At 46.5% G+C, this 144179-nt stretch overlaps 2 protein-coding genes and 1 pseudogene across 10 annotated transcripts in view; 1 reads left to right on the plus strand and 2 right to left on the minus strand.

Annotated features, from left to right (window-relative positions):
* Nucleotides 1–2095: 2095 nt before the first annotated feature.
* Nucleotides 2096–63877, minus strand: pomt1 (protein-O-mannosyltransferase 1). Of its 6 annotated transcripts, none has more exons than XM_072488790.1 (20): nt 63797–63877; nt 61149–61286; nt 51006–51112; nt 47857–47907; nt 43691–43837; nt 41991–42102; nt 41836–41898; nt 40557–40650; nt 37719–37874; nt 34435–34565; nt 33441–33536; nt 32099–32191; nt 30267–30363; nt 28281–28373; nt 25792–25912; nt 17487–17584; nt 11417–11530; nt 10372–10498; nt 3507–3684; nt 2096–3331 (listed from the first exon to the last, which is right to left on the minus strand). In XM_072488790.1, the coding sequence occupies exons 2-20, from the start codon at nt 61268–61270 to the stop codon at nt 3157–3159; spliced, it is 2175 nt and encodes a 724-aa protein (XP_072344891.1). In that variant the 5' UTR covers nt 61271–61286; nt 63797–63877; the 3' UTR covers nt 2096–3156. The 6 variants fall into 6 exon arrangements, with proteins under 6 accessions (XP_072344891.1, XP_072344895.1, XP_072344894.1 ...); XM_072488794.1 differs by having other exon boundaries at nt 63804–63875; XM_072488793.1 differs by lacking the exon at nt 63797–63877 and adding an exon at nt 62785–63031.
* Nucleotides 63878–76533: 12656 nt separating this feature from the next.
* Nucleotides 76534–77297, plus strand: LOC140398849 (nucleoredoxin-like protein 2 pseudogene; annotated as a pseudogene).
* Nucleotides 77298–89414: 12117 nt separating this feature from the next.
* prrc2b (proline-rich coiled-coil 2B) overlaps nt 89415–144179 on the minus strand; it is a 108563-nt gene continuing 53798 nt past the window's right edge. For 2 of the 4 annotated variants that reach the window (XM_072488797.1, XM_072488796.1), the window contains exons 17-34: nt 142392–144179; nt 141264–141484; nt 138024–138172; nt 136154–136334; nt 130414–130496; nt 129289–129516; nt 128215–128454; nt 123072–123158; nt 120269–120370; nt 117654–117843; nt 116917–117026; nt 116705–116829; nt 116086–116320; nt 113736–113915; nt 108583–108674; nt 102667–102772; nt 95868–96086; nt 89415–94745 (exon numbers count right to left, since the gene is read on the minus strand). The exon at nt 142392–144179 is cut by the window's right edge and continues 363 nt beyond it. In XM_072488797.1, the coding sequence (XP_072344898.1) occupies nt 94548–94745; nt 95868–96086; nt 102667–102772; nt 108583–108674; nt 113736–113915; nt 116086–116320; nt 116705–116829; nt 116917–117026; nt 117654–117843; nt 120269–120370; nt 123072–123158; nt 128215–128454; nt 129289–129516; nt 130414–130496; nt 136154–136334; nt 138024–138172; nt 141264–141484; nt 142392–144179 (4534 nt within the window). In that variant the 3' untranslated portion in view covers nt 89415–94547. Of the gene's footprint in view, nt 94746–95857; nt 96087–102666; nt 102773–108582; nt 108675–113735; nt 113916–116085; nt 116321–116704; nt 116830–116916; nt 117027–117653; nt 117844–120268; nt 120371–123071; nt 123159–128214; nt 128455–129288; nt 129517–130413; nt 130497–136153; nt 136335–138023; nt 138173–141263; nt 141485–142391 lie in introns of all 4 variants that reach the window. The other 2 variants (XM_072488798.1, XM_072488799.1) reach the window with 2 other exon arrangements.

Consider the following 144179-nt stretch of genomic DNA (forward strand, 5'->3'; position numbering starts at 1 on the left):
TAAATTCAATGATAATCTATGATTAATCTAGGACAAAGGTTCGGCACAACATCGTGGGCCGAAGGGCCTGTTCTGTGCTGTATTTTCTATGTTCTATGTTATCTTCACCTCCCCTATTCTCGCCATTCGTTTGACTTTGGTCTCGTGCCCTTGCCCCATCATTGTGGCTTTGCCTTCACTCGGGTAGGCCCCGAACTCTGGAATTCACTCCCGAAACCTCTCTCCTCCTCAAAAACAATTCTTTGACCAAGCTTTTGGTCACTATCTCTTCTTTTATAATGATCTTCATTAGTGTCACAAATAGGCTTACATTAACACTGCAATGAAGTTATTGTGAAAAGCCCCTAGTCGCCTGTTCGGGTACACTGAGAGAGCATTCAGAATGTCCAATTCACCTAACAAGCGCGTCTTTCGGGTCTTGTGGGAGGAAACCGGAGCACCCGGAGAAAACTCATGCAGACACATCAGGCTCCACACAGACAGTGACCCAAGCCGGGGATTGAACCTACTGTGAAGCAGCAGTGCTAACCACTGTGCTGCCATGCCACCCCTGGGTGCCACGTTTTTGTGATTCTGATGAGGGGTCATTGACCTGAAACGCTCACTTTGTTTCCCGCTCTACAGATACTGCCAGCGTTTCCAGCTTTTTCCATTTGTTATTTCTGTATCCACAGTATTTTGTTTTTTTGCGATTGGGGTACTTTCATTGCCCCAATATGCTACATGATGAAAGCTGGAGGGTTAAAGTCATTCAAGTCCGGGAAAACAGTCATAAAATTACAATGCAACTTCTTTATCAGTCTGGCAGTGATGTCAAACTATACAATGTACACTTCTGTTCAGATCTTTCAGAAATGTGATAACCACAATGCTCCATCCCCTCAAAAACAGCACACTCGAGGAGTACGCCGCACGCCGTTTGGGACAAGTGTCCTCTCACTTTTCGTAAACCTGGCATGGTGACTGCGGACTATGTTCAGCGCCACCTGTCGCGGGCGTGGTGGCCATTCCACTGGCAAGGGGGGCTTTGGCGGGGGCTGGGGGGACTGGTGGGGGGTTGGGGGTTACAGGGGGTGCAGTTTTTGGCACGCCGGGGGTGCGCACGGCCAGCGCCATGTTGTACTACGCAGCCAGCGCCGTGCGCACGCATGTCCACGAACCCAGCCATTCTCCAGCCTTACACGCAGGTAAAGCCGGGGGCTTTACATGGCATGGTTGCTAGCCCCCCACCGGGCGGAGCATTGGTACGGGTGCGACCAGACAGATCCTGCGAACATTGCCACAGAATCGGAGAATCCAGCCCATGGCTTTTCCAAACATTTTCAAACAATAGTTAGAATGGAAACCATATGGATTTGTGCTTCCATACTGCTTACCAATGAAGAGAATCCTTTCAAAAATGTCTACATTTTATTTTCATATAAACTGGAACATAAAGGAGCGGGTTAAAAAGTCCTGCTTTCTTGGGGGAAACTTAATCATTATCCTGCCTAAGCGGAGTCAAGTGATTCCTTGTAGATCTGCTGAGCTCCGGCTGCTAGAGGTGCTCGTCTTGGACTAAATGTAACCACCTCATTACCTCAAGTGTTTAACTTTCCATCTGTTTTAGTGTAACACCGAGAGTTTCGATCTTCTCACAGGATACCCATACAAAGCCTCTACAAAGCTGCTCAGCTTCAGTTACATGTGACGAATGTGATATAAAATAGTACGTTTAAATATTAGTTACAGTAATGTAGATAGAGGCCAGTTTAATTCTAGTGAGTTCACAAAGGACAAAGGATTTCAGCAAGCATGGCAAGGAAGGGGGAGGGGTGTCTGGTAGAGGAGGGAAAAAGGATGCTGGGTAACAAGAGGCCCAGGGTTAAGGAATGAGAAGTGAGCCAATTAGGATATATGGCCAGGTCAGGAGGGGTATAGGATGACCTATGGGAATCTGTATGTGAAACTTGATGCCATTTGTATGTATTTGCAGAGATCCCTTTGTCTCAGACCTCATTCGTTTCCAAGGGGTCCAGGAGACTGGTTCTGTGTTCTGTGTCCCTGAGAAGAGAGTCAGACTTGCAAGTTGGTTAAAAAGAAATAATACTATGCCTACAAATCCATCTCGAGTTTTATTGAGGCCAGACTGACGGGTAAAGAATTCAATGTTTTGTCACACGCAGAACTCGTCAGTTTCCACTTGGGGCCAATGTTGCAGCAACAGATGCTACTGTAACTGATCAAGTGTGCCTGGAACATCAGAACTTTAATAGGCAGGTCATAATGAGTACAGTACAAATATACTATTCACATACTTATCTGCAACAGTAATACCTACGACGTTTCATGTACACAATTTGTACTCCTGATTTTAACACCATACATGTCAACCTCTGTTTAGAACAAAGCAAGGGTTTAAGTTTGAAACTCTAGGTATTAGTTGTCAACGTACAAGAAATGATCACGGCAAACCAGAAGTTCAAACTAAGTTCACCACTCCAGTAAAAATAGAAAATTCAATAAGCCAATCAACTTATTTACAGGAAAGTTGGGTAGACAGGTTAAAAATAGTGTACATGTACTTTCAGATCCTTCACTTAATTGAATGAGCCAGGAGTGTCAGTTTACAGTGAGTCAGCGAAAGGCTACTTTACGGCTGGGCAAGGTTGGCAATAGCAGCATTAAACTCTCACCTCGGAGCTCTGCTGTCATAAGGCACTCAATCCGATACTACAAAGAACTTTAAAAATTCATCACAATTTGGTTAAGTTAGAAATAACCATAATACTTAAAAGTCATGGCAATCTGGCTCATACCGTATGGTGTTATAACAACTGGAACGCTGCAATATCTGCAGATTTTAATCTTTACCTCAAAAAGCAGGAAGAGGCATTGGCAGTAGAGGATTTCTCTTGGTGTCCAGCCTCAGCATTTAAGCACCAGGACGCACACAAGACAGTCTTGTGTCTGGTGCACTGTAGAGTTTTCAATACTTCATGGCAATGCAGCATCATATTGGGATCAGAAGTCTGTGTCACTGCATCCATTCAGGTAAATTAATGGTTAATAATCCAACCTTTACCGTTCTGCTCGATTATCCAAAATTGATGTCAACCGTAATCCTTTAAAGTGCTTGAATTTTAAAGTTAGAGCTCACTCTCATCTTGCGGCCAGCTACCGTTTACGTATGAGAATGTCCCAGCTGTCTTTCCATCTCAACGCAGTTAACTCAGATGCTGAAAGAGCTGGATACCCATAAGTGAGAGGGCTAAAGGTCCGATACACAAAGTAGACGGAGGAGATCCAAGCTAGGACCACAGCACTGAAGGTGTTTTTGGACACAGAAGACCTGGAAGGGTAATAGAAGCAGTTCAGGGTTTCACAATAGCTAACACTAGATTAGATTTACAGCTAGGGGGACGTTTTGCAGCCAAGTAGGTTGGTGAAAATTTAACAAGAACTTTGGAAGATACAGCTCACAAGATTAGTAGCGTTCCTTCAAAATAATTGTGCATTGCACATACCTGAGGATGTCATGGTGAATGTGCTCAAGAACTATGGGCAGCAGGAGGATTTTGAAGGTGAGACCCGGCAGGTAATGATACAGAAAAAGTGTTTTCTCCATCAAGAAGAAAGGCAGATAATTAACAGCCCATCCTCCAACACAGACAGCTCCAGCCAGAACAAAGTGCTCCCAGGAATCTAATTGAGCACAGACAATAAGAGCATTCAAATCAATATCAGCGGTAGCGAGACACTAAACACATTATTCTGAGTGGATATTTATATGTTAATACTTTTATCAATTAGGATTTACCCCAGTACAGGTTATTCACAACCTCTGACTTTTTAAAGTGCATTTATTTTTACTTTCATGTATTTCAATATGTTTCATATATAGATATAAATCCAATTCAAAATTTCTTATACTGAAATATATATTTTTTTAAATGCACTTTGGGAGGTTGCTTGGTTACATCAGTGAACACTCACTCTTGCCACAAACCCCGTTAAATAAATGTCGCTGGGAGAACAAGTGGATAACATCCTTATCTGTGTTGCAATGGGCAGCATACACAAGAAGCATCTACAGCACAATGAATAAATGCTCAGAGCCATCCTGTACAACTATCAACCAAAGGCCTTGACATTTTATACTTGGTCAACAGAGACATCACGTCACAATCTTTACAGATATCGGACTGACAAGTCAACGGGGAACCTCAATGGCACAGTATATTCTAAAAGTTACAGGGCAAATACTGAAACAAGAAAAATCATACAATTTCAACGAGATGTCTGGAAATATGGTAGTGCATCAGCTCTAGAGACTCACAATGAACAAAGCAGTAAAGACTGACGAGGATCTTAATACTCCTTATTTACTAAAATCATTTTACACAATTGTGCACACAGACAGGACATTAAGAGTCAACGGAAACAGCAGTCAGTCATTTATTTCAAGCTAATTGAACTCAGTTTCACGTGACATGGTGGTTTTGATACACAGTGTGATAGTACAGAACCATAACCAGTGCTATAAACCAAACGCTTGTTAAATTAAGGTAGATGTGTGCATGCAATCGGTTTTATCATAGAACATAGAACAGTACAGCACAGAACAGGCCCTTCGGCCCTCGATGTTGTGCCGAGCATTGTCCAAAACCAAGATCAAGCTATCCCACTCCCTGTCATTCTGGTGTGCTCCATGTGCCTATCCAATAACTGCTTGAAAGTTCCTAAACTGTCCGACTCCACTATGACAGCAGGCAGTCCAGTCCATACCCAAACCACTCTGAGTAAAGAACCTACCTCGGACATCCCTCCTATATCTCCCACCCTGAATCTTATAGTTATGCCCTGTTGTAACAGCTACATCCACCCGAGGAAATAGTCTCTGAATGTCCACTCTATCTATCCCCCTCATTATCTTATAAACCTCTACTAAGTCGCCTCTCATCCTCCTCCGCTCCAAAGAAAAAAGCCCTTGCTCCCTCAACCTTTCCTCATAAGACCTATCCTGCAAACCAGACAGCATCCTGGTAAATCTCCTTTGCACCCTTTCCAATGCTTCCACATCCTTCCTATAATGAGGTGACCAGAACTGCACACAATACTCCAAATGTGGTCTCATCAGAGTCATGTATAGTTGCAGCATAACCCCGCGGCTCTTAAACTCAAGCCCCCTGTTAATAAACGCTAACACACTATAAGCCTTCTTCACGGCTCTATCCACTTGAGTGGCAACCTTCAGAGATCTGTGGACATGAACCCCAAGATCTCTCTGTTCCTCCACATTCCTCAGAACCCTGCCGTTGACCCTGTAATCCGCATTCAAATTTTTTCTACCAAAATGAATCACCTCGCACTTATCAGGGTTAAACTCCACCTGCCATTTTTCGGCCCAGCTCTGCATCCTATCAATGTCTCTTTGCAGCCTACAACAGCCCTCCACCTCATCCACTACTCCACCAATCTTGGTGTCATCAGCAAATTTACTGACCCACCCTTCAGCCCCCACCTCCAAGTCATTGATAAAAATCACAAATAGCAGAGGACCCAGCACTGATCCCTGTGGTACACCGCTGGTAACTGGTCTGAAAATTTTCCATCCACCACCACCCTCTGTCTTCGAGGTGATAGCCAGTTACTTATCCAATTGGCCAAATTTCCCTCTATCCCACACCTCCTTACTTTCTTCATGAGCCGACCATGGGAAACCTTATCAAACGCCTTACTAAAATCCATGTATACGACATCAACTGCTCTACCTTCATCTACACACTTAGTTACCTCCTCAAAGAATTCAATCAAATTTGTGAGGCAAGACCTACCCTTCACAAATCCGTGTTGACTATCCCGGATTAAGCTGCATCTTTCCAAATGGTCATAAATCCTATCCTTCAGGGCCTTTTCCATTATCTTCTAAGTAAGACTAACTGGCCTATGATTACCAGGGTCATTCCTATTCCCTTTCTTGAACAGAGGAACAACATTCACCACTCTCCAGTCCTCTGGCACTATCCCCGTGGACAGCGAGGACCCAAAGATCAAAGCCAAAGGCTCTGCAACCTCATCCTTTGCCTCCCAAACAATCCTTGGGTATATCCCATCTGGCCCAGGAGACTTGTTAACCCTCAGGTTTTTCAAAATTGCTAATACATCCTTCCTCAAAACATCTACTTCCTCCAGCCTACCCGCCTGAATCACACTCTCATCCTCAAAAACATGGCCCCTCTCCTTTGTGAACACTGAAGAAAAGTATTCATCCAACGCCTCTCCTATTTCTCATGACTCCATGCACAAGTTCCCACTACTGTCCGTCACCAGCCCTACCCTCATCCTGGTCATTCTTTTATTTCTCACATAAGAGTAAAGAGCCTTGGGGTTTTCCTTGATCCAACCCGCCAAAGACTTCTCATGACCCCTCCTAGCTCTCCTAAGGCCTTTTTTCAGTTCATTCCTTGCTACCTTGTAACCCTCAAGTGACCCTACTAAACCTTGTTTTCTCATCCTTAGATACTCTTCCTTTTTCCTCTTGACAAGACATTCAACACTTTTGTGAACCATGGTTCCCACACACGGCCATTTCCTCCCTGCCTGACAGGAACATGCCTATCAAGGACACGCAGTATTTGTTCCTTGAACAAGCTCCACTTTTCATTTGTGCCTTTCCCTGACAGTTTCTATTCTCATCTTATGCTCCCTAATTCTTGCCTAATCACATCATAATTACCCCTCCACCAATTATAAACCTTGCCCTGCCGTAAGGCGCTATCCCTCTCCATTGCAATATGAAAGACACCGAATTGTGGTCACTATCTCCAAAGTGCTCTCCCACGAACAAATCTAACACTTCGCCCGGTTCATTACCCAGTAGCAAATCCAATGTGGCCCCCCCCTCGTCGGCCTATCCACAAATTGTGTCAGGAAACCCTCCTGCACACACTGTACAAAAACTGCCCCATCCGAACTGTTCGACCTATAGAGGTTCCAATCAATATTTGGAAAGTTAAAGTCACCCATGACAACTACCTCGAGACCTCCACTCCTATCCATAATCTGTTTTGCAATTTTTTCCTCCACATCTCTATTACTGTTTGGGGGCCTATAGAAAACTCCTAACAATGTGACCGCTCCTTTCCGATTTCAAACTTCGGCCCATATTACCTCAGCAGGCAGATCCCCTTCAAACTGCCTTTCTGTAGCTGTTAAATTATCCTTGATTAACAATGCTACTCCTCCACCTCTTTTACCACCTTCCCTACTCTTACTGAAACATCTATACCCCGGAACTTCCAACAACCATTCCTGTCCCTGTTCTAACCATGTCTCCGTAATGGCCACAACATCGTAGTCCCAAGTACCAATCCACGCTCCAAGTTCACCTACCTTATTCCGGATGCTCCTTGCATTGAAGTAGACACACTTCAACCCACCTTTCTGTCTGCCGGTACACTCCTGCGACCTTGATACCCTCCTCAGTACCTCACTACTCTCAACACTGGCTTCTGGACTACAGCTCGTTTTCCCAGCCCCCTGACAAATTAGTTTAAGTCCCCCCCCCGAAGAGCCATAGCGAATTTCCCTCCCAGGATATTGATGCCCCTCTGGTTCAGGTGCAAACCGTCCTGTCTGTACAGGTCCCACCTTCCCCAGAATGTGCTCCAATTATCCACATACCTGAAACCCTCCCTCCTGCACCATCCCTGCAGCCGCGTGTTTATCTGCACTCTCTCCCTGTTCCTCACCTCACTCGCACATGGCACCGGCAACAAACTAGAGATGACAACATGGTTTGGCCTGGCTCTCAGTTTCCACCCTATCTCCCTAAATTCCTGTTTTAAATCCCCGTCCCTTCTCTTACCTATGTCGTTGGTACCAATGTGTACCACCACATGTGACTGCTCCCCCTCCCCTTTAAGGATTCTGAAAACACGGTCCGAGACGTCACGGACCCTGGCACCCGGGAGGCAACATACCATCCGTGAGTCTCTTTCGCTGCCACAGAACCGTCCATCTGTCCCTCTAACTAGCAAGCCCCTCTCACCGTCACCCATCTATCTTGATTCTTCGGAGTAACTACATCCCTGAAGCTATCTATGACTATCACTGCCTCCCGAATGATCCGAAGTTCATCCAGCTCCAGTTCCCTAACGCGGTTTCTGAGGAGCTGGAGATGGGTGCACTTCCCACAGGTGAAATCAGCAGGGACACTGACGGCATCCCTCACCTCAAACATTCTGCAGGAGGAACATTGCACTGCCTTCCCCTCTAATAAAAAAAGAAAAAGAAAGCTTACCTGTTATTCACTCTACCCCTTAGGTTAAAGGAGGTGGAAGGTTGGGGGACATTACAAGTGGCGTACCACAAGGATCTGTTCTGGGGCCGTTGCGGTTTGTCATTTTTATCAATGACCTAGAGGAAGGCACAGAAGGGTGGGTGAGTTTTGCAGACACTAAAGTCGGTGGTGTCGTCGACAGTGTGGAAGGATGTAGCAGGTTAAAGAGGGACATAGATAAACTGCAGAGCTGGGCTGAGAGGTGGCAAATGGAGTTTAATGTAGAGAAGTGTGAGGTGATTCACTTTGGAAGGAATAACAGGAATGCGGAATATTTGGCTAATGGTAAAGTTCTTGGAAGTGTGGATGAGCAGAGGGATCTAGGTGTCCATGTACATAGATCCCTGAAAGTTGCCACCCAGGTTGATAGGGTTGTGAAGAAGGCCTATGGAGTGTTGGCCTTTATTGGTAGAGGGATTGAGTTCCGGAGTCAGGAGGTCATGTTGCAGCTGTACAAAACTCTGGTACGGCCGTATTTGGAGTATTGCGTACAGTTCTGGTCACCGCATTATAGGAAGGACGTGGAGGCTTTGGAGCGGGTGCAGAGGAGATTTACCAGGATGTTGCCTGGTATGGAGGGAAAATCTTATGAGGAAAGGCTGATGGACTTGAGGTTGTTTTCGTTGGAGAGAAGAAGGTTAAGAGGAGACTTAATAGAGGCATACAAAATGATCAGGGGGTTAGATAGGGTGGACAGTGAGAGCCTTCTCCCGCGGATGGAAATGGCTGGCACGAGGGGACATAGCTTTAAACTGAGGGGTAATAGATATAGGACAGAGGTCAGAGGTAGGTTCTTTACGCAAAGAGTGGTGAGGCCATGGAATGACCTACCTGCAACAGTAGTGAACTCGCCAACATTGAGGGCATTTAAAAGTTTATTGGATAAGCATATGGATGATAATGGCATAGTGTAGGTTAGATGGCTTTTGTTTCGGTGCAACATCGTGGGCCGAAGGGCCTGTACTGCGCTGTATCGTTCTATGTATAACAGCAATCAGCTGTTATGGGCCTGTGCAAACAATTTAAATCTTTACTACTTACCCAGCAGTCACTCTGTCCTCACTCCGACCAGATTCAGCTGGAAACTCCCAACAGTAAGTTTTTTTTAAAAAATGTACTCCCCTTTTCAGCAAGCACCCGCTCAGCAACCACTGCGCCCTGCACAATAACGCCTCAGGGAAAAGAAAAAACTACTTACCAGTCACCAGCCAATCACTTACCTGCAGGCTGTGACATCACGGTTCAAATTCTTTCTACTTCTACCTGCCCTGGAGTCTCCCTCTTGATCTTTACTCGGCTGGGATCCTTACAGTGATTGTCTTTTTTTTTTGGTTAGAGGTGGTAGGGAGGGAAACACTGAAGTGTTTCGGGTTTAACTGTCACTTGACAACAGCTCCTCCACAAACCACCTTCAAGATACGGTGACCGCAATGCACTGATGCAAATTTTCCCTGCAACAGCCAATCAGCAGCTCCGCACTATTGCCCTCTGCTGGATCATCAGATGCGACATTGGAGCTACTGTAAAACAGAAACTTCCCTTATCCTGCAACAACTTTGCTCTAGAAAGTAGTAATGACTGCTAAAATCTTAAAGAGCATAACAAGTAACTTAAGTCGCCTTCCCACCAAGGGAGTGCTGCTCTGCAGGAGGTACTGTGTTCCGGATGAGACATTTAACCAAGGCCCCATCTGCCCCCTCAGGTGGCTGCAAAAGATCCCGTAGAAGAAGAGTAGGGAAGTTCTCCCTGGTGCCCTGCCCAACATTTATTCCTCAACTAACATCACAAAGACAGTATATTGTCATTATCTCACGGCTGTTTGTGGGAGCTTACTGGATGCAAATTAGCTGCTGCAATATATACAACAGTGGTTAGACTTCAAAAATACTTAATTGACTGTAAAACACATCCTGGGGTCCATGGAAAGTGCCATATATACGTAAGTTCAATTTTACTTCAAGTGCTGTCTGTAGGGGGAGAAGCTTAAATTTATTCACTTTTGATCCTTAAATGTGTCTGACAAAAAAAGTTAACTGAGTAAAAGTTACCTTTCGGGATGGTGTAGACTCTCCGGTGCTGCCTCAGCAGATGCCAAAGGAAAAGTATCAAATAAACAAGAATTCCAACAGTTGCTGATGACCACGTCACAATATTTCCAATCAGCTGTATCTGTGCCTGCGGAGTAAGTTTCGGAATTCATAAAGTAAAGATGCTGTACAAACTATTAAATGCAATTAGGCTTATAATGGCCCCAAAATTATAGTTTGAAATTGTGTTCTCAATTTACCTCCTGCCCTGATGGATTTAAATTGCTTAATTTCAACTAGTGGATATTTCAAATCTTTGATTATATAAAACAAAAGATGTAAAATGAACAGGAATGTTTCAAACTAGTTACAAGGTGGCAATGAAGGAAGCTTATCTTCAACCTCAGCCACGGCACAGTTTTAAAAAAATTCTTTCCTGGGGCGCGGGCTTCGCTGGAAAGGCCTGCATTTGTCGCCCGTCTCTAATTCCTCTTGAAATAATTGGCTTGCTAGCCCACGAGGACGATACAGCATCAACCACATTGTTGTGGGTCTGGAGGCCAGACCGGGTAAGGACGGCAGATTTCCTTCCCTAATTAGTGAACCAGATGGGTTTTTGCAACAATCGATGATAGTTGTCATGGTCACCATTACGGGGACTATCTCTCAGTTCCAGATTTATGAATTGGATTTAAATTTCACCAGTTGCAATGAGCAATAGCTTGGGTCTCAGGATTACTAATCCAGTGATAGTCTCACTTGTGTCACCACTCCCCCCCCACCCCCCAATATTAGCAGGGCATCAATTTGTATCCATTTTAGAAGCAAATACTGGAGGATAGTTTTAACTTTCTAGTTCAAGCCTGGTCTCCATTTATGAGGCATTCACTTCAATACACTCAGTCTGCATTAGCATTTTGCACCAGAATTCAGCAACTCCTGTGCTTTCAAGAGGAACGGAAATACAAGTAGGTGAATAGCAAAAATTATAAATGCGAGTTGAAAACGTCAACCAAACACTTTGACAACAAGAGTTAAGTATTATTCAGCTAATTCTGTTCATTACATTAGAGCTGGGGTGGAGCCAGTAGGCAATATTGGTGTCCATGTTTATCCATTCCAGAGGGGATGAGCTGTACTTGTGTTCGGTCTCTTCGCTCTTCAACATCATCATCTTCAGCTGAAGAAAACATAGGAGGAGGAGTTCGTATTACATTGGACATATAGCACGGAAAAACACCCATTCAGTCCTTGACAAATATGAGCCTTCTCCCACCCCTCTCATTTCACCCTGTCAGCATATCCTTCTATTCCTTTCTCCTTTATGTTTTTATCATGTTTCTCCTAAATGCAAATATACTATTTGTTTCAACCACTCCCTATGGCAGCAAGTTACACATTCATACCACTCTCTGGGTAAATAAGTTTCTTCTCAATTCCTTAACGGATTAATGCAACAATGCAGATTTATAATCTCGGCTCTTCATTCACAATGAGCAGCACGGTAGCATTGTGGATAGCACAATTGCTTCACAGCTCCAGGGTCCCAGGTTCGATTCCCGGCTTGGGTCACTGTCAGTGCAGAGTCTGCATGTTCTCCCCGTGTTTGCGTGGGTTTCCTCCGGGTGCTCCAGTTTCCTCCCACAGTCCAAAGATGTGCTGGTTAGGTGATTGGCTATGCTAAATTGCCCAGTGGCCAAAAAGGTTGGGTGGAATTCCTGGGTTATAGGGATAGAGTGATGGCGTGGACTTGGGTAGGGTGCTCTTTTCAAGGCCGGTGCAGCCGCGATGGGTCGAATGGACTCCTTCTGCACTGTAAATTCTATGAAAATATCAGTAGGTCTTTGAATTGGGTGCATATCTTTGTCAAAAGTTGTTTAAGAATTATACTTTCCTCTTAACGACCCCCATGCTGCTGATGAACAGACAGTTGGCGCTAAATCCCCTGTCGATGACAACAGATAACTGGTTACTGAGAAAGATGCAAGAGTGCTGGTGTAAATCGCCCTCCCTTGGCCCCATTCTCCCGTGGGGAGGCAGCTGTGTTCATCACTATTACAGGTATCAGTCGTAGTTCAGTGCAGGGTGCTCTCACCTCGATCATCTGAGGTCGTGGGTCAAGTCCCACTGAGACTTGAACACAAACTTGGACTCTCGCCAGTGCCGCACTAAGGGAGACAACAAATTTTGGATAAGAAGTTAAACCAACAACCCTGCCTTCCCTCTCAGGAGGACTTACAGGATCCCACGGCACTTTACAAAGGGCAGGAGAGTTCTCTTCAAAGCATAGGCCAATATTTATCACTCAGTCAACTTAACTAAAATTGACTAATTGGCTATCATGACCACTGTTTACGGAAACTGTTGTAAATGGGATGCTACCTCTCCTACATTCCAAGTGACTACACTTGAGGGTGTGAAAGGCACTATATAAATGCAAGACTTTATTTAATTCTAACTGTGATGGCAAGGTTCGATTACAAACTCACCGCTGGACTCACGTAAATGGACCAACACCATAGCAAATTATAATACAGGCCGTCAGGACCATGGACCATAACGGCACAAAAAGAGGCCATTCGGCCCATCGTGCCTGTGCCGACTGAAAAAAAACTAGCCGCCCATTCTAATTCCACGTTTCAACTCTCTGCTTCTACATTATTTTGGACTTGTGTAGAGGGTAGTTAACAAAGTAAATGCTACACTTCAGAGCTCTTATTCACCCACCTTTACACCAGAGAGGGTGGAGAATAAGTAGTTTGCAGAAGACAATACTTTACTTTTCTTCTTTAGACTCAACTTGTCAAATCAAGTAAACAAAAATATCAGAGCAGCCTGGTTTGCTCCTAGAATGTAGTTAACATTTTTTGAGCATATACCCTTTAGTAAATTGCTCAATTCTTTCATGCAAGAATGCATTAGTTGATGCTTCACTGATTTTTACATTCTTTTTCAATTAATGAAAGCTCAGGGATAAACTGAGACCCCCCATTTAGTTACCAACCTAAGAGGGCAACATTTGTACCCCAAGGTGGCACAGCACAAAAGACAGTGTTCGAAACCTGGAATGGGAGTGCCATCAGCATGCTTCCAATTCCCTCTTGCCCCTGATGCACCCAGTCCTCGCTTTACCTTAAAAGTTTCCGAGTGTCCTTCCTGCTCAATGCCTTAAACATGAATGCCATCTCCCGATCATGGTCTCTCAGGGAGAGGAAAGAGTGCAGCATACATTGGTTGAAAGCGCATCTAGCCTTCACACCCTGAAATATGCCTATTTTCCCCCAGAGTGGGGGAAAAGACCAATTCCAGAGTGGGAAGAAAGCTGGAACAGCCTGTACCGCAGTAATAGCCTGAGTTTTCTTTCTCTCGCTACAAGAGGCAGCAAAGAGGCATATTTACGCCACACTGAGCAGAAAGGAGGACTGCGCTCGGGTCAAGGGAATAGCTCCTGAAGCAGAATGAGTATGAGAGATTTTTTTAAAAGAGTCTCAAGCACACCACACTGGCTTGAGCACCAAGTGTTCAGTAATGTTGAACACATTTCAGATGCATTCAACATTACTGAACACTTAACACAGAACATACAGTGCAGGAGGCTATTCGGCCCATCAAGTCTGCACCAACCCACTTAAGCCCTCACTTCCACCCTATCCCGTAACCCAATAACCCCTCCTAACCCTTTTGGTCACTAAGGGCAATTTATCATGGCCAATCCACCTAACAGTACATCTTTGGACTGTGGGGGGGAAACCGGAGCACTCGGAGGAAACCCATGCAGACACGGGGAGAACGTGCTGACTCCGCACAGACAGTGACCCAGCGGGGAATCGAACCTGGGACACTGGCGCTACGAAGCCACAGTGCTATCCACTTGTGCTACCGTGCTGCCCTTGGTGCTCAAATTCCTTGTTGGCCAACTTTGTTTTAAAATCTGCCTCAACTGGATTTAAATTAGATATTCTTGATGAATGGATGGATATTGGGAGATCTTAGTTACTGCTGAATGAAAATTACATTCTTTGTCAAAGCTTTTCACCTTGCACTCATGAGGATAATTCGCAAGAATACAATGCAAGGAAAACCAACAAATTTATGCTGTATAAGTGCTGATAGGTTCACAAGTGGACTTTGATTGGTAAAGTCACTGCCATGGAGACTGTACCAGTTGATGATGACTGACAGTTAACTGCCAAGCATCGTTTGAAATTTAAACCAGGCAGTGCAACTCTGACCAAGGCACTGTCCTGAGGAATGAGCCGGCAAATGGCTGTCACTTACTTTGTTTAGCTGAAACAGACGCTATGTGTGGTCATTCCTCAGGGCAATGCCTTGACAGTCTAAATTTGTTCATTTCCCTCACACTGTATTCTTATGAACTGCCCTGATGAGTGAAAGATCAGAAAATGTTGCATTAGCGAGTTTGTCACAAGTAGGCTTACATTAACACTGCAATGAAGTTACTGTGAATATCCCCTAGTCGCCACACTCCGGCGCCTGTTCGGGTACATTGAAGGAGAATTCAGAATGTCCAATTCACCTAACAGCACGTCTTTTGGGACTTGGGTGAGGAAACCGGAGCACTCGGATCCACGCAGACACGGGGCGAACGTGCAGACTCCACACAGTCAGTGACCCAAGCCGGAATCGAACCTGGGACCATGGTGCTGTGAAGCAACAGTGCTAACCACTTTGCTACCATGAATTTGGTTTGATTTAGAAGGGAAAATGAGGAGAAAATTGTTACCGAGAAATCCCATTGCCTGGTATTTGGCAGTATCGCTGAAAAAAAGATAGTTAAGTAAACTGTATTTGTATTTATGGGCATTAGGAAAAACATATCACTTTATGCTAAAGCTTAATTTATATTTCTGCAGTTGGGTGTTAAAGAAACTTGACTTTTGCTTTCATTTTAAAAATGTTGCTTGAAAATCTGTGGATTTGTACGCCTGCATTTTTGATTAGGTTTTAGGACTTTTAAAGTAGTTGCCTAGCAACTGGGGGCCCACAGAGACATCAAAAAATGTTTCCGTTCAGTTGGTGATTATGCTCGGAGATGCAGGGAGCAGTCGAAAGCTCTCTCTAGCAAAGCATGAAGGGAAGCTGCAGAGTGAAGGGCCCAGACTGAAGGACAGAATGGTCCCAAAACCAGGGAGAGTGACAGTAGGAAGTTCCAAGAAAAAACCCTAGTCAAAGGGAAAGAACAGGAATCTGGAAAAGATCCTATTAAGTAAAGAGTGAGGAGCACAAGCTCCCAAGTTAAAAGACAGGGCTGCAAGGGGCTGACCTGGAACAATGTGGGCTTGTGAGAAGCTAGAGATCCAAGGAAACCCAAACGTTGGTGACTCCTCACCATGGACCTGTGAAGCAGTGGTGTTCTGTTGGCACAGTTGGCTACCCTAGAGATTGCATGGAAGGCGAAGCTTAAATGCACCTGACACTCCAGAATAGAGGAACACCCGAAGAGGTTGAAACCCTGGAGGTGGATCCTTGGTGAAGATATCCGAGAGAATGCATCGCTTTCAGCCCCTGACCAACGCGGAAGGGCCGAGCATGGTGCTCAAGCTGCTAATTACATTTAACACATGAAGTTGCCGACTTTGCATGCCCTTGCCGGCAGCATGAACCTCGTTTTCGCTGCCAGGGAGGGACTGGACCGAATCTGGGCCGGGCCTCAATTTTTGGCAGGCGCTCAAATCTCCGGCCAATCGCAATTCGGGTTTCAGGTGCCGCAAGGAATGCGGCCCCTAACTTCTTAAACTAACTGCACTGGAAAGAAATTGCCATTGACTGCCTGTCTATTAAGAGATTCAATTGTGTTTAATGAGGTGTCGGCCTTATATCTGAGATAGCACTCTTAGCTCTGAGTAAGGATGTCACGGGCTCAAGCTTCATTCCAGAGACCTCAGCATTTAATCTCAACTTTGTGCCGGGCAGAGCGGGTGCTGCTCTTGTCATGTGAGAGTACCTTTAAGAATGGGTGTTTATAAATGGGTGTGTATATGAATATCTGTAGTGAGAGTACCTTAAAGAAATGGGTGTTTACTACTGCAGTGATGTCAGAGAGTGGATGGAGCTGGGCTGTCTGTCAGTTTTTTTACTTTTGTTTTAGGCTGTTTGCTGTAGGGTGTGTTTTAGTTTCGTTTTCAGAGCTGGATAGCTGCAGTCACAGCCAGAAGGTGCATGAATCTCTCTCTGTAATCTAAAGACTGTAAATCGATCCTGGTGATTTAAAACTAATAACAGTAGTGACTTTAACCTGATGTGCTTCTGGTAAAAGGTGTTTTAAGTCTTATGGATGTTAAAAGGAAAGCTTAAGGGATTAGTTAGTGTTGTATTATTTGGGGGTTGTATTTGAATTAATGGTTGCTAAGATGTTCACTATGTTTTTAAAAGGTTAACTTGAGTTCATAGAATAGGGACTGGTTTAGCACAGGGCTAATTAGCTGGCTTTGAAAGCAGACCAAGGCAGGCCAGCAGCATGGTTCAATTCCCGTACCAGCCTCCCCGAACAGGCGCCGGAATGAGGTGACTAGGGGCTTTTCACAGTAACTTCATTTGAAGCCTACTTGTGACAATAAGCGATTTTCATTTCATTTCAAACATTGTTTTGCTTCAAATGCTTCAAAAAATACTTTTCCATTTCTGCTGTACCACACCTGTAGAGTGGGCCATGTGCTCCCCATATCACAATCTATTAAAAGTTGTGGGTCAGGTGAACTCCATGATACACTTTGGGGTTCTCTAAACCTTGGCCCATAACACTCTGCCTGAGGTGCTGATTTCTGGATGAGTTGCTAAACAGAGTCCCTGTCGATCACCTTGGGTAGACATTAAAGATCCCATGGCACTTCACAAAGAAGAGATGGGGAGACCGCCCCAGCGTGATGACCAATATTGATACCTCAAACAACTTCACCAGAACACAATACCTGGCCATTACCTCATTGCCGTTGACAGAATCTCGATGTGCACAAATTGGTTGACATGTTTTCTGTACGACACTCAAAAGAATGTTTGTAAAGCACTTTGGGATGGCCGGAAGTTGTGAAAGGTGCTAAACATCTTTCTCTCTTTTCTGTGAGTGTTCTACCTACTATATAACATAGTGAAGTCCAGAAAATTAATGGTTCCATTACTTGTAATTCCAGGAATTTAGCCATAAAGCTGGTGTTTTTGCTGATATCCATCTGTGCTGGGGTTTGAAGCTCCAGCTCTCTCTCCTTCTGTTCCTCACCTCAGAGAAAATGAAAAAAAAAACGGCAGAGTTTAAAAAAAACAAGGCACCTTACTGAAATGTAAAAGGATATGCAGAAACGTCCAAAGGTTTAAAAAGGAATTTTTCTCAAAGCTCAATTATTACCTATGTTCCATTTTTTGCCACTTCCACTGACTAATATTTGAAAATAATAGTTGTCAGTGATTACAAGGCAATATTCTGATCAAGCTCTCACGTATTGCACCGCAAAAGGTGAAACTTCTGCTTTTTTTTCTAAAAATCTGAAAACAAGGTACATTTCAACAGAACGGTGTTTGCAGGAAAAGATACTTTAGATGTCGGTGTGCCAGTGCGAACGTCGGGATCAATGTGTGTATTAGTGATCAAAGCCTTTGACTTGCTTGGAAGGGTAATGATGGGAGGGAGAAAACAAGAACAAAACTGAACTTTTACACTGAGCAAAAGGCCTGCCTATTAGGGGAGGTTTGCGTTGTTTGCCTGGCTTCAATTTGGACATCAGTACGGATTTACTTCCTGTGCTGCATTGATCTGCCTAGTCCTTCAGGGAAACGGTGTGGGTGTTTGGGTATTAAAGGAATGGATGTGTTATATGTTCCTCCCAATAAAGGTACTAACTACTGTGCGCCAGTAGCATTTTAGACTCAAAATTCACCTTGCCTCTCAGTTCCAACTTGAAATGAAACAAAATGAAAATTGCTTATTGTCACAAGTAGGCTTCAAATGAAGTTACTGTGAAAAGCCCCTAGTCGCCACATTACGGCGCCTGTTCAGGGGAGGCTGTTACGGGAATCAAACCGTGCTGCTGGCCTGCCTTGGTCTGCTTTCAAAGCCAGTGATTTAGCCCTGTGCTAAACAGCCCTGGTATTACTTGCTAACTTGCTAATGAAGTTATGGAAATCTTCTATATTTCAACTTTTTATTTGCATTTATACACACCAAGTCCTCACTGGAAATCGCCCTGCTTCAAGCAATTTCACTTTAACATTTATTCTTCAGGAGCTTTTTTCGATTCATGTTGCCATTACCGATTTTATGCTGTCTGCTCTCTGGCCCTGGCCCCGACCCCCCCTGCACTAAACTGTAGGGCAGCCACCACCAGTGTCACCAGAGGTTGAAGTTACAGGGAGAGATTGAGCCACAAGATCCTGGAAACACGATCACAGGGCAGGAATCTGAACCTGCCAACCGGGTGATGAACTGTCTCCCGATTGGTACTCCACAAGACAGGGGAAAGGAGAGAAGGGGGGGGGGGGAAAGAGAGAGAGAGGGGGAAAGGAGAGAGAGTGAAAGGTGAGAGAGAGAGAGAGAGAGAGAGAGGGGGAAAGGTGAGAGAGAGGGGGAAAGGAGAGAGAGTGAAAGGTGAGAGAGAGAGAGAGAGAGAGAGAGAGAGAGAGAGGGGGAAAGGAGAGAGAGTGAAAAGTGAGAGCGAGAGAGAGAGAGAGAGGGGGAAAGAAGAGAGAGTGAAAGGTGAGAGAGAGAGAGAGAGAGAGGGGGAAAGGAGAGAGAGTGAAAGGTGAGAGAGAGAGAGAGGGGGAAAGGAGAGAGAGTGAAAGGTGAGAGAGAGAGAGAGAGAGAGAGAGAGAGAGAGAGTGAGAGGGGGAAAGGTGAAAGAGTGAAAGGTGAGAGAGAGGGGGGAGGTGACCCAGAGGGGGGGAGGTGACCCAGAGGGGGGGGAGGTGACCCAGAGGGGGGGGAGGTGACCCAGAGGGGGGGGAGGTGACCCAGAGGGGGGGGGGGGGAGGTGACCCAGAGGGGGGGGGGGGGGGGAGGTGACCCAGGGGGGGGGGGGGGGGGAGGTGACCCAGAGGGGGGGGGGGAGGTGACCCAGAGGGGGGGGGGGGGGAGGTGACCCAGAGGGGGGGGGGGAGGTGACCCAGAGGGGGGGGGGGAGGTGACCCAGAGGGGGGGGGGGGGGAGGTGACCCAGAGGGGGGGGGGGGGGGAGGTGACCCGGGGGGGGGGGGGGGAGGAGGTGACCCAGAGGGGGGGGGGGAGGTGACCCAGAGGGGGGGGGGGGGGGAGGTGACCCAGAGGGGGGGGGGGGGGAGGTGACCCGGGGGGGGGGGGGGGAGGAGGTGACCCAGAGGGGGGGGGGGAGGTGACCCAGAGGGGGGGGGGGGGGGGGGGGAGGTGACCCAGAGGGGGGGGGGGGGGGGGAGGTGACCCAGAGGGGGGGGGGGGGGGGAGGTGACCCAGAGGGGGGGAGGTGACCCAGAGGGGGGGAGGTGACCCAGAGGGGGGGGAGGTGACCCAGAGGGGGGGGAGGTGACCCAGCGGGGGGGAGGTGACCCAGAGGGGGGGGAGGTGACCCAGAGGGGGGGGAGGTGACCCAGAGGGGGGGAGGTGACCCAGAGGGGGGGAGGTGACCCAGAGGGGGGGAGGTGACCCAGAGGGGGGGAGGTGACCCAGAGGGGGGGGGAGGTGACCCAGAGGGGGGGGGAGGTGACCCAGAGGGGGGGGGAGGTGACCCAGAGGGGGGGGGAGGTGACCCAGAGGGGGGGGGAAGGTGACCCAGAGGGGGGGGAAGGTGACACAGAGAGAGAGAGGAAGGTGACACAGAGAGAGAGAGGAAGGTGACAGAGAGAGAGAGAGAGAGGAAGGTGACAGAGAGAGAGAGAGAGAGAGGAAGGTGACAGAGAGAGAGAGAGAGAGAGGAAGGTGACAGAGAGAGAGAGAAAGAGAGAAAGGTGACAGACAGAGAGAGAGAGAGATAGAGAGAAAGGTGACAGACAGAGAGAGAGAGAGATAGAGAGAAAGGTGACAGACAGAGAGAGAGAGAGATAGAGAGAAAGGTGACAGACAGAGAGAGAGAGAGATAGAGAGAAAGGTGACAGACAGAGAGAGAGAGAGATAGAGAGAAAGGTGACAGACAGAGAGAGAGAGAGATAGAGAGAAAGGTGACAGACAGAGAGAGAGAGAGATAGAGAGAAAGGTGACAGACAGAGAGAGAGAGAGATAGAGAGAAAGGTGACAGACAGAGAGAGAGAGAGATAGAGAGAAAGGTGACAGACAGAGAGAGAGAGAGATAGAGAGAAAGGTGACAGACAGAGAGAGAGAGAGATAGAGAGAAAGGTGACAGACAGAGAGAGAGAGAGATAGAGAGAAAGGTGACAGACAGAGAGAGAGAGAGATAGAGAGAAAGGTGACAGACAGAGAGAGAGAGAGATAGAGAGAAAGGTGACAGACAGAGAGAGAGAGAGATAGAGAGAAAGGTGACAGACAGAGAGAGAGAGAGATAGAGAGAAAGGTGACAGACAGAGAGAGAGAGAGATAGAGAGAAAGGTGACAGACAGAGAGAGAGAGAGATAGAGAGAAAGGTGACAGACAGAGAGAGAGAGAGATAGAGAGAAAGGTGACAGACAGAGAGAGAGAGAGATAGAGAGAAAGGTGACAGACAGAGAGAGAGAGAGATAGAGAGAAAGGTGACAGACAGAGAGAGAGAGAGATAGAGAGAAAGGTGACAGACAGAGAGAGAGAGAGATAGAGAGAAAGGTGACAGACAGAGAGAGAGAGAGATAGAGAGAAAGGTGACAGACAGAGAGAGAGAGAGATAGAGAGAAAGGTGACAGACAGAGAGAGAGAGAGATAGAGAGAAAGGTGACAGACAGAGAGAGAGAGAGATAGAGAGAAAGGTGACAGACAGAGAGAGAGAGAGATAGAGAGAAAGGTGACAGACAGAGAGAGAGAGAGATAGAGAGAAAGGTGACAGACAGAGAGAGAGAGAGATAGAGAGAAAGGTGACAGACAGAGAGAGAGAGAGATAGAGAGAAAGGTGACAGACAGAGAGAGAGAGAGATAGAGAGAAAGGTGACAGACAGAGAGAGAGAGAGATAGAGAGAAAGGTGACAGACAGAGAGAGAGAGAGAGATAGAGAGAAAGGTGACAGACAGAGAGAGAGAGAGATAGAGAGAAAGGTGACAGACAGAGAGAGAGAGAGATAGAGAGAAAGGTGACAGACAGAGAGAGAGAGAGATAGAGAGAAAGGTGACAGACAGAGAGAGAGAGAGATAGAGAGAAAGGTGACAGACAGAGAGAGAGAGAGATAGAGAGAAAGGTGACAGACAGAGAGAGAGAGAGATAGAGAGAAAGGTGACAGACAGAGAGAGAGAGAGATAGAGAGAAAGGTGACAGACAGAGAGAGAGAGAGATAGAGAGAAAGGTGACAGACAGAGAGAGAGAGAGATAGAGAGAAAGGTGACAGACAGAGAGAGAGAGAGATAGAGAGAAAGGTGACAGACAGAGAGAGAGAGAGATAGAGAGAAAGGTGACAGACAGAGAGAGAGAGAGATAGAGAGAAAGGTGACAGACAGAGAGAGAGAGAGATAGAGAGAAAGGTGACAGACAGAGAGAGAGAGAGATAGAGAGAAAGGTGACAGACAGAGAGAGAGAGAGATAGAGAGAAAGGTGACAGACAGAGAGAGAGAGAGATAGAGAGAAAGGTGACAGACAGAGAGAGAGAGAGATAGAGAGAAAGGTGACAGACAGAGAGAGAGAGAGATAGAGAGAAAGGTGACAGACAGAGAGAGAGAGAGATAGAGAGAAAGGTGACAGACAGAGAGAGAGAGAGATAGAGAGAAAGGTGACAGACAGAGAGAGAGAGAGATAGAGAGAAAGGTGACAGACAGAGAGAGAGAGAGATAGAGAGAAAGGTGACAGACAGAGAGAGAGAGAGATAGAGAGAAAGGTGACAGACAGAGAGAGAGAGAGATAGAGAGAAAGGTGACAGAGCGAGGGGAAAGGTGACAGAGCGAGGGGAAAGGTGACAGAGCGAGGGGAAAGGTGACAGAGCGAGGGGAAAGGTGACAGAGCGAGGGGAAAGGTGACAGAGCGAGGGGAAAGGTGACAGAGCGAGGGGAAAGGTGACAGAGCGAGGGGAAAGGTGACAGAGCGAGGGGAAAGGTGACAGAGCGAGGGGAAAGGTGACAGAGCGAGGGGAAAGGTGACAGAGCGAGGGGAAAGGTGACAGAGCGAGGGGAAAGGTGACAGAGCGAGGGGAAAGGTGACAGAGCGAGGGGAAAGGTGACAGAGCGAGGGGAAAGGTGACAGAGCGAGGGGAAAGGTGACAGAGCGAGGGGAAAGGTGACAGAGCGAGGGGAAAGGTGACAGAGCGAGGGGAAAGGTGACAGAGCGAGGGGAAAGGTGACAGAGCGAGGGGAAAGGTGACAGAGCGAGGGGAAAGGTGACAGAGCGAGGGGAAAGGTGACAGAGCGAGGGGAAAGGTGACAGAGCGAGGGGAAAGGTGACAGAGCGAGGGGAAAGGTGACAGAGCGAGGGGAAAGGTGACAGAGCGAGGGGAAAGGTGACAGAGCGAGGGGAAAGGTGACAGAGCGAGGGGAAAGGTGACAGAGCGAGGGGAAAGGTGACAGAGCGAGGGGAAAGGTGACAGAGCGAGGGGAAAGGTGACAGAGCGAGGGGAAAGGTGACAGAGCGAGGGGAAAGGTGACAGAGCGAGGGGAAAGGTGACAGAGCGAGGGGAAAGGTGACAGAGCGAGGGGAAAGGTGACAGAGCGAGGGGAAAGGTGACAGAGCGAGGGGAAAGGTGACAGAGCGAGGGGAAAGGTGACAGAGCGAGGGGAAAGGTGACAGAGCGAGGGGAAAGGTGACAGAGCGAGGGGAAAGGTGACAGAGCGAGGGGAAAGGTGACAGAGCGAGGGGAAAGGTGACAGAGCGAGGGGAAAGGTGACAGAGCGAGGGGAAAGGTGACAGAGCGAGGGGAAAGGTGACAGAGCGAGGGGAAAGGTGACAGAGCGAGGGGAAAGGTGACAGAGCGAGGGGAAAGGTGACAGAGCGAGGGGAAAGGTGACAGAGCGAGGGGAAAGGTGACAGAGCGAGGGGAAAGGTGACAGAGCGAGGGGAAAGGTGACAGAGCGAGGGGAAAGGTGACAGAGCGAGGGGAAAGGTGACAGAGCGAGGGGAAAGGTGACAGAGCGAGGGGAAAGGTGACAGAGCGAGGGGAAAGGTGACAGAGCGAGGGGAAAGGTGACAGAGCGAGGGGAAAGGTGACAGAGCGAGGGGAAAGGTGACAGAGCGAGGGGAAAGGTGACAGAGCGAGGGGAAAGGTGACAGAGCGAGGGGAAAGGTGACAGAGCGAGGGGAAAGGTGACAGAGCGAGGGGAAAGGTGACAGAGCGAGGGGAAAGGTGACAGAGCGAGGGGAAAGGTGACAGAGCGAGGGGAAAGGTGACAGAGCGAGGGGAAAGGTGACAGAGCGAGGGGAAAGGTGACAGAGCGAGGGGAAAGGTGACAGAGCGAGGGGAAAGGTGACAGAGCGAGGGGAAAGGTGACAGAGCGAGGGGAAAGGTGACAGAGCGAGGGGAAAGGTGACAGAGCGAGGGGAAAGGTGACAGAGCGAGGGGAAAGGTGACAGAGCGAGGGGAAAGGTGACAGAGCGAGGGGAAAGGTGACAGAGCGAGGGGAAAGGTGACAGAGCGAGGGGAAAGGTGACAGAGCGAGGGGAAAGGTGACAGAGCGAGGGGAAAGGTGACAGAGCGAGGGGAAAGGTGACAGAGCGAGGGGAAAGGTGACAGAGCGAGGGGAAAGGTGACAGAGCGAGGGGAAAGGTGACAGAGCGAGGGGAAAGGTGACAGAGCGAGGGGAAAGGTGACAGAGCGAGGGGAAAGGTGACAGAGCGAGGGGAAAGGTGACAGAGCGAGGGGAAAGGTGACAGAGCGAGGGGAAAGGTGACAGAGCGAGGGGAAAGGTGACAGAGCGAGGGGAAAGGTGACAGAGCGAGGGGAAAGGTGACAGAGCGAGGGGAAAGGTGACAGAGAGAGGGGAAAAGTGACAGAGAGAGGGGAAAAGTGACAGAGAGGGGACAGGTGACAGGGAGAGGGGAAAGGTGACAGAGAGAGGGGAAAGGTGACAGAGAGAGGGAGAAAGGTGACACAGAGAGGGAGAAAGGTGACAGAGAGAGGGGAAAGGTGACAGAGAGAGGGAGAAAGGTGACACAGAGAGGGAGAAAGGTGACAGAGAGAGGGAGAAAGGTGCCACAGAGAGGGAGAAAGGTGACACAGAGAGGGAGAAAGGTGACACAGAGGGAGAAAGGTGACACAGAGGGAGAAAGGTGACACAGAGGGAGAAAGGTGACAGAGAGGGAGAAGGGTGACAGAGAGGCAGAAAGGTGACACAGAGAGGGAGAAAGGTGAGAGAGAGGGGAAAGGTGACAGAGAGAGGAGGAAAAGGGAGAAAGGGGAAAAGGGGAGAGAAATAGAAATGGAGAGAGGGGGAAAGGGGGGGGGAAAGAGAGAGAGACACACACAGGGAAGGGAGAGGAGAGGGAAAGGAGAGAGAGAGCGAGAGGGGGAGAGGGAGAGTGGAAAAGTTAGGCAAGCAAAAGGTTGAGCTGAGTTTCGACTGCTTGGGGGTGAGACAAAAGCAGGGATACCTAATCGGGACTTGTCTGGGTGATTTAATGTTATTTAAATTCTGGGGTATATTTTAACTTCCAAGTTATTGCCGCCAGGAATATACAGTGCTGCACATGGTGTATGGTACAGTATTTAAACTTGTATATTGGCTTCTCCCGGGCAAAAAGTGTCTGAAGGATCCTAACCAGCTTTATTATTAATTCCTACAGGAATTCATGATTCATATAAAGTTGTTCCACCTAAAGTCACGATTTTCAGGAACGCAACCACAACTTATGAGGACTTACTGTATCACTATTAGCATTGCAAAACATCCCAAGGCTTTCACAGCAGTGCTATCAAACAAAATTTGATATAGAACTACATAAGTAGACAAGCACGTCTTTTGTGGGCACCACGGTGGCGCCGAGGTCCCAGGTTCGACCCCAGCTCTGGGTCACTGTCCGTGTACAGTTTACACATTCTCCCCGTGTTTGCGTGAGTTTCGCCCCCACAACCCAAAGATGTGCAGGGTAGGTGGATTGGCCACTCTAAATTGTCCCTTAATTGGAAAAAATGAATTGGGTACTCTAAATTTATTTTTTAAAAAGAACATCTTTTGGGACTGTGGGAGGAAACCGGAGCACCCGGAAGAAACCCCCTCAGACTCTGTGTGTGTGTGTGTGGGGGGGGGGGGGGGGGGGGGGGGGCGGGGGGGGGGGGGGGGGAAGAGAGAGAGAGAATGTGCAGACTCCGCACAAACAATCCGGAAATTGAACCCGGGTCCTCGGCGTCGTGAGGCAGCAGTGCTAACTACTGTACCGCCCCTTCCTCAACTTAATATCAGCAAACAGCCTTACTTTTCCCGTATCGGTGTTCCTCGACATTCCATGCCATGTTCTGGTGATAAACATTCGAGCTTTTATCTCCAACTATCTCCAACTGCCGATACCCCCAATCAGGCAAGGCAGTACCACTGAGCTACAAGGATAAAAAAAACAAGAAAACAATCACAGGGCTGAGATCTTTGCAAAGTAGAGAACAGTTTAAAATGGCACTGATCATGCAATCGTCAATATTTTCTCAGAAGCTGAAATGGACAGATAAATAAAGGCAGTGGCTTCCCAAATGGAAAGGTATCTATACACCCAATAAGAGGTGGACCCATTGCAGGTATCAGTCATCGTTATTTGCTGGATTCCTTTTATAAAGAAATGCACCATCGAGCCAAAGATTAATTGTTCGCATTGGGTTTCCTATTGCAATATCAGAAAGTTCACTCAAAACCCAACGTCACTTCAGTGAGCTGTGAAGTCTGCGCAGAAAGATTTACTTTCTGGTTTTCTTTCTGGGAATTCATCTGGCTGCTCGATGGTGCAGTCACGGTAAGGAATTCCGGAGTTCAGGGAATTGGGGGGGCGTGGGGGTGGATAAAAAACATCAAACACCAATTTCTTTAAACATTCACCAAATTGCAACACGTTCATTAAACCTTCGGCCAGATTCAGTGTCCAAGTTTTTCTTAAAACAAAATGAAAAATGGAACCTAGGCATCTTGACAAACACATGGATAGGATGGGTATAGAGGGATACGGCACAAGGAAGTGCTGAGGGTTTTGACAAAGGTTGGCATCATGACCGGTACAGGCTTGGAGGGCCGAAGGGCCTGTTCCTGTGCTGTATTGTTCTTTGTTCTTTAAGGAACATCCCAGAACTCTGAATTTTGAAGGCTTATTTACATTTTAAAACCTCCACACATCCTGAGGCTGGCAGTAAGGAACAGTTTATGCCCTTCAATTCGACAACTATAATGCAATACATCCTTGTCTTTGGAGCTGACAGACCGTAATAAACATGATTGAAAACACTAGGGAACTATCTAATCCAGCAACCAGTTAAAATGAGCCGCAGAGGAGAATTAGCATCGTTAGTTTGAACCCTGTGACAGTGACCTGAAATAGCTTCATTCTTCAAAGCTTATGAACATGTTAACACGGATATGCAGCCTTGCTGTAAATAGCACCAATGTTTACACTGATCAGCTTGCTGATCAGCCTTGGCAGGATACTAAACTCCTTTCCATCAAGGAACTCAATGTTTCATTATTTACTTAACATAAATCCCCATACTTCACGCCTCAATAATTTTTCCATCAAAAATAATTTGAATTAAGCAATGCAAATAACAGAAATTGGAGATATTTGCTGCTAAAAACTTGAAGTATCAGATAATTTAAATCGATAACCGTAGAATTTTTAAAAAAACGTTGAAATAAATTTAGAGTACCCAATTATTTTTATTTCTAATTAAGGGGCAATTTAGCGTGGCCAGTCCACCTACCCTACACATCTTTTAGGTTGTGGGGGTGAAACCCATACAGACATGGGGAGAATGTGCAAACTCCACATAGTGACCCAGGGCCGTGATCGAACCTGGGTCCTCAGCGCCATGAGGCAGCAGTGCCCTGTGCCACCCTGGTAACCTTTGAATTTACAGAAGACACTAACGTCACTGGAAAATTTCTCTGTCCAGAGAGGGAGGAAGGATTTTAAATCAATTAGGATACATCAGGGAGCACTGTCTGCAGCAGATACATATGGTTCTTGAAAAACTGGACAGGTGTTATAAGGTTCAAGGTAATATAAAGTGGTGAATCACTGGAGATATAAATTACAATTGTGAAGTGATATCCACAACTACGGTACATGATGTTGAGATTATCGTTCTATTCATGTTAATGTCAAAGGAGTATACAAGAACTTAAGTCTAAACATTAAGCATTTGACAAGAACAGCACGTGGTCAGAAAATACATCCCCTGCAAGAGGGCAAATAAAGTCAAAGAACAGACTTTTCAAGCTTATTATCAAAGAAAAGGGTCCAAGTGCACTGACTCTTTTCACCTCTGTATACTTATTTAAAAATGTAAAGTATCCAATTCATTTTTTTTCCAATTAAGGGGCAATTTAGCTTGGCCAATCTACCTACACTGCACATCTTTGGGTTGTGGGGGTGAAACCCTTGCAGACATGGGGAGAATGTGCAAACTCCCCACGGACAGTGACCCGGGACCGAACCCGGGTCCTCTGCACTGAGGCAGCAGTGCTAACCACTGCACCACCCTGCCGCCCATCACCTCGGTATAATTTGCAGTAACTTCCAGATACTCAGGCGCCTGGGAGGATAACATAAGATGCAACAAGGAAGATTAAAGCTCTTGATTAAACATATTCTTATGTGCAGATCCTGTGAATGTGGTAACCTAGTGGGAATATACATATATTTTAAAAGATACAAGGGTTACGGAACGTAAATCCCTTTAACAGCCTATGCCTATCCCACAAACCTACCTTTAAAACTGCAGATGTGTTCACATGCAAAAGCTTCACTTCAGATAAGATAGTTTTCCACACTTCTTCATTAGCGTCACGATTGACAATTTCCTGGGACATTAAAAAAAGCATGGAATTAAAATATAATGGGAGACATGGAGCATAGTGGTTAGCACTGTGGCTTCACAGCTCCAGGGTCCCAGGTTAGGGTCACTGTCTGTGCGGAGTCTGCACGTACTCCCCGTGTCTGCGTGGGTTTTCTCCGGTTTCCTCCCACAAGTCCCGAAAGACTTGCTGTTAGGTGAATTGGACATTCTGAATTCTCCCTCTGTGTACCTGAACAGGCACCGGAATGTGATGACTAGGGGCTTTTCACGGTAACTTCATTGCAGTGTTAATGTAAGCCTACTTGTGACAATAAAGATTATTATTAAACTCTAATCATGAGGTTTATTAGTGTGAGGGGAGTGGTGGTGGTGGGGTGCGTGACCAGGGTGGTGGTGAGCAATCGAGGCACAATGGCACCTCATGTTGGAAAACTAAAATCTTAGTGGGTTTAAATAGATAATGCAATTGAAACCAGTGATATTGAATCTCAGTAACCAGCTTTAAACGCAGTCCGACGCTTTAATTCATGGGGTTTCTGGACTAATTGTGTGGCCTGCAGGAAGGGAGGATTCTGATGTGTAAAATGAAATAATGCTTTATAAAAACAGGAATTAAAGTGCGACTGATAGAATTTTAATTTCAACTGAACACCAGAATGCAGTATATGTTCACATTAACAGCTGCTATGCTGCACCTGTGCAACAAGGAGAAATCTAAACAATGCTTTTCATATTGGATTTCCCGGATCCGAATGAATCCATCACATCCCAAAGTTCATCAGTTTTCTGCCTATTCTTTAGCTAATAATAATAATCTAATAATCTCTATTATTGTCACAAGTAGGCTTACATTACTGCAATAAAGTTACTGTGAAAAGCCCCTAGTTGCCACACTCCGACGCCTGTCCGGGTACACTGAGGGAGAATTCAGAATGTCCAATTCACCTAACATCACGTCTTTCGAGACTTGAGGGGAGAAACCGGAGCACCCGGAGGAAACCCACGCAGACACGGGGAGACCTTGCAAACTCCGCACAGACGGTGACCCAAGCTGGGAATCGAACCTGGGACCCTGGCGCTGTGAAGCAACAGTGCTAACCACCGTGCTACCGTGCCGCCCATGTTACATAGAATGATAGCACTTATAGCACAGAAAGAGGCCATTCAGTCCAACAGGGTCTATGCTGGTGTTCTGTTCCACAAGGGTCTCTTTCCACCCTATCAGCATCCCCTTCTATTTCTTTATCCCTTGTGTGTTTATGCATCTAAGCTCTTTGCTTCAACCACTTCCTGTATGTAGCAAGTAGCACACTCAAACTGCTCTCTGGATAAATAAGTTGCTCCCGTATTTCCTACTGGCTTTATTTGTGACTATTTAGTATTGATGGCCCTAGCTGTGGTCTCCTCTACAAGTGAGATAATTTTCTCTACACCAATCAAGCCCATTCAAAACCTAAATGCCGCAATCAGATCACATGTCAGACTGATAACTTCTTCTGGCATCTCTTCAGTTACCTCACACCCCACGTTCTGAATTTCATTCCTGAAAGTTCTCCATCTCTCACAGTCTGGCTTTGTTTAAAACCTTCTTTTGATCGATCTTCGGTCATCTGTTTTAGTATCTCTTACAGCTTAGTGTCAAATTTTATTTGATAGTACTCCTGGATGTTTTACAAATGTTAAAGGTGGCACTATATAAATGCAAATTATTGTTATTTTAGCTACTGTACAGTAATGAAAACCGCGTGCATCAATCCCAGCAGTGTTTTACTTTTGGGCCCGAGGCCGGGTGTTGCACGGGGCATTGTTAATTGCCTACTGGGGCTCTCCCACAAAGATTGGCAAACCGCAGTTCTAATCTTTGTGGTAGACCGGACAAATCCCACTCAGAGCTTACCACTTTCCATAGGTTCTGTGACGGCATCGAGACATTGTAATCGACGTAACAAGAAATCTCCTGCCAGTGTGGGCTCATAGGAGCTGCAACATCATGCCTGAAATCAAAACACCAATCTTCATCATAGTCAAAAATAAATACATTATTATTTACCCAATATTTTAATGTAATATGAATCAGCGTCCCGAGGTGATTTACTGGCTCAGCTGCTGTCATTACATTGCTTCCACATTATAGCAGATTCTAAAATGCCACCTGGGGGAAATGCGTTCATGGCATCTTATCGCATTGCTCAAATGCACCTACATACTATAAACTAGTTTGAGGTTTTAGTGACCTGGGTTGAAGGGGCAATACAGGTAAGGAAAAACAATGCTGAAATCTTTAATGTCCATGTGAATAATCAAAGCAGGCAACTGGGAACTCCATTTAACGCATCATCTTAATGGCTGATTCTTCAACAATGCAACATTCCTCAACACCGCAGTGGAAGAGTGTCAACTTAGATCATACACAAATCCCATAGCCTAGTTTCTTTCCACCCTATCTGCATCTAGCCGAGTCACAACCCACTACTGTGAGGACTAAAGAAAAGAGCATTAGACTGGGATGACCAGTTAGAATAGTGCATTATAGACATTAATTTGGGTTGCAGAGTGAACAAAGGGATTGGGCAAGCGTGGGCGAGAGGGGGATGGGTAACTATTAGGACCGGTTCTTTGCACAAAGGATACTGCAAAGGATGCTGGGAGAAAGAGGCCCAAGGAGGAGGAATGTATAATGGGCCTATCAGGATCAGTGGTTGTGAAGGTCAGGTTATATGGCCAGGTCAAGGAATGTGGGAAAAGGACCTATAAGAATCTTGTATTCATACCATTACCTTATTTGGTCGTGGGTATGTGAAACTCGATGCCGAATCCTGTCTGTGAAACCAGACGCTGTGCTCCCTTTGTTCCACTCGCTCTGGAAGTTTCAGAGACATGGGTCTCCTGCCTTTTATCAGAGTGAGTGGAGCTTGCAGGCCGGGTGAACTAAAATAAAAGAATATCTATAAATCCGAACTCAGCCTTTTGATTGAGAGCAGACTGTGGACAGAAAGAACTCAATTTCATCAACTGACTCAGGAGACGGTGTGACCCATCCAATCAGGCTGACCCACCAATCTAGAGGGAGAAAAACAAAACAAAACAAAACTCCTCAGGGGCTGAAGCAAGAGAGCCAGCCAGTACAGGTACGATGGGCCACAGCGCCTCCATCTGTCCCTCAATATCTCTACCAAACTGGACACGCCCTGCACTGGCCAATCGACAGAAAGATCCGTTCTGTTCGGTTTCTTCTGATGAAGAGTTGTGTGTGCAATAAGTTGTTGGAAGAGGGATTTTTTAAAAAAAATTTTAAACGCTCTGCAGTTAAGGTAAAATAAGATTAGTCTTTTGACAGGATCAAAAATAAATTGTTGTGACTTAAAAGTTTTAGCCAGTTACAGAGAGATTTAAATGCAACATGACCTTAGCATACTATCTTCCTGTTCAGAGAATCACGCTGAAACACAGCAAGTGCACCACCATCAGAAGATGCTCACGGGTCTGTGTGTTTCCAACATTTTCTGCATTTACTTGAGATTCTCGGCTTTTCTCTTTATTACTGATTACCTTCTAATTCAATTGGCTAAATATCGAGAATTAAGGTTCAAGGTATACACGGTTTTCTATTAAGACTTCACACTTATGAGCAAAAACTCAATCATTCCACTGCCCAGACTGAGCAGCACACAGTGTAAATGTGAGATGATGAAAAACACAGAAAATGCCAACCAGGTATTCGGAACGTACGTGTTGAGCAAACGTGCTGTCATCCCATGAACCAGCTGCACAATGTCACCATGGCGAACTGGGCGAGGGGGGTTGCTGACAACCAGTTCCTGTCTAAAAAAAAATGTAATCACATTATGTAGAGTCCACAAATTTTAGCTCAAGATAAAAGGCTAAATGGGATGGGCATGGTGGCGCAGTGGTTAGCACTGCTGCCTTATAGCGCCGAGGACCCGGGTTCGATCCCGGCCACGGGTCACTGTCCGTGTGGAGTTTGCACATTCTCCCCATGTCTGCGTGGGTCTCACCCCCACAACCCAAAGATGTGCAGGGTAGGTGGATTGGCCATATCTTTTTATTAAAACAGTAAAAAGTATATACAAGGCCAAACGGTACAAACACTAATTTTGTGTTGGAGAAACAGGGTACCCTCCCCCTCAGTACCAATGTCCGGGGGTGGGGGGGGGGGGGGGGGGGGGGTTGGACACTGTGATTATTAAAACAGTTCACAACACATTTCTACAAAAAACAAATGGCATAAGCACTAAACTTTACGCTGGAGAGACCAGATACCCTCGCCTCTGTACCAACAGTAGAGAAAGAAAGGGGGGTGGTGGGGAAAGGAGTGTGGTGGGGAGGGAGGGAGTCGGGGTGTTGATGGAGGGGTGCCCAATAGGACACTGCCTGAACTATTTACGGAGGCAGAAAAATAAAAGAACCTTCAATTATGATGTGCCAGATTCCGGGAGTCCCCCAGAGGGGGTGAGGGGCGGCACAGTGTCAGGCACGAGTGAGCCCTGCACCCCGCTACAGAGCGTCTTGTGCACCCTGTGCTCTCGACAGTGGGCGGCTAATAGACTTCGAACAGTCACCCTCCAGACCTGAATCCTCCACCACACTGAGTGCGGCGGGTGACACGGGCCCAGCATCCAACCCAGGGGCATGCTAAATCGCCTCTTATTGGAAGAAAAATAATTGGGCACTCTAAATTTTTTTTTTTTTTTTTTTTAAAAGATAAAAGGCTAAATGGCCTTGACAGGGGAATGTAGGATCAAGGTCTAATTCCCACTCTCATTTGATGCTTTCTCAATATTAAACTAGTTTGGGCCACTATGTATGGCACCTGCCATGTGCTACGATTGGGCTCTGGGAAAAGTGAAAACAATCTTTTGTTGCACGTGATCACAGCTCCCGCCTTTAATTCTGTATTACCACCAATGCTAACAGCAACCAACATGCAGCACAACACAAATCAGCAACCAATCTCAAACCACTCGTCCAAGTCACCATTTACACACTGAATAGGTGCTTAATTGCCTCAGTGCTGCCCAGTCACGCTAACAAGCAATCTGTTACCACCTACTTGCCAGGGTCCTTCACAATCCACCAGTTGTTCACATCCTTAAAAGGATAACAGGTTACTTGCTGCTGGTGAGAACTACCTCTGCCACTGTCATACCTGCAAAAAAAACAAAAACACCACACAATTTCAGTTGAAGGACAGCACTTCTGACAGTGCAGCACGCCCTTGGTGTCGTAGTCAAAATGCCAACCAAGATTATTTGCCCTCAAGGCTCCATTCTTCATTTTTTTTTTCCATCCAGGGATTTAATGTTACTTATTTTGGGAGAGTGGCACGGAAGATTCCACCATCCAATGGACAGGGCGAACCCAATGGACCTGATTAGTTATTCACGCCCTTCTTTCCATATGCATTCAGAATTAGATGGCTTATATCTGTACCAAGTCATGTTCACCCATCATCTCAGTGCTCACTGACCTACATTGACTCCCCTTCAGGTAATGCCCCAATTCTAAAATTCTCGTCCTTCACTTGAAATCCCTGCGTGGCCTTGCCCCTCTTTATCTGTATAACATCCTCTGGCCTTACAACCCTCCGAGATCTCTGCGTGCCTGCAGTTTTGGCCTCTCGAGTATCCCCGATTTTAATCGCTCCACCATTGGTGGCTGTGCTATCAAGATGCCTGGGTCCCGAGTTCTGGAATTCCCTTGCTAAACCTCTCTATCCTTTAGACATTCCCTCAAATCTCCTTATGTGACGCAGTGCCAAATGTGGTTTGATAATGTGCCTGCAAATTGCCTTTGAACGTTTATGACATTAAAGGTGCTATAGAAATACAAGTTATCATTTTTGCACCTCCCTGCCAAAGTTCATTGTTTGTTGATGGAAGATTCAAGCATTGCAGCAATCGTACACACAAACCATTAGGTACCAGAATCATTACCTTGCCCCAGAGTCTGCAACACCAGCTCTCCAGTGAACATCTGTGCGGAAATAATACTTTTTCACAGAATAAGAATGTTTATTGCGCTTTCTTTGTCATCGGATGTTATACCTGATGGGGTACATGTTCTTGTGGGAATGCAGCCAGCAAGGAACAGGTTTGCTCCACACATTCCGCAATGTAATTTGGGAACCGAAGGCTATTTCAAGAGGTTGACCCTGTGTGATCCTTGCAAGTCCACCCTGTAAAGGAAACTAAGTGTAACTTTCTGATCACTTGGGGAAACGGTGTTCAAATATGACATTTTTTTTTTTGGTGAACATTATGCTTATGAAGGCGAGGAATATCAACTCATTGGAACAGATTATTTCTCCATTCCTCGCTGCCTGAATCTTGCCCGAGTCCTTTCGTGCCACCCTCCTCCTCCCAAGCTGCTGACTGCTCACTGGATAATAGTTCCACAGCTCTTCTCTGGTACCTCACCAATGTGGCCCTTCCGTCTCAGCCTGATTCATGAAAGTTGGCAGATTGTTCGATCAGAGACCTTAAAAACTTGTCCTACATCAGAATTTCCAAACAGGTCTTGTTGGATAGCCATCAGCTGCAGAATATGGTCTGCTTTTTCCCTTCCTAACCAAGGGACAATTAGGTCACTGCCTACCATATTCCTACTGCTATTCCAGTTGACCAAAACTATTGCTCCTTTCGGAAAAATGAACTACTTCCCTTAACTCAATCACAGCAATTTTATAGAATCATAGAAATTCATTGCATCAAAGGAGGCCATTCAGCCTGTCTTGTTTGTGGGGAAAAAGGCTATCCTGGCTCTGCTCTCCAGCTCTCTGTATGTTAAACCACTTCAAGTACATATCCCAAAATGAAGTGAGGGTGTCTTCCTCTCCCACCCTTTCAGGCAATGTGTTCCCGACCTCCACCATCCTTGGGGTGAAAAAAGATTTCTCAACTAATCTTTCTACCAATTACTTTAAATTTAGGCCTCCTGGTTAAGCTCTTTTCTAAGGAAAACAAGTTTATCCTATCCACGCCATCAAGGTCCCTCATAGTTGGATGCACCTCAATTATTCTCTCCTCAGCTTCTTCTGCGCCAAGGGAAACAAAACCCCAGCCATTCCAATCTATCCTCACAGCTAAAACGCTCGTTCCCTCTGTACCTTCTCTGCCGTGGCCACATCCTTCCAACAACATACTGACCAGAACTGGATGCAAAACCCGAGCTGCAGCATAACAAGTGTTTGGTGCTTTTCCAGCTTAATCTCCCCATTTTTATAATAATAATCTTTATTATTGTCACAAGTAGGCTTACATTAACACTGCAATTAAGTTACTATGAGAAGCCCCTAGTTGCCACACTCCGGCGCCTGCTCGGGTACACGCAGGGAGAATTAAGAATGCCAATACACCTAACAAGCTCGTCTTACGGGAAATGTGGGAGGAAACCGGAGCACCCGGAGGGAACCCACGCAGACACAGGGAGAACGTGCAGATTCTGCACAGACAGTGACCCAGCCGGGAACCGAACACGGGTCCCTGGCGCTGTGAAGTAACATTGCTAATCACTGTGCTACCCGTGCCCCCCCCATTCCTATGCCTTGGCTAATAAAGTATAAACTCCATATTGCAAATACAATCTGAAACCTGCTTAGAGTTGTAACAGTCAATGAGAAATTCTGTGAAGAATTTGCATTTAGCCTCGAGGTTGACTAATCTGAGAAGTCACCCTGGTGCCAAGTCAAATTATGTAAGGATTGTGCACAAATGCGTTACAAATTCGTCAAGCAATCTGATCAATGTCTTGCTTCGCAGAACCATAGCATCACTTGAGAACCATATTACTTATGAGGCATTCAGCAAGAAAAATTAAGCACACCGTGTCAATTTAAACAACATTCACTCCACATTATTTCAAGAAATAGAAATAAACAAGCCTGGGACCGTAACAAATATAGAGGAGGCTGTGGGGTAGTGGTAAAGTCACTGGATTAGTAATCCAGAGACCCACGCTATAAGTGACGGATTCAAATCCCACCACTCAGCTGGTGGAATTTAAACTCAATTCATTAATCTATTCAGTTAATTGAAAGCTAGTGTCAGTAAATGTGTCGATCACCTTAGTTCCGATTTCTTTTATTTTGCCTTTATTGTTTTCGGTCCATGGATAGTTAATGGAGACAAAGTACATCAGACGAAGGAAGGAACTCAAAAGTGTCAAAATGGTACACCGTGTTACAAAGATTATTTTGGGCAGAAGAACCCAGACTTTACAGCACCCAAGAGATTGGAGGGGTTTGTTTCGATTGGTTGGCTGGTGGCCAATGGCTTGGCCAGGCACAGTATTCTGCCCGGCAAACGACAGTGATTGGTTCCTGTCAGGTGAGATTTTTCAGAGAAAACCGAGGAAAAGCCACTGGACCCTCAAGCTGGAAGCAACACTCTCTCTGCTCTGCTGCCTACTGTCTGAAGGCAGATGTCTCTAGACCCCGAGAGAAGCTGAATCTCTCTCGAATTCTGGTTACCTACTATTTCTGAGAGTATGCAGTGAAAACCATTACAAGAAAAGATAACATTCGTCCGAAAGCCTAGACTGAAGGAGAAACTAACTCCATCCGAAACAAAGACTCTTATCCTTTTACTTTCACCATTTATCTTCACCCCTCTTTCCCCTCTGTGTTTGTTTGTCTCTGTGTGTATGTACATAGAGGGTGGGCAAGTTAAAAGAGGGAGGGTTAGAGTTACTGTTAATAATAAAAAGTTAATGTTTAAATTTTCAAACCTGGTGACTGTAGTTATTGGGCAAAGATCCCAGGTATTTTAAAATAAAGGTTAATGTAAGTGTTGTAATGTAATGTGCAGCAAGTGGGGCTGGAATTGACCACGTACTGGCCCAGGATGTCGTAACAATGGTAACTATGAAACTCTCATCGCTCGTCATAAAAAGCCAACTGACTCACTGGCTTTAGGGAAGGAAATCTACTGACCTTACCTGATCTGGCCTACATATGACTCCAGACCCACAACAATGTGGTTGACTATTAACTGCCCTCTGAAACAGCCTAACAAGCCACTCAGTTCAAGGGCAATTAGGATGGGCACCAATGACGCCAGCATCCCATGAAGGATTTTTAAAAAGCCAGTCCATAACATATGCATTGCAAACTCAAATCAATTCCCCTCTGCTCCTCCAGCTCCTAGAGCTGCTCCCAATTTCCTCTGCTCTTCTCTTTAGCCCTCTCTCATCTACAGCTTTCTCACTGCCTGCAGCCCTCCAAACACACCTCCACTTCTTTCAAAACCGTGTGTCTTGATTAAAATATTAAAGGCAAAACAGACCTGATGCAGTGGCAGCATTAGCCAACATGGGCATATGGTGCTCTTACCTCCAGACTGGCTTGGAATGTGCTCGTCATTATTTGGTCATGTGGTCCAGAGCGGTACAACAAGGTCAGGTGGATGTAGAAGAATCCCAAATACAGAATTACTGGGAGGACTAAAAGTGCACATACCCTGGCCAGAACATGATAAAGCACCGTGACCTGAAAGAAGAGTGTGAAGAAATTGCAAGGTTTAAATCTGATGATGACCAAACCCCCCCCCCCCCCAAACACCAAAAATCAAATCAATTGATTAATTCGGAATACAGATAATGCAATCAGCTAATGAGTTTTCACAATGCAAGGGCACAGAATATGTAGTGCCACTTCCACGTCCAGAACCTTGCTTTAACTGCCCATTTCTTATTCAGCCAATAATCTTTATTAGTGTCACGAGTAGGCTTACATTAACACTGCAATGAAGTTACTGTGAAAATCTCATAGTCGCCACACTCCGGCACCTGGTTGGGTACACAGAGGGACAATTCAGAATGTCCAATTTACCTGACAAGCACGTCTTTCGGGACTTGTGGGAGGAAACCGGAGCTCCCGAAGGAAACCCACGTAGACATGGGGGGAATGTACAGACTCCGCACAGAGAGTGACCCAAGCGGGAATCGAACCCGGGACCCTGGCACTGTGAAGCAACAGTGCTAACCACTGTGCTACTATGCCACCCTAAAGTAGGCAACACACATTATAAGGCATGACTGAGGACTTGGGGCATAAAAATAGTGTAATGGGAATGAGCAATATCCTGTGACAAACTTTGCAAGGACAACTGGTATTGGTTAAAATTGAAATCCATTTGAATCCTGGCACAGTGCTTTCCCTCGGAGCTTGGCGACCCGTTACCATAGCAATATCAAGTGATATCTCCCTCCACACTGCACTTTAGTGGTCAGCTTGAACAAGCCTCAAAACAAGTAATGAACTCAAAGTTCACAATGCTTTGTTGGAACTATCAGGATTTCAAGACCACCCGACAGACTCCTCTCTGGAAGCCAGGGGCAGGCAACTACAATCAACGTCTCTAGCAGACTTCCACAAACCTGGAGCCAAATGTATGCAAGCAGTGACAACTGCCCTCTAACAAGGGAGCTTCTACAATTCCCAAGTAGCATAGCGACTACATTAATGAATGAGTAATCCAGAGGCCTCGACTAATGATCTAGAGACAAGTGTTTAAATCCCACCACAGCAGCTGAGGAATGTAAATTGAGTTCATTAAATAAAAATCTGGAATTAAAAAGCTGAGTATCAGTTATCGAGACTGTGAAACAGAGTGTGGTAAAACACCATTTGGTTTACTAATGTCAACTAAGGAAGAAAACCGGTTGCCCTTATCTGGTCTGGCCTATATGTGACGCTAACCACCCAGCAATGTGGCTGCCTCTTAACCGCCCTCTGAAATGGCCGAGCAAGCCATTCAATAAATGCTGGCCTTGCCAGCGAACACCCCCCCCCCCCACCCCCGCCCCCCCCCCCCCCCCCCCCCCGCCCCGCCCCCCACATATACTGTGACTGAATAAAAAAGTAATTCCTGCATTTGCTACTTAGATTGGTTGCCCATGGAGAGCACATGAGCAATGAGTTTAAATGACAACCCATGTTAGCAGCTAATCATCACAATTGCTCTCCAGACCTCATTTAGCCTACAAGCAACACCAAGGAACAACTGCTGGGGCCAGTTAGTGCGGAATGTGTCACAGGGTTACAAAACACCCCTTAAATGTTATTGCCTGTGAGATTTTTCTGACCATTGGTGGTGGGAGAGGAAACCAATTTACATCCAGGTTCCCAAAAGAACCATCCTCGAATTGACCAGAGACGGTACTCAGGTGTTAATACCTTGTTCACATTGCTCAAACCTTCACCTGTAAAGGTACAGTCTGAATGTGTTTAAATTCAACAAAATACTGCTTGTGGGATTTTACGATGCGCAGATTGGGTGCCATGAGATGGCACGGTAGCACAGTGGTTAGCACTGCTGCTTCACAGCGCCAGGGTCCCAGGTTCAATTTCCGGCTTGGGTCACTGTCTGTGTGGACGTTCTCCCAGTGTCTGCGCGTGTTTCCTCCGAGCGCTCCGGTTTCCTCCCACAAGTCCCGAAAGGCGTGTTGTTAGGTGAATTGGACATTCTAAATTCTCCCTCAGTGTACCCCAACAGGCGCCGGAATGTGGCAACTAGGGGCTTTTCACAGTAACTTCATTGCAGTGGTTTTCTTTTTAATTTTAGAGTACCCAATTAAATTTTTATCCAATTAAGGGGCAATTTAGCGTGGCCAATCCACCTACCCTGCACATCTTTAGGTTATGGGGGCGAAACCCACACAAACACGGGGAGAATTTGCAAAACTCCACACGGACAGTGACCCAGAGCCGGGATCGAACCTGGGACATCGTCGCCGTAAGGCATCAGGGCTAACCCACTGTGCCACCGTGCTGCCCTCATTGCAGTGTTAATGCTAGCCTGCTTGTGACAATAATAATAAAGAAGATATTTTCTGTATTACAAAAGTGACGCCGTTTCCAACAGGCGGTAAGGCATTTGCCACACCCAGAGGTTGTGAAAGGCGCAGTAAAAAATGCAAGTCTTTTCCTTTCAACCTTCTAAACCACTTCTGAATGCGCCAATAGACAGCAATCAGATTAATGGAAAATTACACTAATATGAATACTATACTACCTTACTCTTGTCCTTCTCCTCGGACTTATTGTAACACAAGACATCTCTGCGAATAAGTGTGTGTATTCAGGCTCCAAAATTGTTAAACCAATTGATGCACTAAAACATTCTGCCACGCAAAGTTAAACTGAAATCAACAGCAGAGATATACCTACATTTGATAATGATGTATCCCCAATTATCTGCCAAGTATGTCCTCCAGCAATAGCTAATAGAAGCAGGTAAGTGAACAAGCCCATATATTTGACCCTGTAAACACACCAAAGCAAAAGTCAAGAGGGGACCAATGTTCAGAAATCCAAAATTTACTCTTTTAATTAGACTAATAACAGGGGGCGTTATTTTTCATGCTAAAGATTGAAGTAGAATGAGTCACTATATAACAGACAGAAAATGCTGCAGTACGCACGTTCCAGGGACACGTGAACTTCTTTTTTGAAGAATCGGTGGAACTTTTTTGTTTGAAGAATCAGGGGTGAAGAAGAAATGAAAGTAGCTGTCTGTGCACAAAGTGTCATCAGCTCCTGGAAGTAATCACTGGGTAGATAAATCATCCAATATGAAAATGAGACAGGGTTGCTCCCGGGTTAGAAGGCAATTAGGATTATTCTCATTGGAACAGAGCAGGTGAAGAGATTGACCAAGAGAATTTTAGGATGATAAGGGGTTTGACAGAGTAGATGGAGAAAAATGATTCCCTTGGGAGAGTGGGTCAGTAGCCCAAGGTCATAGATTTAAAGTCATTGGCAAAAGATCTGATGGGGAGATTAAGTGAAATTAGTTATTGGGACCTGGAATGGTACAGCTAGGGAAGCTTTGGGGAAGCCGATTGCATCAATAATTCTAAGGGAATTGGATAGACACTTGAGGATGAGGAACTTACAGGGTTATGGACACAAGGAAAGAGTGTGGGAACAGAGACAACTATCCTTTCTAATAGCCTATACAGGCCCGGCGGGCCGAATGGCACACTTCTGTGTTGGAAGTTTCTATTATTCCATGATAAAGCTCACATGAACCTATCAATAATGATCACCAGAAAGTGATTGGGAGTAGGAAGCCCGCTGGATCATCTTCTCAGTTCTGATCTCAGGGAACATGGAGCGAACTGAATGCCACCCTGGCTGAATTTTACCATTTAACACACACTGGGAGGCCATTTCAGCATCTTCCTGGTTCTAATAGCTCAGCAAGATCCCAAATGCACAAACGTAGAGCACAAATCTCCATTCCAACTTCCTCACCTGGTTCTTAATCAATCCCAGAGGTTACGCAAATACAGATTGGAGCATTGCAATAATTTGACCTTTTTGGGGCGATTATATTTAAGAAAGTTAACTCAGCTGCCACCTTCTCTTGTTCAGCCGGCAGGCATGTCACCCGAGCAGAGGAACTGTGGTCTTGAGTTTGAAAAAAATGCATCAAGAAACTCACCCAATAGCAAGTGCACATGCTGTCCCGGTTAGGAAAAGCCAAAACCACCAGCTCACCGAGAAGCTGAAACAAAATTGGCAAGAAGCGTCAACTTCTTCATCGCATTCTTTCCAATGTTCACAACATGAGGACATCGCTCAAGGGTTTCATCGTACCTGCATCTCTGCATATTGTAGAATTTCAGATAAGACAGAACTGCCAACAGGACAAAGAAAATGAGGACGGATTCCAGGAGCATAAACCGTGACTGGGTTATTAAGGCGTTTTCTGTTTCAAAAAGAAAAGAACAGAGCACTGGAACTAATTGGAATTATTATATAAATGTGTTGTAGCTGACATCTATGTTAATAAAGCAGATATATAACTTGGCAAATAAGAGCTGTAGAAAACCATGCGGCCCATCGGACCAGCTCCGCCATTCAATATTAAAGTTGATCATTTATCTCAACATCATACTCCCGCAGTCTTCCTAAATCCCTGAAAGCCTTTAGAGTCCAGAAATCTATTTCCTCTTTAAATATTTCCTGAGACTAGGCCTCCACAGCCTTCTGTGGTGGAGAATTCCAGAGTTTTCACCACCCTCTGAATGAAGAGGTTTCTCCACAACTCAGTCCTAAATGGACTACCCCGTATCCTGAGACTGTGAGCCCTTGTGCTAGACACTCCCAGCCAGAGGACACAACATCCCAGCCAGAGGACACAACATCCCTCCACCCAGTCTGTCCAGCCCTGTCAGAATTTTATATGTTTCACTGAGATCCCCTCTCATTCTTCTAAACTCCAGTGAAAACATAGAATATAGAATTTACAGTGCAGAAGGAGGCCATTTGGCCCATCGAGTCTGCACCGGCCCTTGGAAAGAGCACCCCACTTAAGCCCCACACCTCCATCCTATCCCCGTAACCCAGTAAGTCCCACTAAGGGCAATTTAGCGTGGCCAATCCACCTAACCTGCACATCTTTGGACTGTGGGAGGAAACTGGAGCACCCGGAGGAAACTCGCGCAGACACGGAGAGAACGTGCAGACTCCACACAGACAGTGACCCAAGCCGGGAATCAAACCTGGGACCATAAACAGAACCTGACTGCTGATCCACTGGCATTTCATGTCATAGTTTTAAAAACTAACTAATCTGAATAGTTCAACAAAGCCTGTGGAATACAACAAACCACCATCTTTCCAAACGTGCAATTTTCCACCTGCCGCCCCCCCCCCCCCCCCCCAACAGACCACCTCAGGGCAGAGCAAGAAAATGGTGCCAAGGAGCAGCACGATGGCGCAGTGGTTAGCACTGCTGCCTCAGGGCACCGAGGACCCGATTTCGATTCCAGCTCTGAGTCACTGTCCGTGTGGAGTTTGCACATTTTCCCCGTGTCTGCGTAGGTCTCACCCCCACAACCCAAAAAGATGTGCAGGGTAGGTGGATTGGCCACACTAAATTGCCCCTTAACTGGGAAAGAAAATGAATTAGGTACTCTAAATGTATGTAAATAAAAATAAAAAAATAGGGCCACACGCAAGAATGGAGATTGAAGAGCAAAGCTCTGGACAATGGTTGGTAATCTGAGATAATATTGACTTAAACTAATGAAGGGAAGGGGTAATTAAAAACCAAGTCAGGAATGCTCTCTCTATTTAAAATTAAAACTATATGATGTGTCATACCATTGCATATACACATTGAAGGGGTGTCCCCACACTACACTGAAGAACGGGTACAATGGTTTATGGCTTCTTACTTCCAGTATCAGACCCTTAATTACAATTTCCACCTTCTACACGCTGTTATGCTTGCTAAAAAAAAATCTCAACTTAAATACCACGTTTTGTTTTGTAATTATTCTAGCTCTTACCAAACATGATGAGAAGAGCAGCAATAAGAGCAGAGAAGTGTGAATACTTGAGTTCAACTACAATTTGATAAGCCAGCGAGATGCAGAGTGCACTAGCAAGAGCTGGGAGAAATCTCAGGTTCCAAACAGGGACATTCCCAGTGTATTCTAAGAAAAAGAAAATGTACAAACGTGATCAACAACAACTTGCATTAATATAGAGGCTTTATTGTAGTAAGATGACCCAAGGCACTTCGCAGGAGTGTGATGCTTGACAACAAGCCATGTGAAAATGAAAGTCGCCAAAGTCTCAAGAGGACCATGGGCTGCTCTCCTCTCGCTGAGAGCTGACCGGTGATGGTTTAACCCGAGGGTCATCACACCTCAGGCGAGGGGCAGGAGGGACCTTTATGAATAACCTGAGCCGGTGTGTGAATTGAACCCACACTGTTGGCGTCGCTCGGCATCACGAACCAACCATCCAGCCAACTGAGCTAGCCGACACAAAAACAGAAAATACTGGACAATCTCAGCAGGTCTGACAGCACCCATGGAGAGAGAGAAAGGAGCTAATGTTTTGAGTCCGGATGACTCTTTGTGAAAGCTAACTGACCTCCGTCCAAGCCATGTAGGAAATTAGGACTAGGTAGTTTAAAGGGAGTCTCTTGAAGGAGGAAACGGCAGTAGAAAGATTTGAGGAGGGGATTCCAGTGCCAAGGGCCATGGTAGCTGAAGCTATGGCCGCCAATGGGTACAGTGACAATTGGAGATGCGCAAGAGGCACTAGGGTAGGGAGTGAGATGGAGTGGGCAGCTGGGGAAAGGAGTTTTTGGTGGAAACTGAAGACAATGGCTTCAGGTATTCCCAACATTTAATAGGAGAAAATCAGGGTGTCAGACAAGCAAGGAGGTAAATCGGATACACTAATGGCTTTCAGAGAGGTAGTGATGAAGCAGAGTTGTGTGGGATACAGCTTACATATGGATGCTGAAGCTGTGACCAGATGATGTCCCCAAGGGACAGATCATCTATGATGAGGGAGACGAAGAGCAAGATCCATGCAGGACACCAGGAAGATACAAGTGATTCTCTGCCTTCAACTGGATAGATAAGAATGGAACCGGGTTGTGGTTTGGTACAGCTAATGTCAGGCCATCCATATGACTTTTTGGCATTCTCTACCTGCTACCTCCATCATTGATTGTACCACCAATTCACTCATGGTAATCCCACATTGAAATTCCCCGTCCAGAGTGCACTTTTTTCCCCAAAGAATGCAGTGGGAATAACATCCAAGAAACCTGACGCCATCCCTGGAACACGGCAGTTTGCCGGATTAGTGTCCTGGTTACGGGAATGACATCGGTGACACTATATACAAGCTACAGCATTGCAGCAAATCACTAAGTTACTTTGGACAGAACCTACCTTCTTTGATCTCTACCACAAAGGTGAACAGCAGTAATGCTTTGGGAACATATCCCTGATGGACATATATCGGCGCTGCTACACAGTTCAACAAGAATTGCATTGAGTGCACAATAAGCCAGCAATCTCAGCCCGATTGCTATTGCCCAGGTTGATTCAGATATCTGACTAGTTAAACAACAGTTTGAAATAGAGAGAAGGGAAAGCCAGGCAGGCCAAAAGACAACCTGGTGCAGAACTGTGATAGCTGAGCTGAGTGAGATGGGGCTCTCATGGGGTGAAGCGCAAAATGTGGCAAAAAATAACAAAACGTGGTGCAAGCTTACAGCAGCTCAAAGGATGAGGAGGATAAACAAGATGACATTCTATCAGCTAATAACCAAAACTAGCCAATGACTGAACCAGTATCCATGATTGGTCATTATTCCTGAGCTAGGGCAGCTCGGTGGCACAGTGGCTTAGCCCTGTTGCCTCATGGCGCCGAGGTCCCAGGTTCGATCCCGGCTCTGGGTCACTGTCCGTGTGGAGTTTGCACATTCTCCCCGTGTTTTTGTGGATTTCACCCCCACAACCCAAAGATGTGCAGGCTAGGTGGATTGACCATGCTAAATTGTCCCTTAATTGGAAAATATTAATTGGGTACTCTAAATTTATTTTATTTTTTAATTATTCCTGAGCTAGCCCTCAAATCATCAGGCTTATTGAATTTCCAAGGTAGAAAATTTGACTTGTGACTTCAGAGCTGCAAAACTGATACTATAATTTCATAGAATTTAATAGAATCCCTACAGTGCAGGAGAAGGCCATTCGGCCCATCGGGTCTGCACTGATCCTTCAAAAGACCACCCTACCCAGGTCCAATCTCCCGCCCTATCCCTGTAACCCCATCTAACCTTTGGATACTTAGGGGAAATTTAGCATGGCTAATCCACCTAACCCGCACATCTTTGGACTGTGGGAGGAAACAAGAGCTCCCGGAGGAAGCCCACGCAGGCACGGTGATAATGTTTAAACTCCACACAGACATCACCTAATAGAACATAGAACAATACAGCGCAGTACAGGCCCTTCGGCCCACGATGTTGCACCGAAACAATGTCGGAATCAAACCCGGGTCCCCGGCACTGAGGCAACAGTGCTAATCACTATGTCGCCCTAATAATACCAGGTCCCCGTACCTTATTTCTTTTTTGTTAAAATAAATTTAGACCACCCAATTAATTTTTTCCAATTTAAGGGGCAATTTAGCATGGCCAATCCACCTAACCTGCGCATCTTTTGGGTTGTGGCGGCAACACCCACACAAGCACGGGGAGAATGTGCAAACTCCACACTGACAGTGACACAGAGCCGGGATCAAACTAGGACCTCGGCGCCGTGAGGCAGCCGTGCTAACTACTGTGCTGCCCTAAATAAACCTATTTCAATGTAAAATAGACAGATACTGTCACTTCATTCGAAAGCTCTACAAAACCAAAATTATTTCTTTCACCATGCGCTGGTTTACTTGACCCGAGGCCAGGCGGCGCCCTGGTGCAGAGGTTAGCACTGCTGCCTCACGGCACCGAGGACCCAGGCTTGACACCAGCCCCGAGGACCCAGCTTTGACCCCAGCCCCGAGGACCCAGCTTTGACCCCGGCCCCGAGGACCCAGGTTCGATCTCGGCCCCGGGTCACTGTCTGTGTGAAGTTTGCACATTCTCCCCATGTTTGTGTGGGTCTCATCCCCACAACCCAAAGATGTGCAGGGTAGATGAATTGGCGACGCTAAATTGCCCCTTAATTGGAAAAAAAATAATTGTACTCTAAATTTTTTTCAAATACTTGGCCTGAGGCTCATTACAGCCTCATTTTTCCTATCCACATGTCCTCACTTTTGTACGGTGAGAGCCAACAGAGTTATCATAGAATTTACAATGCAGAAGGAGGCCATTCGGCCCATCGGGTCTGCACCGGCTCTTGGAAAGAGCACCCTACCCAAGGTCCACACCTCCACCCTATCCCCATAACCCATAACCTAGTTGTAGCATTGTTAAAACAGGCGAGCTGTATAAAGTGTACCCACACTTTATTCTTTAAAGGAGTTACACTGCCAGAGAACATTGCTATTTCTGATAGCCACTTACCAGAGCAACCAGAGACCCTATAAATATGATTCTGACTGCTTAATTACGTCTTGCATAAGTAGAAGAATGACTGCAAACTTAAAATTGCCGAGTGAGAGCTGGCAAGTCTAGTATGGATGAGCAGAACGCACGGTTTGATTTAGAACCAGTAGGTGGCATGTGTGCAACAGATACACATTTGTTTTGCGTGAGCTACTGTTCTCTATTTTCACTTGTGTGTAGTGTTACTTCTCTTGGGCCATCACATTACTACTCACTTCCGTGAGATAGTCAATATCTTTTCCCAAAGGTAGGGGAGTCTAAAACTAGAGGGCATAGGTTTAAGGTGAGAGGGGAGAGATAGAAGGGCCCAGAGGGGCAATTTCTTCACTCAGAGGGTAGTGAGTGTCTGGAATGTACTGCCAGAGGTAGTAGTAGAGGCGGGTACAATTGTGTCTTTTAAAAAGCATTTAGATAGTTACATGGGTAAGATGGGTATAGAGGGTTATGGGCCAAGTGCGGGCAACTGGGACTAGCTTAATGGTAAAAACTGGGCGGCATGGACTGGTTGGGCCGAAGGGCCTGTTTCCATGCTGTAAACTTCTCTGATTCTATGAATAAACAAAACAGTGCACAAGATCCAGCATCTCCTACCTGCGCCAATTCGGTTCCAAGAAAAGTTCCCATCGAAGCCACCATAATATGCTGGAAGTGAAAAACCAAATACACTTTTTAAAAAGCAACAAATACCAAAGTTCTTTCACAGGTCCTCTGCAATTTTACTCTTTTGAAAATAGACAAAAGCAAAGTCAAGTTTCTTAGAATTATCAAACGGGTCACAGCTTCACCACAGTAGGTATGACCAAACGGTAGTTTTTACTTTGTTTTCTACTGATGCTATTTATTACTTCTCCCACACTTATGCGCTTTCAGTTATTATTATTCCATTACCTACCTGGTTGTATATTATTTCTCTGTAATGCTTAAAAGGATGGCAGCCATGAGAGAATTGATAGGAGTCCACTGATACTTTTCTTTAGAGTACATCACTGTCGATGAGTTATTTGATCAAGGTAACCTAGTACGCTACATATCTGGATATTTTCAGCAATCGTCACTGGATAGCTATTAAGAGTTGAAACTCTGGCAGATTTATTCTATCCCAGACCAAGGGGCAACTGGAACACTCCAATATAACCTGCCAATTTCTAACTTCCACTCCTCCGAGATCATCAAATGCTTCACCACCTTTCATAAACATATCATTGCCTAGTCGACATGCCACCCACAGCATGGAGACTGCTTTGGTAGAAATCTCATAATTCCACTTTGTGACTACCATGCTAATATTCATTAGAGTAAGTTGGCAAACTGAGCCAATCTTTGCACACTTTTATAAACATTTATTTGCAGAGTTACACATTACACGCATATACACCCTAACCCAAAAATAGTTCACATGGGCCTATTTATAGTGGCACAGGGTGCATCAGAAAAGAAAAAGCAACAGACCACTGTTAGATTTAAGATGCTTTAAATGGTCAGGCTATTTAATCATTGCTTTCTTTTGGCATTTTCATTGTGATAAATGCGGAAGAAAGGGAATCATGGGCGGGATTCTCCACTCCCGTGCCGAAGTGGCCGCGCCATTGTGAACGCTGGTCGAGGTTCACGACTGCGCGAAACGGCCCCGATCCCGACCGATTCAGGCCCTGACAATGGGCTAGGATCAGGGCCACGTCATCTACACGCGTCAGGCCTTGTCGCCCGCGTAAAGGCGGCGCCGCATAGATGACGCGGCCGGCACCGCATACCTGGCGTCATCCGCGCATGCGCTGTTGCCGTCCTCTAAGTCCGCCCCGCAAGAAGATGGCGGACGGATCTTGCGGGGCCGCTGAAGGAAGGCAGTCCTCCTTCAGAGAGGACGGGCCAACAATCGGTGGGCACAGATCGGGGGCCACCCCACATTTGAGGTACCCCCCCGGTGCAGGATCGCCCCTCGCCACCCCCCCAGTGTTCACGCGCTGTTCCCAACGGCAGCAACCAGGTGTGGACGGCGCCGGGGGAACCCGCTGTTTTGGCCTGGCCGCTCGGCCTATCCGGGCCTGAGAATAGCGGGGGTGCCGGAGAATCGCCATTTTCGGTGTCTCCGGCAATTCTCCGGCCTGCGGAACTCGACCGGGCTGTTCCCGCCGCTTGGGAGAATCGCGGGAGGGTGTCGGACCGGCGTCCCGGGAAATTTTGGCGGCCCTGGCGACTCTCCCAACCAGCGCGGGAGTGGAGAATCTCGCCCCTTGTCTCTTTATATACACAATAGTCATTTTGGAAACCCAAGTTTAGAGCATGGAAACACCCAGGTCAAGAAAACGCTTCATACTCTTATAAGGGGCTAGTTGTGAAGACTCCACTAACCACAGTGAATGATAAAGACTGATCGACACACTTACTGCTTTACAAAGTTATAGAACTGAGACAAAGGCTAAAAAGGTTATTAAAATTATTTTGTGGGAGGTGGGTATTTGTGCTGAATGCAAGAAATTGTTATATTTTATATTTGTTGCAGTAATGTTATTTTAAAAACCTGGGGGTTAAGATGCATACAGCCAGTATGTCTGCTAAAGCTGCGATGAAGGGGTCATAAAAGTGAGATAATCCTTGATTTTGCAGGGGAAGTGTTCTGCTGATAGATTTGAGAACCATTATTTATTTAGATATGTGGCTAATTAAATATTGTTTTGGTTTGGAGGTCCCTGGGTTGTAGGTAATTTGAGAGATATTGTATTTGGTCCTGGCTAACCAGATCATGGGACATCTTGTGGGAGGAGACAGAAGAATGTCTTATGTCTTGGGTACTGATGATGGAATTAAGGGGAGGAGCCAGGTCTGCCTGTAGATTCAGTTTGTCACAGGACTTTAGTCTGCCAAGTGTCTTTCAGTTTGCTACTGAAAGATTCTCTCCAAGGTCTCAGCACAGAGGAAAGCAAGTAAACCTGATTGCTAACGTTATTTATAAGTGGTATTTGAACTATATTGGATTGCTTAATTGGAATATATAGTAGCAGGTGCAAAGAGTAAGTTAAAGTCTTTCCTTTTACTTAAGAGTTGTTGTAACTGTTATCTGTAAAGCTACCTTTTGTTGCTAACGCAGTTAATTCTGTGTTTAAATTGAAGTTTGTTTTAACATAAAAGATACCTATGGGTCAGTGTTGTCACTCCAGTGGTGCAGTTTTACAAATAGTTAGGTTCTCATCCAGGATCCTAACACATCACTGACTCAGCCAGCATTTATTGGCCATCCCTAATTGCCCTCGAGAAGCAAGAGCAATAAGCTGAGTAGACAGCTAAAAACGTTCAGCCTATATATTAACTAGGCAGAAGGAAAGGTTGTATTGTGGTACAAGAATAGACCAGGTTTCCTCAAAGTCAGAGCATTCTCAGGAGGAACAGGGGACATGCAAAGAGTGTACATGGCTGGAGCTGGTAGCTCCAGGGCTTGGAAACAGGATGTGTTGTCATCTTGGGTCGTCCTATCTTCTCAAGATAGCCGGAGCCTAGGAAACAGGCATGCCATCTTGTCATTGAACATAATATGGAAGATGTTTAATTTAATAAAACTTGTTATAGTCCATGAATCATAAGAGTTACCTTTGCTGGACTAACCTTTGTTACGATGTTAACCACATAGGGAAACCTCCAACAGCCCAAACTCGGTCAGCTCACTTTCACAAACTATCACAGGTATTAAAATGTTGTGGCTAATGACAATTATCGAAAAACATCTCTTAAAAGCTGCAGTTTCTTACCTCCAACGGCCAGAATCATGTGACCAAGTGGAGGTCCGCTGTCATCAATAAAAAACATTTGCTTCATGTACAAGGAAACAAATTGTCCATAATAAACTTCGTCAAACCTGGGGAGAGATTTTAGATGCTGCAATCAATGAAGGTCTAAGGAAAGGGGCAAATCTGAGACAAGTGCAGAGACCAACTTGTCTGATAACGGTTTCATGAGGAATTTAGATTACGAGATTACTTAATAACAGACTGCAAAGTTGCAAAAATAAAATGGTCCAACAAATAATAGCTGCCAATCTTCAAATTTTCACAGTAATCACTGATAAAAGATTTATCAAAATACACATGGGGAGGTCACGCGACGTGAGTGCAGGATCTTTTCATCCTTTAAAAAAATATTTTTTTTATTCAGCACATTTTTCATTTTATATTTTTTTTAATATAAATTTAGAGCACCCAATTCTTTTTTTTCCCAATTAACGTGGCCAATTCACCTTCCCTGCACATCTTTTTCGGGTTGTGGGGGTGAGACCCACGCAGACACGGGGAGAATGGGCAAACTCCACACGGACAGTGACCCGGGTCCGGGATCGAACCCGGGTCCTCCGCACCATAGGCAGCAGTTCTAACCACTGCGCCACCATGCTGGCCAAACATTTCCCATTTTACAAGAGGAAAAAAAGACATTCATTCAGCCCTATACAATTATCATATTCAACAAAACTTAATTTTCACCAAATGCAAGACACTACGATAGGTCTCCCACCCATGCCGTCATCCTAGGCGGCTCCAAAGCTCGCTGCCCTAAAAAAACCCTCCCCCGGGCTATCAGGAAGGCAAAGGCCACCACGTCGGCCCCTCTCCCTTCCTGAACTCCCGGTTCATCCCATATCCTGAATATCACTACCTGGGCTCGGTGCCACCCTTACTCCCAAAATCTCTGACATTGTCTCAAAAAAAAGACTCCAGAATCTCGCCAATTTCAGACAGGACCAAAACATGTGAGGGGGCTTGCCAGCCCCCTCAAACACGGCTCACATTTGTCCGCCACTTCCGGAAAGAACCCATTCATGTGCGGTTTGGCCGTACGCGCGCTGTGCACAACTTCAAATTGAATCAGGCTCAATCCACAACCCTCCACTGAATGTTGCACCCAATTCCTCTTCCCGCTTTCTCTTTATCCCCTCCAGCAAGGCCCTCTTCCTCAGCTGTCCACATCTGAAATTTTCCCTCCCCTATCTCATCCCCAGAGACAGCCTTGTCCATCAATGAAGGGGGTGGTATCCACGGAAAGGTGGCCAACTCCTCTCGCGTAAAGTTCCTAACCTATAAATACTAGAACCCATTTCCCCCCGGAAGCTGAAACTTATCCACCAGCTCCTCCAGCCCTGAAAATCTACCCTGCAGAAACAAATCCCTAAACCTCTCTACCCCCTCCCGTTCCCAAACACGGCAACCTATGGTTGCCACACATCGATGCCCACAATGACATTCCCAAAATGTTGCCTAAACTGGTTCCAAACCCTTAACAAGGCAACATCTACCGGACTAGTGGAGTACTAGGCCGGTGAGAACGGAAGCAGAGCCATTACCAGTGCCCTCTAACTCAGCCCCTTACTGGAAGTTTCCTCCATCAGTCCCCAAACCTCCCCTCATCCCACGACCCATTTACGAACATTCGATATTTGCCGCCCAATAATATTTCATCAAATTTGGCAACGCCCAACCCTCCTGACCGCTTGTCCCTCTGCAAAAAAAGCTCTCCAGATCCAAGGCACCCTGCCGGCCCACACAAAGGCCGAGATCAGCTGATTAACCTTCCCAAAATAGGATTTAGGTATGAAAATCAGCAGATTCTGGAAGATAACTATGGAAGGATCATCATTTTCACAGTTTGGACCCGCCCAGCCAAAGATAGCAGGAGAGCATCCCACCTCTTCAAATCCCCTTCACCATCAGGTTGGTCAAATTGAGGTTGTGCAACCATGCCCAGTCACGAGCCACCTGTATTCCCAAATACCTGAAGCTCGACCTAGCCAGCCGGAACGGCAGTTTCTCCAGGTCTCCTTCCTGTCCGTTGGAGCTCACTGGGAACACCTCATTCTTCCCAACATTAAGCCTCTACCCCGAAAAGCAGCTAAACTTACCCAGCACCTCCATAATGCTACTCACATGAGAGCAGGGGGGTCTGTCACATATAACAGCAAATCATCCATGTTTCAGGACACTCTATGCTCCATACCCCCTCATAACCTCTTCCAGCCCCAGCGGTGCCTCCAACCCTTGCACTTTCCCCTCTTCCACCCCCGCGAAATCTGAACCATCCAGAAACCATTTCATGTCCGGATCCACCCCCCTCCACGGACTCCGACCTGTACAATACCCGGTAGAGGGTCTCAAGCACCCTATTTACCTTACCTGGTCAGAAACGACCCCACCCCCCTGGGTCCCTTATTTGCACTCTCTCCCTCGAAGCCGGCTGTCAGCTCAGCTGGTGCATCAATAGCCCACTGGCCTTCTCCCGATGCTTGGAAAAGGGCAACCACTTTCCAGTCGAAACCAGTTCAAACTCCATCTGGAGCTTCTTCCTCTCCTCCATCAACTTCTCCTCGGGGGGGCGGGCAGCCCAGCGGCGCAGTGGATTAGCCCTGCTGCCTCAAGGCGCCGAGGTCCCAGGTTCGAGCCCGGCTCTGGGTCACTGTCCGTGTGGAGTTTGCACATTTTCCCAGTGTTTGCGTGGGTGTTGCCCCCACAACCCAAAGATGTGAAGGCTAGGTGGGTTGGCCACGCTAAATTGCCCCTTAATTGGAAAAAATGAATTGGGTACTTTAAATTTTTTTTATTTTTTAAATCAACTCCTTGGGGGTAGCTGAATATTATCGGTCCACTGCCAGAATAGTGTCTATCCACGGCTGCCACTCCATCCTTCCCACCTTCTGCTTCCAAGGAGGTGATCCGATCTTCATGGTGGGTAACAGTCTCCTCCCCTTCTGGATCGATGCTTTCTCCACCTCCAACCACTGCTTTGTCTTCAGGTGATGACCCGGAGGACTGGAGAATAGCCAATGTTGTTCCTCTGTTTAAGAAGGGTAGCAAGGATAATCCAGGGAACTACAGGCCGGTGAGCCTTACGTCAGTGGTAGGGAAATTACTGGCGAGCATTCTTCGAGACAGGATCGACTCCCATTTGGAAGCAAATGGACGTATTAGTGAGAGGCAGCATGGTTTTGTGAAGGGGAGGTCGTGTCTCACTAACTTGATAAGAGTTTTTCGAGGAGGTCACAAAGATGATTGATGCAGGTAGGGCAGCGGATGTTGTCTTTATGGACTTCAGTAAGGCCTTTGACAAGGTCCCTCATGGTAGACTAGTACAAAGGTGAAGTCACATGGGATCAGGGGTGAGCTGGCAAGGTGGATACAGAACTGGCTAGGTCATAGAAGGCAGAGAGTAGCAATGGAAGGATGCTTTTCTAATTGGAGGGCTGTGACTGGTGGTGTTCCGCAGGGATCAGTGCTGAGACCTTTGCTGTTTGTAGTATATATAAATGATTTGGAGGAAAATGTAACTGGTCTGATTAGTAAGTTTGCAGACGACACAAAGGTTGGTGGAATTGCGGATAGCGATGAGGACTGTCAGAGGATACAGCAAGATTTAAATTGTTTGGAGACTTGGGCGGACAAATGTGAGGTAATGCATTTTGGAAGGTCTAATGCAGGTAGGGAATATACAGTGAATGGTAGAACCCTCAAGAGTATTGAAAGTCAGAGAGATCTAGGTGTACAGGTCCACAGGTCACTGAAAGGGGCAACACAGGTGGAGAAGGTAGTCAAGGCGGCATACGGCATGCTTGCCTTCATTGAGTACAAGAATTGGCAAGTCATGTTGCAGCTGTATAGAACCTTAGTTAGGCCACACTTGGAGTATAGTGTTCTATTCTGGTCGCCACACTACCAGAAGGATGTGGAGGCTTTAGAGAGGGTGCAGAAGAGATTTACCAGAATGTTGCCTGGTATGGAGGGCATTAGCTATGAGGAGCGGTTGAATAAACTCGGTTTGTTCTCACTGGAACGACGGAGGTTGAGGGGCGACCCGATAGAGGTCTACAAAATTATGAGGGGCGTAGACAGAGTGGATAGTCAAAGGCTTTTCCCCGGGGTAGAGGGGTCAATTACTAGGGGGCATAGGTTTAAGGTGAGAGGGGCAAGGTTTAGAGTAGATGTACGAGGCAAGTTTTTTACGCAGAGGGTAGTGGGTGCCTGGAACTCGCTACCGGAGGAGGTGGTGGAAGCAGGGACGATAGTGACATTTAAGGGGCATCTTGACAAATACATGAATAGGATGGGAATAGAGGGATACGGACCCAGGAAGCGTAGAGGATTGTAGTTTAGTCGGGCAGCATGGTCGGCACGGGCTTGGAGGGCCGAAGGGCCTGTTCCTATGCTGTACTTTTCTTTGTTCTTTGCTCTACCCTTTCAGGGGCTGCCTGAATTCGTTCTGTCACCTTCGCCCAATCTTCAGTGACCGCCTGCCTTTGCTTTTTAAATTTGGTCGAGAGGAACTCAACCAACATCTCCGTAGACCAGAGCGGGAAACAGTTCCACAGGTCCGTACACCACGGTTTCCCCTCCTACGCCACATGCGTCCTCCGAGTCCGATGAATAGCCCTTATTCGACACATTCCTCATTTGGTAACTCTTCAACATCTCTCGCCAGAGGAATCTTTTGATAGGTGCCTTTGTGAAAAAGAGCCAAAATCCTCGTTTGTTTGTGGCAGCTGGAGCGAGCTGAGGTGGGGCTCTGTTTTCAGTGGCGCAGTTGCTATTCAGCAGGCTCTCGCCTTGGCGGTGCTGTGAGCGTCAATGATGGCTGCCAATGGAGATGCTGTCTTGGCTGGAAATCTCAGCTCTGCGGTTCACGTTGTCAGGTTACTTTTATGGAGACGCACAAGGAGGTTCTTGCACTCGAGAGAGCACTTTCCCTGGTGGGATCCCACCTCAATATTGTTGAGATCCTCCTACATGGCTTGTCGTTCATTGTGAAGGGATAAGGAGAGGGGGACTGAGCAGGGTATACCACTGGGCCCGGTCCCTGGGGAGAAGTGGTAGAAGAGTTCCCGAGAGAGATTGAAAATTGGCTGCCAGGTTTCGGTAATCTTGATTTGGAGGCTGTGTGTATCAGATTCACGGAGTGTATCGATGGAGCACAATATACCCTCATCAAGGCTAGGGGTCAGTTCGGCCTACTGACCACTCGTCCTGTATTGACCAGTCGTGAGGGGTTGGAGGCGGCCGAACCGGTCGGGACCTAGGCTGTAGACCGCCTGCGTGTTGGTGAGATAGCATGAAGGAAGTAATGGATCTGGTGCTTCAAACGTCAGAATCCTTGGAAGACCCTGAAGAATGTGCGTTGATCCTGCTCTAACCATAGCTTTTGAAATGAAATGAAATGAAAATCGCTTATTGTCACAAGTAGGCTTCAAATGAAGTTACTGTGAAAAGCCCCTAGTCGCCACATTCCGGCACCTGTTCTGAGAGGCTGATACGGGAATTGAACCGTGCTGCTGGCCTGCCTTGGTCTGCTTTCAAAGCCAGCGATTTAGCCCTGTGCTTTGCTTTTGTATCCTGGATATTGGTCTTTGTTGATCATGTTGTTGTTTTTCTGCTGCTGTATTTTCTCCTAGGGAGTGTGAAATAGGGGTGTGATGACCGTACCTTTGGTTATCCTGATTTAGCAAATTCATAAAACATACAGAGCAGAAGGAGGCCTTTCGGCCCATCAGGTCTGCACCGACCCACTTAAGCCCTCACTTCCACCCTATCCCCGAAACTCAATACCCCTCCTAACCATTTTGTGGACACAAAGGGCAATTTAGCCTGGCAAATCCACCTAACCTGCATGTCTTTGGACTGTAGGAGGAAACCGCAGCACCCAGAGGAAACCCACGCACACACGGTGAGAACGTGCAGACTCCGCACAGACAGTGACCCATTGGGCAATCGAACCTGGGACCCTGGCGCTGTGACGCCACAGTGCTAGCCACTGTGCTACTGTGCTGTATGTTGAGTCGAATATGGAAATTGGGATTTGTGCACAGCTTCACTCCTCTATTACACCTTGCAGTGTCTTATAATCTTTGAGATTGAGGGAGGCGGATGTTATTACCCTCTGCCTTGATTAGACAGAAGATGAGTGAGGAGCGGGAGGGGGGTGGAAGGTTGGGGTAGGTAGAGTTAGTTTGTTCCCACTATGATTGAGGACTGCCAGTTACAGCTAATCGTCAGCTTCTAAAATGTAATATGCTAATAAATATACTTTAAAAGAAAGAGATGATCGGAAATTTCTTTTTGTCTACAAAAAAAGCCATTGCCAACTCAGCCACTTCCTTTCACACCTTCAACTGCACTCTCCAAGATATCAGTGTTTTCACCGTTTCCCCAGAGTCACAGCTATAAACACTTGGGGTAAAGCTAAATATTTGAAGTGGATGAGGAGAATAGGACTATTTGTAATAACACCCCCAAATGATCTGTTGCTGCTCTGAATCTTTTTAAAAAATAAATTTAGAGTACCCAATTCATTTTTTTTCCAATCAAGGGGCAATTTAGCATGACCAGTTCACCTACGCAACACATCTTTGGGTTGTGGGGGTGAGACCCATGCAGACATGGGGAGAATGTGCGAACTCCACATGGACAGTGAGCCGATGCGCTCTGAATCTTTGGGATCAGTATTTTTGTTTTTACTATACCGGACACTGGAACTTTGTAAGAGTTAATCATCACATTCAGCAAGTCTATGCGGAGTCTGCATGTTCTCCCTTTGTCTGCGTGGGTTTCCTCCAGGTGCTCCAATTTCCTCCCACAAATCCCGAAAGACGTGCTGTTATATAATTTGGACATTCTGAATTCTCCCTCCGTGTACCCGAACAGACGCCGGAATGTGACGACTAGGGGCTTTTCACAGTAACTTCATTGCAGTGTTAATGCAAGTCTACTTGTGACAATAAAGATTGTTATGATACCTTGACACCTAGTGCTGTGGCCTCCTCATTTCATCAAAGGACAATCACCACCTATTTTAGAGTAAGCTTTTCCATTGACATAAGGGTCGAGGACCAGAGGACATGGATTTGAGATGAATGGAAAAGAACTACTGGCGAAATGTGAAAAATCTTTTTTCGGGATCGGGAATGCATTGCTCGAGTATGGTGGAGTCAGGTTCAATCGTACTTTCTTGGGAGTGAACTGAAAGAGTTCTGTAAAAGCCATCACTTCTTCAGTACATCTATTATTGCCAACACTGCCTCTAATATTAAACTATCTAACTAGTTAATATGTGTTTTTCCTTTAAACAAAGGATCATCTTACAGAAATGTACTTTTCAGTGTTAATGTCCTCTGCTATTAACTAAACTGTATGTTACAGGCTGATCGGAGTTTGGTATTGCTTCATGGATCACCACAAACCACAAACTAGCAGCTCTCAAAGGTGATAAAGCAAGTAAACTAGCAGAAATTCATTTATTTTAAATCAGTAATTCTGTTCCGCTCTCCACAGTACTTGGCTGGGAGAGATGTTCAGTACTTGGGTGGGAGAGATGTTTTGAGGAGAGCCACACCACTGAAGATCGCACAGACACTGAGGAGTACAGAGCTTGCAGTAGTTTAACATAGAATTTAACATAGAATTTACAGTGCAGAAGGAGGCCATTCAGCCCATCGACTCTGCACCGGCTCTTGGAAAGAGCACCCTACCCAAGGTCAACACCTCCACCCTATCCCCATAACCCAGTAACCCCACCCAACACTAAGGGCAATTTTGGGCACTAAGGGCAATTTATCATGGCCAATCCACCTAACCTGCACATCTTTGGACTGTGGGAGGAAACCGGAGCACCCGGAGGAAACCCACGCACACACAGGGAGGATGTGCAGACTCCGCACAGACAGTGACCCAAGCCGGAATCGAACCTGGGACCCTGGAGCTGTGAAGCAATTGTGCTATCCACAATGCTACCGTGCTGCCCACCTTTGTGTAAAGTTTGAAGGAAATTTGAAAGAGCAGTTCAACATCAGGAGTCATTGATGTGATATGTCTCAATGGTATTTATTACTCATAGATGACACCTTCATAAAGGTTACAACAAGTACTGGAGTGAGTGAGTGAGTATAGGTGAAAAATGGGCACAAGATCTGGACTAACAAAATTATCAGTCTCATCCTAATAGGGTCACGAAAGGAAGAAAGTCAACCAGCTTGCCCATCTTGGAAATATATTACATGGTGGCTTTTGAAAGACTGCTTCACACAAAGACAGAGCAGCTGAACCCCGTAACATACTTAAAAGCTGACTGAAGAGGCCTAAGGAAAGACCCCAAGGAAATAAAAGAATCAATTCTCACAAGATTGAGAGAAATCGAAAACACGAAGGAAAACAAACAGGCTAAAGTGGGGGTCATGAAGCTACCATCCAGTGTCAAAGGCCATTCCCTGATGGTGCTGACAACTTGCTCGTGTCATATACAGAATGTCACCCAAGTGGCACCATTTATGGGTATGCCACATGGTTAAAGTACGGTAAATGCCCATAACACGCCAGTTTGAGTTTCATTTCATTGGTCACGTGACTTTTACAATTCCCTTAGGTCATCACGTTTTTTAAAAATAAATTTAGAGTACCTAATTATTTTTTATTCCAATTAAGGGCAATTTAGCGTGGCCAAACCACCTACCCTGCACATCTTTGGGTTGTGGGGTTGAAACCCATGCAGACACAGGGAGTATGTGCAAACTCCACACAGACAGTGACGCAGGGACGGGATTCGAACCCGGGTCCTCAGCGCCACAGTCCCAGTGCTAACCACTGCGCCACATGTTGCCAGGTCTTCACATTTTTAGCTTCCGACTTGTAGGTTTTTGAATTCAACATTGCTGTGCATCTTATGATCCTTGTGTCAATAACTTGATTGTTAAACATGCACAGCAGTCTTATCAATATCCTGTTCCTTTGTCAACAGTTATCTTCCTTTCCCAGTGTTAAGTCAGCAACAGTAAGCTGCTGATCAGTATGTTTGTGGATGATATGAAAATTGGTAGGGTGGTACATAGGGAGGATAGTCTTCAATTACAGGATATAGATGGGCTGATCAGATGGGTTGATCAGTGGCAAATGGAAATCAATCCGAATAAGTGTAAGGTGATACACTTGGGTGGGCAAACTAGGCAAAGGAATACATGATGAATGGCAGGACCCTGGGAAGCACCGAGGAACAGGGGGATCACGATGCTCATGTACACTGGTCCCTTAAGGTAACAGAGGAGGTGGATACAGTGGTTAAGAAGGCAGATGGTATACTTGCCTTTATTAGCCAAGTCAAAGAGTTTAAGTGCAAGGAGGTTATGCTGGAACCGTATAAAACATTGGTCAAGCCACAGCTAGAGTATTGTGTGCAGTTCTGGAACCCACATTATAGGAGGGATGTGACAGCACTGGAAAGGGTGCAGAGAAAATTTACCAGGATGTTGCCTGGGCTGGAGAGTTTTAGTTATGAAGAGAGATTGGATAGGCTTGGATTGTTTTCCTTGGAGCAGAGGAGACGGAGGAGGGACATGATTGAGATGTAGAAAATTGTAGGGGCATAGGTGGACAGAAAGAAACATTTCCTCTTGGTGGAGGGGCCAATGACCAGGGGGCACAGATTTAAGGTAAGGGGCAGGAGGTTTAGAGGGGATGCGAGGAAACCTTTTTACCCAGAGGGTGATGGGAGTTTGGAACTTGCAGCTTGAAAGAATGGTGGAGGCAGAGATCCGAATAACATTTAAGAAGTATTTAGATGTGCACAAAACTATGGGTCAAGTGCTGGAAAATTGGATTAGAATGGTTGGGTTGTTTTTGACCGGCACAGACGTGATGGACCAAAGGGCCTTTTCGGTGCTCTTCCTTAACTATGACTTTACCCAGGAGTGTCATTTGTGATCAAAAGATTGGAGCTGTAAGCATACAATTTAAACCAATTCCTCCCTCATGAGCTGTTCTGCATGAAAAGATCGCTATATTCTCACTCGTGGCATTATAGCAACAGATTGCAAGTGGATCTGTAAACTGGAGGTATCTTGTTGAAAAAGACAATTTAAAACAAACAAAAACACTTACACGACAGCGTTTGGATACATCAGCCCCCATAATCTGTTCCCAATTCCCAGGACAGTAAGAATGGTTAAAACCACATCAACGTGCACTGTGACGATAATCGGCATTTTCAGCAATCCCGGCATTTTTCAATTGATAGAGCTGGAAGAAAGACTCAATACGATAAAGATTATCAGATAACAACCCATTGCTGTTATTCTGTTGCATAAAAACGTTAACAGTAAAGATGACCGGAGAATAGTGGCAGTGTGACTGGATTAGTAAACCAGAAGCCAAGACTAATGATCAGACACGAGTTCAAATTCCTTCACAGAAGTTGGGCGGATTTAAATTGAATTATAAAACCAGCAGAAAAATGCTCGCATTACTAATAATGATCATGAAATTATCAGATAGCAGTCAAAACCCATCTGGTTCAGTAATGTCCTTCGGGGGATGAAATCCGTACCCAGTTTGACTGACATGTGACTCCAGACCCCCAGCAACATGTCTGACTTTTAACTGAAAGGGCGGCACAGTAGCTAGCACTGTTGCTTCACAGCACCAGGGTCCAGGGTTCGATTCCCGCTTGGGTCACTGTCTGTGCGGAGTCTGCACATTCACCCGGTATCTGCGTGGGTTTCCTCCGGGTGCTCTGGTTTCCTCCCACGTCTCCCAAAGACGTGCCGTTAGGTGAATTGGACATTCGGAATTCTCCGTGTACCCGAACAGGTGCCGGAATGTGGCGACTAGGGAATTTTCACAGTAACTTCATTGCAGTGTTAAGGTAAGCCTACCGGTGACAATAATAGATTATTAAAATGGCCTTACAAGCCACTCCGTTGTATCGAACCACACGAGAATGCATTATGGGTCTGCCTACACCAGATAGGCAGCAGCGGTTCATGGCAGCAGCTCACCACCACCTTCTTAAGGGCAATTAGAGATGGGCAACAAGTGCCGGCTTAGCCAGCAACACCCACATCCCATGAACAAGTAAAAAGTGAAGCTAACTTCATCAAGCCCACCTGTCCATAGAATTCTACTGCTGCATTTCCAGCAACAATGAATCCAAAAGCTCAAATATTAAATACATACAAATAATAAATCTATACAACTGAACAACACTGCAGAATTCTCAAGCAATAATATCTTAACAGGTGCAGTAGCACCTAAATTTCAATATGTATTTGCTTCTAATTTATTTGCTCATGGGATGTGAGCATTGTTAGCTAGGCCAACACTTACAGCCCATCCCTAATTACCCTGGTGAAAGTGCTCATTCACTGCTTTTCCAGGAGTTCCACTAACATTGTTCTAGAATCTGATGTCAAGTGATCTGTTCAATTTATTATTATATCTTTGTCTAGCACTTAGACCTAACTGAGCGGCTTGCTTGGACATTTCAGAGGGCAATTAAGGGTCAACCACATTGCCGTGGGTATGGAGTCACATGTAGGTCAGACCGGGTAAGGATAAGATTTCCTTCCCTCAAGGACATTAATGAACCAGGTGGGGTTTTACGATAATTCCATAATGTAACAGTTATTACCGAGGTTTTAAATTTCAGAATTTTAAATCGCGCTTAATTAAAACTCACAAACCGCTATGTTGGAATTGGACTTGGGGAAGAGGGTTGTTTGATCCTCAAAGCACTCACCCAGTGAAGGGCAGTTGGACTTCAACCCTCACCAATGAGGCATGCTTTGACCATGCCTCCCCTATCCCCCAGGTGAGAAGTCCTTTGGGGGAGGGGGGGTCTTTCACCCCCACCCCCACCCCAATATCTACTGAGGGGCCCATAGACAAACAGTTCCCAGAGTAGGGGGCCTTAGATGCCCTCTCCCCCCCATAGTGTGGGGACCTTGGCTACACACCCCTCCCCCACAATGAGGGGGCCTCGGGTACACACCCCTCCCCACAATGAGGGCCTTGGGGACACACCCCTCCCCATAGTGTGGGGGCCTCGGGGACACACCCCTCCCCCAGTGAGGGGGCCTCGGAGACACACCCCTCCCCCACAATGAGGGGGCCTTGGGTACACACCCCTCCCCCATAATGAGGGCCTTGGGGACACACCCCTCCCCCATAGTGTGGGGGCCTCGGGGACACACCCCTCCCCCAGTGAGGGAGCCTCGGGGACACACCCCTCCCCCACAATGAGGGGGCCTCGGAGACACACCCCTCCCCCACAATGAGGGGGCCTTGGGGACACACCCCTCCCCCATAGTGTGGGGACCTTGGCTACACACCCCTCCCCCACAATGAGGGGGCCTCGGGTACACACCCCTCCCCCAAAATGAGGGGGCCTTGGGTACACACCCCTCCCCCATAATGAGGGCCTTGGGGACACACCCCTCCCCATAGTGGGGGCCTCGGGGGGACACCCCTCCCCCAGTGAGGGGGCCTCGGAGACACACCCCTCCCCCACAGTGAGGGGGCCTCGGAGACACACCCCTCCCCCCACAGTGAGGGGGCCTCGGGTACACACCCCTCCCCCCACAGTGAGGGGGCCTCGGGTACACACCCCTCCCCCCCACAGTGAGGGGGCCTCGGCTATGACCATCTCCCCACATATTGAGGGAACATTTCCTTCTCCCCCTCCTCCATAGTGAGGGGGCCTTGGACCCAGTTGCTGGGATACGGGCCTCGCGGGTTGGACTCCCGGTTACCTCCTACCCGCTGCCTCCAACTCCCGGAGCGGCTCGGGCTGCGCGATGACCTCACCGGCAGCGTGTCGCCATGACCACCGCGTTCGACGTGACTCAGTCACGTGACTACAACGTGAGGGGCGGGTCAGTTACACGCACGATTTGCATATTTGTAGCAGCCCGGCTCTGAACAACCTCCATCCTCTTTGGTGACAATAACGTCGGATAGAGGCAAATCCCCATTGGGAACAATAACCCCGGAGAGGGGCAAATCCCCATTGGGAACAATAACCCCGGAGAGGGGCAAATCCCCATTGGGAACAATAACCCCGGAGAGGGGCAAATCCCCATTGGGAACAATAACCCCGGAGAGGGGCAAATCCCCATTGGGAACAATAACCCCGGAGAGGGGCAAATCCCCATTGGGAACAATAACCCCGGAGAGGGGCAAATCCCCATTGGTAACAATAACCTCCGGAGAGGGGCAAATCCCCATTGGTAACAATAACCCCGGAGAGGGGCAAATCCCCATTGGGAACAATAACCCCGGAGATGGGCAAATCCCCATTGGTAACAATAACCCCGGAGAGGGGCAAATCCCCATTGGGAACAATAACCCCGGAGAGGGGCAAATCCCCATTGGGAACAATAACCCTGGAGAGAGGCAAATCCCCATTGGGAACAATAACCCTGGAGAGGGCCAAATCCCCATTGGGAACAATAACCCCGGAGAGGGCCAAATCCCCATTGGGAACAATAACCCCGGAGAGGGGCAAATCCCCATTGGGAACAATAATCCCGGGGAGGGCCAAATCCCCATTGGGAACAATAACCACGGGGAGGGCCAAATCCCCATTGGGAACAATAATCCCGGAGAGAAGCAAATCCCCATTGGGAACAATAATCCCGGGGAGGGCCAAATCCCCATTGGGAACAAATACCCGGGGAAGGCCAAATCCCCATTGGGAACAATAACCCCGGAGAGAGGCAAATCCCCATTGGTAACAATAACCCCGGAGAGGGGCAAATCCCCATTGGGAACAATAATCCCGGAGAGGGGCAAATCCCCATTGGGAACAATAATCCCGGGGAGGGGCAAATCCCCATTGGTAACAATAACCCCGGAGAGGGCCAAATCCCCATTGGGAACAATAACCCCGGAGAGGGCCAAATCCCCATTGGGGACAATAACCCCGGAGAGGGCCAAACCCCATTGGGGACAATAACCCCGGAAAGGGGCAAATCCCCATTGGTGACAATAACCCCGGAGAGGGGCTAATCCCCATTGGTGACAGTAACCCCGGAGAGGGGCAAATCCCCATTGGTAACAATAACTCCGGAGAGGGGCAAATCCCCATTGGGAACAATAATCCCAGAGAGGGCCAAATCCCCATTGGGAACAATAATCCCGGGAGGGTCAAATCCCCATTGGGAACAATAACCCCGCAGAGGGGCAAATCCCCATTGGGAACAATAACCCCGGAGAGGGGCAAATCCCCATTGGGAACAATAATCCCGGGAGGGGCAAATCCCCATTGGAAACAATAACCCCGCAGAGGGGCTAATCCCCATTGGGAACAATAACCCCGGAGAGGGCCAAATCCCCATTGGGAACAATAACCCCGGAGAGGGGCAAATCCCCATTGGGAACAATAACCCCGGAGAGGGGCAAATCCCCATTGGGAACAATAATCCCGGGGAGGGCCAAATCCCCATTGGGAACAATAACCCCGGAGAGAGGCAAATCCCCATTGGTAACAATAACCCCGGAGAGGGGCAAATTCACATTGGGAACAATAATCCCGGAGAGGGGCAAATCCCCATTGGGAACAATAATCCCGGGAGGGGCAAATCCCCATTGGGAACAATAACCCCGCAGAGGGGCAAATCCCCATTGGGAACAATAATCCCGGGGAGGGCCAAATCTCCATTGGGAACAATAACCCCAGAGAGGGACAAATCCCCATTGGTGACAATAACCCCGGAGAGGGGCTAATCCCCATTGGTGACAGTAACCCCGGAGAGGGGCAAATCCCCATTGGTAACAATATCTCCGGAGAGGGGCAAATCCCCATTGGGAACAATAATCCCGGAGAGGGGCAAATCCCCATTGGGAACAATAATCCCGGGGAGGGGCAAATCCCCATTGGGAACAATAATCCTGGGGAGGGCCAAATTCCCATTGGGAACAATAACCCCGGAGAGGGGTTAATCCCCATTGGTGACAATAACCCCGGAGAGGGGCAGAGGGGCAAATCCCCATTGGGAACAATAACCCCGGAGAGGGGCAAATCCCCATTGGTAACAATAACCCCGGAGAGGGGCAGAGGGGCAAATCCCCATTGGTAACAATAATCCCGGGGAGGGGCAAATCCCCATTGGGAACAATAACCCCGGAGAGAGGCAAATCCCCATTGGTAACAATAACCCCGGAGAGGGGCAAATCCCCATTGGGAACAATAATCCCGGGGAGCGGCAAATCCCCATTGGTAACAATAACCCCGGAAAGGGCCAAATTCCCATTGGGAACAATAACCCCGGAGAGGGCCAAATCCCCATTGGGAACAATAACCCCGGAGAGGGCCAAATCCCCATTGGTGACAATAACCCCGGAGAGGTGCAAATCCCCATTGGTGACAATAACCCTGGAGAGGGGATAATCCCCATTGGTAACAATAACTCCGGAGAGGGGCAAATCCCCATTGGGAACAATAATCCCAGAGAGGGCCAAATCCCCATTGGGAACAATAATCCCGGGAGGGGCAAATCCCCATTGGAAACAATAACCCCGCAGAGGGGCAAATACCCATTGGGAACAATAATCCCGGTGAGGGGCAAATCCCCATTGGGAACAATAATCCTGGGGAGGGCCAAATCCCCATTGGGAACAATAACCCCGGAGAGGGGCTAATCCCCATTGGTAACAATAACCCCTGAGAGGGGTAGAGGGGCAAATCCCCATTAGTAACAATAACCCCGGAGAGCGGCAAATCCCCATTGGGAACAATAACCCCGGAGAGGGCCAAATCCCCATTGGGAACCATAACCCCGGAGTGGGGCAAATCCCCATTGGGAACAATAATCCCGGGGAGGGGCAAATCCCCATTGGGAACAATAACCCCGGAGAGAGGCAAATCCCCATTGGTAACAATAACCCCGGAGAGGGGCAAATCCCCATTGGGAACAATAATCCCAGAGAGGGCCAAATCCCCATTGGGAACAATAACCCCGGAGAGAGGCAAATCCCCATTGGTAACAATAACCCCGGAGAGGGGCAAATCCCCATTGGGAACAATAATCCCGGAGAGGGGCAAATCCCCATTGGGAACAATTACCCCGGAGAGGGGCTAATCCCCATTGGTGACAATAACCCCGGAGAGGGGCTAATCCCCATTGGTGACAGTAACCCCGGAGAGGGGCAGAGGGGCAAATCCCCATTGGTAACAATAACCCCGGAGAGGGGCTAATCCCCATTGGTGACAATAACCCCGGAGAGGGGCAAATCCCCATTGGTGACAATAACCCCGGAGAGGGCAAATCCCCATTGGTACCAATAACCCCGGAGCGGGGCAAATCCCCATTGGTAACAATAACCTTGGAGATGGGCAAATCCCCATTGGTAACAATAACCCCGGAGAGGGGCAAATCCCCATTGTAAAACAATGACCCTGGAGAGGGGCAAATCCCCATTGGTGACAATAACCCCGGAGTGGGGTAAATCCCCATTGGTAACAATAACCCCGGAGAGGGGCTAATCCCCATTGGTGACAATAACCCCGGAGAGGGGCAGAGGGGCAAATCCCAATTGGTAACAATAACTCCGAAGAGGGGCAAATCCCCATTGGTAACAATAACCCCGGAGAGGGGCAAATCCCCATTGGGAAGAATAACCCCAGAGAGGGGCAAATCCCCATTGGTGACAATAACCCCAGAGACAGTCAGTCTGAATTTGGGGTTGGAAATGAGAAGGTAAATATCAGAGTAATAATAATAATAATCTTTATTGTCACAAGTAGGCTTACATTAACACTGCAATGAAGTTACTGTGAAAAGCCCCTAGACGCCACATTCCGCCACCTGTTCGGATACACAGAGGGAGAATTCAGGATGTCCAAATTATCCAACAGCACGTCTTTTGGGCCTTGTGGAAGGAAACCGGAGCAGCCGGAGAAAACCCACGCAGTCATGGGGAGAACGTGCAGACTCCGCACAGATAGTGACCCAAGCCGGGAATTGAACCTGGGACCCTGGAGCTGTGAAGCAACAGTGCTAACCACTGATGACTTTGATCCGTTGACTTCTGGGTTACAATTGCTCTGCGCCACTCTGCTATGTTTTTTTTTAATCGTTCATGGGATGTGGGCATCGCTGGCTGTGCCAGCATTTATTGCCCATCCCTAATTGTCCTAGAGGGTGCAGTTAAGCATCAACCACATTACTGTATGGAGTCACATGTCGGCCAGACCAGGTAAGGATGGCAGATTTCCTTCCCGAAGGGCATTAGTGAACCAGGTGGGCTTTTACGACAATCGACAATGGTTTCAAAGTCATCATTAAACTTTCTAATTCCAGATTTTTATTGAATTCAAATTTCATCATCTGTAGTGGTGGGATTCAGACCCAGGTTCCCAGAGCATTACCCTGGGTTTCTCGTTTACTAGTCCAGTGACAATATCGCTACGCCACCGCCTCCCCGATGTCTGGCGAAATCTGTTTCACAAGGTTGTCCCCAAAATATACTTTATTCATAAAATTCATAAAAGTACATTACAGTTTCTCCATTTCTGGTCAGTCCAGACCCCTCCCCATTTTGAAATTCTCTTCTCAACCTTCTTTGATCTAAGGAAATTCGGCATGTCCACATTTACCCTTACCAACTTATACAGATGCACCATAGAAAGCATCCTATCGGGCTGTATCACAGCCTGGTATGGCAACTGCTCGGCCCAGGACCGCAAGAAACTTCAGAGAGTCGTGAACACCGCCCAGCCCGTCACACGAACCAGCCTCCCATCCATTGACTCCATCTACACCTCCCGCTGCCTGGGGAAAGCGGGCAGCATAATCAAAGACCCCTCCCACCCGGCTTACTCACTCTTCCAACTTCTTCCAACGGGCAGGAGATACAGAAGTCTGAGAACACGCACTAACAGACTCAAAAACAGCTTCTTCCCCACTGTTACCAGACTCCTAAATGACCCTCTTATGGACTGATCTCATTAACACTACACCCTGGATGCTTCACCCGATGCCGGTGTTATGTAGTTACATTGTATACCTTGTGTTGCCCTATTATGTATTTTCTTTTATTCCCTTTCCTTCCCATGTACTTAATGATCTGTTGAGCTGCTCGGAGAAAAATACTTTTCGCTGTACCTCGGTACACGTGACAATAAACAAAATCCAATCCAATCCAATCCAGGAGAACAGCCCAGCTTCTTCAATCTATCCTCATAACTGAAGACCCTCATCACTTTAACCAGTTTTGTAAATCTCTCTACACGCTCTCTAAAGCCTCCACATTCATCCTAAAGTGTGGTCCCCAGAGTTGGACATAACACTCCATATAATCACTCATTTGGCCTCAAGGTTCAGCAAAACTTACCTGCTTTTTAAAAGATTATTCGTTCATGGAATGTGGGTGTCATTGGTTAGGCCACTGCTAATTGCCCTTAAAAAGATGGCGGTGAGCCACCTTCTTGAAGTGCTGCAGACCATGTCGTGTAGATACACCCACAGTACAGTGCTGTTAGAGCGGGAGTTCCAGGATTTTGACCCAGTGACAGTGAAGGAACAGCGATGCATTTCAAAGTCAAAATGTTTTGTGCTCTCTGCCTCCATTTATAAAGCTCTGGGTTCTGCACATCTTATTGAACCACTTTCCTAATCTGCCTGCTACCTTCAATGATTTATGCACCCATGCTCCCTGGCCCACCTGCTCCTTTAGAATTATTATTTTATATTGTCTATGCTCATTCTCCATCCAAAAGAGTTTTGCTCCATGCCTCTGGTCTGAATGGTATATTGATTCTGTCATGGGAAGTGTCCCTTTAAGAAAGATTTTTGTCTTATCACATGGCTTCAGTGATGTCATTGTGTGGGTGGAGCTGGGCTGTGGCTCTGTGAGCTGTTTTTGATTTTGCTTTCACATTCGGCTGCTGTGGACTCAGACAGGTGAAAGAGGTTTTTGGGACCTGTCTCTCTCTAGTTTTCATTTTAAATATCTGTTCCACTAAAAAAATACATTGATTATAGTTACCGGCTTTGGTAACTTAAAAGATACAGTTTGCTTTCCGGAAGGGTTTAAACCTGCTGGTGAGACGGTGTCAGAATCTCAGGGAAAGCCAGTCTTATTCAAGTGAGAATGCAGTGTGCTGGGCCACGTCCTTGAAAAGGGACTTTGGTTTATGGTATTCTGTTTTTGAATTGGAACAGTTAAGGGGGAATTCATTAAGTGTTATACATAGATTATTGTAGCTGTGTGGTGTCTTTATGTTTGTAATTCATTTTTAAAATTACTGTTTGTTTATATATATATGTTAACTAAGTTCTTAGAATAAAGTCTGTTTTGATTAAAGTGTCTGGGAAGACTGTTGAATCACACCTCAAGTATAGGCTCTTGTGCTCATCCTAGCCAAATTCAATAAAACATTATAGGTCAGGTGAACTCCATAATACACTTGGAGTTTTTAAACACTGGTCCATAACAGTTCCCAGTTGTCAGAGTTCAGGACATCAAGGGTTGACTGGAAAAGATTCTGGAATGGAAGGGGAAGTAACTAAATTAAGGAACAATATCACAAGCATAGCAATCTGTGCAGTATTCCTATTGCTGCTCATTGGAACAGACTGGGAGCGAAAGATTAGGATTTTCACTGTGACTGGACAGGTGATGTAGAAGGGGGTGCAGGGGCATGATTTCAGACTCCTGGGACTTTGGGTTAAACTTTTGGTGCCAGCAAAGACTGTAGATGAGGGACAGCTTTTACCATTGCTCATGTACAGAAGGATTTACACGCTCTCATTGAATGGTAAATCTGGCAGAGTGGGGAAAAATATAAACTACTTAGGGGGCAGGGTGAGGGTGTGTGGGAGGCAATGGGTATCTGGAATTTGTACATAAAAAGGCTGTGGATGGTGGGACAATTGAAATGTTTAGACAGATTGGAGTTTTGTTGTGTAACGGTATCAAGGAATATGGGTCAGGTAAGATCTCAATGAATGACCTTTTCCCATGCAAGTATGTTGTGTGTGATGAATGTAAGAAATGGTACGTATATTGTGTTAAATGTATCTGGCACAGTAATTTTTATTTCAAAGTCTGGGTTACGGTGTGTATATACCTGCTACAATAATACCTTTTTAAAATTCCTGGTTTAAAACATTGACAGACACTGGCTGCAAAAAGGTGCAATTAAGATGTCGTATAAGTGAGATCAGCATTATTTCCAACCATGCTTATGTTTACAAGGAGAGGCTAATGAGTTTTTGTTATGATATTTGGGAGCAGATAAGAGATAGTGTGACTAATCATAAATAATTAGATGATCGGATTTGAACGAGGTGAAGGTGATGTAATTAACAGGATTAGCCAGGTCTTTAGCAGGACGGAAACAGTCAGTTTGGAGTGAGTTCTCTGGAAGTTGTGAGCGGAACAGCTTCTGCCAAAGGCTTTCAGTGAGCAGTGGTCTGACACGTATAAGAATCTGCAGGCTCTTTCCTGACAGGATCTCTCTCTCTCTCGCTTTCTCCATGCAATCTTTTAAATTTATCCAGAGGCTGGCAAATAAACGTGTGTTGGCTAACTTTATATGTAAGTGGGGTTTGTCATGTGAATGTCCCTTTAAGAAAAGTGTTTTTCTAATCAAATGGCTGCAGTGATGTCATTGTGTGGGTAGAGCTGGGCTCTGCTCTGCTTTTTACTTTCGTTTTGAGCTAGAAGCTCCTTTTGGCTCTGTGTTTAGTTTTGCTTTCAGTTAGAGAGCTGCATTCGAACCAAACAGATGTGTATTGATCTCTCTGCAACCTAAAGAATGTCTCCAGATCACTTGATGATTTCAAAGTAATACCTGTTTCTGTAAGGAATGCAAACCTACTGTCTTTGGTAAAAAGTTTTTTTTTTACTTATGGATGTTGTTAGGAAAGTTATTAAGGGTTACCTATAGAGCACTGTATCTGTTTGGAGGGCTATCAGTGTTGGTAGTTGGTAAGATGTTTACTGTGGGTTTATATAATGTTTTTAAAATAAATTTAGAGTACCCAATTATTATTTTTTTTCCAATTACAGGGGCAATTTAGCATGGCCAATCCACCTACCCTGCACATCTTTGGGTTGTGGGGGTGAAACCCACGCAGACACGGGGAGAATGTGCAAACTCCACACGGACAGTCACCCAGGGCCGGGATTCGAACCCAGGTCCTTAGCGCCACAGTCCCAATGCTAACCACTGCGCCACATGCCCCCCCGGGTTAATATAATGTGAACTGGATTCATAGAATAAACATTGTTTTTGTTTAAAAATACTTTTAATTGGGGCTTCCGGTGACGGCGGGCGGGAGGCGGCCGCACAATGGAGGGCTCCCGTTCGGGAACGGCATTTTCGGGGCTTTAAGTCCGGTCCCAGGGTCCACGGAGGTGGCAAAAGCAGGGAGAAGGCACAGAGGTGGCAGAGTGAAGGCACAGTGAAGAAAAATGTTGAGGGTGAGCAAATGAACGTACGTAAGGAAAACAGCTGAAGGTCCGTCGGGGAGTGGAAAGGTCACCAAGGAAAATGGAGGCTGGAGCACCAGGGAAGGCCGCATTGCTTACGGCTGAAGAAATAACTAAGGTGATGGCTGTGGAATTCGAAAGGCAGTTTACAAATGGGGCTGGTTTAGCACACTGGGCTAAATCGCTGGCTTTTAAAGCAGACCAAGGCAGGCCAGCAGCACGGTTCAATTCCCGTACCAGCCTCCCCGAACAGGCCCCGAACAGGCGCCGGAATGTGGCAACTAGGGGCTTTTCACAGTAACTTCATTGAAGCCTACTCGTGACAATAAGCGATTTTCATTTCAATTTTCATTTCAAAATACATGGAGACGGTGAGGAAGGAGATGAGGGAGGTTTTGAGTGCGCTGGTGGAGGAGGCGATTTCCCCGGTGACGCGCAGTGGCGGAGGTGCGAGAGCAAGGGGAGGCGCTGAAGGAAGTGGAGGAGACGTTATTGCAGCACGGTGATCAACTTGCCTCGATGGGGAAGGAGATGTGGAAGGTGATGGACATTAACAAGGGTCTGCGAGGAAAAATGGAAGACCTGGAAAACAGATCCAGGCGACAGAATTTGAGGATTGTGGGGCTGCCCGAAGGAGTTGAAGGACCGAAGCCGACTGAGTATTTTGCCGGGATGCTGGCGAAACTATTGGGGGAGGGGGAGGATCCCTCCCGATATGAACTGGATCGGGCTCACCGGTCGTGGAGGCCTGTACCAAAGGCGAGTGAGCCGCCAAGGGCAGTGACTCTGTGCTTCCGTAGGTACAGTGTGAAGGAGAAGGTCCTGAGCTGGGCCAAGCAGAAGCGGGTGGTGCAGTGGGCTGGAGCTGGTATACGTGTATACCAGGACCTTACGGTGGAGCTGGCGAGGAGGCGGGCTGCCTTCAACCGGGTGAAGAGGGCACTGTACATTAGCAAGGTGCGGTGCGGCATTGTATATCCAGCGAAGCGGAGGGTGACTTACAAGCTCAGGGACTTTTATTTTGGAATGGCGGAAGCAGCGGAGGAGTTTGCGAAGGCAGAAGGACTGTGGCAGAACAGAGAAATTGAGAAATGGCCATGTGCCGATGTAACCTCATGACTGTATTTTCTTCTTTTTTGTTTCACTGCGTGCGGGTGTATGGGCTAAAGGAGCCAATGTTGTATATATTTGGACAAAGGAAGTGATGGGACTTTCACTCGAAATGAGGGCTCTTTGGGGTGTAGGTGGATTTGCGGGGTTTGTGTGCTAAAAGGGGATCTTTGGGCTTTCCTAGAGCCGGGAAAGGGACCCGGGTGGGGGCCTCCACGCTGGCCGGTTTAAGCCGGCCAGTGAACGGGAGTGAGGTGGGGGGAGGGGCTGCGGCCATCGGAGCCTGGCAGAACAGGGTCCGAGTGGTCTAGCCGGGGTGGAAAGTTGGGGGGAAGGAACCGAGGTTGTGGGGAGGAGTTTTACAAGAGGCAGTGGACGGGAGGAGTTGGAGACTGGGGGGAGGGGGGTACAACTCTTGGGTATCATGTACGGTACTCTTTCAGAGGTTGGATGGTGTTGAGTGTAGGGGGGGAGTGGACTCTATAGGTCAATGGTGACCATGGGCGGTCCCGGACTCCTTTTTCTTTTTCTCCTTTGTTTTTTTGTTGCCACCGTGGGAGGGTTTGTTTTATTGGATGCATATATTGACAGGTGGGCCGTTGTTTGGGGTGGTGGGAGGATGGGACCGTTGGTATTGTTAAGGGGATTGATTTTGTATTTGTTACCGTTTACTGTTTGTGGGAGGGGTGTAAATTTTGAAGGAAAATGTGAAAATGGAGAATAAAAACATTTTTAAAAAAAATACTTTTAATTCTCTGTTGCATCACACCTGTAAAGTGGGCCCTTGTGCTCCCCATCACCAAAATCTATTCAAAGTTGTGGGCCAGGTGAACTCCATGATATACTTTGGTGTTCCCTAACCCCTGGCCCATAATAGGTTTGACCTGTGATGGGTTTTGCTTGATTGGAGGTAAAGAAGGTAGCAGTTAAAGTGTTTCATTATATTTTAAGCGTTGTTTAACTGGTAATTGTAAGCTATCGTTCTGCAATGTTAAATTTAAGTTCAATACTGTGTTAATAATAAAGTTTGTTTTAATGTTGTTCTTTAGGGTTTTGACCAAGGGTGGTATCATGACTGGTACAGGCTTGGAGGGCCAAAGGACCTGTTCCTGTGTGTATTGTTCTTTGTATACCATACCCCTATTTGTGTGTAAAATCACTGAAAGAACATTACAGCACAGGAACAGGCCCTTCGAGCCTGTACCGGTCATGATACCACCTTTGGCCAAAGCCCTCAGCACTTCCTATACCCATCCCATCCATGTATTTGTCGAGATGCTTTTTGAATGCCGTTAATGTATCCTGGAACAAAGTATCCTTTGCTCACAATCTTACAAATTAAAAAGTGATTGGGGTTCCTGTCCGGAATCCAGGCAAACGTTGGAGTCTGGTCCAGGATGGTAATGTCGTAGATCAGGGGCGAAATTCTCCGGAAATGGCGCGATGTCCGCCGACTGGCGCCCAAAACGGCGCCAATCAGACGGGCATCGCGCCGCCCCAAAGGTGCGGAATGCTCCGCATCTTTGGGGGCCGAGCCCCAACCTTGAGGGGCTAGGCCGGCGCCGGACGGATTTCCGCCCCGCCAGCTGGCGGAAAAGGCCTTTGGTGCCCCGCCAGCTGGCGCGGAAATGACATCTCCGGGCGGCACATGCGCGGGAGCGTTAGCGGCCGCTGACAGCATTCCCGCGCATGCGCAGTGGAGGGAGTCTCTTCCGCCTCCGCCATGGTGGAGACCGTGGCGAAGGCGGAAGGGAAAGAGTGCCCCCACGGCACAGGCCCGCCCGCGGATCGGTGGGCCCCGATCGCGGGCCAGGTCACCGTGGGGGCACCCCCCGGGGCCAGATCGCCCCCCGGAGCCCGCCCGCGCCGCCTTGTCCCACCGGTAAGATAGGTGGTTTAATCTACGCCGGTGGGACAGGCATTTTAGCGGCGGGACTTCGGCCCATCCGGGCCGGAGAATCGCAGGGGGTGGCCCGCCAACGGTTCGCCGCGATTCCCGCCCCCGCCGAATATCCGGTGGTGGAGAATTCGGCAACCGGCGGGGGTGGGATTCACGCCAGCCCCCGGCGATTCTCCGACCCGGTGGGTGGTCGGAGAATCTCGCCCCAGATCTGGGTGATATTCCAGATGGGGCAGTGTTCAGGGCTTTTTTGATTGAGAGTCGATGAGTTTGGAAGCTCAGTTCAGATTGAATAGGATACCAAGGTTGTACCCGAGACTGTGGCAAGAATCACTGAAAACAGTACCTAGTTCATAGTGGGACCAAAGATGATTGTTTACGTTTACCATTTCTTAACTTGAGGAATTTGCAGCTCACCCAAAGCTGGGTATCAGCCAAGCAATCAGACAAGACAGAGGGAGTGGTGGAATTGAGGGAGATGAATGAAAGGCAGAGTTGGTTATCAGTATAAATGTGAAAGCAGGATGTACGTCTTTGGATGGATGGATTTCTTTATTGTCACGTGTACGGAGGTACAGTGAAAAGTATTTTTCTGCGAGCATCTCAAACAGACCATTTAGTACATGAAAAGGAAATAAAACAAAATACATAAATGAAATGAAAATCGCTTATTGTCACAAGTAGGCTTCGATGAAGTTACTGTGAAAAGCCCCTAGTCGCCACATTCCGGCGCCTGTTCGGGGAGGCTCAACACAAGGGACACAATGTAAATACATAGACACCGGCATCAGGTGAAGCGTACAGGAGTGTAGTATTAATCTGGTCAGTCCATAAAAGGGTCGTTTAGGAGTCTGGTAACAGCGGGGAAGAAGCTGTTTTTAAGTCTGTTCGTGCGTGTTCTCAGACTTCTGTATCTCCTGCCCGACGGAAGAAGTTGGAAGAGTGAGTAAGCCGGGTGGGAGGGGTCTTTGATTATGCTGCCCACTTGGTGGCTTGTGTAGCGGTCGGCAAGACTTGGGTCACTGTCGGTGTGTCGGGATGGTGGAGGTGCTCGCAGGTCACACACTGCTGAATAAAGACGGCGAGGAGGTGGGCTCGGAGGAGGCCTTGAAGAATAAAGTTGTGGGTATCTATTTTTCGGGGGGGCTGGTGTCCTCCGTGTCGGGATTTCACGCCGCTCCTGTGCGAATTCTACACCGAGCTGGTGCAAGAGAGCAAGCCGGCGGCCCAGTTCGAGATCGTCTTCGTGTCTTCAGGTAAGAGCGAAGATGATATGATGGACTACATGGGATCGATGCATGGAGACTGGCTGGCACTACCCTGGCAAGATGTATACAAACCGGAGTTGAAGAAGAAGTACTGCATTTCAGCAATTCCAAAACTGGTGATTGTAAAACAGAAGGAGGATGTCATCCCTGACAAAGGTCGCAAGCAGATACGAGATCACGGCATGGCGTGCTTCAGGAACTGGATCGAGGTGGCAGAAATTTTCCAGAACTTTACAGTTGATTGAGAGCTGGCATGAAATATACTGTAGGAAATACCAGTGTCATTTGAATGTAAATTTTACAGCTGAAGCATAGGTCTGCAACAAAAAGGAATTTCTAGCTTTCCATGCACATTCTCATTTTAAATAAAGCCCTATAACCAACCATAGCAAACTATGCAATTATAAGCAAACAATTTGTGGTATTTTGATATGTTTCTTCTAAAATTTAAACAGAAACTAGCAAATATTTCTACTACATAAATATGCTAAAATAGTTTTTATTAAAGACATGTTAATCCTAAAAATAAAAAAAGATTATGCTGCCCACTTTCCCCAGGCAATGGAAGGCGTAGACAGAGTCAATGGATGGGAGGCAGGTTTGTGTGACGGACTGGGCTGTGTTCACGACTCTCGGAAGCTTCTTGCAGTCTTGGGCCGAGCAGTTGCTATACCAGGCTGTGATGCAGCCAGAAAGGATGCTTTCTCTGGTGCATCATGAAATTGAAAAGAAGCAATATGTGGATAAGGACGAGCATGAGAGGGTCCCTTGGGATATTCCAGAGGTTACAACTTGGGGTGGAATGAGATGCCATTGCAGGAAATTCACTGGCTAGGTAAGTGGGACCAAAGTCCAACTGGACAACTTTGGAGGGGTGTTGATGGAGGATGGTGTCAATCCTGCCAAAGGATTCATGGGAATCAAGGAATTCGCCACAAAAGTCATCATTTGAGAGTTTGATTCGAGGCCTTTTCAGCATTATGGTTTCATCTCCATTTTGGAATCTGTCTTTTGATTCTAAGCGTCTGTTATCTTAGCCCTCGATTTGGTTCAGAACTTATCTAAGTTTTTAAATAAATGCTTGTCAGCGTGCAATGCCAAGTCTTTTTCATGATTGAATTCCGTAGTATGAAGTAGAATTTTACACTACAATTATTTAATTCCTGATTTGCCTCTGCTCACAGCTTGCATTTGCCTCCATGTGGCAGAATTAGAGGTGGAGGGGACAGATGTGATCTTGCACAGTGCAGACTAAATGCTGAGTTCTTTATCAGTCCACGCTGAAACTTTTTTTTTTTTTAAATGGCGTTTTGGGATAGGCAACCCATTGTAGACTGCATTCACTGGCCACATGTTGGTGGCTTAACAAGGTCAAGAAAAATTAGACCCAAAGTTACCAAAGTGTGGGAGGGGTTTTTGGAAGGTGCGTGACTGGCAGTAGACGGTCGGTGCAGACAAGTGACAGCCTACACACCTACATAAGAACTAGGAAACAGGAGTAGGCCATCTGGCCCCTCGAGCCTGCTCCGCCATTTAATGAGATCATGGCCGATCCTGACACAGGAAAATAACAAAGCTCTGCACGGAGTCACCTAATTCTATATTCACAAGAATGTCATGAAAGCTCCCCTCATTGTCCTGTCATATTTAACTCCAGTGACAAAATCTCTAGTCAATGTATCAATTCCTCTTGCACAGCTCATTACAAGAAGGATGTCTGTGACACAGAAGAATTTCACAGCAAAGTTGCCACAATATGCAATGCCAATCCCCTCTTAAGATTACCCACTAATCTTCAATATGGCCATACCCCAATTGTTGAAAGTAATTCACCCCCAGATAAATCTAAGATTTAAATACCCATCCCCTCTCCTGCATAGGATACAAGAGGGAAAAGCAATCTCAAAAATGATCTTTGGTCGGAGGTAGCTCGTTGATGACATGTGTTAACACCTTCATCCTGTTGATGGAGATGAGAGAGATACCAAATCGATGCAACCAGACAAACAAAAACACCAAAGGAACAGAGAGTGTGGGTCAGGTCTGTCCAACCTTTTCGGATGGAGAATGTGATGAACGGTTACTGCCTTATCATCATGTAAGGTGATGTCCCCTTTAAGACCAGGCTTGGAACCCTGGGGACTCCGCCTCTGGCTCCGCCCATCTGGGAGCCATACATAAAGGCCTGCCTCATGGTCTGTATAGCAGTCAGCTCTCGTCCAAATCTGTAGCATAGTTATTAGCCTAATAAAGCCTTCTTTACAGTTTAATCTCTAAGCATCATTATTGAGGGTACATCAGAGAGCCTTTTTTCAATTTTTTTCCTCACTCAAGGGCCCAATGATCAAATTTCGGTCGAATAACGTTTCATACAACACGAAGCATGAATTTTAAAAATATCAATGTCAAAGCAACAAATTAAAAAGACTACTTTATAAAAATGTCCATTAAAATGCGTCAGGCAGCACATTTTACCAATAAAACTTGTATTTTGCCTTTTCTCTTAAAGAAGTAGAGCTAGTGACAGACTAGGCCCCAGGGTCACCAGGTGCAGCAGGCCTTCGCTCAGGTGTTGAGGTGCAAATTCACCAGGACATTGCCTGGGATGAAAAGTTTGTTATGAGGAGAGACTGGATAAGCTGGGTTTGTTTTTCCTGGAGAGAGAAGGCTGAGGGCAGATGTCTAAGAAGAGGTGTACAAAATTGAGGGAGGCATAGAGTAGATCATAAGAATCTTTTCCCCATGGAAGAAGTGTCTAAGACCAGTGGGCGTAGGTTTAGCGTGACGCGAAAGTGGTTTAGAGGGGACCGGAGGAAACATTTTTTCAACCAGACGGTGGTGGAAATATGGAACGGGCTGCCGGAGAGGGTGGTGGAGACAGGTACTCTGGCAACATTTAAGAAGCATCTGGACGAGCACTTAAATCGCCAAGGCACAGTAGACTATGGACCAAGTGCTGATGAATGGGGTTAGTAGATTGGTATTTGATGGTTGGCATAGATATGCTGGGCCGAAGGGCCTGTTTCTATGCTGTATGACTAAACACTGCCATATTCGCCTCTGTGGCGCACATTCCTTGCTGACCTCGGTAGAATTCATATCCATCAGAAGCAGCGTATTTCAGCCCAAGTTTTCCTCCTCGCCGATCTGTTTGGTGAATAGGTTTTGGGGAAGGACGAGGAAGGACTAGTTTTGAGTTTCCGACTCACTAGTCTTGGGGTTCCCACTCTCGCACATGCGTACGCACACATCCCAGGTTTGGAATCTACTCCAGGCGGAATTGATCAGGTGCTGACAGCCAGTCCCTCTTCACATTTGGCAGGTTTTCCAGACCTACTCAACCTCCAGCCGTTCAAAGGCCTACCCGACCTCCAGCCGCTTGGTCGATCTTCTCGACCTTCTTCCCAATGAATGGACACTTGTTGCTTCCTGCTTGCAACCAAGCCTACAGCTCCTCTCCCAAGTCCTTGTTTGATTTCCTCCCCCGCCCATTTCTCCTCATGGCCTGCCTGCTCGGTTTGTCCCACCACCTTGGCCCTCTGCTCCTTCAGATGCTGGCACTTGCGCTGAAGAACGAGAGAGCACGTGCTTTAAAAACAAAGGAGCAGCCAATCACAATACTCACTTTGTCCAGAGACTGATTCTCTCAAACTTGCTGATAGGCTGGCTGTATCAGCTGCAAGCACGGGAGAGATCATAGATCATAGAATTTACAGTGCAGAAGGAGGCCAATCGGCCCATCGAGTCTGCACCGGCTCTTGGAAAGAGCACCCTACCCAAGCCCTCACCTCCACCCTATCCTCATTACCCAGTAACCTCACCCAGCACTAAGGGCAATTTTGGACACTAAGGACAATTTATCATGGCCAATACACCTAACCCGCACATCTTTGAACTGTGGGAGGAAACCGGAGCACCCGGAGGAAACCCACGCACACACAGGGAGAACGTGCAGACTCCACACAGACAGTGACCCAAGCCAGGAATCGTACCTGGGACCCTGGAGCTGTGAAGCAATTGTGCTAGCCACAGTGCTACCGTGCTGCCCTATGAGAGAGTCAGTCTCAGATTAGGGCAGCACGGTAGCATTGTGGATAGCACAATTGCTTCACAGCTCCAGGGTCCCAGGTTCGATTCCCGGCTTGGGTCACTGTCTGTGCGGAGTCTGCACATCCTCCCCGTGTCTGCGTGGGTTTCCTCCGGGTACTCCGGTTTCCTCCCACAGTCCAAAGATGTGCAGGTTAGGTGGATTGGCCGTGATAAATTGCCCTTGGTGTTGGGTGGGGTTACTGGGTTATGGGGATAGGGGGGAGGTGTTGACCTTGGGTAGGGTGCTCTTTCCAAGAGCCGGTGCATATTCGATGGGCCGAATGGCCTCCTTCTGCACTGTAAATTCTATGATTTTCTATGATTATACAAGCAGATTCTTGCAGATCTTTTATTCAAATTATCCGTAATTTGAAGTGAGAGTCCACGGGCTGGATGCAGGGCTTTCGGTGGCTGGGTCGTGTCCCACAGACCGGGGGTTGTGTAGACTACACAGTTTCTTGTGCCCCCAAGAAACACCAGACAGATGAGGGGAAAATTTCGTCTGGAAAGTCTATACAGCTCAAGGAATGAAGGCAGTGATATAAAAGACATAAATCCTTTTAATCTAGCAAACAACTAAACAGACTTAATTTTAAAACTCTTAAGACCAAAGACGTGCAGGTTAGGCGGATTGGCCATGCTAAATTGCCCTTAGTGTCCAAAGAGGTTGGGTGGGGTTGCTGGGTTACGGGTATGGGCGGGCAGAGGTGCGGGCTTAAGTGGGATGCTCTTTCCAAGGGCCGGTGCAGACTCGATGGGCCGAATGGCCTCCTTCTGCACTGTAAGTTCTGTGTCTAAGTATCAAAATACTTGACAGCCAGAGCTAGCTGATCAAAATAATAATCCTGCTTCAAAGTAAATTATTCTACTTAGCATCCTGAAATTAGCTTCCAGAAAAATCCTCTTCCAGTGGCCCAATGTTCACAAATATATGTACCAGAGAGAGAGAGAGGTAGAATTTATCTATTGAGGAAGAGAGAGACTTGCACTTATGTACCTCAGGACATTCCAAAGCATTTTACAGCAAATGAAACATAGCCACCGATGTGAAAAGGAAACTTTGAATACAGCTGAATAAGAGTGTAATGATTTATTATTGAACAATACAAAGTTGAGCATCACGCTTCACGAACGATGTGAAGGCATTAGAGTGGGTGCAGAAGAAACTTGTGACAATAGTTCCAGGAATGAGGGACTTCAGTTGTGTGGATAGATTGGAGAAGTTGGTGCTGCTCCACGAAAAGTGAAAGGTGGATATCAGGGACACTGCTACCACGAGACAAACGAGGCACTTACCTAGGGCAGGAATGGGGGGGCAGCAAAACACTGTTGGCTTTTTAATATAAATCAGAACGATAACACAGCATTTTAAACAACTCAGTTCCATAATTCGTCATCAGCTGAGGACCCGGGTTCAAATCCTAGCCCTGGGTCACTGTCCGTGTGGAGTTTGCGCACTCTCTCTGTGTCTGCGTGTGTCTCACCCCCACAACCCAAAAGATGTGCAGGCTAGGTGAATTGGCCACGCTAAATTGCCCCTGAATTGGAGAAAAAAATAATTCGGTACTCCAAAATTTTTTTTTTTATAAAGTAAAATAATTCATCATCAGCAACAAGGGTAAAGAAACTCCATCTCCCATCATGAGGCATCGTCATGCAGTTACATCACATCAATTTCTTTGAGAAATTGGGCCGTCAGCAAGCATCAGTTTGACTGCGATAGGCAGTACAGTGGCGCAGTGGTTAGCACTGCTGCCTCACAGACCGAGATCCCAGGTTCGATCCCGGCCCCGGGTCACTGTCCGTGTGGAGTTTGCACATTCTCCTCGTGACAACGTGGGTTTCACCCCCACAACCCAAAGATGTGCAGGGTCGGTGGATTAGCCACACTAAATTGCCCCTTAATTGGAAAAAAAATAATTGGGTACCCTAAAGTTTTTTGTAAAAGATGGAAAAAGAGCATTAGTTTGACTGTGATCAGCGCGAGTTCACTTCTGATTGGGTCAGATTCATCTTTAATGTTTACTCCAACTGTTGTAACATTATTTCTAGTAATGCCTGTAACCAACAGCCTGCATGATGCTCGGGTGTGTTCACACAGTAGGGAGTTTTGAGTTCCCAATGTGGAGGGAGGCAGTTAGTCCCCATGCTTAACTGCTCCCTCAGCCCTTTAGAACCCTCTCCTGCCTTACCGCTGGCTTTCCAAGACATCACGTCCGCCAATGTCCCCCACAATATTGTAGGGGAAGAGTGGCGGTGTAAGGCTGAAGGTTTGCCCAGGGCAGCAAATATCCTGGGGTTGCAGGGGGAAATGTGTGTTGAGAGGTTTAATAGAAGTGTTCAAAATCGACTTCTGGTTGCGGCTATGCGGAGCTAAGTTGCACATTCGGCAGCTCCCGCTAAAAACGGACTTTTGGGATTTTTTCAGGGCCCCCAACGGCATTTCTTCGATGTTTCCCGGTGTGGGAAAGAGATTGCAATAGTTGCCCGACAGTGTATGGCTTGGACCAGGAGCGAGGCGACTAAAAAAGTGGTGGTGAACCCAAAGAAAGTGCGAGGGAAGAAGAGCAAAATGGCAGCGGGCGGGGACCAGGCAGCGTGGATGCAGTGGGCGCAGGAGCAGCAGGAGGTTATCCAGCGCTGCTTCAGGGAGATTAAAGTGGACCTGCTGGAGCCGATGAAGGCTTCGATAGATAAGCTGCTGGAGACACAGACGGCCCAGGGGGTGGCGATCCGCGAGGCCCGACAAAAGGTCTCCGACAACGAGGACGAGATCTTAGGCTTTGCGGTAAAGGTGGAGGCGCACGAGGCGCTCCACAAGAAATGGCAGGGATGGTTCGAGGAGATGGAGAATCGGTCGAGCTGGAAGAATTTGCGGATCCTGGGCCTCCCGGAGGGGCTGGACATGGGGGCCTATGTGGTCACCATGTTAAACTCGCTGATGGGAGCGGGGTCCTTCCAGGGGCCCCTGGAGCTGGGAGGGGCCCATAGAGTGCTGGCGAGGAGGCCCAAGGCTAACGAGCTGCTGCGGGCGGGGCTGGTGCGGTTTCATCTGTTCGCTGAACGGGTGTGCGTGCTCAGGTGGGCCAAGAAAGAGAGGAGCAGCAGGTGGGAGAACGCGGAGGTTCGAATCTACCAGGACTAGAGTGTGGAGGTGGCGAAGAGGAGGGCCGGGTACAACCGGGCGAAGGCGGCGCTGCACAGAAAGGGGGTGAGGTTTGGCATGTTGCAGCAGGCTCGACTGTGGATCACCTACAAGGACCGGCACCATTATTTTGAGTCTCCGGAGGAGGCGTGGGCCTTTGTTCAGGCCGAGAAGCTGGACACAAACTAAGGGTCGGGATGGGTGGTCGGAGATTGCTGTTGGGGTGTTACACTTTGAGGGGGGGTTCTTTGCTCTAATTTCTGTTTGGTTCGATGAGGGTGGTTAGGGCACTGTTTTGGTTGGGTCTGTCGGGTGGGCTCTTGGAGGGGGGTAAGTAAATGGAGTAGGGGTGGATGGCCGGTAGGGGGGATGGGGCCCCGTGGGGGAGGGGGAGGCCCGAGTCGGGGGTGAGGGGACTGGGCCTGTAAAAGGAGCGGCGTCAGAGGTGGCGGGGCCGGGCAGGTGGAAAGTGCGGGCTTTTTCCCGCGCTGAAGGCTGGAGGGGCGGGGAAGCGAGGGTTGTTTCCCACGCTTGGGATGGAAGGGGGAGGCAGAGAGCCTGTGGATGGGTAATGGAGGAGGAGGATATGTCCCACAATGGGAGGAGTCGAAGGAGAGGCGGGAGTAGCCGGGGTCAGCTGACTTGCGGGAGTGCAATGGGGGGAGTAAAGCAGCTAGGAGGGATCCTAGCTGGGGGGGGGAGAAACCGGGTTGCTGCTGCTATGGTCAAGGCGGAGCTGGAGCAAGTAGAGGGGGTTGGGACGGGGATCTGCCGCCGTGGGGAACGGGCCGGGCGTGGGGTGCGGGCACGTGGCTGTCCAAGGAGGGGTTATGGCTTGTCGGCAGGGGAGGGGGGCGGGTAGCCCCGATAACCTGGAATGTAAGGGGACTGAACGGGCCGGTCAAGCGGGCCCGGGTGTTCGCGCACCTGAGGGGGCTGAAGGTGGATGTGGTCATGCTCCAGGAGACACACCTGAAGGTGGCAGACCAGGTAAGATTGAGGAAAGGGTGGGTAGGTCAGGTATTTCACTCAGGGTTGGATGCCAAAAATTGGGGGGTGACGATCTTGGTGGGAAAGAGGGTGTGGTTCGAGGCGTCGGGCATTGTGACAATGGCGGCAGGTACGTAATGGTAAGTGGTAAGCTGCAAGGGGAGAGGGTGGTGCTGGTAAATGTGTATGCCCCGAACTGGCACGATGCGGGTTTTATGCGGCGCATGTTGGGTCGGATACCGGACTTGGAAGTGGGGGGCCTGATAATGGGGGGGGGGGGGGGGAGACGGACTTTAACACGGTGTTGGATCCGGCACTGGATCGCTCCAGGTCTAGGACGGGTAGGAAGCCGGCGGCGGCTAAGGTGCTGAGGGGGTTTATGGACCAGATGGGAGGCATGGACTCTTGGAGATTTGCAAGGCCGGGGGCTAGGGAATTTTCATTCTTCTCGCATGTTCATAAGGCTTATTCCCGGATCGACTTCTTTGTTATGGGCGCTGATAGCGAAAGTAGAGGATACAGAGTACTCGGCAATAGCCATTTCAGATCACACCCCGCATTGGGTAGACCTAGAGCTGGGGGAGGAGAGGGACCAGCGCCCATTGTGGCACTTAGAGCTGGGGCTGTTGGTGGACGAGGTGGTGAGTGAGCGGGTCCCAGGAAGCATAGAGAGATATCTGGAGGCCAACGATAACGGGGAGGTACGAGTGGGGATGGTATGGGAGGCGCTGAAGGCGGTGGTTAGGGAAGAGCTGATCTCCATTAGGGCCCACAAGGAGAGGAGAGAGCAGAGGGAGAGGGAAAGGCTGGTGGGGGAGATGGTGAGGGTAGACAGGAGATATGCGGATGTGCCGGAGGAGGGACTGTTGAGGAACAGGCATAGCCTCCAGGCCGAATTCGACCTGTTGACCACAAGGAAGGTGGAGGTGCAGTGGAGGAAAGCCCAGGGGGCGATTTATGAGTATGGGGAAAAGGCAAGTCGGATGCTGGCGCATCAGCTTCGGAAGGGGGATGCAGCTAGGGAGATCGGGGGAATTAAGGATTGTGGAGGGAGTGTGGTACGGAGTGGGGTTGACATCAATGGGGTCTTCAGGGACTTTTATGAGGAATTGTATCGGTCCGAGCCCCCACGGGAGGGGAGGGATGGGCCGCTTTCTGGACCAAGTGAGATTTCCGAAGGTGGAGGAGGGACTAGTAGCAGGATTGGGCTGGAGGAGCTGACCAAAGGGATAGGGAGCATGCAGGCGGGGAAGGCACCGGAGCCGTACGGTTTCCCGGTCGAATTCTACAAGAAATATGTGGACCTGTTGCTAGTTAGGACCTTCAATGAGGCAAGGGAGGGGGGGGCTTTGCCCCCGACGATGTCCCGGGCACTGATCTTGATCCCGAAGCGGGACAAGGATCCCCTGCAGTGTGAGTCTTACAGGCCGATTTCGTTGTTAAATGTAGATGCCAAGGTGCTGGCGAAGGTCTTAGCCACGAGAATGGAGGATTGTGTGCCGGAGGTGATCCACGAAGACCAGACGGGATTCGTGAAGGAGAGGCAGTTGAACGCGAATGTGCGGAGGCTCCTGAACGTTATTTTGATGCCGGCGAGGGAGGGGGAGGCGGAGGTAGTGGTGGCGATGGACGCTGAGAAGGCCTTCGATAGGGTAGAGTGGGGGTACTTGTGGGAGGTGCTGAAGCGGTTCTGGTTTGGGGAGGGGTTCGTCAGGTGGGTTAGGTTGTTGTACGAGCTCCTGATGGCGAGTGTGGCCACGAACAAGAGGGGGTCTGAGTACTTTTGGTTGCATCGAGGGACGAGGCAGGGGTGTCCCCTGTCCCCAGTGCTTTTCGCACTGGCGACTGAACCCCTGGCTATGGCACTGAGGGAGTCAAGGAACTGGAGGGGGCTGGTGCGGGGCAGGGAGCATAGGGTGTCGCTCTATGTGGACAATTTGCTGCTATATGTGGCGGACCCGGTTGGGGGGGGGGGGGGGGAATGCCGGAGGTAATGAGGATCCTCAGGGATTTCTCAGGGTACAAGCTCAACATGGGGAAGAGCGAGTTGTTCGTGGTTCACCCAGGAGAGGGGGTTTGGTGAGCTCCCATTAAAAAGGGTGGAGAGGAGCTTCAGGTACTTGGGGGTCCAGGTGGCCAGGAGCTTGGGGGCCCTGCATAGACTTAATTTCACGAGGCTGGTGGAGCAAATGGAGGAGTTCAAGAGGTGGGACGCATTGCCGCTGTCCCTGGCGGGTAGGGTGCAGTCAGTTAAGATGACGGTGCTTCCAAGGTTTTTGTTCCTGTGGCTCCCCATTCTTATCCCGAAGGCCTTCTTTAGACGGGTCAACAGGAGCATAGCGGGGTTTTTGTGTGTGCGTGAGGGACTCCAAGTGTGTTCCTGGAGCAGAGTAGGGATGGGGGGGGGGGGGGGGGCCTGGCACTGCCCAACCTCTGTGGGTACTACTGTGCCGCCAATGGTGCACAAGTGGGTGATGGAGGGGGCTGCATGGAAGAGGCTGGAGACGGCGCCTTGTGAGGGTACGAGTCTGGAGGTGCTGGCAACAGCGCCGCTGCCGCTCCCTCCAATGAGGTATACCACGAGCCCGGTAGTGGCGGCTACCCTCAAAATCTGGGGGCAGTGGAGGCGGCACAGGGTGGAAGTTGGGGCCTCGGTGTGGACCCCAATACGGGGGAACCACCGGTTTGTCCCAGGGAGAATAGATGGGAGGGTTTTCGGGGTGGCACAGGGCAGGGATAAGAAGGTTGGGGGACCTGTTTGCGGACGGGAAGTTCACGAGCCTAGGTGAACTGGAGGAGACGTATGGGCTCCCCCTTCAGATATTTACAGGTAACGGCGTTTGCCAGGCGGCAAGTGGTGGAATTTCCGCGGCTGCTGCCACGCACAGTACAGGACAGGTGCTCTCAGGGGAGAGTGGGGAAGATCTCGGAAACTTACCAGGTGATGCAGGAGGCCTTGGTGGTGGAGTTGAAAGGTTAAGTGGGAGGAGTTGGGAGAGGAGATCGAAGAGGGGACGTGGGCAGATGCCCTAGGGAGGGTGAACTCTTCTTCGTGCGCGAGGCTCAGCCTCATAGTTTAAGGTGCTGCACAGGGCACACATGACCGGGACAAGGATGAGCCAGTTTTTTGGGGGAGAGGACAGGTGTGATAGGTGCTCAGGGAGCCCAGCAAATCACACCCATGCGTTCTGGGCATGCCCAGCGCTTGAGGAATTTTGGAAGGGCGTGGCGAGGACGGTGTTGGGGGTGGTAGGATCCAGGGTCAAGCCAGGCTGGGGGCTCGCAATATTTGGGGTTGCAGGGGAGCCGGGAGTGCAGGAGGCGAAAGGCCTTTGCGTCCCTGGTAGCCTGGCGAAGGATTCTTCTTCAGTGGAGGGATGCGAGGCCCCCAAGCGTGGAATGCTGGATGAACGATATGGCGGGGTTTATTAAATTGGAGGGTGAAATTCACCTTAAGGGGATCGGTACAAGGGTGCTTTAGGCGGTGGCAACCGTTCTTTGACTTCCTGGCAGAGCGGTAGACAATGGTCAGCAGCAGCAGCAACCCGGGGAGGGCGGGGGGGTCTATTTTATTTTTGTTTATTTACTCTGGGGGATCTGAGGGGGTGCATATATTTGCTATGTTTTCTTTGTGTTAACTCGGGGTGTTAATTTATTATTTATGTATGGGGAGAAGGGGGGGGGGGCACGGGGGTTGTTTTACTTTGTTCTGTATTTCATTCTATTGGGTTTCTTTTTCATTCTGTTGTTGATATTTTGTGAAAATCCAAATAAAAATTATTTAAAAAAAAAAAAGAAGTGTTCAAAATTATGAGGGATCTAGACAAGAGTAAACAGAAAGAAAACCTTTCCATTGGCAAGAACAAGTGACGTGAGGGGAAATGTTTTTACGCACCAAGTGTTCAGATCTGGAATCCACTGCTCCAGTGTGTGGCGGATGCCAATTCAATTGTGACTTTCGAACTGTAATTGGATGGATGCCCAAAGAAAGAACATTTGCCCAGCTGCAGGAAAACAGCGGGAGGGGACGGAGACACTCTGGCAGAATGGACACAAAGGGCCAAATGGTTTATTTCTGGGCTGTAACCATTCCCTATCAAAAGCCCTACATCTCAGCTTCCACGTTCTACTTCAGAAATTGTCCAAACCTCCTCCCCTGTCCCAAAAGACAATGCAGAGCCACGAAGGCCCTGCTCCGTAAATTTCTGTCCCTAAACCCGTTTTGCTTCAAATCTTCCCTCATATAGAGCTCGTCTTGACCTCCTCCCCCAACTCCTTCCTGCCTGTGAAATGCTGTGGGACAATTGACCAAGTTAGTGACACTAACAACGTGAATGCACTCATTCAATACAAACCACCTTTCCGACATTAGAAAGACTGCGCCTGATATTTGTGACGGTTGCTATCATTTCAATCAAACACACTGGAAGGAAAAAAGATAACACTTTATTTGGTCATGTGAAAAAAGCATCAGCTGCTTTATTTAAATAAACCAGATCCTTTCATATGGAAAGAGCTATTACAAATCACATATTTGAAAGGATAAACAATAGGTACTGAACTGTAAACCAGAGGCCAGCACACCCAACCAGTTCAAGCCTCATTAATAAATAACTCCTCAGTGTACACAACATATCCACTGTCTGTCCTTTCAAATATCAAATCTACACGAAAAAAAAACAGGAAAGATAAGGCCAAAAGACTAATATGCACGTTTCTGGTTATAAACAAACAAAAATTGATCATGGTAAATGTCTATAAAGTAACTCTTTCAGAGCTTCTAACACTTATTGGAATAGAAGTCAAACTTTATTAAAAAAATTATATAAAAGGATATAGGGCGGGGAATCAGAACATTCGCAAGATATATACTCAAAAACACACCAGGAGAGCAGAGGACGTAAAAGTGTCTCTGCCCCTCCCCCCATCGCATAACAAGTTTGATATGAATTTGATTAATCTCGTAATAAACATAAAAAGCATCAACTATGATACACTTCTTCATCTCAGGCCGAACAAATTTCTTGGAAAATGAAATAAAATCTCATTCAACTGACAAAGGGAAGATGTTCATTTAGCACCACAATAGGGGCATACCAGTTAAAGACAATGTTGAAAGTGAACCTACATCAATTAAAATCATGCTGAATGTGTGCATTGCAAAGGATTTAACAGTAAAATGCAGGCTACTTGAGGGAATATCTTCCTTGAATCTCGGAAACTGGACTCTGATAACATCTCAAATTGGAAACTACCATCTCTGCCTGCAAATAACTCTCGTTAATTGAGCCACTCACTGTACATTATAAAATAAAAACAATTAAAACACGTCAATAACTACAGAATATGCTGTACAATTTTTAAGTCACATGCTTGGGAGCAAGGAACCCAATCAAACACTTTGTAACGGATTAGTTAAGGGAGATACAAGCCAACAGATTTCTGAAAACGTGCACGTGTCTTTTGGCCCCACCATTACACAGAGTTGTCAGACAATATATAAATAGTTGATCACTGTGAAACATGCCCTTTTGCTGGCATATTTCTGCACATCAGTACATATTAAATAATGTAGTGTTCAGAAGAGACCATTGATTCGGAGGAAGAACTCATCAGTGGGACAGTTTCACTGACTACACGAGCGCTCGGAGCAATGCATTACGGGGATATCTATTTTATAGCAAAACCTTGCCTTTTAAAGAGAAATTCTTAAACGCAAAACAAATCGGTTTTCTTTTTATTTAATCTACCTGCCATGTTGAATCCAAGGTGAATTATTTCGGCTTAAACGAGAATATGAGGAGCAAGCCACAGGCTCCCTGTCTGATTACGCCAGAGAGAAGCACAAGGCTGGCAGCTATATTGTGGGCTGGGACAGAGACTTGCCCACTCGCTGGCATGGTTTCAACACTATCACACATGGCGGTGATCAGGGTTTCAGTGGTAGGAGCAGAGACTGAGTCTCAAGCACGGTATCACAGATCTCTTCATAGTACTGTACAACAGCTTGTGGAAAACTACTAACTAAAATAAATGGATTAAAATGCCAACGGCACACAACAAATAAAGCAGACAAGCAACCGGATGGTCAAGGATCCAAGTTCCAGAGCTGCCTGCCACTTAACACCTTGGGAATGCACCTCAGCCTACTCATCGCTCCAATTCTGTGCGAGGAGGGGAACAGAAAAGAAAAAAACCAAACCAATTTTCACTTGGATTACAAGTGCATCTTGTGCCAGTTGAGCATAGAGCTTTACCAGAGTCATCAGAGCGTTACAATTTCAGACCACTTAACGTCCCCCATTCCCCCCATGAAAATTTGCAAATCCTGAAAAAAGTTTTGCCAGATCACAGATGGCACACTTTCCACCGTGCTTCCAGTTAAGCTGCACAGATGAAGCGCACCATGATGCATTGCTGCTTTCTGAAGCTACAAAAAAAAAATGAAGACAGTCCCATTTCTCAGGCCATGGTCTTGTGTCTCTATTAAAATAGAGACTCCTTTAGGGAGAATCAACATGCTGATTAACAAATGAGTGACCTACCGCGTAGCATTTGACAAGAAATGCAGTATTAACAGCTCAGGGTTCTCTGCCCCCAATTCCAAATGTTAAGTGACTTATTCATTTTTGCTGTTGCTTGCATAATCAATTTCAAAGCAAATACGGAGTCATAGTTCTGATGAAGCTACTGTAAAATCCTGGCTCCTCAAGCTACCGATACTGATTAATCCTGCAACAATTAATTTCAGCATATCATAGAGGTAAATAAACTCATTGGGAAAAGATAATCCATTTTAGATGCAAAAATTAACATCCACAGGGACAGGTTAAGAGTTAAAACAGGCGTGCGTACTGACACTGTATTTGAGTTTTGCTGAAATAAGGGAAAGACACAAAGGTCTCTATTCCACTCCTTCTCTCCCAACTAAGACAAGCTGAATGTCAAAATGATGATACTTGTAACAGAAGTCCTGTCACTTGGGTTCAAGAACAGAAAGACTTTAAAACGTTTCCATATTTATCTTTGGAGGCTCCAAACCACATGATTCACCGTCTCCTATCTGACACTCTTCCCAATTCTCCATCTAATTACGTACGAGTAGAAAACTCTAAAGCCATCATCTGCAGACTGTACTTAAATGACCCTCAGTGCCGCAGCTTTGTAAAACACTGATCTACACTGTTAGGGTTCCTTACCGATGCATCCAACAGTGTTAGGAGACACTAAGGCTATACTATCATTAAAACGTTAAGATGGATTTTCTTCATTAGTCCTCAAGTTAAGATCAAGAGCAACTGCAAAATGACAGCTGAGACCTCAGGGGATGACTTTAGTGATGCTCCTGATTAAGTTCCTCGATTTTATTTCCCAAACTTTATAACTACAATCAAATATATAAAAATTATAATTCATCACATTGAAAATAAAAGATTGGTAGCTCCCAATGCAGTAAAAATATTAACAGTTCTGCCAATCTATGTCGTACCTACTATCTACGCCATGTCCAGCCTAACAACTTGGACCTAGTCTGTGTCACACTTGAAAACGAGGGACTCAGTTCAGTCTGGAGTACATCTACACTTCCGCAGGGCTGTTGCAGAGTTCAATGTGGCGCCATATTTAGTTGTATGCATCAGGGTACCTTGGAGATCCTTCTTCTGACAGCTAACCTTTCAGCAGAAGCACTGGTCTGGGTTCATTAACAGGAGAAGCGTAGAGCAGTACTCAAGATCAGTTCACTGGCAGCAAGAATGTCGCCAAAATGGCCCCTGGACAGAATTACAGCGCAGGCGGGGGCCAACTGGAATGTGCCACACAAATCACTTTCAATACTTATCGTACAGTCACCGTGTTAACTCCAGCAACAAACACTATCAAGCAGACTGGCTTGTACTAACATAGCGGATGGTTGCAAATAAGCTGAATTAATTCTTTCCCGCCACATTCGGTCTTCACAACAGAGGACAAATTTCAACACAGGTCATTTAGCAGAACGTCCATTGTGGAACTTAAATCCTTGGATTCCAAATCACATTTGACATGGGATTCAGTCCATTGCTGACAAATGGAGGACAAAATTCATGTTGCACGTGTGCTAGAGAAATATGTACAGTGGAGTGTAGAAATCTAAATACCAAAGATAAGGATAGCTCACCTTTAATAAGGACATCTGCAGTAGCCCATTAATACTGATGTTAAAGTTGCTAACTTATTGCAGGTGCCCAGAACTACATATGCACATTTATTTATTGTATTTATCCACATGCACTATACAGGTCATGGCTGAAAAGCATGGTACAAATGAGTATCTTTTCCTTATTTGGTGTCATGCTCCTCCAGGGAAGGATGCTCATTTTGCAAAGTGTCTCTTCTCAAGGGTAGCAGTCACAGAAACCCCTGTGCTGGATTAGAACCATTTGTATTTTGCACTTACGACTTAAAATGGTTTAGTTGTCTATCCTGGAATGCAGCCTCTACTCCATAATCCATTCTTAATTATTCCAGGCAAAGTGTACTGCATGAAGTAAAGTCTACATGGGCAACAAACTATGGACAGAATAACAATTTTCCAAAGTTGCAGGCTAGCAACGTTTTGAATTTAAAAAAAAAAAATCGCTGCTTTGCGTGCAAGATAAAATATGTATTATTGATGTTTTATGTTGATGCGGCATCTCAATGGCGTAACCTTAATTCCATACGCGTTTGTCACATAATGTGTAAATAAACAGCAAAACATTCTGCAATGATATAATCTATTGTTAAAACTTCCATTTTGCAAAGTTAAAATTCTGCGTTGACTGTAATTTAATACTGTTTAATACTGTGTGCTGCACTCTTAAACATGTACAAATTGTGACACTTTCCAAAACTGCTATCGAGGGAGTTTCACCTGTCAGTAATTATGAATTTCACAAGTTGAAACGTACTTAATCCTGAACATCTTCACTTTCAGCACAGCATGCCCAAAACAAATAGAAATGGATCATCGACTGACAATGTGCAGCTGTGTCTACCTGCATGGATGCCATAGAAATATATTACATATTCCATCATATTTTTTGATTTTTGTCCCCCATTCATTAAGTAACCGGTCACTTGAAGTTAGAAGCACCATGTTCTGATGCAGTGATGTCAGGTGCACCATACTGTATAAGGAAGGAAAACACATGCCAAAAATCAGAACTCGTACAACTGTTCTATACAGCGAGACTGCACCGTTTCAAAAGGACACGCTCTTACCCAAGTGGGTTGGAAATCCTGAATTCAACTGTGGCTATTGAATTAAGAGTTATTCTCCAATGAGAAGTACAAAGACCTCCAGAGTTCACATTACCTTGCACTGGTATCCATTTTACTCTCTGCTTTGTCAAGACTGAGCAGCATATGAAACATCAATTTAACAAAGAAAAAGTGAAGGTCAGCATTCTAGAAATCCCGAGTCCTTTCTGATTTTTATATATAGATATATATCATTTTTTTTTTTTTTTTAAACTGCAGGGGATCCTTATGCGTCCCCCATCTTCCACTTTAATGCCATGGTGCTCAACTGGTCCAGTTCAAACAGCTCTCTCCTGTGTCACAGCCTCACTGGCTGGGTCCTGAATATTCGGTACATTTAAGGTGGAGCTTTCTTCTCCATGATCAGCAATAGCAGTGCCTGGTTCCATTTTCTGCCCAAGGTTAGCAAGCTTCCCCTGCTGATGCTGTTCAAAGAACTTCTGGGTCAACTGTAGCACCTCTGCTCTCTGTTTAGCCTTTGAAAATAAATTTAGGAGGCTTTTAGTATTACCCATCATACGAGTGTTCAGCTCATAATAGGATTGACAGAGACTAGGCTTCGAACTAGACATTTTTTCTTTGGAATCACATTCTCTGAAATTTGACAATTTTACACAATTTAAAATTAAGTTACATAATGGTCCTTTCGCTTCATAGTAGATAAAAATGTCCAAAACAGGACAGCACGGTGGCACACTGCTGCCTATGGCACTGAGGACCTGGGTCATTGTCTGTGTGGCGTTTGCACATTCACCCAGTGTCTGCGTGGATTTCACCCCCACAACCCAAAGATGTGCAGGTTAGGTGAATTGGTCACACTAAACTGCCCCATAATTGGAAAAAAATAATTGGGTACTCTAAATTTATTTAAAAAAAAGAAAAAAAGATGTCTATTATTTATTATAGTTCAAATAGAGGATCTTCAGCTTCAGCTTACCAGAGCTGAATGTGGACAGTTTTATACTGCAGTCTGTAAGTGAAAACAATTTGGGGAGAACATTATTTTACTTTAATCTGGTAAGCATTGCTCCCTGATGGCGCTGAGGACCCGGGTTTGACCACAGCCCCAGGTCACTGTTCATGTGGAGTCTCGCCGTGTCTGCGTGGGTCTCACCCTCATAACCCAAAGATGTGCAGGATAGGGGAATTGGCCATGCTAAACTGCCCCTTAATTGGAAAAAAAGAATTGGGTACCTAAAAATTGGTTAGCTGCAAATATGTCTCAATTTCTTCAAGGGAATACTCTATCTTTTCCCCCTCCCCACTCCAATGAATTGCACCCCTTACTCCAATTTCCACTGGAAGCTTAGTGACTCCAGGTTTAGGTTAAACATTCCCATATCAGGAAGAGACAATTTTCACAGAGAAGTATTTGTTTGTCATGCTCCATTTATCACACCCATTCATTCTACATACTGCAACAGTCAGATCACACATTTCAGTGCACCAGCTATGATAGACAAACATTTGTCTGCTGGAGACGGAGCAAGACGGTGGTCAACAGGAGCATGACAAAAGAGCTTGTTTTAGGGAAACCGGGTAGGAAACAGAACAAGTGCTCTGGAGTCTTTGTAATATTTATATTTACATTTGCTCACCTTGAGGTCCTCTTCTCCCCTTTCAGCGTTGCAAGCTCGAATTGTAGTTGCAGAATTCTCTCGACCAGAGCTGTGCATTCGTGGTGGGCGTACTGTGATGGGGGATACAATGGGGCCTTTGTTCATCTGCATTACGGGACGCTGAATTGGAGTAGGATAGGTTCCGACATTGGGAGGTCTCATATGCATGATCATGTTGCCCTGGGGTGGGGGTGGCATCTGAGTAAAATGAAGGGGGGGGGGAAGAGATACAGAAAATAAAGTAAATGTTTTTTAATAGTTGATGCTAGGTATTAATAGTTTACAAGACGCACCTTTGTATTTCCATAAAATACATCTAATTGCGCCTGATCACAAACGAGTGTCAACTGTATGGTTGATATAAATCACAATTCTACTGATGGAAATTAACAATCCAACTGGACTGATGCATTCATGCCATCTTTTCTCTGCTGGGTCACAAAAAAGGGTTAGTCCCAACACCTATCCTTTCTCCATCAAACATTTTTCCCCAAATAATTACACATTTTTCCATAACGTATTATGATTATTGATCTTCTTCCATCATTTCCTTCCAGGAAATGGGTTTGAGATCACAAACATTTACTGTAAAAAATATACCTCCCCATGTTGCCTCCGGCTCTTTTGCCATCATCTTAAATCTGTGCCCTCTGGCTACTTATAATAATAATAATAATCTTTATTACAGTCCCAAGTAGGCTTACATTAACACTGCAATGACGTTACTGTGAAAACCCCCTAGTCGCCTCTTCGGGTACACAGAGGGAGAATTCAGAATGTCCAATTCACCTAACGAGCACGTCTTTCGGGATTTGTGGGAGGAAACTTGAGCAGCCAGAGGAAACCCACGCAGGCACGGGGAGAACTTGCAGACTCCGCACTGACAGTGACCCAAGCCAGGAATCAAATCTGGGACCCTGGCAACCCAGTGCTACCCACTGTGCTACCGTGCTGCCCTGACCCCTCTGCCGTTGGAAACAGTTAGATACTTTTAACATTGACCATTCCCTCTCCTTTTCAATTCTTACATTTAATCTCATTACGCTGTAACTATCGTTTCCTAGCTGCTTTCCTCTTTTATCGATGTTACTCACTTCTTTTTAAAAAAAAAAAATATTTTATTGAAAATTTTTGGTCAACCAACACAGTACATTGTGCATCCTTTACACAATATTATAACAACACAAATAACAATGACCTATTTTATAAACAGAAAATGAATAAATAATAAATAACAAAAATGAAAACTAGCCCTAATTGGCAACTGCCTTATCACAAGTAACACTCTCCAAAAATATAATTTAACAGTCCAATATATAATTATCTGTCGCAACGACCTATACATATTATACAGTATATATTAACAACCCTGAGAGTCCTTCTGGTTCCTCCCACCCCCCCCCCCCCCCCCCCCCCCCCGATCCTGGGCTGCTGCTGCTGCCTTCTTTTTTCCATTCCATCTATCTTTCTGCGAGGTATTCGACGAACGGTTGCCACCGCCTGGTGAACCCTTGAGCCGACCCCCTTAGAACGAACTTAATCCGCTCTAGCTTTATAAACCCTGCCATGTCATTTATCCAGGTCTCCACCCCCGGGGGCTTGGCTTCTTTCCACATTAGCAACATCCTGTGCCGGGCTACTAGGGATGCAAAGGCCAAAACATCGGCCTCTCTCGCCTCCTGCACTCCCGGCTCTTGTGCAACCCCAAATATAGCCAACCCCCAGCTTGGTTCGACCCGGACCCCCACTACTTTTGAAAGCACCTTTGCCACCCCCATCCAAAACCCCTGTAGTGCCGGGCATGACCAAAACATATGGGTATGATTCGCTGGGCTTCTGGAGCACCTCGCACACCTATCCTCCACCCCAAAACATTTACTGAGCCGTGCTCCAGTCATATGCGCCCTGTGTAATACCTGAAACTGAATCAGGCTTAGCCTGGCACACGAGGACGACGAGTTTACCCTGCTTAGGGCATCTGCCCACAGCCCCTCCTCGATCTCCTCCCCCAGCTCTTCTTCCCATTTCCCTTTTAGTTCATCTACCATAGTCTCCCCTTCGTCCCTCATTTCCCTATATATATCGGACACCTTACCATCCCCCACCCATGTGTGGGTCTTCCCGGCCCACACAAAACCCATGATGCTCTTTTCAATCCTTTTAAAAAAAGCCTTCGTGATCACCACCGGGAGGCACTGAAACACAAAGAGGAATCTCGGGAGGACCACCATCTTAACCGCCTGCACCCTCCCTGCCAGTGACAGGGATACCATATCCCATCTCTTGAAATCCTCCTCCATTTGTTCCACCAACCGCGTTAAATTTAACCTATGCAATGTGCCCCAATTCTTGGCTATCTGGATCCCCAGGTAACAAAAGTCCCTTGTTACCTTCCTCAACGGTAGGTCCTCTATTTCTCTACTCTGCTCCCCTGGATGCACCACAAACAACTCACTTTTCCCCATGTTTAATTTATACCCTGAAAAATCCCCAAACTCCCCAAGTATCCGCATTATTTCTGGCATCCCCTCCGCCGGGTCTGCCACATATAGTAACAAATCGTCCGCATACAAAGATACCCGGTGTTCTTCTCCTCCTCTAAGTACTCCCCTCCACTTCTTGGAACCCCTCAACGCTATCGCCAGGGGCTCAATCGCCAGTGCAAACAATAATGGGGACAGAGGGCATCCCTGCCTTGTCCCTCTATGGAGCCGAAAATATGCAGATCCCCGTCCATTCGTGACCACGCTCGCCATCGGGGCCCTATACAACAGCTGCACCCATCTAACATACCCCTCTCCAAAACCAAATCTCCTCAACACCTCCTACAAATAATCCCACTCCAATCTATCAAATGCTTTCTCGGCATCCATCGCCACTACTATCTCCGTTTCCCCCTCTGGTGGGGGCATCATCATTACCCCTAACAGCCTCCGTATATTCGTGTTCAGCTGTCTCCCCTTCACAAACCCAGTTTGGTCCTCGTGGACCACCCCCGGGACACATTCCTCTATTCTCATTGCCATTACCTTGGCCAGGATCTTGGCATCTACATTTAGAAGGGAAATAGGTCTATAGGACCTGCGGGTCCTTTTCCTTCTTTAAGAGAAGCGATATCGTTGCTTCAGACATAGTCGGGGGCAGTTGTCCCCTTTCCTTTGCCTCATTAAAGGTCCTCGTCAATACCGGGGCGAGCAAGTCCACATATTTTCTATAGAATTCGACTGGGAATCCATCCGGTCCCGGGGCCTTTCCCGCCTGCATGCTCCTAATTCCTTTCACCACTTCTTCTACCTCGATCTGTGCTGCCAGTCCCACCCTTTCCTGCTCTTCCACCTTGGGAAATTCCAGCCGATCCAAAAAGCCCATCATTCTCTCCCTCCCATCCGGGGGTTGAGCTTCATATAATTTTTTATAAAATGTCTTGAACACTCCATTCACTCTCTCCGCTCCCCGCTCCATCTCTCCTTCCTCATCCCTCACTCCCCCTATTTCCCTCGCTGCTCCCCTTTTCCTCAATTGGTGTGCCAGCAACCTTCTCCCCATATTCGTACTGTACACCCTGTGCCTTCCTCCATTGTGCTTCTGCAGTGCCCGTAGTCAGCAAGTCAAATTCTACATGTAGCCTTTGCCTTTCCCTGTACAGTCCCTCCTCCGGTGCTTCCGCATATTGTCTGTCCACCCTCAAAAGTTCTTGCAGCAATCGCTCCCGTTCCTTACTCTCCTGCTTCCCTTTATGTGCCCTTATTGATATCAGCTCCCCTCTAACCACCGCCTTCAGCGCCTCCCAGACCACTCCCACCTGGACCTCCCCATTATCATTGAGTTCCAAGTACTTTTCAATGCAACCCCTCACCCTTAGACACACCCCCTCATCTGCCATTAGTCCCATGTCCATTCTCCAGGGTGGGCGCCCTCCTGTTTCTCCAAGTCTACCCAGTGTGGAGCGTGATCCGAAATGGCTATAGCCGTATACTCCGTTCCCCTCACCTTCGGGATCAACACCCTTTCCAGCACAAAAAAGTCTATTCGCGAGTAGACTTTATGGACATAGGAGAAAAACGAGAACTCCTTACTCCTAGGTCTGCTAAGTCTCCACGGGTCTACACCTCCCATCTGCTCCATAAAATCATTCAGTACCTTGGCTGCTGCCGGCCTCCTTCCAGTCCTGGACTTCGACCTATCCAGCCCTGGTTCCAACACCGTATTAAAATCTCCCCCCATTATCAGCTTTCCCATCTCTAGGTCCGGAATGCGTCCTAGCATCCGCCTCATAGAATTGGCATCATCCCAGTTTGGGGCATATACGTTTACCAAAACCACCGTCTCCCCCTGTAGTTTGCCACTCACCATCACGTATCTGCCCCCGTTATCCGCCACTATAGTCTTTGCCTCGAACATTACCCGCTTCCCCACTAATATAGCCACCCCCCTGTTTTTCTCATCTAGCCCCGAATGGAACACCTGCCCCACCCATCCTTTGCGTAGCCTAACCTGGTCTATCAGTTTCAGGTGCGTTTCCTGTAACATAACCACATCTGCCTTAAGTTTCTTAAGGTGTGCGAGTACCCGTGCCCTCTTTATCGGCCCGTTCAGCCCTCTCACGTTCCACGTGATCAGCCGGGTTGGGGGGCTTCCTACCCCCCCCCCTCACTTGTCGATTAGCCATCCCCTTTTTCCAGCTCCTCACCCGGTTCCCACGCAGCTGTATCTCCCCCAGGCGGTGCCCCCCCGCCCATCCCCTCCCATACCAGCTCCCCCCTCTCCCCAGCAGCAGCAACCCAGTAATTCCCCCCTCCCACCCCCCCGCTAGATCCCCCGCTAGCGTAATTACTCCCCCCATGTTGCTCCCAGAAGTCAGCAAACTCTGGCCGACCTCGGCTCGCACCGTGCGACGCCCCCTCCTTCCTGCTTCTCTATTCCCGCCATGATTATCATAGCGCGGGAACCAAGCCCGCGCTTCTCCCTTGGCCCCGCCCCCAATGGCCAACGCCCCATCTCCTCCACCTCCCCCCATCACCACCTGTGGAAGAGAGAAAAGTTACCACATCGCAGGATTAATACATAAAACTCCTCTTTCCCCCCCCCCACATTCGCCCCACCACTTTGTTCAAACGTTCTTTTTAATAACCCGCTCATTCCAGTTTTTCTTCCACAATAAAAGTCCACGCTTCATCCGCCGTCTCAAAGTAGTGGTGCCTCCCTCGATATGTGACCCACAGTCTTGCCGGTTGCAGCATTCCAAATTTTATCTTCTTTTTATGAAGCACCGCCTTGGCCCGATTAAAGCTCGCCCTCCTTCTCGCCACCTCCGCACTCCAGTCTTGATAAACGCGGATCACTGCGTTCTCCCATTTACTGCTCCGAGTTTTCTTTGCCCATCTAAGGACCATTTCTCTATCCTTAAAACGGAGGAATCTCACCACTATGGCTCTGGGAATTTCTCCTGCTCTCAGTCCTCGCGCCATCACTCGGTATGCTCCCTCCACCTCCAACGGACCCGCCAGGGCCTCCGCTCCCATTAACGAGTGCAGCATCGTGCTCACATATGCCCCGACGTCCGCTCCCTCCGCACCTTCAGGAAGACCAAGAATCCTCAGGTTGTTCCTCCTTGCGTTGTTCTCCAGTGCCTCCAACCTTTCCACACATCGTTTCTGATGTGCCTCATGCATCTCCGTCTTCACCACCAGGCCGTGTATGTCGTCCTCATTCTCGGCTGCCTTTGCCTTCACGACCCGAAGCTCCCGCTCCTGGGTCTTTTGTTCCTCCTTTAGCCCTTCGATCGCCTGTAGTATCGGGGCCAACAGCTCTTTCTTCATTTCCTTTTTGAGCTCTTCCACACAGCATTTCAAGAACTCCTGTTGTTCAGGGCCCCATGTTAAACTGCCACCTTCCGACGCTATCTTGGTTTTTGCTTGCCTTCCTTGCTGCAGTTCTAAAGGATCCACTGCAATCCGGCCACTTTCTCCTCCTTTTTTCATCCGTATCCAGGGGGGATTCCCTTCTGGTTTACCGCAGTGTTTTTAGCCGTCAAAATTGCCGTTAGGGCTCCTATCAAGAGCCCGAAGGTCCGTTTCACCGGGAGCTGCCGAAACGTGCGACTCAGCTGGTCATCGCCGCACCCGGAAGTCCTATGTTACTCACTTCTGAGAATTATATTTCAGCACTGCCTTCTCCTTTGTTGAGTCACAGAATCAATCAATCAGCTCTGGACGCACGAGAAACTTTGCCACCATTAATTTTACTACCGTTTATCTTTGTGTACTTTAAAATCGCCCATTGTTTCTTTGTGATTCTTGAACATGTCTACAGGTCTTTATGTCCCATCTCATTTCCACTGTTTAGTGGCCTATATTAGACACTTAATGATTTCTGTCCAGTTCTATCATTTTAACAAAACCAATTTTGCCTTTTCACCACCTGCCATAATGTCCTTATACTCTCGTGCAATTTTTTTTGTTTAGTAACAATCACCCATATTTCCTTAAATTACTACTTAATCCTTGTAATGGGAATTGGACAGTTCTCAGTTCTGCCCTCACCTGTATTTATCATATGTCCTATGCTTTTTCATGTATGGACTTTGCGCAGAACAATACTTTTCACTGTACCTCGGTACACGTGACAACAATGTCTAAATCTAAACCGGAGCTTTATCTTCACAAATGCTTTTATATCATATACCCATCATAATCTGTGTCCAGCTCATCAATTTTATTCAGAGTCCTTTTTTGTATTTTTACATTTCAAACTGCCAACCAGGGGTACAATCACAAACCTGTTGGGCATAGTGACCCTGGATGGCGCCTGGTATATTCAGGCCCATTGCGTTAGCAGCTGATCCGGGTCCAGAAGTCTTCCCATTTGGGCTTGTACAACTGGGTCTAAAATGAAGCACAAACAGGAACTGTAACACATTTGGTTGACAAGATTTGAACCTTTACCACCTTTGTTAAATTCAATCACTGTTTATTTGTAAGCCAACTGCACAGTTTAATGGATTCCAAATTTATTAACCCTCTGTTAATGCCACCTGTTCCTCACTTGGTCCGGTTACATTATCTTCAGTCTTGTCAATGGCCAATTAATTTTCTCCCCTTAATGATGCGAATCTCTTTTTTAAAAAAAATATACTTTATTAAAGTTTTCAAACAGAATTTTTCCACTTTACAAATCAACATAAAAATAACTCAATAGCTGAGAAGTAACATTATTTAAATAAAATAGTGAGCTAACAAAGTGACAAAAAAAAAAAATTTTCACCACCCCCGGGCTGCTGCTGCTGACGATCTATTTTCCCTTAACGTTCCGTGAGATAGTCAAGGAACGGTTGCCACCGCCTGGAGAACCCCTGAGCCGATCCTTTCAGCGCAAATTTCATTTGTTCCAGTTTTATGAACCCTGCCATATCGTTTATCCAGGCCTCCACGCCGGGGGGTTTAGCTTCCTTCCACATAAGCAGGATCCTTCACCGGGCTACCAGGGACGCAAAGGCCAGAATATCGGCCTCTTTCGCCTCCTGCACTCCCGGCTCTTCCGCTACCCCAAATATAGCTAACCGCCAGCCTGGCTTGACCCGGACCTTCACCACCTTTGAAATCACCTTTGCCACTCCCCTCCAGTACTCATCCAGTGCCGAACACGGCCAGAACATGTGTGTGTGGTTCGCCGGGCTTCCCAAGCACCTCCCGCACCTGTCCTCCACTCCGAAGAACCTGCTCAGTCTTGCTCCCGTCATATGTGCTCTGTGTAGAACCTTGAATTGTATCAGGCTAAGCCTGGCACACAAGGAAGAGGAATTTACCCTACTTAGGGCATCCGCCCACAGACCCTCCCCAATCTCCTCCCCCAGCTCTTCTTCCCATTTTCCCTTCAGCTCCTCTACCAGTCTCTCATTTCCTGATATATTTCGGACACTTTGCCCTCCCCGACCCATACCCCGGAAATCACTCTATCCTGGATCCCGTGTCGGGAGCAGCAGAAATTCCCTCACCTGTTGCCTCGTAAACGCCCTCACTTGCATGTATCTAAAGATATTCCCCGGGGACAACTCATACTTTTCCTCCAGCGCTCCCAGGCTCGCAAATTCCCCGTCAATAAACAAGTCTCTCAGTCTCCTAATTCCTGCCCGATGCCAGCTCTGGAACCCTCCGTCCATCCTTCCTGGGACAAACCTATGGTTGTTCCTAATCAGGGACCACACCGAGGCACCCGTCACCCCCCTGTGTCGCCTCCATTGCCCCCAGATCCTTAAGGTTGCCACCACCACTGGGTTTGTGATATACCTTTTCGGGGAGAGCGGCAGCGGTGCCGTCACCAGCGCCTTTAGACTCGTTCCCTTACAGGACGCCATCTCCAGCCTCTTCCACGCCGCCCCCTCTCCCTCGCTCACCCACTTACAAACCATCGCCACATTGGCGGCCCAGTAGTAGTCGTCCAGATTCGGCAACGCCAGTCCCTCTGTCCCTGCTCCACCAGCCACGTCAGATTGAGTTTGTGTAGAGTTCCCCAGCTCCTGGCTACCTGAATCCCCAAATATCGGAATCTCCTTTCCACTCTCCTTAACGGCAGGGCGTCTATTCCTCTTCCCTGATCCCCAGGGTGTATTACGAAAAGCTCACTTTTCCCCATATTTAGCCTATATCCCGAAAAATCTCCAAACTCCCTCAATATCTGCATAACCTCGGTCATCCCCTCTACAGGATCCGCCACATGTAGCAGTAGGTCATCTGCGTAGAGTGACACTCGATGTTCCTCTCCCCCTCTAACCACCCCCCTCCATTTCTTAGAGTCTCTCAACGCTATGGCCAGTGGTTCAATTGCCAACGCGAACAGTAATGGGGACAGGGGGCACCCCTGCCTTGTTCCCTTATGTAACCGAAAATACTCCGATCTTTGCCGATTTGTAACTTCACTTGCCACTGGGGCCCCGTATAGGAGTCTGACCCAACTGACAAACGCCCTCCCCGAACCCAAACCTCCTCAACACCTCCCATAGATACTCCCACTCTACCCCCTATCGAATGCCTTCTCTGCATCCATCGCCACCACTATCTCTGCCTCCCCCTCCGCTGGGGGCATCATTATCACCCCCAACAGCCGTCGCACGTTGACATTCAGTTGTCTCCCCTTTACAAACCCGGTCTGGTCTTCATGCACCACCCCCGGGACACAATCCTCGATGCCAGCACTTTTGCCAGCAGCTTGGTGTCTACATTGAGTGAGATAGGCCTATATGACCCGCATTGCAGCGGATCTTTATCCCGCTTCAGGATTAGTGATATCGTCGCCTCCGACATTGTCGGGGGTAGAGTCCCCCCTTCTCTGGCCTCGTTAAAGGTTCTCGCCAGCAGCGGGGCCAACAAGTCCACATATTTCCTGTAAAATTCCACCGGGAACCCGTCTGGTCCCGGGGCCTTCCCTGCCTGCATGTTCCCCAGCCCTTTAGTCACCTCATCCACCTCAATTGGCGCCCCCAGACCTGCCACCTCCTGCTCCTCCACCCTCGGGAACCTTAGTTGGTCCAGAAACTGTTGCATCCCCTCTTTTCCCTCCGGGGGTTGGGACCTATATAGCCTCTCATAAAAGGTCTTAAACACCTCATTTACCTTCCCTGCTCTCCGCTCTGTAGTTCCCGTTTCATCCCTGACTCCCCCAATTTCCCTCGCCGCTATCCTCTTGCGAAGTTGATGGGCCAGCAGCCGGCTCGCCTTTTCCCCATATTCGTATCTCATCCCCTGTGCCTTCCTCCACTGTGCCTCTGCCTTTCCTGTGGTCAGCAGGTCAAACTCCGTCTGAAGTCTTCGCCTCTCTCTATATAGTCCTTCGTCCGGGGCCTCCCCATATCTTTTATCCACCCTCACTAATCTCTCCCTTTCTTTGTCCTTTTTCTCCTTGTAAGCCCTAATGGAGATCAACTCTCCCCTAACCACCGCCTTCAGCGTTTCCCATACTACCCCCACCTGGATCTCACCATCATCATTGGCCTCCAGGTACCTCTAAATACATCCCCACACCCTTTCACAGACCCCCTCATACGCCAATAATCCCACATCCAGTCGCCAGAGTGGGCGCTGCTCCCTCTCCTCTCCTAATTTCAGATCCACCCAGTGCGGGGCATGGTCTGAAACGGCTATGGCCGAATACTCCGTTCCTGCCACCTTCGAGATCAGTGCCCTGCTCAAAACAAAGAAATCTATTCGGGAGTATACCTTGTGGACATGGGAGAAAAAGGAGAACTCTTTGGCCAACGGCCTAGCAAATCTCCACGGATCCACTCCCCCCCCATTTGCTCCATGAAAACCCTAAGCACCTTGGCCGCTGCCGGCCTTCTTCCGGTCCTGGATCTAGACCGATCTAACCCTGGATCCAGCACAGTATTGAAATCCCCCCCCCCCCCCCCCCCCCCCCCCCCATTACCAGGCTTCCCACCTCCAGGTCCAGGATACGTCCCAGCATCCGCTTCATAAATCCCGCGTCATCCCAGTTCGGGGCATATACATTTACCAGCACGACCTCCTTTCCCTGCAATCTACCACTCACCATCACATATCTACCCCCGTTGTCCACCACTATATTCCTAGCCTCGAACGACACCCGTTTCCCCACTAATATCGCCACCCCCCTATTTTTTGCATCCAACCCTGAGTGGAACACCTGTCCCACCCATCCTTTCCTTAACCTAACCTGATCCGCCACCTTCAGATGCGTCTCCTGAAGCATGACCACATCTGCCTTCAGTCTTTTTAAGTGCGCAAACACTTGGGCCCTCTTAATCGGCCCATTTAGACCTCTCACATTCCACGTGATCAGCCGGATTGGGGGGCCACCCCCCCGGTCCCGCGCACCCACCCGTCCCCCAGGCGGCGCCCTCCCGTCCCGACCACCTCTTCTCTTGCCAGCTCCCACTCGCTCCCAGCAGCAACAACCCAGTTGATCCCCCCACCCCCTTGCTAGATCCCCATCTAGCATGGTTACTCCCCCCCCCCCATGATGCTTCCGAAAGTCAGCTAACTCTAACTGACCCCGGCTTCCCCCGTTCTCTCCTTGACCCCCCGTGCGTGGAACTCTCTTCCTTCCTGCGCCTATCTTCCCGCCATCATCTCCCTAGCGCGGGAAAAAACCCCGCGCTTGCCTGGATCGGCCCTGCCCCCTATGGCGCAGCTCCCCCGTTCCCCATCCCCCCTCAGTCCCCTTTTCCACCGGCGCCCTCAGTGTTCCCCCCCCCCCCGTCAAGAGGAGAAAGACATCCCCGTCTATCGTCTCGATACTATGAACCTCTCATTCCCCAATTTACATTTCTATACATCAACCTCGTTGTCTCCCCCCAACATCAGTCCCTCAGTTCTGGTCCAGTTTCTCTTCTTGGACGAAGGTCCATGCCTCATCCGACGTTTCAAAGTAGTAATGCTTGCCTTGGTGCGTGACCCACAATCGCGCCGGCTGCAGCATCCCAAACTTTATTTTCTTCCTGTGAAGCACCGCCTTGGCCCGATTAAAGCTTGCCCTCCTTCTCGCCACCTCAGCGCTCCAGTCCTGATACACTCGTATCACCGTATTCTCCCACCTGCTACTCCGTACCTTCTTGGCCCAGCTCAAAACAGCCTCTCTGTCAGTGAAGTGGTGAAATCTCACCACTATCGCCCTTGGTAGTTCTCCAGCCTTTGGTCTTCTCACAAGGACCCGGTGAGCCCCTTCCACCTCCAGGGGGCCCGAGGGGGCCTCAGCTCCCAATAGCGCATGGAGCATCGTGCTCACATAAGCCCTAACGTCAGCTCCCTCCATTCCTTTGGGGAGACCCAGAATCCGGACGTTCTTCCTCCTCGAGCTGTTCTCCAGGACTTCGAGCCTTTCGATACATCTCTTATGTAGCGCCTCATGCGTCTCCGTTTTTACCACTAGGCCCTGTATCTCATCCTCGTTTTCGGATGCCTTTGCCCTCACCCCACGGAGCTCTATCGCCTGGGCCTTTTGTGTTTCTTTTAGCCCATTGATTGCCAATAACATCGGCGCCAGCACCTCCTTCTTTAATTGCTCCACACACCGTCGGAGGAATTCCTGCTGGTCCGGGCCCCATGTCGTCTGGGTTCCATCCGCCGCCATCTTGCTTCTTCCTTCTCTTCTCTGCCGCTGCTCCAGAGGATCCTTCGCAATCTGGCCACTGCCACCGGTCCTTTCCATACACACCCGGGGGGACACCTTCCTTCGTCACCCCACACTGGGTTTGGTCCGAATAAAATTCCGCTGGGGCTCCCGAAAAGAGCCCAAAAGTCCGTTAGAACGGGAGCTGCCGAAACGTGCGGCTTAGCAGTGCATCGCCGCAACCGGAAGTCCAAAGATGCGAATCTCTTAAGAGACAGTCTGCGTCTTTTCTAGATTTGAATAATGTAGATCCAGGACTTGAACAAATCTAAATATTCTGCAATGAAGATGCATCACTCCAGGTAACCTTTCGCTAGGTTCAATTGCATCTCTCTTTTTTTCTGTAGCTCTTAAATTCACTTTAATTCTTTCCATGTGGGGAACCATTATTTGGCCTCGTGTTTACTGCATACCTAAATAAAAGGTTGATCACCTTTAAGCATTAGATCCGGAGAGATCCTGTTTAAATTATGACCCCCTTTTAAAAACAAATTTTCACTGCATTTCAAAAAATACACAAAAATCATAATCAACACAGGAAGGTTTTGGTTACCTGAAGAGGTTTGGGACAGGACCACCGGACATCCCAGAGGAAACCTGCTTGTTGTCTGCAAACTGAAATGCTTTCAGGTCCATTTGAGGAATCTAAAAATAAATGATATTTTAAAAAGACTTTAAAATGACACTAGCCTTTATTCCTGGCTACATGTTTACATAAACATACCATCCTGTTGCTTTGCTAATTCAAAATCATATAAGGTTGCCATTCAGTCGATTGTACCTAGCTCTCCCAGTGCTAGTTTGCAGATGACACCAAGGTTGGTGGAGTGGCAGATAGTGTTGAGAACTGTCAGAAGATACAGCAGGACATAGATAGGTTGGAGACTTGGGCAGAGAAATGGCAAATGGAGTTTAATCCGGACAAATATGAGGTCATGCATTTTGGTAGGCCTAGCAGAGGGGAAATATACCGTAAATGGCAAAAGTATAGGAGTATAGAAAGTAAGAGAGGTCTGGGCGTGCAGGTCCACAGATCTTTGAAGGTGGCAACACAAGTGGACAAGGTAGTCAAGAAAGCATATCGAATGCTTGCCTTCATTGGACGGGGCATCGAGTATAAAAACTGGCAAGTCATGCTACAGTTGTATAGAACCTTGTGGGCAGCAAGGTAGCACAAGTGGCTAGCACTGTGGCTTCACAGCTCCAGGGTCCCAGGTTCAATTCCTCGCTGGGTCACTGTCTGTGCAGAGTCTGCACGTTCTCCCAGTGTCTGTGTGGGTTTCCTCCGGGTGCTCCGGTTTCCTCCCACTGTCCAAAGACGTGCAGTTTAGGTGGATTGGCCACGATAAATTGCCCATAGTGACCCAAACCGTTAGGAGGGGTTATTGGGTTACGGGGATAGGGTGGAAGTGAGGGCTTAAGTGGGTCGGTGCAGACTCGATGGGCCGAATGGCCTCCTTCTGCACCGTATGTTCTAACTGTGATATGGTCGCACTTGAATATTGCGTACAATTCTGGTCGCCACACTACCAGAAGAATGTGGAGGCTTTGGAGAGGGTGCAGAGGAGGTTTACCAGGATGTTGCCTGGTCGGGAGGGTGTTAGCTATGTGGAGAGGCTGAATAGACTCGGACTGTTTTCATTCGAAAGACCGAAGTTAAGGGGTGACCTGACGGAGGTCTACAAGATTATGAGGGGCTTGTAGAATGGATGGGCAGGCACTGTTTCCCAGGGTGGAGGGGTCAGTCACCAGGGGACATAGGTTTAAAGTCCGTGGGGCAAAGTTTAGAGGAGATGTGCGAGGCAGGTTTTTTAAGCAGAGGGTGGTGAATGTCTGGTACGCATTGTCAGGGGAAATTGTGGAAGCAGATACATTAACGCCATTCAAAAGGCATCTTGACAAATACATGATAGGGTGGGTATAGAGGGATACGGCACAAGGAAGTGCTGAGGGTTTTGGCAAAGGCTGGTATCATGACCGGTACAGCCTTGGAGGGTCGAAGGGCCTGTTCCTGTGTTGTATTGTTCTTTGTTCTCTTTGTATACCAACTCCTCTGCTCTCTGCTTGTAACCTTTAATAATTTTTCAGCATTTATTTTAACTTCCTCAAATATAATCACAGACTTTTCTTCAATATTGCTACAACAGGACATTCAGCCCAACTATTCAATGTTAGCATTTATATATCACGCCAGCAAATAATCCGAACCACATTTACCTGCTTTGCTCTCATATCCCTTCATTCCATTTTCCTTCAGCACCTGCCCGGTCTATTAAATGCACATCAGAGTTGCTGCCACATCCGCTAACTCTGAAAGTGAATTCCATAGCCTCACAACTATCGTCACAAAATTTTCCTTGTTTTAACTCTCTTGCATTTCATTTTGTTTTGCACCTCTGAGACCCTTGTTCTAGGCCCCTTGACTGGAGGGAAAACGTGCTGCATTTATTAGCCATATTTTAAAAAGTTTTCCATCATATTGCTTGCCAATCTGCAATGTTCTAATGATAAAAACCACAACTGTTCACATTGCTTTTCACATTTGCAATCTCTAAATACGAAGGCCATCCTAAAACATGAAGCTTAATCTGCACCCTTATATAAAAAGTTCCATGGCACCTCGCAGGAGCATTATAATATATATATTTTTTCCCCTCCATTTTTAAAATAAATTTAGAGTACCCAATTCATTTTTTCCAATTAAGGGGCAATTTAGCGAGTTCAATCCACCTACCTTGCAAATCTTTTGGGTTGTGGGGGCGAAATCCACGCAAACACGGGGCGAATGTGCAAACTCCACACGGGCGGCTCCGTGAGACTGCAGTGCTAACCACTGCGCCACCGTGCTGCCCTAGCAGGAGCATTATAAAGCAAAACACCAGTTTCATATCAGCTCAAGATTCCCTCTTAACATTTTTAAAACCTAATAGTCAATTATCCTTTCTTACAGTTTTATCAACTGGAAGTTCTATCCTTAATGTCCTGTGAACTTGTAGCCCAACGTCTCTGTGCTTCTATTGAAGGTAGATTTAGAGAAGGGTTTCGACAAAGGATCAGAAAGGACAGACATGCAGCTTAGGTGCCTGTACAGAGACATGTTTGTAGGAATGGATATTGTATAAATCTGAATGTGTGTAATTTTATAATCTAAGAATCACTATACGATCAGAAAGGACAGACATGCAGCTCCACCATGTTAGCAAGGTTCAGAATACTAAAGACACAAAATGGCCACATTCCTGAACACAATTAGCTGGGTGAGTCAGAAACTGGTACAAACAACAGAGGCGATTAGTACACCCGAAGGAATGTTCAGGGAGATCATGGTGGCTGATACTAGCAGATGATCTCGGGTCTTAAACGGAAAACAGACATGTAGGGTTAAGGGAGGCATTCACAGGGAGTGATAAGGAGGCCCACAGGACAAGGAGCATCAAGGACTCCAGATGGAGACAGGGAAGATAATATTAAAGGTACCATGAGTTGTGTCCATAAGGTCATGAGCTGATCATGTACAACAGACTTTACGTAATGCCAAATTTAATTGGATATGTGACTATTGTATGTAATCTATAATCGCTATTATTGGACAAGGTCCAGCCTTTATGGGCTGTTGGAAAATGCATAAGAATTAATGTTTTTCCTTTGTTCAGCAGAGGCGCACTGGTCTTTAACAGATGCCATCTCCCCCCGACTTAATAAACGTTTGATGAGAGGACCAGCCCTGAGCGTTGAGTGATTTTTGCGAGATTCTCTCCCGCTAACAACTTCTAAACTGCACCTAGCCCATTTCCAGTCAGAAGTATAATGACTGCTGCTATTTGTTAAAACTGAAAATTCATCAGCCCACACTCACTGACACTCAATTCTGTCACTTTCTAGCCAAATTCATTTGGTCTTCTAAAGAATTAATTATATTTCCTATTTTGGTATAATTTGCAAATTTCTTCATCCAAATCCAAATCATTAAATTATAATCAATGCATTGTGCATTTTAATAACATTCTTAGTTGTAAGAGGGTCGAAACACAAGAGGAAGGAACCTATGCCGCAATTGTACAGGGTCTTAGTGAGACCACACCTGGAGTTGTGTGTACAAATTTAGTCTCTATGTATCCAAGGCTTGTCTTGGAGGGGCTGCAACAAAGGTTCACTAGATTTATTCCTGGGATGAGAGGGTTTTCCTATGAAGGATTGAGCAGAATGGGCCTCTACACTCCGAAATTTAGAAGAATGAGAGATGATTTATTGAAACTGTAAAATTCTGAACAGACTTGGCAGGGTAGGCGTTGAGAGGATGTTGCCTCTGACTGGAGAAACTAGAATTAAGGGGCTTTGTTCCCATGATAGGACCAGCTATTTCAAACTTAGCGAATCTAGAATTAAGGGGCATCATCCCAGGATATGGCCAGCTGTTTCAAACTGAGATAAAGAGAAATTTCCTCACTCAGAGGTTGTGAACCGTTGGAATTCTTTACCCCAAAGGACTGTGGACGTTGGGTTTGATGCATCATTGGACTCTAAGAAATAAAGGATGTGAGGATTGGGCAGGGAACTGTTGTTGGGTTTGTAGATCAGGCATGATCTTATTAAGTAGCACAGCAGGCTTGAGGGGTCTCTGTGGCCTACTCCTATTCCTTATGTTATGTAATAACCTCTTACATTAAATACCTTTTCACCTCCCCTCTACTGTTTCTAGCCATTGAAGTGTTCTGAGGAAGGTGCTTATATAAACAGGAAAATCTGTTGTCATTCTCATGTCTTGAGTGGAAGAAATGTTACAAGTTTTTTTCAAAATTTTGAATAAGCAGATCAGATTCACAGTCTCCCATTTTAATAAGTTGGATTTAAATAGGACCTTTGAAGCAGGAAAACATCCCAAGATGCACAGACACATAACAGGTGAAAACGGACAGGGCTAAAGGAGATAAGAGGAAGGAACTAAAATCTTGATCAAGGAGTGAAAGAGCTTTGAGCTGACATAGCTGTAGACACTACCACAAAGGTTGTGACAAAGGGAGCATGGGAGTAGAAGAGGCCAGAATTGGTGGAACACAATTTATTTGGAGGGTTGTTGGAGCTCGAGGGGGTTATAGAGATAGGGAGGGAGGAGTGGAACCACGGTGAGATTTAAAACAAGAAGGATTTTAAATTTGAGGCTTTGGCAGACCGGCAGCAGATGTAGGTCAGTAAGGACAGTATGATGGGTAAGCAGGACTTGATACGAGTTAGGGGACTGCCACCAGAGTTTTAAAAGCACTTTACAGCCAATGACATTTTCTGAAGCATAGTCACTGTTGTAATGGAGGAATAAGAATCACGTAACATTATCTGCCCTTTCAAATTTGCCTTGGATAAACCCACATCTCTCTAAGTTACCCCTCCTGTGTTTTTCCTTCAAATGGCAAGAAGCTAACCAAGCTTAACCCTTTCAAAGCAAAGTGTAACATTACACCGCCCTCCAACACTTTGGTTCAATTCCTGCTAATAACAAATTTGAGATTCATGGTTAGTTCGGTTAAATTAGATAAATGGTTGAAGAACAGGGGATCAGGATGACAGTGTATGGACAGGAACATGGGATCAAGATGACGGCATATAGGGAGGATATACACCAGAGACTGAGTGGTTTGTGCTGTTGTAATTTCTATGTATTTAATAGATCTTTCTATCAATCTGTCTCAAAATTAAGCCAATTGGTCTGACCTCTCTGCCAGTGGGTAGAATAGGAGGCTGGGATCCTGGGGGCAAGAGCCTTCTGGTCCCACCAACACTCAAGCTCTGTGCTTGGGGAAGCTGGATGGATTGAGTTAACGCAATCAGTTGCTGCTGGCCAGAGCCAAACCGAGGCAGAGACAGCTGGGATCCAGGCATAGACATGGTCACCTGCACAAGTAGGAGATATAATGAAGATAGTTTAATATTCAAATCAAACCATTCTGACATCAACTGCACAATACATACATCATATTCAACAGCTTAATGACTATGTGATGCATTGTGAAAGTATACCAGTGATATAATTCAAGTGTAAAGGGAACCTGCAAACTGTCATCTGCTACAATTGCACCATCTAGCAGTCACATCATAGCCATACAAAGCAATTTCACTGACTATTCATTATCAGACATGAAGAAAAATGATTTTATTTAGATACCTCTCTTAGAATTAAGAACAAAGGGTCCAGGGGTTAGAGTGTGAAGGTTAGCATGTTAACATTAGACAGGTTTGCATTCCATGGAATATAGAAGGTTAGAGGGTAAGGGTTTTTGGATTTTGAAAGGAATTGAGGGGGTAAATAGGGAGAAATCTGTTCTGCTAATCTCGGACAAGGCACCACCACTGTGAAACCATTCAGGAAAGAAGAGGGGAAATCCTTCTTCACACAAAGGGCAGTAGAAGTTTGGAACTTCTTAAAAAGCAGCAGATTTTAGCTGAATTAATCATCGATAGACAAGGGTCTCAACGGATGTGGTCAAGGCAGGTGGATGGAGCCAGGATGCAGATCAGCCATGATCTCAATGACTGGTGGAACAGGCTCGAGGGGCTGAATGAACTATCTCTGGTCCGTAGGATGATTTTTACTTTACTTTTAAAAAACTATCTTGGCTTATTTACTACCAGAATTCAATTATTGCAAGAACAAGACCCAGGTATGCCACCTGGGAGTCATTCTGAAAATGAAGGGAATTACATGGATACAGTTCACTTTATCAATCTTATTTGGTTGCAACTTTTCCACTCAGTGTTTTTGCTTTTCATCGACATTAATTATTCTAACCCTTGACATCTCCCAAAATGTGCCAATCCTATTCTTTCCTGTCTCAATCTTCCAAATATATTCTTTGCAGGTTCCATTCTTCTATTTCCATCCAACCCACGTCTACTTATCCGATGCTAATATTCTATAAATCTGAATGAAGTCCTAACCATGAATCCTGATCCAAAAACACCACAGCAGAATTTCTCGGCCAAAGCTCAGATTTTGCATTGGAACATAAATGACAGGAACAAGGAGTGGGCCATTCTGCCTTCCACACCATTCAAAATAAGATCATGCCAGATCTCTGACCTCAGTTCCACTCTCCCACCCTATCCCCAGAAACATGGACTCTCTTGGCGTCCAAAAACTATGGATTTCAATCTTGAATATGTTCAACAATTCTTATATCATTACCAAATGCCTTCTCTTGAGAATTCAACCCCTAGTTCTGGACTCACCAGCCTCTCTGCATTCCATAGAATCAGAGAATTTACAGTGCAGAAGGAGGCCATTCGGTCCATCGAGTCTGCACCAGCCTTTGGAAAGAGCACCCTACCTACGCCCATACCTCCACCCTATACCCACAGCTCCACCCTATCCCCGTATAACCCCACCTAACCTTTATGTTTTTGAACACTAAGGACAATTTAGCATAGCAATTCATCTAACATCTTTTGACTGTGGGAGGAAACCAGAGCACCTGGAGGAAACCCACACAGACACGGGGAGAACATGCAGACTCCGCATAGACAGTGACCCAAGCCAGGAATCGAACCTGGGATCCTGGTGCTGTGAAGCTTGTATGCCACCCATTTCAATGAGATCACCTCTCATTCTTCTACAACCAGGAAATTATAGATCCAGTCTACTAAGTCCTTCCTAGGACAGCCTTCCCACCGTAAGAATCAATCTAATGAACTTTAAATGCATCTCTCTGAAGACAAGTATATCATTCTTTAGGCGAGGAGACTAGAACTGCACACAATTTATGCACATTTTACATCAATAACAATATTCAATGAATAAGGCACCAAGATATTTAATACTATAAATAGTCATTGGACTCAAAACGTTAGCTCTTTTCTCTCCCTACAGATGCTGCCAGATCTGCTGAGATTTTACAGCATTTTTTCTTTCGTTTCAGATTCCAGCATCCGCAGTAATTTGCTTTTTATCAAGAGTGGAAACTCCAGGTGATTAAAAAAAATTTTTTTTTTCAAAAAGCCCACAGATTCCTATTGAAATAAAAATGTGCATTTTTTGCTACACAGGAGTTGTAAGAATTTCCTAAACCTGTATTAGCTGTGAGTCCATGATCTGTGACGTGGTGAGTCCAGGCTGGTTCAGTTGGCTTTCATACATGAGAGGTTGATTTCCACCAATTGCTTGGTAATGGGAGCCTGGCTGTGGCTTTACCATATCAGAGGTTGGAACAGCAGGGAACGCCGTATATGGAGTTTTCAGAGGAGCCCCCGAGAGGACCATTGTGGACGGTTGAGACAGGCTGGGGTGCATGTACACTTGCGATCTGTGAAAAATATCAACTTGAAATTAATTGAAATCATCTCTCTACATACTCACGAACAAACAACGACAACTGACCGAAACCTTCAATAAATCAAATAATCAATCAAGTGTCTTGATATCACACTTTTTACACAGTGAAATGGTGATAGAATTAACTGGAATCCAACTTTAAAGCATGCCAAATATTGAAAACAATTACATTAAAAGGGATGAAGTGTTTTAAAACTTGACCTAACTTTTAATTTGTGTAAGAAAATTAAATATTGCCCAAGGAAATTTACTGAGCAGATGGAAAAAATACAGTACTTTGTATTTGTCATCCCAAAACAAAATAAATGGGAGCCTCGGGCAATTCCTGGTTGTGCTGAAATAGTATGCACGGTACCTGAATGGTTGCATTGAACCAAACATTTCCTGGGGCTGAGAGACGGGCAGTCCATTCCGCAATCCCAGGGGTGCCTGGGCTTGTAAGGATGTGTGCATGGGAATCGTAATCTGGTGTGCAGCCGCCTAAAGAAAGGAGAGATACGTAAGCAGCCAAGATAACAAACATTGAAGTTAAAATGGACATCCAATTCCCCCCCCTTGCACCATTACCTGAGAGAGTCCAGTCTGGAAACCTTGTTGCTGTGGAATCGATTGAGGAAGGAGTCGGGTCTGACTGGCAAACACATGGCCATCCATGTACAGAGGAGAAATATGGCTCCCTGGAAAAAAAACACAGACAAATCTTTCTCCTACTTGTAATGTCTTGTTTACCCAGGCCGAATCAAGGTAAACAAAGCCAACAGGTGTTTTCTTAAAGCCGGGGATCGTCTTTCTGGGAATGTGAAGCTCTCATTCCCCCACAAGGATGTGACTCTTTTATACAAAGCTCAGCTGGTAAAGGATTTTCATTTACGTATGAAGTTATGAAGTAAACGGTGCTGTCGGGAATGCAGATTTTAGAAATAGAATCTGCGAAGTTTATACCGCACTCCAGAAAATTGAATCATAATGTCTGGGAGTAAGTAGATATCTGTTGAGCACATTTTGTGCATTTTTTTTAAACAAAGAAACACAAATATTTGCTTTAATTGTACGTATTTAATGAGTAGATTTTACCCTTACCATCCAATAATCCAGTCACTGACTTGCAACCAAGGTTGGGGGAATCCAAGGTGCTACTTTGTCATGTCCATTCAAATATCAATACAATAAACTGATGGGACATATTCTAACAGATCAATCTTTCCCACCTTCCCAAATGATTATCAGTTTAATTATTGGGATCTCTGTTGAAGTCAAAAGCTAGCACTGATGCAATTGGCACAGAAGATCAAGATGTCACATACCTGGCAAAGACACTGAAGGTGCAACTGAAACCATGGGCATGGGTGGTACAGAACACCCAATTGAGCTGTAGCCTACCCCACTAGGTGGTCCTGTGTTGCACGGGGTCTGCGTACTGGTACTGCTGCTGCCTGGAGAACTCTGTTCAGTAACATTGGGAGAATTTTCCCAGGCCTTTCGGGCAGATTCCATCTGATCATAGAAAGAAAATGGGGTGAAGCTCAATGATGTTGACTGAAAGCTAAATAGCAAAACAGCTTTCTTGCAAATAACATAACCGATCCACACACTTCTTGTTCTTGCTGTAGAGGGAGTGCAGCGAAGGTTTACCAGACTGATTCCTGGGATGGCGGGACTGACGTCTGAGGAAAGATTGAATCGGTTAGGATTGTATTCACTGGAGTTCAGAAGAATGAGAGGAAGGGATCTCATAGAAACCTATAAAATTCTAACAGGACTAGGCAGGGTAGATGCAGGAAGGATGTTCCCGATGGTGGATGTGTCCAGAACCAGGGGTCACAGTCTGAAGATACGGGGTGGACCATTTAGGACAGAGATTAGGAGAAATGTCTTCACCCTGAGAGTGGTCAACCTGTGGAATTCATTACCACAGGAAGTAGTTGATAACATTGCATGTTTTCTAGAAGCAGTTAGATATAGAACTTGGGGTGAAGGGGATCAAAGGATATGGGAGGAAAGTGGGATTAGGCTATTGAGTTGGATGATCAGCCATGATCATAATGAACGGTGGAGCAGGCTTGAAGGGCCGAATGGCCTCCCCCGCTCCTATTTTCTAATCCATCAGGTACTAACTGGTTCAAATCATGCAGCTTCAAAAACAAAAGCTGCCTACTGAATGGACATCTTATCAGCTTACTAGGTAAGAATACATAAAGTTTCATTCACTAGCCTAGTGGAACCGAAAGTGATCCATTTGAACTCTATACTAGGAAGTTAGTTACAAGCCAACAATCTCATTCAAGAAATTTCTCCTCAGCTCAGTTCCAAATGGCTGACCCCTTATCCTGAGACTGTTAATCCTAGTTCTAGACTCTCTACGCAGGGTAAACAGCCGTTGGTACGTATGGCATGAAGCCCTTTAAGAATTTTACATGTAAGATCACCTCCCATTCTTCCAAACCAAAAGAACATAGGCCAATTCCAATCAAATCTCTCCTCATAGGACAACTCTCTCACCCCAGGAATCCATCCAGTGAACATTTGATGAAGCACAAATAAATCTGTACACAGTACTCTGGGAGTGATCTCACAAAATCCCAAATAACTCCAGTAAGACTGTCAACTCTTATACTCCACCTAATAAAGGGCAACTTACGATTTGCCTTCTTAATTGCTTGTTGCACTGACCTATGATCTGTGTACAAGAACCCCTAAATTCCTCCAAATAGAATAAAACGATGTGCGTGATCTTAAATACAAACTAAAGCCATTCAGTGGTGATGTCAGGAAGTACTTCTTCACAGAAAATACCAGTGGAAAGCTGGAACTCTGTTCCTCAAAAAGCTAGTGTGGCTTATGTCAATTGAAAATGTAAAAACATAAATGATTTTTGTTAGGCAAAGGGCGTTAAGGTTTACAGAAACAAGGTTGGTAGGTGGAATTTAGTACATGATCTCACTGAATAATGGAACAGCCTCAAAGGGTTGAATGGCCTCCTCCTCTTCCCGTAAATGTATTAAGATCAGCCCTTTCCAAACTTCAGGCCCACGTACCCAATCAGGATAAATCAGTGAATAAAAAAATAAATAGAACTGAGGTACCTGGGCTGTACTATTTCATAGACCCCATAAGGCCCATGTTGTTGGGAGCGGAGGTTAATTGACATAGGGTAGGTGCAATTTAATGTGGGTAAGAAAGAAATGATTCATTTTGAGATAAACAATATGTGAGGGCAGTATAATCTAAAGGGTACTATTTCGAGAAGTGGGGGTTTTCACAAGCAGAAGGGCCTGGTGGTACACCATCACAGATTTTTGAAGGTGTCACAGCAATTTGACTAAGAAAACATATTGGGATATTTGGCTTTGTTAATAGTACCAGCTTTGAATACAAAAACAAAGAAGTCATGTTAAACTTTTGGTTAGACCTCTACTGGAGGTATTTGTATCTCACTTTCAAAAGGATGCCAAGGTACAAAGATGGTTTACCAAGATTATACTAGGGATGAGGGACGTCAGTTTTATAGAGGAGTTGGAGAAACTGAGATTCTTTGTCTTAGGGCAGAAATGGTTACGGGAGACCCAATACAGATATTCAAAACTTTGAGGAGTTTTGATAGCCCAAGTAGGGCAAAACTGTTTCCTCCAATAATGGTTTGTTAACCAAATGTAAAAGATTTAAAATAATTGACAAAAGAGAAATGAAAATAAATTATTACACACAGGGAGTTATAATGAAAGGGTGGTGGAATCAGATTCCATAGAAACTTTGAAAGGTCAATAGGGTATGCATTTAAAGACAACTGCTTTGCGGTGTTCAGGGACAAATTTGAGGGTGTGTGACTAACAGCTCTTTCAAAGGGTTGGCGGAATGGTCTTCTGCTCTGAAAGGTCCTATGGTTTTAAGGATCGCTGATCAGCCTTGTGCTGCAACCCACCTTTAAAGTGAGGTCAGTGCTTGGAAGAGACACTGGAGTGAGGTTGGGACCCTGCTGCAGATGCTCCCTTCGTAGAATAGGGATTGACTGGCTCAGAGTAACCTGGAAAACAAGAACCCGGCATTAAATAAAATACATGGACCCATCTTTGCAGCATAACTTGGGTTTGCTAAGTATTAATAATTAACAAGAAATACATTATCTGTGCTGACAATATTGACAATCAGTTACAGTTCAGAGAAATCCCAAAAGGGTTGTTACAACAGTTTCCTTGGCACGTAACACAGTAAGGTCACAGTAGTGTACCGTATTGGTCATTGCATAACAGGAAGGATATAATCACACTAGAAAGGGTACAGAGGTTTACAAGGGTGTTGGCAGGAATGGAGATTTCTAGGTATGAGAAAAGGCTGGACGGGCTGGCACTGTTTTCCTTGAAATAGAAGAGGCTGAGGGAAGATTTAATTGAGGTGTATAAAATTGCCGAGATAAAGTGGACAGGAGGACCGTTTCCATTAACAGAAATCAATAACTAGGGGCACAGATTTAAAGTAACTGACAGAAGGATTAGAGGGGTGCTGAGGTGAGGTTCTTTCACCCAGAGGATGGTTGGGTCTGGAACCTACTGACATGCAAGGGTGGTAGAAGCAAAAACCCCCATTGCATTTAAAATATACCTGGATAAGCACCTAAAGTGCCGGAACGTACAAGACTATGGACCAAGGGTTGGAAAGAGGGATTGGATAGGATACTTCTTTTCCAGACAGCACAGACACGAGGGCTGAATGGCCTCTGTCTCTGCTGTATGATGATATGAACTTCACTTGAGCTTCTTTTACCCACTTTTAGTAAAACTCCATGCGAGTGACACATCTGTTCCTTTTACTTTGATTTAATAAAATGATTATTCTAATAATAAAGTTAGAAGTCTTACAACACCAGGTTAAAGTCCAACAGGTTTGTTTCAAACACTAGCTTTTGGAGCACTGCTCCTTCCTCAAGTCTAATAATAAAACCATTAACATTTATTTAAAGGGAACACTTTGAACCATTGCTCGCGACTCCCACGTCCCAAAACCAAATAGGAAAAAAATGAGGATCGTTCAGAAAAGTTCAGAGAAATGGCATTTAAGTTAAGTCATGAAATGTTGAACAATTTTCTTTTAAGATTTAAATGGTACAAATGAATCTTTATGTTTGTCTGCAACGTTCACTGTTAAGGTTAGGAAGGTCAGAAATCTTTCCAGCACCATCTTCCGTGTTTACTGTCATCAGTTTGGTGGCCGGATTGGAAGTTCGATAACTCAGTCTGATTGATGTTGTGAACTTCCTTTGTAAAAACGCCAAAAAGCTGGGGCCAACTTCAAATATTATTACAACAGACTTTTCAATGGCATTTGACAGGGTTGATCATACACTTCTGGTTTAGAAGATGATAAAAGTTAAGCACACACAGGATTCTCGTGTAATGGTTTGCTGACTTCCTCACTGGCTGCACTCAGCATGTAAGATACTGTGACTGTTAATCTGAAAGCGTTCAGTTAACAGCCGGTGCTCCTCAAGGAATTTAGCTGGGCCAATTATTTTCCTAAACCTCATTCACCATGGGCTCTCCTCTTCTGACCTGAAATAGTGGAAATATGTGGATGATACAACAGTTGCAAAGTCTAGACCGTGGGGTACGGTCAAAGAAGTTCAGAAAGTTGTCAATACACTCAACAAATGACGCGAGGAAAAAGGTATGCAGCAAATGCAATGTCATACAAATAGATTTGGGTAGACAAGAGCACCTGCTCTTCGACATAAAATTAAGCAATTACACCCCTGGCAAAGAAGGAAGCCGAAAATTGACAGATTTTTCAACCCAAGTGGAATGGCCCCGTGGACAGTATGCTAATTTTTAAATTATTATTATTTTTTTTTTTACAGATGTTCACCTTCAGATCCCTCGTCCTTTTCAGAAACCCTGTTTCAACAAAACCATAGAATCCCTACAGTACAGAAGGAGACCATTCAGCCCATCGAGTCTGTACCGGCCCTCCAAAAGAGCACACGACCCCTGCCCTATCCCCACAACCCTGTGCATTGATCATGGTTAATCCACCTAACCTGCACGCCTTTGGACTGTGAGGGAAACTGGAGGACGCAGAAACAGGGAGAATGTGCCAACTCCACACAGTCACTCAAGACTGCAATCAAACCCGGGTCCCTGGGGCTGTGAGAGATCAGCGCTAACCACAGTGCCGCCTGCTCATGACGTGTTGGTTACAAACATCCCTTGTGCTTCTGTGGCACCTTGGCGTCACAGGGCAAACTGCCCAGATTGAAAGAATACAGAAGCATGCACCAAGACTGACCATAGGCCCATCATGACTCAAAGTTTGAAACTCTTAAATTTTGAAAATCCCTTATGTAATCTACCCAATTTCAGAATTGGTTACCACCACCATGCCCAAAGCAATCGAGGCAACTCAGGGGTTCAACTAAATTCAACCCCATAAGAAGCATGGAAGGAAAGATACCAATGTAGCTCTATTCCTTACATGGCTCGGCTCCCCAATGAAGTACTGGTTTGTAATTGAACATAATTTGAATTCAGCATTCCTTTTTTTAAACTATCCCGTCCACCACTTCCCTGCTACACTTATTTATTTTTGTTCTTACACGATCGTCACATTTTCACGTTTTTAAACTTTATTTCTTAGTCCATGTAGGAATTTTTTGATTCAACTAACACTCCAATTCAAACTTTGGGCTGTGAATGTGTTTCCTGAATACAATACTTTTATAATATAGTACTCACATTGTTAGCCAATACATCCTGCAGTTTGGTAATCGACTTGGAAACAGGACTGGGCACGGAATTCTGCGGCAAATTGAAATCAGAATCCTAAAACAGCAACCAATAAACTCTTCTCAGTCCCACCAAACACAACATTAACTCCACAGCTATCAACAGCACCAACAGACAATGCATTTTGAACAGATCTGGCAAATTATCATTGATGCAGACACTCCTGGAAAATTACAAGATTAACTGAACATAGCTTATGTTACTGTAATGCAAGATAACCAGGAACTGACCCATTACCAAGTGTGTGCAAAGCAAGCAGATATTTCCAATGCTGCAGTAATTTCCAAATCAGTGCTACTGCAGCAGAGTTAAAACCACATCAATGCTGATCAACACACTTACTTGTTGCTCATCTTTAATGGCTAAGTTAGCTCTTTAGTAACAGACTTCAAGAACATATGAGGTAGTGGAATGGGCGATATATGGCAGGCAAAATTAAATGCAGACAAGTGTGAGGTGATATATTTTGTTAGGAAGAATTAAGAGAGATAGCACACATATCAAAGGGCAGTTTTAAAGCGGGTGCAAGAACAGAAACAAAACAATAGCTGGCCCCAGCTGGAGTACTGTGTCCAATTGGTTTCCACACTTTGGAAAGGAAGTGAAGGCTTTGGAGAAAGTATAGAAGAGATTTACTAGAATGATTCTAGGAATGAGAAAATATAAGCTGGGAGAAGGAGATGCTGGGATTGTTCTCCTTAGAACAGAGAAGGCTAACAGGACATGTGATAGATTTGCTTAAAATCACGAAAGATAAAGTAAATAAAGAGAAATTATTTCTAGTAGCTGAAGGGTCGATAAACACAAGGCGTGAGTTTAAGGTGGCTGCAAAAGAACTAGCGGTGACATGAGGAAACGCTATTTAATTGTACACAAGTGATTAGGATTTGCCAGTTAGGGTGGTGGATACAAATTCAATAGTGACCGTCAAAGAGATTTAGATAAATACTTGAAGAATAAACTGCAGGGATATGGGAAAGAGCAGGGGAATGGGGCTAACTGGATTGCATCTTATATGAGCCAGTGCATATTCGGCTGGACAACCTCCTTCTGTGCTGCACTATTTGATTCTAGGTGGTTCATCCCAAGTTCAAGCAGATCTTGATGCGGTGGGGAATTGAACCGATAAACATAGCATTATGCATGTGGGCAGCACTACCAGCAAGTTCTACAACTTACAGGATTAAAACCTGTTGGAAAAGAACAAGACTGTGGTGTATAAAATCATCTATGGCTCACATTGAATGCGGTGCAGCAACAGCAAAGCAAACGTGGCTAAGGCTGCACTGCTAGGCAACACAATAGGAAATACACCATTTTGTACTTCTGTAAGTTTGGTTAGGTGTATCTTAAGAATACTGTGTCCCACTTTGGTCCCTTCACATGATGAGTGAAACAGACTTTGGAAAAGGTTCAGAGAGACGTGAGAATTAAACCACCTTTGTTATCCAGCTAGGTTTTAAAAGCTGCGTCTATGTCCTTTAGAGATTTGCAGATTGATGGAAGAGTTTAAGATATCGAAGGGACTAGAATGTGTTCAGATTATTTCAATTAGATATCTTACAAATGATAAGAGTTATGAGTGCAAGTTATGCAAGGGTGGAAACGAGGCTAGATATCAGGTGGTTCTTCATTTCCCGGAGGACAGCTGCCCTATAAAGCAAGTTGCTGACTCCTCCAATGAATGTTGATTTGCGGCATACTTCCAGAATACAGCCTGGCACTATAGTATACAAAAGGTAGATTTAATACAGAGTAATATGATCATGCTCTTTGTGGTCTCCTGGCTAAGTTTGTCTTTTATAAAGGATTATAGAGTGGTAGTGGTGTAAAGAGATACGTACAATATTTAAATTTTCCTCTCACAGGAGGTTACATGGCTTCTAGTGAGTGGGGGTGTGTGAATCAGGATACTTAAAGCATCACAACTGTTTGAGACATAATCTTTTCTTTTCTTGCCCATCATTTGTGTGTGTTCGTATGCATCTACCTTTGCAATGTACTTTCAAACGGCAAGATGAACACATAATTAAAAGCAGCACCAGAGATCAAAGTAATTAAAAATGTTAATGTAGCATTTATATCTGAGTGCATAGAATTCAAAAGCAATGAAGTTATGTTAAACTTGCACAGAACCCCGGTCAGACAACAGAGTATTGTGCACAGTTCTGGTCTTCATACTGTAAAAATGACATTGAAGCACTGGAGAAAGGGGCAGATGTTTTTTAAGGAGGGGGCCAGAACGGAGTGATTGCAGCTGTTGGGAAAGATTGAACAGCTTGGAATTTCTTTTATATTTAGAAAAGAGAAGTTTTATAGATGGCCTGTTAGAGGCCTTTAATACTAAGAATGGGTTTGACAAAGTAGACATGGAGATTTCCTGCATTGACAGTAATCAAAGACCTTTTTGTATTTGACAATTTTTACTATGTAATGGATCTTCTTGGCCTTGTTTTCATTTCCATTCAATTTACTGACCCTTTCATAGTCTTCTTTTACATATGACTAGTTCAGGCGGTCAGGGTAGTATGGGGGCTCTCAGTCAGATTAGTCACATGGAATGTTAGGGGATTGAATGGCCCAATAAAACATTCAAAAGTGTTTTCACATCTCAAGAGCCTTAACAGTGATGTCGCATTCCTTCAAGGAATGGATTTTTGTGTTAAAGATCACACCAGATGACAAAGCACGGGTGAAACCAGGTGTTTCACTCCAACTGTAACGGCAGAGCTAGGGCAGTACTTCCCCTTATCCAGGGGAACCTGTCTAGGGTGCCCTTTGTCCCCATTGCTCTTTGCCCTGGTGAACCTCTGTCAATAGCCTTAAAGTCGACCACACTGCTTACGGCTATCCTTCGAGGTGGTGTGGAGCACTTTATGTCCTTATATGTTGATGTCCTCCTATTATATATATCACTAACCCTGCTGCCTATGTTGATGGCATAATGAATATTTTCAGTGCCTTTGGCTCATTCCCTGGCTATAAATTGAATAGCAAAAGTGAACATTTTCCAATAAATTCCAGTGCCAAACAAACACCTACCCCACCAAGAGTTTGCAGTTTTGTATATCTGGTGCTGGTTTTCACTATTTGGGTATGAGCATAACGCACTCTCTTGCAACTCTTCAGAGAACAAACCTTACGAGCCTGGTCACCAAAATTAAAGTGGATTTGCAGCACTGGGATAATTTCCTTTGCTGGCAGAATTCAATCCACAAAAATAACATTCTGCTCAGATTCTGGTTTCTTTGCCAATGTCTCCATATTTTTATACCAATATCATTTTTTGTTATGGTTAACAAGCTGATATCAACATTTATCTGGGCAGGCAGAACTCCTAGAGTCCGTAGAGCTATACTTCAAAGAGGGAGACGGGTTGGCGGACAAGCTCTTCCTAATCAACTGCACTATTATTGAGCGGCTAATATTCAAAAGATTTTAACATGGTGTCACGATCCAAGTTTAAACTGGCGTCTAATGGAAGCGCACTCTTCCTGTTCATTCTCTCATCCTGCCTTAATTTGTGCCCCACTCTCCTTTTCCCTCTCCAAATACACATCAAACCCAGTTGCGATTTCCACTTAAAAAATATGGAAACTATTTCATCAACATTTTAAACTTTCCATTCCTTCGCTATTAGGTCCTATTTGTAATAACCACTTATCCTTGCCCTCCAAGCGCTTGCCTTGTGGAGGAAGCGAGGACTCAAATGCTTTACTGACCTGTTCATGGGTGGGAACTTTGCCAGCTTACAGCCAAATTTAATTTACCTCATATCTAGTCTTTAGCGCTATTCTCAGGCCCATAAGTTTTGTTCGCTCACACTGTCCATCATTTCCTCAAACCAGCCGTGTTTTTATTTCATGGTTGTATGATCGCATGATGTTTTCTGGACCCTCCCTTCTCCATAACGTAGGAGATAATTGGGAAGCAGAGCCTGGGCCCAACCTTATGGGCGACTGGTGGGAGGAGGCCCTTTTTAAGGTCAACTCCACATCCTCTCGTGCTCGGTTAAGCATAGTTCAATTAAAAGTTCTGCACAGAATTCACTTTACCAAGGCCAGAATTACGAAGTTGTTCTCCAACACAGGCAACAAATACTCCAGGGCTCACTCACCCCTGCAGACCATACCCACATGATCTGGTTGTGCCCAAAGCTGACCATCCTTCATTGACATTATTTCCAAAGTTCTAAATATTGCAGCCTTGCCCTTTGATGGCCATACTTGGGAGTCTCATCTGCACTGGTCAGTTTCACTTTGCACTTGCTTCATTAATAGTCTGCAGGCAGATTTTATTAACCAGGAAGTCCCCCAAGCCAACCAACAGCTTCATCCTGGTTGGAAGACTTAATGTCCTTTCTATATTTGCAGAAGATTAAGTATGCCATAAGAGGATCCACTGAGAAATGTTTCTGTAGATGGCAGCCATTTGTCTGAAGAGTTAATTACTGTCGACTGTTAATTTTAATGGTTTTTTGGTGTAGTTTTTATTTGTCTTTTTATTGCGGGGAGGGAGCAGCATAAATGGTTCTACTGTATTGTGCTTTCTTTACCTGCTCCTTTCCTCTTTTGGAAAATGAACATAAAGAATTTATAAAAACAAAGTAGACATGGAGGGAATGTTTTCACTTGTGCGGGATCCAAACCTAGAGGACAGTAATACTAGTTTCATTACTAATAAATTTAACCAGAGAGTAGCGAGACTATTAGTTGAGGCAATTAGCTTAGATGCTTTCAAATGGAAACTAAATGAGTACAGGAGAGAAACGTGAATGGAAAGATACATTGAAATGCTGTGATAGGTGAATGGGAGGAGACTTGCAGAGTATAAATCCAGCACAGGATGGGCCGAGTATGCCTTCATGTTCCATTTAAGTAAAACACCAGGACTCTCTCAATTTCTCCAGATTTGCTACGGTATCTACTTCTAAATAAGGATGAATTGTCACACTAATTAGGTGCCATTAACTGTTCTGAAAAATTACTCTGTGACTTTACGGATCAGGTTAATTAAAACCAATTAGCAAAAATTACACACGCTAGAATTATACTATTAATATAATTTACAAACTGCCATTATTTTAAGTTACCTTTGGGCTCACTCCAAACTCTATTGGGGGAACTGGAATGACAGACTCGACATGCAAATCCAGCCCTGATTTAGGGCTTGGTCTGCTGTCAGCTGCGTTTGTCGAAGTGATGCCCCCATCACTGCGCTCTGCTCCCTCTGGTTCCAGGCACTCCTTTGCCTTCTTGTTTTTCAGGGACCGTTCATTTCCTATTGCTCCAGGCTTATGGTCCTTGTTCTGCCCAGCTGCTGGCTCTGAAATCTGAACAATCATAAGCAAATAAAACATTTTCTCCTGTGGACAAAGCTGGGTTGCTCCTTGAACATAGTGCTGAGATTAACCATATAGGAGCATCAACCTCAGAATAATCAAAATACTGGTGTTTCCCATCAAGACGGCAAATTGGAATCAAGATGAAACAATAAAAGGATAGAAAGCATGTTCATTTATAAAACATCTCACCTGTTTCAGACGAAGCACAAAGTGTTTCAGATTCAGCTATCTTATCTTATGGCCTTGGATATAGGTGTCATGCACGTGGCAGCAAAGTAATGCATTGCAAATGACACGGTAAAATAATGTTATATCCAGTGTACCTCTGGCCTATCCTGAGCAGTAGCACTGGCTTCTCTAAATATCCCCACTAATAAATCAGTTCGCCAAAACTAACAAATTAGAAAGCATTTGGAACAACAGTTTTCCTATCCCCTGCCATATTGGGATTCCCACATTGTGATTCTCTAACTTGCTTCAATTCCCTTGCTCCAGAGTGTTAATTTCTTCAGGAGCTATTAGTGGGATTCCTTCCCCATCTATAGTCACCCCCTGCTTTTTCCCTCTTTCCGAGACACCTGTTACGGTGCAAACTTTCTTTTTTGTGCCACTTGCGCACTTGATCTTTCTGTGCTGCATGCTTCCATCTTTGGGGTAACCATAATGCGTGTTTAGCCTCTCAGTGACAAAAAAAAGACATTTTTGATTGCTTCCAAAAGACACCCGGGCACTGTCCAAAGGCCAGCCCATATAATCCCAGGCCAACAGAAACAGGACAAGAATTAGTCCAGCACTAATTAACAAACTTGAAGTTTGTGTTACCTTGTTCTCTGGTCTTGCTGCCTTTTGCCTTTGTTCCTTGGGATCATCCGTTTTTCCATTTGATTTATCAACTGATGAATCTGTGCTGGCTCCATTCATTTCAGTCATTACTCCCCCTTCTGGCTTGAGTGCACCATAAGGTGAACTTCGCTGAGATGAAGTTGCAGACGATCCTTGGGAATCGGCACTTAGTTCAACGCCACTATCAGGCTGACTTGCCTTGAAACTCTACAAGATGAAGTGGTTGAATAGTTGGGATGTCTGATCGTACATCAAATGACAATCATGCATCTTTTAGATATTATATTCAAATAATAGCATTGTTTTGACACACTTTAATACATTAGCCATGCTGCCCTTTTTGAAAAGGTGAAGTTATGTTTTGAGTCATGGGTTGCTCTGCATCACTGATGGAGGGACACACTCTGTAGCATGATGTACATCTGACGGTGTCTGAAAGCTAAGTGATATTTTAAAACCAAATCCAGCGCTTGACACAGCTGCTGTGTGGCCCACAATACTTACAATGCCAGCAAAGCTGCATTTATGTGTCGGTCAAACTGGGTACGAGTGGCTGGTGTTGTTCCCTGAGGGATATTAACAAGCCAATTAGTATTTACAGCCATCTAGCAACCTCTACAGTCTCTTTTCCGGTGTCAACACTCATGGCTTGGCCATTTAGGATAGAGACAAGGAGAAATTTCTTCACTCAGAGGATTCTCAGAGGCCTATAGAAACACAGTTGTTCAGTATATTCAAGGTGAAGGTTGACAGATTTTCGACATTAAAGGAATCAAGTGATATGGGAAAAGGGTGGGAAAGTGGGATTGAAGTAGTTTGGCCATAATCCTTTTGAATGCTCAAGCAGCAGTATGGTGCATTCCCGCTCCCATTTCCTATGTTTTTAAATGACCAGATTTAGTGAATTAAATTCACCTTGGTAAGAATTGAACAGTTAACTCTGCTTGCTTGCCCTACCACTCTACTGTATGCCCTGGTATTAAAGCTGAAATAAAACTCTGCCAAAAAAAACCTTGAATCGTCATAAACAATACTTGGTAAAATACAGTGTTCTTAGCTATTTTTATAACCAGATTGGAAAGGTTTGGTAATTTATGAATGCACCTCGGTACACGTAGATTCAGGTCCTGTAAACGAATTCAAAGGTTTCACCCAGGTGTCACCACTGGCAGGCTGAACAGGAACAGCTGTGAAAAGAAACAAGCCAGCCCGGTTAGTGATCTTGCACGATATGATTATGTAGGATAAAACATAAAACCAGCTATGCAAACTTATGTAACCTTTTATTTATAATTTAAAGTGCCCAATTCTTTTTTTCTTACGAATTAAGGGGCAATTTGGGGCAGCACGGTAGCACAAGTGGATAGCACTGTGGCTTCACAGCGCCAGGGTCCCATGTTCGATTCCCCGCTGGGTCACTGCCTGTGCGGAGTTTGCACGTTCTCCCCGTGTCTGCGTGGGTTTCCTCCGGGTGCTCCGGTTTCCTCCCACAGTCCAAAGGCGTGCAAGTTAGGTGGATTGGCCATGATAAATTGCCCTTCATGTCAATAAAGGTTAGGAGGGGTTATTGGGTTACGGGGTTAGGGTGGAAGCGAGGGCTTAAGTGGGTCGGTGCAGACTCGATGGGCCGAATGGCCTCCTTCTGCACTGTATATTCTATGTTCTATGAAATTTAGCGTGGCCAGTCCACCTCCCTGCACATCTTTGGGTTGTGGGGGTGAGACCCACAGATATGGGGAGAATGTGTAAACTCCACACTGACAGTGACCCGGAGCCGGGATCAAACCTAGGACCTTGGTTCTGTGAGGCAGCTGTGCCACCGTGCCGCCCTGACTTATGAAACCTTGACTGCAATGATAGATTGGTTTAACTGTATAAACATAACTTATTGGTAAATTAAATGTTTTAGTGTATGTATATTGAATTGTCAGTCACTGTTAACATTTTCGCTGATAGCGAAGTGCTTGCTGAATCTTGCTCAATGAATAATCTGTGATTGTTGCAGAATCGGACAATCACATTTTCTGTATGGTTTACAAAAAGCAATGAGCTGCAATTACACAAATGGATGGCCTCCTTTGATCCATGAACAGAGCATGATTAGCATTAGTTACTGAAAGCATGGAGATTATCAAGCCAATTCATAGAATCCCTAGTGCAGGAGGCCCTTCTGCAGATTGAGCCTGTACCGAACGAGCACCCTACCTAGGTCCATGGTCCCACCCTATCCCCCACTTAACCTATTAGACACCAAGGGGTAATTTAGCATGGCCAATCCACCTAACCTGCACATGTTCGGACTGTGATAGGAAACAGGAGCACCCGGAGGAAACCCACGCAGTCACCTGAGGCCGGAATTGAACCCAGGTCCCTGGCGCTTTGAGGCAGCTGTGCTAACCATTGTGCCACCCTCATGAAGCATATAGGTTTGCATTGTTCACTCTAGCCTGAGACCATTGAATTTCTTTTCATTGAATCCCTAGTGAAGATGGAAGCCATTCGGCCCATTGAGTTTGCACAAATCCTTTGAAATAACACCCTACCCAGTCCCACTCCCCTGTTCCTGTAACCCCTCCTAACCGGCATATCTTTGGACAATAATGGGTAATTTAGCATGGCCAATCCACCTAACCTGCACACCGGTGGGACTGTGGGAGACAACCGGAGCACCTGAAGGAAACCGACGCAGACGCAGGGAGACTATGCAAACTCCACACATAGTCACCCAAGGCCGAAATAAAACCCGAGTCCCTGACCCGGTGAGGCAACAGTGCAAACCACTGTACCACCATGTTCTCGTTAATTGGTGTATCAGTGCATCTTTGTCCTCATGTCCCTTTCCTTGAGTACAGTGATGAAAAGGTCAGAAAGTTGTTTTGTAGCATCATTTATACCAATGTAATGAAGCTACATTTTATATCCATCCACATGATATATAGTGTAAAAACATATTTCTCCAGTTCCCAAACTCTTCTAAAGTTTTTCAAATGGTGACGGCAGGCTGGAGGCAGCCGCGCGTTGGAGGGCTCCCGTTCGGGAACGGCATTGTCGGGGATTAACGCCCGGTCCTAGGGCCAGCGAAGGCAGTAAAAGTCGGGAGACAGCACAGAGGAGAAGAATGTTGAAGAACAGCAAAAAAACGGCCGTGAAAAAAGCGTCTGAAAGTCCGTTTGGGGGGGTGGGGGTGGAAAGGTCACCGCGGGGTCAGCAAAAAAAATGGAGGCTGGAGCACCAGGGGAGGCCGCACTGCTTACGGCTGAAGGAATAACTAAGGTGATGGCTGCGGAATTCGAAAAGCTGTTGGCGCAGATTGCGAAATGCATGGAGACGGTGAGGAAGGAGATGAGGGAGGTTTTGAGTGAGCTGGTGTAGGAGGCGGTTTCCCTGGTGATGACGGCGGTGGCGAGCGCAGTGGCGGAGGTGCGAGAGCAAGGGGAGGCGCTGAAGGAAATGGAGGAGACGTTATTGCAGCACGGTGATCAACTTGCCTCGATGGGGAAGGAGATGCGGAAGGTGATGGACATTAACAAGGATCTGCGAGGAAAAATGGAAGACCTGGAAAACAGATCCAGGCGACAGAATTTGAGGATTGTGGGGCTGCCCGAAGGAGTTGAAGGACCGAAGCCGACTGAGTATTTTGCCGCGATGCTGGCAAAACTATTGGGGGAGGATTCCTCCCGATATGAACTGGATCGGGCTCATCGGTCGTGGAGGCCTGTACCAAAGGCGAGTGAGGCGCCAAGGGCAGTAACTGTGCTTCCGTAGGTACAGTGTGAAGGAGAAGGTCCTGAGCTGGGCCAAGCAGAAGCGGGTGTGCAGTGGGGTGGAGCTGGTATATGTGTATACCAGGACTTTACGGTGGAGCTGGCGAGGAGGCGGGCTGCCCTCAACCGGGTGAAGAGGGCACTGCACATTAGCAAGGTGCAGTGCGGCATTGAATATCCAGCAAAGCTGAGGGTGACTTATAAGCTCAGGGACTTTTATTTTGGAACGGCGGAAACAGCGGAGGAGTTTGCGAAGGCAGAAGGACTGTGGCAGAACTGACAAATTGAGGAATGGCCATGTGCCGATGTAACCTCATGACTGTATTTTCTTCTTTTTTGTATCACTGGCTCCTTTAGCCCCCTACCGCGCGCAATGTTGTATATATTTGGACAAGGGAAGGGATGGGACTTTCACTCGAAATTAGGGTTCTTTGGGGTGTAGGTGGATATGCGGGGTGTGTGTGCTAAAAGGGGATCTTTGGGCTTTCCTAGGGCCGGGCAAGGGAAAGGGACCCGGGCGGGGGCCTCCACGCTGGCCGGTTTAAGCAAGCCAGTGAACGGGAGTGAGGTGGGGGGAGGGGCTGCGGCCATCGGAGCCTGGCAGAACAGGGTCCGAGTGGTCTAGCCGGGGTGGAAAGTTGGGGGGAAGGAACCGAGGTTGGGAGGAGTTTTACAAGAGGCAGTGGACGGGAGGACTTTTGGGGGGGGTTACAACTCTGGGGTATCATGTACGATACTCTTTCAGAGGCTGGATGGCGTTAGTTGGGGGGGGGGGGGAGCTGTGTAGATTAAGGGTGACTACGGGTAATCCCTGATTCCTTTTTGTCATTTGTTTATGTAAACATGCGGATTGAGGTTTGGGGGTTGGTGGGTAGATGGGATCGTTGTTATTATGGGGATTGACATATCTTGCTGATTATTGTTTATTGTTGATGGATGTAAATGTGGGAGAAAATGTGAAAAAGGAGAATAATTTTTTTTAAAAATAAAAGTATTTCAAATGGCTGAGTCTCTGTAACAAGCTGCAAACACTTGGGCCAGGCAGTATAAAAGCAAATTACTGCAGATGCTGGAATCTGAAACGAAAGAGAAAATGCTGGAAAATCTCAACAAGTCTGGCAGCATTTGTAGGGAGAGAAAAGAGCTAACATTTCAAGTCCGATGACTCTCTGTCAAAGCTAACAGACAGAGAAAGTGGGAAATATTTATACTGTGGAGTGAGAATGAAAGATGAGTCATAGCCACAGAAACCCAGGGAAACCGGGTGCCAATGGCCACAGAAACCAAGGGGAAAGAGTGCGAATGGCAGTCCCCAGAGAGAACAAAAGATGTGAAAGGGCAAACAGCAGGGAAAGTAACATCAGAGGATGAACTTTAGATGTGGGGGAAGGGGAATGGGGAAGCAGAGGACAAGGTGAAGGAAAGGTGGATAAGATTTGGGGGGGGGGGGAAATTAAATGTATATTAAGAAAGAAAGAAATTGTAAAAGACAGTTAAAATGAAATGAAAACAAATGGGTCGAGGTGGGGTAGAGCTGATCATCTGAAGTTGTTGAATTCGATGTTCAGGCCGGAATGCTGTAGCGTGCCTAACCAGAAGAGGAGATGTTGTTCCTCCAGTTTGATTGAGCTTCACTGGAACATTGCAGCAGGCCAAGGACAGACATGTGGGCATGGGAGCAGGGTCTTTTGTTAAAATGGCAAGCAACAGGAAGGTCAGGGTTCTGAATGCGCACAGACCGAAGATGCTCAGCAAAGCGATCACCCAGTCTGCGTTTGGTCTCTCCGATATAGAGGGGACCACATTGGGAGCAGCGAATGCAGTAGACCAAATTGGAAGAACATAGAAAAATACAGCACAGAACAGGCCCTTCGGCCCACGATGTTGTGCCGAACCAATACAGCACAGAACAGGCCCTTCGGCCCACGATGTTGTGCCGAACCTTTGTCCTAGATTAATCATAGATCATAGAATTTACAGTACAGGAGGTCATTCGGCCCATTGAGTCTGCACCGGCTCTTGGAAAGAGCACCCTACCCAAGGTCAACACCTCCACCCAACACTAAGGGCAATTTTGGACACTAAGGGCAATTTATCATGGCCAATCCACCTAACCTGCACATCTTTGGACTGTGGGAGGAAACCGGAGCACCCGGAGGAAACCCACGCACACACGGGGAGGATGTACAGACTCCGCACAGACAGTGACCCAAGCTGGAATCGACCCTGGTGCTGTGAAGCAATTGTGCTATCCACAATGCTACCGTGCTGCCCTTAAAGATGCAAGTGAAACGCTGCTTAACCTGGAAGAGTGCTTTGGGCCTGGGATGTTGAGCATGGAAGAGGTAAAGGGGCAGGTGTTACACCGTCTACGATTGCATGGGAAGGTGCCATGGGTGATGGGAGAGGTACTGGGTATAGTGGAGGAGTGGACTAGATTGTCTCGGAGAGAACGGTCTCTGCGGAATGCTGACAGAGGGAGTGAAGGGAAGATGTGTTTGGTGGTGGCATCACGCTGGAGTTGGCGAAAATGGTGGAGGATTCTGCTTTGCAGTATCTGTGGGGAGAGAGAAAGAGTTCACATTTCAGGTCTATGGGCCTTTATCAAGAGGCTAGGAGGTCATTGACCTGAAACTCTGGTTACGCTCTCCACAAATGCTGCCTGACCTGCTGCGAACTCCCAGTATTTTCGATTCAGATTTTCAGCATCCAGAGGGCTACCCGGTGTCACTGTGGTGAGCACGGTTGCCTCACAACACCAGGGACTGGGATTCAATTCCAGCCTTGAGTTTCTGTCTGTGTGGAGTTTGTACGTTCTCCCTGCGTCTGCATGGGTTTACTCCCACAGTCCAAAGATGTGTAGGCTAGGTGGATTGGCCATGCTAAATTGCCCCCTAGTATCTAGGTTTGGTGTGGTTATTGCGATTTTGTGGGAAGGGGGCCTAGGTACGGTGCTGACTCGATGGACCGAATGACCTCCATCAGCACTATTTCTTGCTTTCATTTCTGAAACAACTGTGAATTACAAAGAGGTTTTCTGTCAGCCAGGCTTTGCATGGACACAGTGATAACCAGCTTACTTGCACCAGAGTTCTCCCAGATCTCAGTTCCTAAGCTGCTGGATGTGGCCTGCCCCTTGGAGAAGGAGCCGTCCTCTGCCTGCTCAACGACTGTGTTGGAAAGTTGCTGTTTTTTAACAAATCGAGGAGGAATCTTGGACGAAGACGTCCAGCTCTTTTCATTCCGGTTTTTCCCAGGCGCCTGTAAAGAAAAAATGCCCATCTGTGAAAGTGAGAAATTTTAGCTCCATGTAAAGTATTCAACAATCCCACATTCTCTTTATTTTGCAAAACAATAACTATCTTGCGGTTTAACCCCTTTCACGAGCTCGCATCTCCCCATCTCTGTAAAGTTTACATTGGTACAACCCTGTGAGATCTTTGCACTCCATTAATTCTGGCCTCTTGCAGATCCTCAATACCTTTCTTTCCACTTTTGGCTGCCGTGCCTTCACCTGCTTAGACCACAGGCTCTGGAATTCCCTTCTTAAACCACTCCTGGCTTCTCCCTTCTCCTTTAAGATGCTCCTTAAACCCAACCTTTTAGATCGACCATAGTGCAGGTCACCTGCACTATTTTGTTAGATGGCTTGATATTGAAGTTTGGCTGATAATGCTCCTGTGATGGTCCGATGAATACAATAAAGTGTAATTTCATACAAATTGTTGCAAGTTGTGCAGTAAGTTCCTGTTTTAAGTTGTCTGATTCAGCATTGCTCCAGTTTAGTGTCATGAATATAACGGAACTTCTACTTTAGTTAGCATCGTTTCATGCTGTGGCCAATTTAGCACCGCATTTACAGAGTGGTGCCATTTGGAGCAACCCTTTCCCACTGCTTCACTCCCTAAACCCCAATCCATCCCAATTGTCATATCCCTGCCTGATGCCCCCGGTCACTGCTTCACTCCTGATCCGCTCTGACTTGCAGCCTCTGCTCACCGTTCCCTTTTGAGCCCTTGCTCCCAGCAAGATTTTAGGAGAGGGAAGCAGTAAGTGGGAGGAGGCAACCGGCGGAGACTGGGGAGGAGGCCGGCACAAGGCGGAGGGAGAGGCCGGTGAAGGGGGAGTAGCCAGTAAGCAGGGCATAAGTAAAAAGAGACAGCATATTTCTTTGATAACTTTTAAAATAAAATAAATTTAAACGTATTTAATTTATGAATATACGTATTTAGTAATGAACAGTATTTCAACTCATGGTATGTTTTAATTTTTGTTTTGGTAAGCAAGGTCCTATTGCAACCGAACTATAGGTTTTACATTGATTGTGACGTGAAAATCTGATTTGCGACAAGTTGTACTTTTCAGGAATGCAGCTACAACGTGACATGAGGAATTACTACAATATCAACGTAAACTCATTGAATCAAAGGGGAGAGGTTCAAATTTCTCACAAAAACATTGCTGCAGGTACGGGGTCACATCATGTGCCATAGTGATTAGCACAATTGCTTCACAGCTCCAGGGTCCCAGGTTCCGAGTCCCGGCTTGGGTCACTGTCTGTGGGGAGTCTGCACGTTCTCCCCGTGTGTGCGTGCGTTTCCTCCGGGTGCTCCGGTTTCCTCCCACAGTCTAAAGATGTGCAGGTTAGATGGATTGGCCATGCTAAATTGCCCTTAATGTCCAAAATTGCCCTTAGTGTTGGGTGGGGTTACTGGGTTATGGGGATAGGGTAGAGGTGTGGGCTTGGGTAGGGTGCTCTTTCCAAGAGCCGGTGCAGACCCGATGGGCTGAATGGCCTCCTTCTGCACTGTAAATTCTATGATCTATGATCAACACTCAAATATAAAATTCACACCCACTAAACTGTGCCAGTTAGCTAAGCCAGACGCAGTGAGGGAGAACAATTTCATTTGCAGTGGCTCAATTTGATGCTGAAGCTAACCCACATACCTGCAATGTCTGTTCTTTCTTCCTACGCTCTTCCTCAAGCAAACGGCGGTGTTTCTTTGAGATGACCTCAGTAAACCCATCGTTCACTGTTGACACCGACTGCTGCTCCTCCACAGCCACGGCTGGATGATCATCAATAATGACAACACCTTAAAGAGAGATTTCATCAGAATCTACCAGCATTCAAGTTACTGCTCAGTTAGTTGTGATTTTAAAAAACACACTTCACCTTCCCCCATGAATGATGCCAGTATGGAGACTTCCTTTGCTCAGCTGTGCTGTGAACAGTAGCAGTGTGAGGTGTGAAATCATGGCTCAGTGAGTCTGAGTCACAATGTGGTGGGTTCAAATCCAACTCAAGAGACTTGAACACATAATCCAAAGCAGTACTTCTCACTCATTCACAGGATGTGGACATCGCCGACAGCTGATCACACTTGAGAAGGCGGCAGTGAGCTGTTTTCTTGAATTCAACTGAGTTGCTCGTGAGGTCATTTCAGGGGTCAGTTACATTGCTGTAGGTCTGGGGTCACATATCGGCCAGACTGGGTAAGGGAGATTTTATTCTTTAAAGGACATTAGTGAATCAGATGTGTTCTACAACAATCCGATAGCTTCATGGGTCATTACTGATAGCAGCTTTTTATTCCAGATTTTTCTTACTTCAGTGAATTTAAATTCCCCAGTTGCCATGGTGAGATTTGTGGTATAGGAACAAAGAAATGTACTGTGATGTGGAGATGCCGGCGTTGGACTGGGGTGAGCACAGTAAGAAGTCTTACAACACCAGGTTAAAGTCCAACAGGTTTGTTTCGATGTCACTAGCTTTCGGAGCGCTGCTCCTTCCTCAGGTGAATGAAGAGGTATGTTCCAGAAACATATATATATATATATATATATATAGACAGATTCAAAGATGCCAGACAATGTTTGGAATGCAAGCATTAGCAGGTGATTAAATCTTTACAGATCCAGAGATGGGGTAATGCCAGGTTAAAGAGGTGTGAATTGTATCAAGCCAGGACAGTTGGTAGGGTTTCGCAGGCCAGATGGTGGGGGATGAATGTAATGCGACATGAATCCCAGGTCCCGGTTGAGGCCGCACTCATGTGTGCGGAACTTGGCTATAAATTTCTGCTCGGCGATTCTGCGTTGTCGCGTGTCCTGAAGGCCGCCTTGGAGAATGCTTACCTGGAGATCAGAGGCTGAATGCCCTTGACTGCTGAAGTGTTCCCCGACTGTTGGAATGTTACAAACCTGTTGGACTTTAACCGGTGTTGTAAGACTTCTTACTGTGCAAAGAAAAGTACAGCATCGGTTTGGATTGGATTTGTTTATTGTCACGTGTACTGAGGTACATTGAAAAGTATTTTCCCACGAGCAGCTCAAACAGATCATTTAGGAAATAAAAAAAGAAAATACATAAAAGGGCAACACAAGGTCCACAATTTAAATACATAGACACCAGCATCAATTGAAGCATTAAAAGATTAGTACGATTATGAGATGTAAAAAGAGGATCTGTTTGGGAGAACTCGCAGAGTCACCACGCTCCGGCACCATCTTGCTGCAGAACAGGCCGTTCAGCCCTCCAAGCCTGCGCCGACCATGCTGCCCGTCTAACCTAAAACCTTTTACACTTCTGGGGCCCGTATCCCTCTATTCATGTATTTGTCAAGACGGCCCTTAAATGTCACTATCTTTTTTAAAAAAAAAATATTTTTATTGGTATTTTCAATTTTTACACGCAGTTGTACATCCTGTTATCATCCATCTTGGTGCGCTTTCCATGCGCCCCACCCCCTTCTTTCGCACTCTTACCCCCCCCCCCCCCATTCTATTTGTGTAGGGTATACTATCCCCTGGCTTCTGCTCTTCCCTTCCCACCCCGTCTTTCCTTTGTACTTTCTGCCTTGTGGATTTGGGGGGGGGGTCTTGCGCCCCCACCCCCTCCCTATGTGGCATTCCCCTCATTTCCCCCAGGTTCCCTCCTCTCTTTCTTCCCTAAATGTCACTATCGTCCCTGCTTCCACCACCTCCTCTGGCAGAAGGTTCCAGGCACCCACTACCCTGTCCGTAAAAGTCTTTCCTCGTACATCTCCTCTAAACTTTGCCTCTCACACCGTAAACCTATGTCCCCAAGTAATTGACTCTTCCACCCTGGGAAAAAGTTTCTGACTGTCCACTGTCCATGCCCCTCAATTTTATAGACTTCTATCAGGTCGCCCCTCAACCTCCGTCATTCCAGTGAGAACAAAGAGTTTATCCAACCTCTCCACGTAGCTAATGCTCTTCACACCAGGCAACATCTCAGTTAACATCTTCTGTACCCTCTCCAAAGCCTCCACATCCTCTGATAAGGGTGGCGACAGAATTGAACACTATATTCCAAGTGTGGTCTCACTAAGGTTCTGTACAGCTGCAGCAGGACTTAACAATTTTTAGACTCAATGCCCCATCCGCTGAAGACAAGCATGATGCCTTCTTGAAGACACTGCTACACTATCTTTTGAATGAGACTGTACTGTTTTGAAGAGGAGCTGGGGAATTCTCCCTGGTGGTCAGTCCAATGTTTATCTCTCAACTAACATCACTGAAACAGATGATCTAGTTACACTGCTGTTTGTGGGAGCTTGCTGTGCACAAACTGGCTGCCACATTTCCTACATTACAACAGTGAAAACATTCATTGCCCGTCAAGCACTTTGGAACATTCTGAGTTCGTACAAGACGCGATATAACTGCAAGCTCTTTCTTTCCTTCACTCATGCTACAGTCAATGCTTGGGAGCCCCCTGGAAACTGTGAAATAAAGTTATATCTAAAATTGACAAGTGGATGGATCAATATCAGCATCGAACAAACTGAGAACTAATCTCAAAAATGCCCTTAAATCTGCGATAAACTCAAGAGTACAATGCAATCCTATATCTTTAGTCTCAATTCTAAGATAAATCTTATTTAAATAGAAATATGCCTGTGGGCAGCACGACGGCGCAGTGGTTAGCACTGCTGCCTCACGGCATCGAGGTCCCAGGTTCGATCCCGGCTCTGAGTCACTGTGCGCGTGGAGTTTACACATTCTCCTCGTTTTGCGTGGATTTCGCCCCCACAACCCAAAGATATGCAGAGTAGGTGGGTTGGCCATGCCAAATTGCCCCTTAATTGGAAAAAAATGAATTGGGTACTCTAAATTCAAAAAATAAAAACAAAAAAGGAAAAGAAATATGCCTGTACTTACTTGCATAATTGTTTAAATCAAACTGGGCCAAAGCATCGGTCTTTTCCTTTGCCTTTTTCATGCCAGATTTTACGTCTTTTTCTTTCTTTTTATTCGACGCATCCTTCATTGCATTTTGAACAGCCACTGGGTCATGGGGAACGACTCGATCTACACAGTACACCGTGTTGACGTTCCCCCCATTCACTGCTATCTGATCACACTGCTGGTCTTCGGCATACCTGTTTTGAGAAATGCAACGGTCAGATAGAATGTCAGCAGCTCCAGCAATCCGACATCTGCCGGCGCCAATTTTGCCACTCTTACTCAAACTGAGTTACCTCAGGTCCTCGTGGACCTATAACTGGATGGCAGCACAATGCTGTGGGGTGATGCTCACCTTGTCTGGCAGTAGAGAAAGAGTAAAAAAAGCAAGGCCAGCAGAGGCCCTGCTCTATCACAGACCCACAGCCGTATTAATCAATGGAATACAATACAGACCCGAAGCAGCGAATGGATCGACATTTCACAGCTTCTTGCCCTTTGGAGGGAGAAAGCAGTAAAGGAGCAACGCAACAAAGTAGGTTATGCCTTACGAAAGAGAGAGAAAAAAAGCCAACAGAACCAGAAATTTGAGATAACATAATAACTGATACTTTCTTATTAAATTGAACTTTGTAATTCAGATTGGACGGAAGTGGTTGAAATCAGATATTCTGAAGTTGTCACATCTCATTATAGGTCTCAAATTGTGCAATCCTGCTGCATTTCTACATTGGCTCCATTTTCAAGTTTATTACGGGGGACTGTAAAGGGAGATGAACTGAAAATAGTCCTGGTTGCACTGCTGTCTCACGGCGCCGAGGATCCGGGTTCGATCCTGGCCCCGGGTCACTGTCAGTGTGCAGTTTGCACATTCTCCCAGTGTCTGCGTGGGTCTCACCCCACAACCCAAAAACAAAATGTACAGATAGGTGGACTGGCCATGCTAAATTGTTTTTTTAAATTTTTACCATCCCGATTATAACTTAAAATGAGATAATAATAACTATTTGGGTTTAGTACCACCACACAAGCAAAGTCTCAAAGGGAGAACTGACAAAAAACTAAACACTTAGTCCAACTGTATGAAATAGCCACATTATTTACCTTTTGTTCCTTGATGGTTGTCCAGTTACCTTCTCATTCCTTGGACCAGTCCCATTAGTTTTTGGAGCTTTTCCACCATAGCCTGGGTTCGCCCTGCGGTTTTGCCTGTCAACTGGACGTTGGCTGGAGAAACTGCGTTTAGCTAACTCTTTCCTCTGTCCGAGACCATTGTCTGCCACGTCTACTTCGGTTGCTAGGTTGTTGTGGCACACTCTGTTCTCTCTGTCCCGCCTCTCTGTAAAGTCACTGCTTTCGGAAGCTGTCTCCCACTCCTCGTTAGCTTGATCAGAGGAATTTTGATTGGACAGGTCTGGCGACTTATTGCCAGCTACAAGAGAGGCCATTTCTTGATCATCGGTCCTTGCAGTCATATTAGATAAACCATGGTCTGCAGGAATAGCCACATCACTTTTCACTTCAGTGGCTGCATCTTTTTCTTGTTTGAGGCGCCTGAATCTTGGAGGTTTGTCCTGCCGGGGAGGTCGTCTTCTCCTTGGGGGCAAATCCATCGACCGCTCTCTTTTGGGTGGTTGGTCATCTACAACCGAGATTCCAGAAAACAGAATTTTGTCTCCAACTCCGTTTTCCTCTCCGGTATTCTCCAGTGCTACTTCCAGAGGCCTGTTGAGTACTTTTGTAGATTCTTTTAGAGGCTGCCTTTTGGACAATGGCATGCACGTGGAAGCATCGCCATTCAGTTGATAGGTACCATTTACCTTGTAGATCCCCCCTCTGTTTTGCCTTGAGGATATTCCCCGAGGGACAAAGTTGCGTCCTCGCCCGGGGTTGCTCAGCCGAGGAGGTAATGCCCTCTCAAATACTTTTGGGAGTCCTCTTTCGTCCTCCACCTCACCAACCATCGGCCCATCAGCTGGTATCCTCTTGGATCTCTTCACAGAGTCCTTGAACATATTCTTCCCCTCTCTGTCTGAATACGCTGCATCACTGGTGCCTTCACTGCCAGCTCCAGATCCCCTCTGTCTCCGTCGCTTTGGTATATCTTCATATTCAGACCCCTCACTGCGTGTCTCGCTAGCATTTCGACGGCGAGAGGAGTTCTTCTGGCTTTCATCTAAAGGGTTACTGTAATCCTTAGGATTTTGCCGATTTCCTCTGCTCAAGTTGTTATAAGAACCTCTGATCTCTCCAGCCCGGCCATAAAAATCTCCTCGGCCTCTGCCCCTTCCCCGTCCTTGGCCTCTACTACTTAAGTTATGTTGATCATCATCTTCAATCCAGCTTCTCCTCTGCGGTGGAGGAAAATCAATGCCATCTTTATTCACTGGTCTTACCTCCCATGCCTTATTTTCCTTTTTTTGTGGTTTCTCTACTTCCCAGTCAAATTTAGTTGGAGGCACAGGCAGGACAGTCAATTCTTGTCTAACATTCAAGGATGAAGTCTGTGATGATGGAGTTGTGCCACCACTGGTGCCTTTCAACACTTTGTTCTCAGTCTTGATCTGTTCTGTCTTAGTGTGGCTGTTTTTTGCAACAGATTCCAACTTTACTTTCTCTGTCTCTTCACCCTTCTCAGTCTTGAGGTCTTTAAGCACTGGTTTCTTAATTGGTCCAGATCGTCTGCCTGTCATTTTTCCGACAGTCTCACGACGATCTCCGTGGCTTCCTTTCAGTGGTTCCCATTGGGGTGCAGGATTAGGTTCCCTCTTTGGCAGATTATCAGTCTGCCATATTTCTGCCCTGAAACCTTTCTCCTCTCTGGTGGCGTCTTCGTGTTCGTTCACCTTAGGGCTTGGGGGCTCTTTCTGGTGCACATAATCCCAGGCGTGA

This window comes from Scyliorhinus torazame, chromosome 22 (genome assembly GCF_047496885.1).
Source record: "Scyliorhinus torazame isolate Kashiwa2021f chromosome 22, sScyTor2.1, whole genome shotgun sequence".
Taxonomy (NCBI): Eukaryota; Metazoa; Chordata; class Chondrichthyes; order Carcharhiniformes; family Scyliorhinidae; genus Scyliorhinus; species Scyliorhinus torazame.

Coding starts and splice junctions, on each gene's coding strand:
- pomt1 (XM_072488790.1), bottom strand. CDS start 61,270: ATGCCGGGATTGCTGAAAATGCCGATTATCGTCACAGTGCACGTTGAT. Junction 51,113..61,148: donor ATGTATCCAAACGCTGTCGT/GTAAGTGTTTTT, acceptor ATCTCTCCCCAG/GTTTGACGAAGTTTATTATG. Junction 28,374..30,266: donor CACAGAACCTATGGAAAGTG/GTAAGCTCTGAG, acceptor TTAATGTCCCAG/GAAATTGTCAATCGTGACGC.